This window comes from Epinephelus lanceolatus, chromosome 15 (genome assembly GCF_041903045.1).
Source record: "Epinephelus lanceolatus isolate andai-2023 chromosome 15, ASM4190304v1, whole genome shotgun sequence".
Classification (NCBI taxonomy): Eukaryota; Metazoa; Chordata; class Actinopteri; order Perciformes; family Serranidae; genus Epinephelus; species Epinephelus lanceolatus.
Window position 1 is genome coordinate 26,966,605 of NC_135748.1, and position 144,179 is coordinate 27,110,783.

Genomic DNA, 144,179 nt, shown 5'->3' on the forward strand with positions numbered 1-144,179 from the left:
TAATTTATCTGTAAGGTTTAGTCTAGACTTTGACATGTCACAGTGACAATAGCTCTTGAGTAAATAATAAAATTAATGCTGGCTAAATCCCATTTTGCTGCTTCAGTTTCACGGTCCTGGTATTGTGCATGCTGAATCCCCGTCACACTGTCAAAGCTCACTGGTGACTTAAATAGAATGAAGCCATCATTAATGTTATTAGTCACACCTGTGCTTTTTCTAGTCTGACAAGTCATATTGTCTGCAGCAGTGAAGCAGCCCTGTTATATAATATACTGTATATTTCTGTAGCAATGCTATTGGAAAAGCAAAGCCCTGCTAATACTGTACAGTACCAGTAAACCACTAGTACAAATTAAAATAGCAATCACCACCTTTTAAATTTCTTTTGTCAGGTTTATTATCTGGAAAAAGGCACTCACTACATTTAATGTGATCTGTTCATAAAATAAACTGTACACAACAAACTTATCACAGGTCATGGTCATGAAAAGGTTGATGATATGAGATAAACAGGTTACAGGTACAACCAGTGTGTGTGTGTGTGTGTGTGTGTGTGTAATTTGCCTTGCATGCAATGCACGCCAGTGATGCATTTAATAACTCTGTAAAATGTAAAGAAGGCATCAGGTTGTAGAGTCAGTGCCTGTTTGTAAATGAAGTCAAAATGGTCATGTGTCAAACATTTCAGTGAGTAAACCTCTAGGAACTACAGGAAAACACATTTCAGTGTGCCACAATGTTGTTTCCGAAAAAAATACCGAAAACGAAACTTGACATGTTCAGTTCATATTTTACAGTTCAATGGAAAATTCAACTCAAGTGCTTGTCTGATATCAAAAGGAGTAAACACGGATGCAAACATGCTCGATGGGTACAAAATCAACGGCGTAACATTCATTCATTAAAAAGTCATTTAAGTAATCTGAAGACATTTTGTGATTAAAAGTGAATGTCATAACAAAAGCAGTGTTTTTCGACATGGCTGACAATCTCATGGCCAAAGGTGATTAAATGTGTGTCTGTCAGGTGAACTCCAGCGCGGTGTTGATCCACAATGGTGGCAAACATTACTGACATGTTTTTTTTTTTTTGACATATAAGAAAGCAGTACATTTCATTTTATTTAAACAAAAGGAAACATTATTACAGCTGTCATTTCAAGCTTTCAAGGTAGTCAATTAACTGCTCTGGTTGTATTTTAATAACCATGCACAATCAAGGTGAACACGTTGTTGTTATGAGCTCTTAGTATGTAGTCGTTTATACCCCAAGGCTGCATTTTCATAATCACATATCATGTAGGAATAATTGTACATGTCAGCTAGGTTAACGCTCATATTGTCTATTGATCCAGCAGAAACACAACCTCCCATCCTCTATTCGTTTTACGCTGTAGTCCTTTAGTCGCTAAGCTTAACATAGCCACCACAGTATGACATGACAAAGTGGTAATCGATAATGTCTCAGAAGATGGATGGCATGAGAATTCAACATTAACAGACAGTTGTTGCCCAAGTGTCTCCTACGAGTCGTCAAGGCTGAAAGACAACAAAGCTGGAAAGACAGCTCCTGTAGAGATAGAAGTTCTTTAGCGGCCCGTTCTACAGTAACATCCGATATGAGGTATTTTAACTACACCCTCGTCTGTCTCTTCAATTTTTTGGCAACGCATTCTCTTCCCATGGCTATGGCACGATGACTGAATCTCCTGGGAGCAGCTCCAATCTAAGCATAGAAAACAGAAAGGCACATTTCTCGACATCTCAAAGGACCATGCACTCTGTGTCTCTGTCTCTTTCAGTTCGAGTCTCTCTTTGTCTCTTGAGGCGCTCTTCCATTCAATGCCTAGTCGTTCTCACTGTCTTTGGTCTGCACTGGCGTGAACCCATTCAACTTGCTGCGCTCCATTGCGTACTGTGACAGGTTTGTCAGGCTGGTGTTTCCCTCTTTTTTCTCTCCGTTTTCCTCATCTGGCTCCTCATCTTCTTCTTCTTCCGTCCTCTCCTCACCCAGCATGACGCTGCAAGTGTTTATGCCAAGACTCGCCCGACGCACATCTTCATCAATGTTCCTGCGGAGCTCACGGTTCTTGTTGCGTCTGGCCAGCTTGGTGAGGGATCCGAAGCGCAGGTTGAAGAGATTCTCCTCCGAGGAAGACGCTGTCTGTGGCACTTGCTCGCTCCCCTGATTGTCATACGGCTCGCAGGCCCCCTTCAGCCTCAGGTTGTTGAGCTTGGTGTCGATGCTCTCCTGGGAGGACGTCTTGAAGCGGCCGGCATCCAGGCTTGCGAACAAGGCCCGCTTCTCTGGGGACAGCATGTCCAGGGAGTGAGCTCGCTGCTCCAGGCCAAGCTGACGGCGCTCCATGCTGCGGATGGTGGCAGCCCGCTGGAGCTTGTCATGGATCTCAACACTCAGGCGCCGCCGCGTTTCACGGAACTCTGCTCGGACATTTGCCTTCCATTCAGCTGCGTGAGCTTTAATCTCCCCAACCTGTGACAGCAGTGCAAGAAAGGAATAACTCTGGAAAGCACGTGGGATACAATCTGCAGCAGTGAGACATTTCCACTGTGTTAAACATCACCTCCTTAAAGGCCCAGAAAAACAATATATCAATCAGCATCTTAGGCTGCATTAAGACTGCAGGAAAATCTGATTAGTTTCATAAATCAGATGTCTGCATAAGTCTGTGTGGTAATGACGCAGGAGTCAGTAACTATATAGCTACGATGATGGCATGGCTTTCCAGCATGGAAGCATGAGAAATTTCGCCTTTCATTTAATTTTCAACTTTCATTTTGCCCTCTAAAGAATCACGCATTCAAGTCCTCCTCAGTCATCAGACAAACTCATGCTGCAGTCATGCTTCACTGTGCAGCAAGAGGTGTGGTGCCATCCTCAAAGTAACATTACTGACTGTTGGCATGTAGTCCTCTGAACCTTTGATGAACATAAGAAGGATGCTAATTTTAGAACGTGCCAGTGGACATTTTGTGGCTCTGTAGCCGTCTAGGAAAAGTGACGAGTGACACTTTGACACTTTGAAATCTAATCGGAGCAGCTAGACCTCCAAATATGGTTTGGATCAGATTTGTTAAAAATCGAATTTCATATGCGCTTTCAATCAGGATATGCCAAAACAATGGATTTGGACTAGCAGTCTGAATATGGTCTTAGCATGAGTTAGGACTGTTGCAATATACCACTACTGAAGATAAGCATGATCAACACATTCTGACTCCGACCTCATCACATATCGACGTTTGGTCACAGACTTTCCACGTCCAGAAACGATGTGAAAGGTACCCTGGTTGCGTTTGTCGGTGACATTCTGGGACGCTGTGTCAAGTTATACCTGGTACATGCATTGTCTTCTTTCAAAATACACTTCCATTTTCACAAGAAATGTAATGCTAACATACAGTCTCTTTCAAAATAAACGCACTACGTCAGTAAAACAACAGGCATTGACGTTTTTTTGTTGGGTTTAGGCAACAAAAGCACATGGTTAGATCCACCACCCCTCCCGCCCACCTTACTCAGACTTTCAACACCTTAACTTTCGTTCTTGTCCCCCCGTCTTCCCCATGACGCTGCCGCACGCCACTATAACGCCACTATAACTATAACAGCAACCGGGCCGGGTATCATGCCAGCGTTAAAGGGCAGCTTTTTTTTCCTCAGTGTCTGACGCCACAAGTCACTACCCAAGCGCTGCATTTCGACAACTTTGGAGTGAGACTGGGTTGACGTGATATTTAAAAAATGAAAAACTGATAATAATACACTTGTGATCATATCGTGTAAATAATTCAGCACTTCTTAAATCAGGGTTGTCACATTTCCACTTTTTTTTTCTATAGATAACAATAATATCGTCACCATGAATTCTTTAGATTTATTTTCTCATTGGTTTAAAGTGGGCGGGACTAATTTGTGAAAAGGTGATGTCACATACTTTTGAAACAAAATGTGATATGACAGTTGTGGGGTTGCTTGCTTATGTTATGTATCAATGTATCACACTGATATGTCAATCAAATGTGACCAAACCACAACAACACAGTCCTAATGCTGTAATGAAAATAAGATTTTAAACCAAGTTTTCAGGGACTTTAAAATTAAGACTTTGGCACCAACCGAACTCCATATATCAAACCCTGCAATGAACATCTATATATCTATTTCCATTCTGGTCACTGTCTAAGTTATGGTCTCTTCTGTCTGGACTTAAAGGTGAAAGAGCTTCACATCTTGAACGCCTCAAACAGTAGCAGCCGGTCACAGAACATTTTGAGCCGCAATTAAAAGGCAAAATAAAAGAGCAGACAGAAGGGGCCAAGGAGGCAGTCGTGACCTTTCATTTCCTACCTCTCTAATGTAATACTGAGTGGTGTAATTGAATGAACCTCACCTCTTCTTTGGTCTTTTTAGACAGTACCCGAAGCCAGTCTCCAATCATGCTGAGGACGGCCGCAAAGTACGCCAAACCCACCAAGATCCAAAACCACACCAGAGGCTTGTACCATTTCATGTAATCAATCCTACGGTCACCACCTGGAGGGGAAGAAAAATACCCACCCAAATACGTCATGATAGTTTGACGAAACAGAAATCTGCATCATGGCAAAAACAACTATCTGTAGCGTAGCTCTACCTGCCACATAGTCTCCTATTCCCACTGTGGTGAGTGTGATCACAACAAAGTAAATGGCCTCCAGTGTGGTCCAGCCCTCAATGTGTTTAAAGATGACAGCAGGGATGGTGACGAAGACAATGCAGCCGGCCAGGATGAACAGGATGGTGGACGTCACTCTGATCTTAGTCTGGCTGATCTGTTTGTGTTTTTGCTGAGGAAACCAAAGAGGAGATTAAATCAGAACCAATACAAGCAATTAAGAAAAGATCAACAAGATCTGATACATGACTCACATTGGAACAAATCTGAAATGCTTATTATCCCATTGAAAAAAACATAGTGGCAAATATGAATGAAAAAGAACCAAAACTTGCAAGTCACCCTGAATATCTTCTCGACTCTCAAGATGCTTTTCACAAAGATGGTCCCCAGCTGGTCTCCAATCCCCGCCAACAAGAAGCCAAAGAGAGGGATGCCAAATATGGCATAAAGGATGCAAAAGATTTTTCCGCCCTCCGTGCTTGGAGCTATGTTTCCATAACCTGTCACAAACAGGGAAAAACATGAGGAAGAGGAGAGAAGAGGAAAAAGAGTTATTAACATGACATTAAAGACAGAAAATCAACGACGGAAGGAAGGCAGAGAAGATGTGGCGAGGAGGAGACGGAGGAGGTGGAGTGTTAAGTGTGAGATGAGAAGCAGAAGAAAACAATCGAGACTTTCTTATGCAACATAATTAATTGACGCCCATATGTTATAGTTCTTGTTCCAGGGGTCCTCGGTAAATAAGGTCCTACAGAGACAATAATTAGGTTCCCCTTAGAGAAGATTACTTTAATTGTTGCCCTACAGTGACACAGATACAATGACAAAGCCAGGGAGACACAACAAGGACAGTTTATCACGACTACTTTGAATACAATTTAATTTAAACTCATTTGAGCAGCATACATATTTCTTTATTTGTAACTGTTATGTAACCTGGGCATAAAAGTAAATGAAGCCACTGAAAGCCGCTGTTCGGTAGCGTTTTAGCAAATGCCACAGTTAATTAAATCTCTGGACCACACCATAACAAGAGGTCAAGGACATTGTATTTTCTCCACTCACTTAACTGAAGGAACATGCAGCTAATAGAGAGTACAGAAACTTTAATGCATCAGCTTTGATGTTGGAATATTGGCTCCCAAATGGAACCGTATCTATTGTAGATGCTCAAAGTTCATTGGTGGATTATGAGACAATGGGCCCCGGGGCAAAGACGTGCAAAAGACCCTGCCACCTCTTCCACAAAGAAACGAGACACACAGGCTTTACAGCTGTTTAACCTCTTTTGTATTTATTTTACATCTCGTAGTCGTTTCACATCTATCTGTGGTTTTGTTTCTCTTTGTTTTCATTTTATGTCTCTTTGAAGTCATTTTATGTCTCTTTCTAGTCATTTTATGTCTCTGTAGTCATTTTGTGTCTCTTTGTAGTCATTTTGTGTCTCTGTAGTCATTTGTGTCTCTTTCTAGTCATTTTGTGTCTCTTTCTACTCATTTTATGTCTCTTTGTAGTCATTTTGTATCTCTGTAAGTCATTTTGTGTCTCTTTCTAGTCATTTTATGTCTCTTTGTAGTCATTTTGTGTCTCTTTGTAGTCATTTTGTGTCTCTGTAAGTAATTTTGTGTCTCTTTGTAGTCATTTTGTGTCTCTTTGTAGTCATTATGTGTCTCTGTAGTCATTTTGTGTCTCTTTGTAGTCATTTCGTGTCTCTGTAAGTCATTTTGTGTCTCTTTCTAGTCATTTTGTGTCTCTTTCTAGTCATTTTATGTCTCTTTGTAGTCATTATGTGTCTCTGTAGTCATTTTGTGTCTCTTTGTAGTCATTTTGTGTCTCTTTCTAGTCATTTTATGTCTCTTTGTAGTCATTTTGTGTCTCTGTAAGTCATTTTGTGTCTCTTTGTAGTCATTTTGTGTCTCTGTAAGTCATTTTGTGTCTCTTTGTAGTCAATTTATGGCTCTTTCTAGTCATTTTGTGTCTCTTTCTAGTCATTTTGTGTCTCTTTGTAGTTATTTTGTGTCTCTTTATAGTCATTATGTGTCTCTGTAGTCATTTTGTGTCTCTTTGTAGTCATTTTGTGTCTCTTTGTAGTTATTTTGTGTCTTTGTAGTCATTCTGTGTCTCTTTGTAGTCATTTTGTGTCTCTTTCTAGTCATTTTATGTCTCTTTGTAGTTATTTTGTGTCTCTTTGTAGTCATTATGTGTCTGTAATCATTTGTGTCTCTTTGTAGTCATTTTGTGTCTCTTTGTGGTCATTTAATGTCTCTTTGAAGATGTTTTGTGTCTCTTTGAAGACGTTTTGGGTCTCGTAGTCATTTTGCCCTTGTAGTCATTGTGAATCTCTCTAATATCTTTTTGCAGCTATTGTGCATCTCTTTGTAATTGATTGTGTCTCTGCATTCGACACAGTGGACCATCAAATCCTCATTAACAGGTTGCACAATTGCATTGGCATATCAGGCAAAGCATTAGACTGGTTTTCTTCATACCTCTCTGACAGGAGTTTCTCCCTCTCTACAGGTAAATTTGTATCTGACTCCTCTCTTCTGTCCTGTGGTGTCCTGCAGGGCTCAGTTCTTGTGCCTCTGTTATTTTCTCTATATTTGCCACCGTTAGGACCAATAATACACAGATATAACACTGCATATCATTTATATGCAGATGATATGACCAAATCTTGTTTTGGAAAATATTACTAAACTAAGATCTGTTGTTTCAAGTACTGAACTGGAAATAATTATACATGCACTTATCTCATCTGGCATTGACTAGTGTAATGCACTTTTCTCATCACTGAGTATGTCTACTATTGCTCAGCTGCAAGCAGTCCAGAATGCTGCTGCCAGACTAACTAGATCAAATAGACGCTCTCATACTACCCCTATACTAAAATCCCTTCATTGGCTCCCTGTTGAGTTTAAGATCCAGTTCAAAATTCTCATTCTTACTTACGGAGCATTACATGGTCAGGCTGCCTCTTATGTAGCTGAACTATTTCACCCGTATTCTTCAGCTCGCTGTCTTTGATCATATTTGCTACATTTGTTGTCTGTCCCTAGCACGTGCCTTAAGACATGGTAACACATAAATTTTGGAATGCTCTGCCTGCTCCCTTACGATCTGCTGACTCTGTGGTTTCTTTTAAAAGCCATCTAAAAACACACCTGTTTAGACAGGCATTTGGGTAGTCATTTTTTATGATTTCTTTCTTGTTGTGTATTGACCTTGTGAAGCACTTTGTGGCCTATATCTGCAAAAAGTGCTTTACAGGTAAACTTACTTACTCTTTGTAGTCACATTGCATCTCTTTGTAATCATTTTGTGTCTCTCTGTAGTTGTTTTGCCCTTGTTGTAATCATTATGAGTCTCTCTAATGTCTTTTTGCTGCTATTTTGCATCTTTGTAGTTGTTTGTGTCTCTTTGTAGTCATTTTATGTTTCTTTGTGGTTATTTTGAGTCTCTTCCTCCTCCTGGTTGGTACATGTCTCTGTGAGTGACATTTTGTAGGTGGAGGCCAGGGGGGGCCCTGACACTTTGAGCCCCTGGGCCTGTGCCCAGTAAGCACATTAAGTAATCCATCCATGTCAAAGCTTTAAGGCACCCAAAGGCTTTTTACTTTTATTTAAGGAAGAATTTTGACCAATCATAAATTGTTAATAACACGTTTGTCCTGTAAAAGCTAAAAAACCTTTTAAGGAAGAAAAAGCACGCAGAGAGACACCGACATCAAGTAAAACCACATCGTCTGTGTTGTCGGCAGTGTCTGTTTTCACAGGTTGTTAAATCCCACCATGCTCGGGCTTTACATCATTTAGCAATACCTCATGAGGGCAAAGGGATTTGTAAAACTCACCTAAGGGCAACATTAAGAGGGAGGATTTACACAGCTTAGCAGAGATTTGTAATGAGAAAACACCTTTGACAAACAGAAAGGACAAATCCCATCTAAAGCACTGCAATGCTTTTTAAGAAATAACGATTGCCCATTATTCTTGTATTTATGAGCTCATGTTGTTTTGGGGCAATTATTTGTACCATCTGAGGAATTTTCACCAGCCAACATTACACTACAGTCTCTGGTAATACCTCGTTAACGTTGTTACATCTGTTCATCAAAGAGAACACTGTTTACAAAAGACATGGTTGAGATAATTTATCTGTATGTGCTTTGGTTTTTGCTTTAACCTACATTAATTAAACAGAAGACTGGAAGCACATCTTATTGTAGATTGTCAAATTCATTCAACAGTAGCAGATTAAACTGGAGTATTAAATGGTGGATTGTTTAAACCGTTACCTATGGTGGTGATGACAGTTCCAGCGAAGAAGAAGGCACTGCCCAGGTCCCAGTAACTGGAATTGTAGGATGTGTCTCCAATAGGACTCACCCCTGCACTCACAGCATCTATAGCATGCTGAGAAAAAAACATGTAGAAATGATAATGTTAATAGGGTTGGTGGATATAAATAAGATGAGAGAACTGAATTTAACAAAGACCAATGTCACAATGCTGTGTTAAAACAAGTGGAGCTAAATGGCTGCAGTTACAATTGTCAGTTCAATATTCCAGTTAATAATTTCATCATTTTAAGATTTTGCATAAATTTACATTATGATGTACACATAGTTTCCACCATTGCACAGCCCTAGATATGCAGAACCCTTTTTTAGCTTGTGATTAGCTGGGGTTGAAAAATTAAAACAGCGCAGAAGAGGCAAAAACTGTACTTCCTTTAAATGGCCACTTGAGGCTGGCTCCAAAAGTGAGTCAATCCCAAAAGACCCCATGTTAAAATGCCCAACTTTACTGCAGAAATAAACATAGTTACAGCCTGGTATTAAAAAAAACAGTTTTGGTCTCTAATGCTAATTCCAACATTCATTTATATAACTCACCAATTTAGATTTTATGAAGGCTTAAATTTATGCAAAATTAAGGGCGTGGCCACTCTGAGTGACAGGTGGGTGCTATTTGTTATCAAGTCGCTACCACAGCGACAACATTGCTTAGGTAACGTAACCATGGTTAATGGGGTATAGCTGTTATTGTTAGCTGTCGCTATGTCAGTGGGTTTTCAGCTCATTAAAGTTTACTGGACCATTTTGGTCCCCTAAAAAAGTCTTGTTCTGCATTTCGTTATACTAAAAAACCTTTTGAGGTGTCGGATATTACATTTTTTCTACTAAGTACATTTTGTTTAAATGGTTTTAAGCCTGTTTTTTGTCAGCAAAAATTAGCATTAGCATTATCACAGTTAACCATGGACTGTGTGCACTGTGCTCACCAAGCTAGCAGCTAGCATTAGGGTTAGCTCCACCCTCTCATCCAAATATGGTCCCCTCTAGCTCCAAAGTACAAGATGGTGACAGTCAAAATGCCAAACTAAAGGCTTTAACACAGGAGTCCACAAACCAATGGGTGACATCACTGTGGCTACCTCCTGTTTTTGTATAAACACAGTCTATGCTTTTGACTCCTTAAAATAAAGCAATGTCTCGTCAATAGATGCATATCTCTACGGTTGTGACCAGTCCAACCAAAGAGGTTTTCATTGCTTTATTTAAATCCGAACACAGTAAAATAATCCAGTAATTCACCAGAACTAGAAAAGCTAAAATTAGAGGATATCAGGAAAAAATAATTATAACTTTTTCCAGCAGAAATGTGTTTTCTTGCAACCCCTCATTTGCCTGCAACCTCTTGTGGGGGCCTCACCCGCATGTTAGCAACCACTGACTTTGAGCATGGTCTTTTTAATTAGCTGAGAAAACATTTTATGCAAGTAATTTTGGCATTGTCACTGTTTTACAATTTAAAAACCAACAATATCAACATATGAAATCTTCTTTTGGTAGTATATACTTGCCCAAACATCTTGCACGAGATCTGTTCCCATTTTTCTGTGTCAGGCTCTTCACATGGAGCTGTTTCTCAGTATTCTTACCCACAGTGAATGTTTTTACACCTCACATTGACTACATCTACATAGACTTTCACTTGCAGCAGAGAGACCTTTATCTCTCTGTTCCTCTGTGTCAGCCCTTTTCTTCAGCCCCTGAGCTTTTCTTTATCTCCAGATTGTCTGGGGAAAACATTAAGAAGCCACAATGCTCTGCATTTACTGCATCATTATTCTCATTGATCTCCCTCTGAGCTCCATTACGTAGCCATGAAAAGTTAATCTACTATCATGCGTTCTGTCTGAAATCCCTGTTTATGGACATTTTATGGGATAAGCATTTATTTTTTTAATCTGCGTTGAAATTAATAGTTTGAATTTGGCCCCTGGGCTCAAATAAACATCACCTCTGCTGACATGGAAGTCATTTTGAGGGATGCCTTTGGTTAGAAATAGCTTCAATGCATTTACCAACGGTGAAGTGCAGCCTCTTCATTCAGGGCAAGCCCCGGATCTATTCATGCAAGCTGTTAGTTAGATGCACGTCCATGTAATAAAATATGTATCAACTCTCGTGACATACATTTCAAAGCAGACAGAGTGGAGGACCACTTCCACACACATCGCTGCACATGCCTACTCATAATCTTGCATGTGATTTCCTCGGCTCCATCAGTGCAGCCCGCTAATGAGACAGATTTTGGTATCTAAAATTAGCCAATTACAGTAATGCTATTTCATATAGCAGACACAGCTGCTTTATAGGGGGAAATATCAAAGCATTAATTATAAAATAAACCCCCAAATAGCCTAATTCTGGAGCCAAGGGAGAGCCAAAAATAGCCTCACAATGTGTCTGAATATTTTATGAGAGGGTCTATTTTTGTCTCGTGCCTTTTTCACAGCCAAGTTCACGCTGCATTAGAGATGTGGAAAATCCTCCTTCTCCACGTGCACTTTTGAGGCACGAGGATGCTGACTTTGATATTGTGTTGCAGGGTGTTAATTGGGACGACAAATGGTGTTTTTCATTACACACGGGCTCTCTTCCATTTTGATTGCACAGGAGAACGAGCACACAGACATTCTCGCAGACGCACAATCAACACCAAATGTTTGTGCCGACGAGCTTCACACTAATGTGTGTTTTCATATTCCACACTGCAGTATCATTAGAAAGCAAGCTAACTCGCTGCAGATCTCCATCCTCTCTGTGTGTCTTTCTAGCCCACAGCAGGTGATGACGGTGATCCGGCCAGTGTGGTGCCTCACTCTCTGTGAGCCTCTGCCAAGCACTCTCCTCTGCAGCACTCTCAACATCACTTACATCTATGGCTGTGCCCTAACCACCTTGAAGCATTAAAGCCGTTCAGATGACTGCCAAACAGGAAGACTCTGGCCCATCACAGATAAGGCTGACTTGAATTTATCAGAACTGCTTGTGAAGTGAGCGGAAGAAAAACAAAATCGGTCTTTGGTACTCAGAGAGGCACAGGCATTATTTTTTTTAGCACAAAATCAGCCTGTTTTTGGTTTCGTTCTGACATTAAGGATTGTTTTCTATCGAACAGGTGTGACTTTTTTTTAATGGAGTTCTTATAATGTCATGAGTGAAAGTAAAGAAAGTATTCCCACATTCAAAGTCATACGTAAGTACAAGTATTACCACAAAAATGGGCTTAAAGTGTCAAAAGTAAAACTACTCATTATGGAGCAGGGTGGCTCCTGTCAGTGTCATAATGTGATATATTGCACCTTGTGACCACTAGGTCTGCCCCCTAGCAGTCGACCAAACATTAGTCGACCAGAAAAGTCAGCAATATTTCATTGGTGGCTTGGTACCAAAAAAAACAAAGAAACTCTATTAGGAGCTGTGCCTTGTCAAAATAAATCAAAACCTATGTGACCATGTGGGAATTTAATTTGAAAGGACAGTACACAGGAAGTGGCCACGCTCAGCAGTCAGACAGGAGTCACGTTACAAACCAATCACTGCCGACAGACATCTTTCCCTTCGTCTGTAAATATTCAGTCTGATAAATATGGAAAAGTTGATCATGTTAGTGCAGGGCTACCCAGAGAACGGACGATAGGCCTACACACTTATCAACAGCGCCTGGAAGAAGATCAGCAGGCGGCTCGCTCAGTGTGTGACGTGCACTTGTAGATAAAATACAGGCCTATATTAATGAAGGTTCATTAGTACGGTTTTGTATTTCTCTGTAATGTAGCACAGTGTTAACAATGTTACTGATACTATTCTTTCTCACACCTTCAACTCAAACCATTGTGTTGCCCTGCCCAAAATATATCATTTAATAATTAAATTAATACTGTAAACATGCGGGCGACTAGTCGACTAATGACCCTAAATGACGACTATTGGTCAACTAGGAAAACTCTTAATTGGGGGCAGCCCTAGTGACCACTTTATAACCCTGATGCAAATTTAACAAAACAGCTCAGCCATGAAGTCCATCTTTGACACTGGTATTCATACACACAACTACATGTTTATTTTGAGGTTGTAATTCGCAGTGGTGTTGAACCTGACCTCATTATACTGACATGTTTGCCTGGGTCCACGCTTCTGATTGCGCCCACTCCACCAAGTTCATGTGAAATCGAATCCCCCTCCCTCAGGGAGATTGGTTAGAGTGGACACCATGTCAGACTGAAGAACGACACGGAGTGTAACAAGTTGACACTTGTGTTCGATATCAGGCAATTAAGATGTGATACCAATATTCCCATCCTGTGGCCACTGAGTGTACACATGTAGGCGTTTGGACTACTTCATATATTGGTAAATGGTAAATGGACTGCACTTGTGAAGCACTTCTTTTGGCTTCCGACCATTCAGAGTGCTTTTACACTACATGTCACATTCACCTATTCACACACAGTCACATACTGGTGGCCGAGGCTCACATACAAGGTGCGATATGCTACTCAGTAAGCATTCACAAACACTCACACACTGATGGAACAGCCATCGGGAGCAATTTAGGTTTCAGTGTCTTGCCCAAGGAAACTTCGGACTGGACACCACAGTCGTTTTTAGGGAGTTAAATTGTTTTGTATGTAACATTCATAGTTTGATAATGTAGTGGAGTAAAAAAAGTGCAGTATTTTCTTCTGAAATATACTTTGGAAATCAAGAACCTTTTATTCATACTTACCTGCAGTAACTGAGTAAATAAAGTGAGTCACATTCCACCTCTCTACACAGGGTATCTTGTGTTGTGACATTTGAAGACACACAGGTCTATATTAACTGTATACTTATATTGATTTGACAGTCGTTCTCACAAACAGCTATAAATCCATATAATTTAAAAAGTTAACTGAAAATCATGTAACCGGTGGCGCTCAAAAGGTTAAAGATTTAAAAAGCTTTTAATATCTCATGGCTGTTCAGTACGAAAACAAGTACTTGTCCTGATTAAGGCCTTAATGACTGAAAAGCGTAGGCATGTTTTAACAACTGAATATCTGTTAGATATTAAAGGCTTTTTAAATCTTTTCCCTTTTGAGTAACTCAGATCTCGTCAACAATTCTACACGGAAGTGCAAAAGAAGGACACCTTTTTTACACCCAAAATCATGTAATTCAAGCTATTTAGAAAACCATGACGGTGCTGTTTGCGTGTCCTGACGCACATGTACTACTGCAGGTAGTTTGGTGTTTATGAAAGTTTATTTGTAGATGAGTGACTCATCAATAGATGAAGCTTGAGTGGTGTCAATAACAGAGCGGCTTCACATTGTGCCAAAGTATGAGTCATCCAGACGGCCCTGGAAAAGCCATTTGGGTCTGCTGCGTATGTGGGCACACAGTGGGTAGGTGAGCAGCACAAACACCGAAGCCGACATGACGAGGTCAACAGACGTTCATGGACACACATACAATTTACCACATGCTGTTAAGCAAAGCTTTGCAAGTGCTTCCTCTGTCTGTACATCGTCTTCTTCCATCTCAAGTGCACACATTGTACAGTGTATATACGTACACTAGCTTCCAAAGCTTGCCATTTTTCCGTCAACTCCCCCACCAAACAGTATGACAACAGTGAATCATGGCTGCTGGGGCGCCACAGAGGATCTTTGTCTGAGTGACAGGCGTGACACAGCATGAACGGACCGATAACAGAACCTGTTAAAAGACCAGACAGACTCTTTGATGGAGTACTTGTGAAGAAGCATGTCCTGAGGGCCTTTACTTGAGATGGCAGCAGGAAAAAAATGTGTTATTTGTCAGTTTTAGTTTCACACATGGCCTCATATTCATTATTTTTGCAACACAGAGTTGAAGTACCATCATAGCTCAGTAGAGTGACAAATCGATATTTTCTCTTCTGATTCAAAGAAATACAAAAGACACTTTTTTTATTTTTATTTTAGTTGGCTAAGAGACTGATATCACTCTCATGGAACAGTTAATATGAAGCCACAGTCAGAACCTAGTTAGCTTCGTTTCAGCACATAAAACACAACTTGTCATTTTTACACTTTGTTTATATACAAATGAAATAATAATGAAGATATATATGTTAAATTGTGACTTTTAGAGATGCAAGATAGGCTGTTTCCCCACGTTTATTTATAGTTATTTATATTAAGCTAAATTGATTGGCAGCTGGTGGGGTGCCGTGCTTTTGTTCCAACAGCCCAAATTTCTGAAGCCCTATCAGTCAGAAAAAATGTACTGCTGGACCGAGAGCCCATATCTCCTGAGACCCGAACTTTTGTTGGTTCGCATTTTTAATTTCTCCTAGCTATTTGGGATCAGTAGGACTTGATAAGTACAAAAAACAAACATATAAGTCGATAATTAAGTCCCAATGTCATCAAACGAGACAATAATAAAGTCCCAATGTCCTTCAGCTGATGATAAATTCCTTATGTCTTCAAACAAGTACTTTGTATTTAGCAGCGTCTTAGCTTGTTACTGTTGCTAAAATTGGTGAAATCTGTTGCCATCAAACTACAAACAATTATGAATAAACCATAAAATTTGATCAGGTTTTGGACGTTTGTGTCGGGATCGGCTGCAGACTGACTTGGCAGAGATGGCTGCCATCTTGTTTTTACCTGGATTAGTGTATTGTTCTCTTACTACCACTAGATGGCACAAAAAGGTGGCCACGAAGGAGGACAACAGGTCTAAGTTAAATAGAATGAAGTAGGAGGTCAATTAAACCCAAAATCTGATGTCCTCATTTGAGGACACAGGGTCTTGGAAGGATATGTCTGACAGCTCATTATGCCTAAACAGTTGCTCATTGCTCCATAGACATTCAGCCCCGTGTTTTTACCAACCTTTCGCAACATTTCCCAGTGGCATTTGAGCTACTGATCCCAGGTGTTTTTCACTGACGTGTCCCTGCTTTCACAGCGACTACTTCAGGGAGCGTGTATTTTTCAGAGAAACAGGACTTTGGAGCAATATGCATTTATTTCTGGGAAAACAGGCTGTCTGAGAAATGGGCTTTTAGTCCAGTGGGACAATTCTCGGACAAATGGGCTTTAAAATACTGGGCCGTCTGAACAATGAAAGCTCCCCACTGTAGCTTTTATATATAGAAATGAAAGTGAATCATCTCATCAAACTCTCTATTGAAAAGCAAATATCTAAACATGTCAGACTATCCTTTTATTACTTTAAATTTGTCAGTTGTAAAATTGTAAATGAGTTCTGGGAAATTTCACAGAGGCAAATAACTGTAGAGACACGCTGCCTTGTGTTATGTCATGAGTCTGAATCTGATCATTTGTCCAGGAGACAGTCTTGTCTGTGATTCAGCTGCTGCTGCTAGTGCTGCTGCTTGGAGCAGCAGGAGGTCTGTGACTGCTGGCCTGTGCAATAAATAATTGATTCCCTCCGGACCACAGGCACACCATGCTAAAGGTTTTTATTTCCACACGTCTCCTTAGGATATACTGTCATTGATTTTTTTTACAAACTCATTATAGCACTTTTGTGGCTCAAAGGTTGAGCGCCGCCAGGGAGGAGGAAGAAGAAAGAAGGCTTCTCTGAGGAAGAATAACAGAACAGACGTGGGTGTGGAGAAGCAGAGAGACACAGATAGGCAGACCAGTATTCACTGGAGCAGGGCTGAGGAAGCTACCGTCGGATGGAGCCATTCTAGTGGAAAGTGGAGCACACCAAATGCCTTGTGACCGGGGCTCTCTTTGGGGTTATTTCAAGCTTCAGGAGAATCAGGGGGGGTCCACTGTGACACTAATGGGAATCTTGTATTTACTATTCTCAGAGCACATAAGAAAAACATGGAAAGCACATTATAGGATCTACTGTATTTCTATGTTTTCTGCAGAATACCGCTAATTAGGTTCCCCTGTTGCCACAAGAGATTTGCCATTTGGTCTTTGTGTTACAAGCCCTCACTCTCCAAAGAAAATAACCCGTATTGACACAAGATATCCATCTCTTTTCTTCGAGAACATTCTCCGCAAAGGAATATTTGACTGATCTCAGTCCTGCTTTTTCTCCATCACCGCACACCATCACAAATCAAACTCTCCACTCAGCAAACTGCACGCCGGCACATCTCAAATGATTTTCCAATCCAATCCCGCTCCCAGTTGCACATGTCAGCTTGATGTAGTGACTTTAAACCTCGACCTATAATTCTGGGTGTGATATCAGAGATCGGCGTGAAGCATCATCGCCATACCCCGAGTTATAAAGCGGCTGACACCATAAAAACAGCACGCACAGTTAAGTTATGATGTGATGGGATTTTTTTTCCGATGATCTGCTTGTAATCTGGTCCAGTCCACACAGGTATCGTTTGAGAATAAACGCTTCACATGCCATGTTGGTAAAATGTGGAACACTGCAGGGACAGCATGCCTCAGGTCAGCTTTAATCAACTTCTGTGTCACAGGTTAAGAGCTGTCAGTCCTGTTTTAACAACAGGCTGTTTTATCCATGTTCACGTGTGAGAGATCTGCTACAAAATGAATCACTCTTATGGATGCCATATTTCAGGTTATGATCAGAAAGACCCAAGGACATAACTGTGATTTAAGGAGTAACAGGGAAACAGGGGTTCTGCCCCCAGAAAAAATAAAAATAGAATCCCATTTCCTGTATTTTTCCATACATTTAGGGTGTATGGTACTCAAAAAAGATGTAGGAAATAATACAGTTGGTCACCATGCTAAATTCTGCCAGCATAGTGTTAAAGGCCCGTCCCAATACCCCCCTTAACCCTACCCCTTGGCCCTACCCCTAGATTTGCGCGTTTCTGCGAGGGGTAGGGGTGTCCCAATTCCTTTTTGCGTGTAGGGGTAGGGGGCATAACGAGGGGTAGTGGGTATGAAACTAGCCCTTCGGAGCGAGGGATTTTAGATGCTGACTTGGCAGCGAGGGGTAAACGTCGCCATGGCTACCACCGAGCAAGAGACGGTGAAAAAAGTTCATACATGTACGTATAATTTCGCAAATAAACATGGAACTTTTGTAAAAACGTTTTTGAATAACTGTGTATTTTTGTAGAGAACGGTATATCAATTTTTTATTGCTATTCACGATGTCTAGATTGGAGTCGACAGAAAGCTAGCTAGCTAACGTTACCATTGTCAGGTTGCTTGTTAGCTAGCTCACACTATCTACCGTCTGTCATCTGTCCTGTTTTTTTTTTTTTCACATTACAATAACACGCAAGCTAGTATAACTATGCTGCCTTGTAATGTTAGCTGGTTAGCTAGCTAGCTAGCTAGCTAGCAGAAGGCCCCTGTCGTACAGATCATTTGTCGTCTGTCGTTCATCAAACAAAGCATGATGAATACAGCAAACGCGATCGGTAGGATGGATTCAACTGGAGACTCCATTGTAGATGCCGGCTGTAAATGTAGATGGCTCACGGCTTCCTGTTTAAAATAGTTACGTATGCGTGAACGTAAACGACACGGTGACATAGTGAGTGGTGTCCCAATTCCTAGGGAAAGATTTCAACCCCTACACCTCGTTGCTTCATTTCAGGGGCCAAGGGGTAGTGGGCAAGGGCTAGAGGTAGAGCCAAGGGCTAAGGGGTAGTGGACAAGGGGGGGTATTGGGATTGGGCCTAAATGTGCTAAACATGCTGCCCCTCTGTGGCGTTATTTTGGAGGATATCAGCGCAAAACCAGCAGCTCAAAACATTCTCTGCCAGACAACAATATATTTCATATGTGGTTAGAATAAAACAAAAATATGCTTTTCAAAGTGGGAGGACACAAACAGGGTTTCAAAAAGGCAGGAGGGGGTCATGTCCCCTGTGTCCCCAGTGGAAATTGCACCTCAGGACAGACTTTGATGTCGTGTCATGTAGAATTAACAGAGGGTCAATCAGCTCCAGTCTTCCTTGATCCGTCAAAGCCACAGGTTTTACTGCATGTCTTGTTAAAACAGAAGATATATCACACACAGTTCTGGTAGAAGACAGAGAAACTTGGCTTCAAACATTTCTTACAGCAAAGCCAACAGTGCTCCTGTGGCCGTGAGCTAGTTTCCTTATTTAAAACGTGTGGGTGTTGTTAAAGCCTCACTCTGGAATTTCACACTGTACTAATACATTTATTATTGAGGGCACAAGATATTCAGATACAGCTTAACAATTAGATCTGTTTCTCAAGACAACCCGCTATGCTAAAATGTAGGTATTTTACTACTAGTGGTATTTCACTGCACACGAATTGAAAACGCAACGAAATCTGTATTGACTTACAACTGCAATTCATAATTCACTCCAAGCAACCGTGATATAGCATAAAGGTCATGCTGCTTGATCGAATTTTCTACAAGGATCAAGACATTTATTATTTGCCCTTTTCCCCAGGATTACTCTTATGGACTGTTATGTAACGTAAAGCTGCATGTGCTAGCATGTGCTGTAAAGTGTGTTTGCAAACAGATGCGGAGTGTCACTGAGAATCATGGGTATCTCCGTGGTGACCCTGGAGGTATTAATGTGCTTCCTGCTGAAGAAATGACCTGCCTCTAAGTCTGCTCATGACATTTACCCATCAACCATCGCCAACCGGGGGGGGCAGAGAGCAGGGGGTTTATCTTCTGACGGTGCTACTGTCGCTATATAATCGATTTATTGGCAGAGGAAGACAGCTAATGAAATCCTTATTAAAAAATGAGTATAAGTCAGCATTATTAATGGCAAGAGTCCTTTAGTGGAGAAGTTGTGACTGAGTTCAGTGTAACACTTTAATTTATACTCTGCAGGATATTCCTAAAAAATACTAGACTCACACAAAAGTAATCACTCTTAATCATCACTTATGACTCACTAGATGTCTGTGAAAGTGTATTTATCTGCAGAGACTCTGCCATCTGCCTATATTTTCCTTCTTTTTTCTTATTTTGCTGCATTCGGGATGTTCCTGGGTGCGTAGCCCCTAGCCAAAATCAGCAGGTGCCGGTGAGACAGAACTTTATATCCAAGAGCATCCAGGAGGAAGCTACAAAAATCATTTCCACAGCACCAAAAAAAAACCCCACAAATATAGTGAGGCAGAACACCAGTCAGACAGTGCTAGTTTCAAAATGAGAGTGAATCTGGGGTTGGCTTTCACTTTCCCTGGTGAGCAGGGATGTAGAGTGTTGCGGAGTTGTCCTGTTTTCTGGACAGGTACGTGCCAGCAATTAGCTTAGTTAGCTTGCTAAAGTATCGGCTTTTCCATGACAACAAATGTAACATTCCTACAATAGTAGCTTGCAGTGTACGTACAGGCAGTGTAGGAAGGAGGCGGCAAGTTTGAATGCTATGTGTACAAACAGTAAGCAAGACAAATCACACACACATCCCGCATCGTATAAATTAAAACACTACAAAAATCCATTGGTTTTCACAGTTCAAATTTCTTCTCATTTCAGATCACTTTACTTCCTATCCCTGTGTGTTTTTACTCCCTGTTGATGACTTCACCTGTGTCTGATTGTCAGCCCCGTCCTGATTAGCCTCACCTGTGTCTCATTATCCTTCCCCTCACCAGAGTATTTAGTGTGTGTCTTGTTTTCTCTCTGTGCCAGTTCATCATAGCTCCTTGTGTGTCAAGCGTTCCAGCCTTTCCCTGCGTCCTTTTCTTGTTTTGTTTTTGATTTAGCCTGTTGATTGACTCTGCCTCAACCCTACTGGATTTGTTTGTCTCCACTGATTGTCCTTCTGTGTACCAAACCTAGCTTTTTGCATTTGAGTCCACTCTCACCTGGTTCACCAGTTGTTACACTGGGTGCCTTTCAAATCCAACACACCATGCCATGAATATTTCGGTGCTAAGAAGCTAATTGCACCTAAATGATGAAGTACAACAATAACTCTCCAGAGTACTAGGGGCTAATATTCACTTCTAAGCCTTGCAACAGAATTGAATTTGCTGTTTGATAAATATTCAGAAAAATTAAAGCGACAGGAACGACCACTCCTCTGGAACCAAATTAGAATTTAGGTGTTTCACATTAGCAGAGTGGCTGATAATGGGCTAAACTGCTGCAAATAAACGCTTACACAATTTGTCACAATTACATCTGAAGCCATAATACAAATGTGCAAAGGGAAAACAAGTCACCAACAACAGTTTGAGTGTGGACAGAAGCATAAATATAGTGCTGTTTCAATGGGGCCAGTTGAGAGATTAGACCCTCCGACATCGTGTTGGGCCAAGAACGGGCAAATTCTTTGGTATTTTTGTCACTGACAGGTATGTAATAATGATTGCTGGGTAATTTGTATGTTAATGTAAAATGTCTAGTCTCTTTTTGTTTCTATGACAAGACGATAAGATATGTTATCTACTTTAGAAGCAAAATCTCTTGATAGTGATAAGCTAAGAGCATTTCAAACATAAAAGTGACAGTGTAAGACGAGAAAAGAACAGCAGGAGAAGGTAGCAAATTAGATTCCTTTGGCTTTTTTACAGTCTTTCTTTCTGACTTCTCTGATTTTCAAACACAAAAGTCCAAGCAACTCATTCGACTGTAAAATCCAACACATTGTGTGTGCTTCAGAACTAGTAATTAGCGTGCGCTATAGGGCCTGTAATAATAGCTAACTACCTTACGCCTCTGAGCATGAAAGTTCACTTATGACAGGTAATATGTCAGAAATGGTCTTAACTCAAAGGTCCAGTTAGTGGCTTTTCCTGAGCTTTCAACTGCATGTTATGATCTTTAATAATAAGTGGAGCTGCCACAGGTGTCATCATCATAAGTATCCATGAATGACTGCTTATTGTCTCACAACTGACGCTCCACACTTCAGTCATGTGATGGACCCTGAGCTGAGTCCACTTGAAAGTCAAAATGATTTATTCAATATTAAAACACTTTGTTATATATTAAAAGAAACATGACGTATTGGTAACACGTTTTATGCAGACATGAGCTATTATTCTGCAAAAGGCTGCAGCAGTCAGTGGACACTGAAATTTGCTATCTGCTAGACTGACCATGACAATGTGGACATGAAAGAGAGTATCATCCAAGCTTTGACAGATCGTGTGACAAGCTAATAGGACCACAATTAATTAACCCGAGAAACTCTAATTACCCGATAGTAATCACCATCTAGGAAACTGCTGCTGTAAAGGTCAGTCCTCTGACGTTCCTCTTCTTATCTACCAATCAAATTGAATGACACTCAGAATAAGTCATCAGATCATTTTCATTACATTTTTCTTATCTTCCGAACCTCTTGGAAACTAATCTGTGAAGATATTCAACAAATGCTGTTGCTACTCCGAGGCTGTTCCAGAACTCTAAAAGCTCATCTCCACTCTCACTCTCTCACCTTGATAAGTGCCTCCAGCTCCTCAGGGGTAACACATGGGTGTCTCTCCAGGAAAGAAGCCTTCTCCAGGGTGATACTGGTCTTCTGGATGCTCTCAAACGGCTGCTCCAGCGCCCTGAATGCCAGACCTCCACAAACCAGGTAGAGGACGACCACGATGAACACCGCCAGCACCGTCTTCCACTTCATCACCGAGTGGAGCGCCGCGGCCGTGCCATCGCAGCTGGCATCCATGCTGGTCACCACGCTGGCAGAGCGGGAGGAGATGGACAGGCGCGGTAATGGACAGTGACCATTGGCCTTTGGGTCGCAGCCCATCGGGTTTTGCATGGTGGCCACGCTGGCCTGGACCAGGCTCGACTTAGCCATGCCAGGCTGGACCTTTTTGGGAGGGACCAAGTTGGTCTGGACCGCCACTGGGGAAAAGAGTGACAGGGAAGAGAAGATTAATTTGTGTTGGAGGACAGAAACAGCAGTTCTGTCTCTACTGAAAATTATTCTGATGATTTTAGGCAAATACAAATTAGCAGACTGTTCTTGGCTGAAGGCCCTGAATCTGTTACAGGCTGGATATGAATAAAATGTGAAGACAGACTGAGTGTTCAGAAAAAAAAAGTCCTTCTGACATGTTGTTTGGAAGGCAGTCTTTGAGGCTTTTTAGGTGCGTTTGAAATGATTACACAGTGTCCATGTGTTTACAGATCCCTATTGTTGTTCTTTGTCCTGTGATAACTAGTGTGTTGCAGTAATAAAATGGAAACATGAATTTAATTGAAGTTTTGGCGGCCTCCTTTAATCCGTTTGTGCCGGCAGCAGAAATTTTGAATTTTCTTTTGATGGAAATATTCTCGAGGCTTGCCTAAGCACAACCCTGAGGAAATTTTCTACATCAGTCAAAGCATTTGGCTGAAAAGTGAGTTCTGGTATGAGAGAATGGCTCCTCAAGTGAGGGTTTTCACCTGCTGTATGACTAATAATACATTAATCCGGTGCAACTTTTATTTATATGGAATCTATATAGATAGGGGCCTCTCACATGTGTATTGAAAATGACAAAACTCCCTACATTCTTATTGCTTATTGTGGGGTATTTCCTACGGTTTTAATAAGAAAACAGTGCCCAAAGACTAAAGATAGCATGATAAGAACATGGCTTTATCTCAGAAACTACAAGGAGCACTATGAAGCGTTTTTGTGATCACTACATATTATTATTATTATTATTATTATTATTATTATTATTATTATTATTATTATTATTATTATTATTATTATTATTATTGCAGATTTCAACTGGGCTTATTCAAAAAGTTATGAATTCATTTCTAATTGACTGTGTCGGTATGTCGTGTGCACCCATTTCCTAATAAAGAGGCAAACCCTCGCTTAAAAATCTAATTTAATTTTTAGTTTAATTTAAAAAACCCTCACGGGGGACCTATTTGTCGCCGTTAGCGCGAGGGAATTATAAGAGTCTGACACATCAAAAGCCCTGATTGGCAGCCAGTGTGAGGGATGGTAACAATTAAAAGGAGAAAGCCATGAGTGGGACAATGGATCGCTTTATTGTGCGAGGCAAATTACAGTGAAGCACCAGCAAAGACGACCTACCACAAAATGCAACAAGAAAAAAAAGCTGTCAGTAGACAGTATCATGAAAGCTTTCTGTCTTATTCTTTCTTATTTTATTGTCTTATGTCGTGATAAGAGTGATAACACACATTATAGAAGCTACTGAGCACAGATATAAATACAGGTGTGCCTTGAGATTTTGTTTTGCCTGTTGGTATGCTTTGGGCATGAAATGTTTGAAATCCACTGATCCAAAGATTTCAGAGTTGTATTATTTGATATTTCCCAAAATATGTCTTTACCAGATTGCAAGACTGCCCAAGTGCCAGATTTCGACGACTTCGGAGTGAGACTGGGCTTGCATTGTAGTTTTTTTAATTGCAAGTCCCTGGGAAGCAGAAATTCACTAGTGTCCCGTTGCTGTTACTGTATTTGACATGCAAGCCGCATGAAAGTTTAATCTACTCCATCAACATTTGTTCCAATTGGACTTGCAACAAAAAAACTACAATGCAAGCCCAGTCTCACTCCGAAGTCGTCGAAATCTGGCACTTGGGCAGTGACTTGCGGCGTCAGAAACCAACGTAAAAAGGTGTACTGTAACGTCCGTGTGATATGTGGCCAGTTGCCATTATAGTTTAACAGTGCCCAGCAGTGTCAGGAGGAAATGTGGTGGGACAAGGACGAAAGTTAAGGCGGCGAAAGTCCAACAGGGTTTGGTGAGAGGGAGCGGTAGATGGGTCAAACAAACACCGACTTTCACCCGAGAGAGCGGTGTCCATGTCCCATCAGATTCTAAAACCCTGTGTGTTCGGTTTTCAAAGAGACTTTACCTAAACATTAAATTTCCTGCGAAAACGGAAGTGAATTTTGAAAAAGGACAAAGCATGTAACAGGCAGAACTTGACACAGTGTCCCAGAACGTCAACAACCAACGCACCCAGGGTACCTTGCATGTTGTATGTGAACATGGAAAGTCCATGACCAAAACATCAATATGTGACAAGGTCAAAGTGAGAATCGATTGCCTACCTCTGTACGTGAGTGACGTAATAGCTAAATTATTTCAAAGTGAGTCCTTGGGGAACAGAAATCACTGCACAGGTTTGGACTCAGCACCTGGACAATGAAGAATTGTGTCTGTTTTGCACACTGAACACCACATTTTGTAAATGCAAGTCTCATTACAGCCACTGACAACCTACATCCTCCTGCATGAGGCATTACAAAGCGATTTCCTTCTATTAGTCCGAGCTAATGAAGGGCTATTCACAATGCAGAAGCTAGAAGCTATCGGCACAAATGTCTGTGTCAAAGCCGTCATCTCGACATCTTAATGCACTGAGAATTTGTTTTGGATCCTGCACATAAAAGCCATTATTGCCGTGAAATGGAGCCTCAGCGGCTGCCTCGACCACTAATGCAGAGAAACCTTGTTATTAAATTACTGTGAATTATCAGCGTGAAAGAAAAACCTGAGGAAACCTGAATTAGTGGAGATAATCGAATGATTCTGAGTATGTAACATAGAGTTACATAAGGCAAAACAGACAAAAAACTGCACAAATATTCAAACACACACACCATTTGCAACTAAATCCGTACAGTGTTGCGAGGTGTAGGTGAAAATTGAGTTATCCTCTATGCTGAGAAGCAGGATTCAATTTTTCTGATAGACTGAAAGAGAGGGCAGGATAAGTGCCACTCTCAGTCATTGGCTTCTGGGTGGGTTTTTATCACAAATGCATGGGTGCTGGAGCGGGTCAACCAAGTGGCAAGCAGCACCGAGCAGGCGGCCAATTTTAGATTCCTTTAATGTATATAAACCATTGTAGAAGCTATTCTGAGCTGCGGCCTTCACCTCCAACGCCCCCACCTCTCTCAGATGATCGCAGAGCGAGCCGTGCCTCGGAGCCCTGGGTGGAGCCTGCTGTCGACTCAGATGCAGCTCTCGTAGGTAGGAATACCAAATGGATTTGTCTGAGAGGGGGGTACTCTTTTGTTTACTAATGGGATAGGGTCACTTATGGGATATGCTCGGTAAAACGTATGCACTCACACACGCACCCCGCCCTGATGAGTCAAGGGCATCCAGGAAGTGTCTCATTCTCTGATCCAGGAGCAATGAATCTTGTTAGTTAATGCCCGTATCATGAGTGAATCAATACCAGCAAAGTGATGTCAAAAGCTCAGGAAGGTGCAAAACTGACACTTTCAATTTATAGTACGTGCCTTTAAGGGCGGTGGCGGGCTATTTTTAGCACATGAGATGAATTAGAAAATTACGACTGAGAGGTGAAGCAGCAGAAAGAATATAACCCTACATCATGTCGTCTGCTGTGTTTGGTGCAGCCTTGTTGATGGATGCAGTCAAATATCTGCCAGTTAATTGATTGCAAATGGGCCACGTCCATAACTAGTCTTACTGCAATGTTAATTGCTTTTCATCTCATCTTGTGAGTGAGTGAAATTAAATAAATAAGTTGTATGCAGCAGGGCAGCAGCAGCTATACACTAGGGTATTTCAGAAAGCTGTATCTCCTCGACTTTAGTGCAGCTGAGTGATTTTAAAAAACAAATAACATCCTCAGTAAAAGAATATAAGTCTATGTATGAGTTTTAAACCATAGATGCACAACCGAAACTGGGATGAACATTATTCCATTTGCATTTAATTCTTCCAATGCCATGTGGCATTCATCGAAAATCCTTCTCAAACCACTGAATTTGCTTCTTATTGATTCTGGCAAATTAAATAAGGACTGAGTGGAGAGCAGTGCTTTTTATCTGATAGCATCCGATACTCTCTCGCTCCTCTCTCTCAGCCCTCACTCTCTGTTTCCAGCATGTCTGGGCAAAGCACAGGAAACGTCCACTAGAGACTTAGGTCCATCACAGAACTGGAAAAATAAACATGTGGCTGCTGCTGACGAAGATTCTCATGCATTGAAATGGTTGCATCAACCATTCACTTTCTGTTTAGTGGGGCACAGTTGTGGTGGGACACTGTAAACATTCAGTTTGTCAACATCTCAGCATGTCAGCTGCATAATGCGTGCACAATATTCACCCCCTGATGAACACAGTGCAAAGCTACTAGTAGTAGTAAACACGAGGGCAGATTTTGGGTTGTGCTTAGGTCGGCTCCTGGCCCAGTTACTCCCTGTGGTACTAGACAGGTTGTAAGCGTTCAACTCACCAGCTGAGCCTCAAATTTAAGCATCAAGCCAGGCTGAATCACAGACGCCAGGCCAAGGACTTCCAGCAAAAACTAGTTTCAAAATAAAATCCTTAGTGGGGATGTTGCCAGGAGTGGCTTAGTCTATCTAAATATAGACTTACATAAGTGTAGATTTCGGGGGAATGCAGGGGACACATCCACCTTAATATTTAGATTGAGTGCATTTACACCATCAGATGATGCAAAACAGGCAAAAATCTGAGGCAGAAAAAAATCACCAGAATGCTGGAAACTAATTGTGTAATGCTCAAAATTTCCTGGGGAGCAACCCTAAGCCAATGGTTGAACCATGGGGTCCAGATTTCTCCTTAGTCATTTGTTCAAGATCTACTCAGTCTAATACATTCAGCGTCATACTTGCGTTTGGCCATGTCATCAAGCTAATTTGCTGCCTCTGTCAAGTGGCTGTACATTAGTCACTCACTCTACAGCAGGAAACAGCACTTCAAAAAGACAGCTCTGTGATGGAAATTCACCATACTCAAAAAAAAAAAATTTTTTTTTTTTTTTTGTTTACAAACTTGACACATTTGTGAGTCATTTGCAGTGCATTCAGAATGGACCCACCACCCACCAGTTGGGGACCACTGCCCTAAGCCCCCAATGAATCATATGTGTCCCCCAGTATTGAAATTAAACCATACGCCCTGGTGACTATACATCTCATACCAAAATTAGAACATTAAATTTCAATAGAGATTAAAGACCAAGCAAAATTCTCATTTTTGGAACCATATGTAAAACATAGGGGCATAACATGGACTTTTTAAGTGGTTACATAGGGTCGATCTTTTTGTGCTTCTGGCCAGTTGACCACAATACTGCCAAACCATGACTTGCAAAAGTCCACAGAGACTGGACGTGTTTCAGCGGAGTTCAGTAACAAAGAGTGTTTTCGGCCATCGTAAGTAAATTTCTTTGTCATCTTGTTTTTTGATTACAGACACCGAATCCAACCATATATCATCTTAACTGTCTTGTTGCCTAAAAGCACCATTTTGAACGATGTAACCAACTCGCAGCAAGTGTCGGCTCAGCTTGAAAAAATTTCCACACATAGTGCATTTTTTCTATCTTCGCACTCAAATTTATGTTCAGTTTGAACTCATGTTCTTGATTAAATTACATATAATTTGTATTTTTAATTTGTCAGGTATCTTAATGACACACAATATTACCAACTTGCCCATTTTTATACATAAAATACTCATATTTTGACATGTGGACCTAGGTTACCCATCGTATCTATCCAACCGTTAAATATCAATGATAGACTAACAGATGGACGGATACCTATTCTTCCTCTAATGTAGATGGAGAAATAGGTATCTACATGCATCTATCCATCAATTTTTTTTTTTTTTTTATAGATATTTTTTGGGGCATTTTTAGCCTTTAATGGATAGGACAGACAAGTGTGAAGGGGGGAGAGAGAGAGAGAGTGACATGCAGCAAAGGGCCACAGGCTGGAGTCGAACCCGAGCCGCTGCGGCAACAGCCTTGTACATGGGGCGCCTGCTCTACCACTAAGCCACCAATGCCCGCATCTATCCATCAATTTATCACAAATGAGAAGAGAAACACATATAATATCCATATGTTTTTCCATTCATGAAGCATTGGTGGTTAGATAAGGGGTGTACAGATGTTTGGATATCTATCAGACATAGATCATAAATATAGCAAGTAAACAAAATTGTGATGAATAAATTGTGTTAAACAGACAACTAACCCTCTGCCTGTTACATAGGCTATAACCCCACCCATGGGGTACGTTCTAACATTTCACCTCCACCAGTGCAATTGTAGGCTAGACGAAAGGAAAGTTCTAGAAAAAAAACAACAGTTCATTTGTAGCAGAAATGTGCATGTTAGAATAAAAAAAAAAAAAAAAAAATAATCACAAACAGTTGTAATAACACTGATCCAAAACTAAAATGTTAGGTTGTCTCCCCTATTACAGGCACAGTCACAATCTAGTCTATTTCCGGTGAGATTAATTATTTGGTAGGCTAATAATCCACCATGAGTGCCCAGCCATGCCTGGTGGTTATAATAATCGGAAATTATAGCTTCATGCTGGAATTTCGACAATTTTCGACATGTCCCTAAGGCGCAATTATTTCTAAGGCAACAACTTTACGTGCTTTTATTTTGGCAGCATTTCCGGTTTCACCGTGGCTATTCCCGCCAGCTTGAAGCGGTCGCGGCTCCGCTCCCAGCAGCATTTCCTTCTACAACTGTGCACAAGGAGGATGGAGAATAAAGAAATCCACCCAACCGCCTTGTCTCGTGTTAAGGGTCATTTTGGCACATTAAAATATTACAATAAGAAAAAACACACTGGGAAAAAAAACAAAATATTGAGTAAAAATGTTGAATAATGCAGATTTACTGTGCCTCAGATATCTCTATGAGGTGTTGCTGAGATTTAGAGTAATATTAAATGACATATGTAAAGTTATGACACAATAACAAAGCAGTATTCACCAACCTTGTTCCGGGTCCCAGTTAACTTGTTTCCTCGGGTTTTCTATTGGAAATTTCATCTCTATTTTTGTTCTCGGTCAAAACGTGAAAGGAATTTGCTTCAATCCGATTATAAAAAATAAATAAAAATAGCCAAATCACGAGGAGTTCTCCCACGTCTTCGGCACATCATGTTTTCGTGGATGTGGGTGTAAATTGTACGGAGAAATAAGCGCATCGCAGGACCGCATTGTCTGCCTCTGCTGTCCCCCCTCCTCCTCCTTTTTCTCCTCCACCTCGCTTGGACGCGCGGTGCTCGTCTGCCAAGAGAGATACTTGGGAGACCTTTTCACTGAGGACCGAACCACATCACGTCCCACACTCTGCACACGCACACCAGTGGTCCGGTCCATAAAACACAGCTGGAGCGCGTCCAGAAAAAGGCAACTTTAACCACGCGTCACGCCGGCAGCAGGAACAACGGGCAAGGATGCTCTCCTCCCTTTCACTCCCAGAGCGCACTACTCCACCTGTTTTTACTCTCACTAGCCTCCAGCTAAATTTGCCTCTAGCTTTGGATCAGATACATTTTAATTCGCTCTCAAAATCCATATTAAATTGGCTACTCACTCTTTTCTTTTAGCCCCCCAAACAGGATTATCTTCCCATCGTTTGGCAACCGGCGACGGAGCACATGGCGCAGGGGAGCAAGTCAAATCAGCAGCAGACTTAAACCATTACATCACTCACATGAATGGGAAACAGTGCATAATTTATGAACAACGATAGCTTAGGATAAGTCGCCTCCTCCATCTGGTTAGCCCCCCTAAATTGTGCACCAGTCAGATGGTGACGATGGGAACAATTCATGAACAGTTTGGCCAAAGTGGATTCAGGAAAAATTAAGAGGAAAAAAAGACTTTTGTGTTGATAGTGGAGCCAAAATGTCCTGCAGGTGTTGCAAGTTTGAACTTTAAATTGAAGTTATAGCCTGGTTTAAAGATCATACTCTTTTACTCCAACCATTCAAGCATTATATAGTTTAATACACATATTTTTACATATATAATAATAGTTTTTCTACCCTACCCTGAAGGCAGGCTTAGGTTTTCATTCATTTCAATAGACTTCTGAAAGTAAGCTTGCAAACTGCTTTTATTTTTGTCCAGAAATATGTTACTGTAACTTTAATCTTCACTTGCAAATGCATCATAATAATGATAGCATTATACCTTATTTAATTAGTTGAGGAAGCTGCTTTGAAAACACAGCTTTGCAAGCTACCAATGACATCACACTGAAAGAAGTTGAACTACAGCAAAGCTACTGTGGGAAGAAATCTAGCAACTTAGTAAAAGTAGCTGAGCTTTGTAAAAGATCAAATCACTAAATATCATGCAAAAATGTCTCATGACAGCATAAGATAACACTTACCTGAGTCTAGGCTCGTGCAAAAAGTGTCCATTGTTGGCAGGTCGCACATAAACAAATGAGTAAAATACCCCTCTATTTATTGGCAGGTGCAGGCCCACAATGCACTGCACTGTGGCATCAGTTGCCAAGCTCTATATGTTTTAAGTTTAGGTTTACAAATTCTGCCTGACCAGTGCCTGGGCATGTCTTCACTGCAGTCAGGATGACTTCACTACAGTGAAGTAATGATAAAATAAAAATTGAAAAATTATTCCCTTCCTTGGTAACACTTTGTATGGATGATCCACTCACAGATAGTTTATATTATATATTTATATGTATTTTTATCGTCTTATCAGCTTATCAGTTGAGAATCAGTTCAACTGTTTCACTTTGAACAGATTGTCTATAAAGTACAGTATGTGACTATTCAAAAACACCTACATCCATCCATTTTCCTTAACTGCTTATCCTCTTGAGGGTCACAGGGGTGCTGGAGCCTATCCCAGCTGACACTGGGCGAGAGGTGGACAGGTCACCAGACTATCACTATCACTATCACTATCACAGGGCTGACACATAGAGACAGACCTTCATGCTCACATGGACAATTTTAGAGTCATATATTAGCCTTCATGTCTTTGGACTGTGGGAGGAAGGCGGAGCACCCGGAGAAAACCACGGGGAGAACATGCAAACTCTGCACAGGAGGGCTCCCTCCTGGGATCAAACCAGAAACCCAATCTTGCTGTGAGGCAACAGTGCTAACCACCATACCACCGTGCCACCCTAAACACCTATATATTCCAAGATTAATTTAGTTGAACTATTCACTCAACCTGCGCCGCATAGGTTGAGTGAATAGGTGAAGTTCAGTTTTTCTGAGAGTATGAAGTGGACTGTTGAATTGTTGAATTGCAACTGGAGAAACAGAAATTTTACAAGAGCTCTAGTAGGTGGACAACTAAACTAATTGCCTTAGATTCATTCATTCATTTTCCATAACCACTTATCCTGTTGGGGGTTGTGGGAGGGTTGGAGCCTATCCCAGCTGACACTGGGCGAGAGGTGGGGTACACCCTGTACAGGTCACCAGACTATCACAGGGCTGACACATAGAGACAAACAACCATGCGCACTCACATTCACACCTACGGACAATTTAGAGTCACCAATTAACCTGCATGTCTTTGGACTGTGGGAGGAAGCTGGAGCACCTTCAGAAAACCCACGCTGACACAAGGAGCCTGCACAGAAGGGCTCCCCCACCCTGGGTTTGAACCAGGAACCTTCTTGCTGTGAGGCAACAATGCTAACCACTGCACCACCATGCAAGTGATTAAATGAGTAAAATCAATAGTAGAAACTAACAAAGAACAAAGAAGAAAATATGAATTTAAGGGAGTTTTAACTGACAGATACAGACTGGTCGAGCCATGGAAGAAAGAAAACGGCGTAGAAAGTAAAAATATTTATGAAATGCGACGCAAGAGTTAGCAGTGATGTAATGTAATTTAAAGACACTCAGTGTACAGAACCATTACAGGGGAAAATGTTGAGCAAAACTAAACTTGCATTGGCCTCTTTCACAGCAGACACAACGTTTCGTCCCTTTCTGTGGTGGCCGACTGGGTGTAGCCTACTTCTGTACATTAGCCTAAGAGTGACTGGCTTTGAGAGCTAAAGGCATGTCCAAATATGACATTAAAGTTGAACTCAAAAGAGCTTTATTCCAGATTTCAGGTTCTTTGTAAGAACAAAATCAAACAGAAGGCAGCAGTAATGACGTCAACAAGCTGTGAGCGTCCAATCAGCAACACCTGGCTCTCTCTTGGCCAGGCATCATCAGTCTGCAGACCTGTGGAGGGTGGAAAAACGCACTACAGTAAGAAAAAGGGAATTGGCTTCGAGACACTTTAAACACAGGTGTAACCAATTGCTGTAATTGCTGCAATGGAGCCATCATTGATGTCATTAGTTCCACCTGTGCTTTCTCTGCTATGACAAGCTGTGAAAAACTATTCGAATCGGATTCATTTGGGAATGACAAAGACAGCAAGATTCAGGGTGGCAGCATTTTATTCACACAGCAAAATTACATTCACATCAATTTGACACAGGCTACATGGTCAAAGTCAAATAAAGATTTATTTCAGCTCATCTTAATTGAAAATATAGACCTGTTTGACTCCTGTAAACAAAAGGATAAGCACACTGGGGTTTAAAACACTTAATTTAACATTCATTTCTACATTTTAAATTGGCAATAAAACCAAACTGTTACTGGGGGAGGGGGGGAAATGAAGCATGAATTGATTTGTGATAAAGGGCTAACACTGCTGTTAGCTGTACTGCAAAGTGTGTTTCACACTACTGTACTTGATTCACAATCCTTTGTTGGTATATGACGTGAGGGCTTAAAAGGTCCGTCAAACAATACAAGGAACATGGCAGAATTAACAATATGCTGCTGACAAAATGTTCCCACGACTGACGTACTTGGTAAAATCATAATTTATATTTGTGACACTGTGTTTTCCTACATTGGTCAGATTTTTCACACTACTTTGTTTCTGTAAATGAGGGAACTTTTGCTGCTGGTTGTATATGTGCAAACTTTCCTGAAAATGGCACACCAGCAATAAACAAGATAGATATATCAACTAGATATTAAGGAGCCTTCAGGGAGCATGGGTGGCACAGAAGAGCTTTTAATAATAGATATATTTCACAGTTTCAGGGCCTTTGCGATGTGTTTTTAAAGGGTACTGAATTTCTAGCCATTGTCTCACCTCCTCCTCTGGTGTAAATTAAAATAACTGCACTATTAGGACAATTGTATAAAATTCAATGCACAGCTACTGCTCTGTAACCCTGTTTTTAATTGGCAGACACAGGGGCTCCAGTACATGTCACTGTTTTTTATCACCAGTGAGCACAATATCAGCTGACTTTTGCAGTTTATGGGCATCACACTGGCTCCACCTGCTTCATCCTGTTTGTCTCATTTTCTGTGGCTCCAAAAACATCATGTCCACAACCAGAAATATCACAGTGTTGACACACAAATATTCATTTTGTCTATTTTTCTGTCTGCTGTCTGTATGTGCTGTAAGCTGAATTAACTCCTTTGTCAGTGGGGTTTATATAAAAACTCCATGAAGACTCAAATTTCATGATAAATAATATAAATAAGTATTCATGTATTTGATTTAATTCAATCCTGACTTCTTATCTTGTTATTTCAGCTCCCTTTCCCCCACCAGATGACAGGTGTTTGGGGTTTAGTTGGTGGTTTGGGGCGTGGCTTTCCTTACGCATGAGCGTGATGACGTAGGTGATCATAGCAACCAGCATGGCGACGGGGAAGCTTTGCTCCGCCGCTCATCTGCTTATAAGCTAGTATTAGACTGTTAGCTTTCCGTTACGTGATTGTTTGACAGCGTTAAAATGTTTGTAGTCAAGTACACTGTAGTTTGTGGATGTATCCGAGCCCTACCGCCGCTGTCCCGGGATATTTCTGAGGAAAATGGGATACGCTGAGTGCAACATTAGCATGGACTCGAGAACAGGTATGGAAACACTGTTAGCATTAGCTAGCTGTTTGGCTAGTTAATCAGCAGCATGAAGCAAATTCAAATTGCGCTTAGGCAGCTATCTGAAGATAAACTTATGCTGACTGTGTGTCTTCTCATCCTCCTTCAAGTTCATTTAGACAATGGCCGTCCTTATACTCACATTACATGTTCTAGAGACGTGAAATTCATAACTAAAACAGTAACGTTAGCTTGTAACACGATGCTACAGCTAAGGTTAGGCTACTTTATTTGGGTACATTAAAATAAAGACGATTTTTTTTCCCATGTTGTGCGTTTACTATTTTCACAACTTTGTTTTTACACTATTGAATGACCATGTATTACTGTAAACACGACATATCAAAGTAAGATGAGCCAGTAATATACTTTTTACTGATTAAAAACATATATTCTTTATATTTATTTAGTTATTGTTTGCATTACATAACGTCACTTGTCCACACATATCTGCTCTGAACTAACCTTGACTAATTATTACATAGTACTAGTACTACTACTACTACTAATAATGATGATGATGATGATGATGATGATGATGATGATGATGATGATACAGTAAAGCTTGAACAGAGGTGTAGAAACACTAGACACAAAGTAATTACCCTGATTGTTTTATATTATCTACCAATGTAATGATACTTCCATAATTATTTAAACAATATTCAAAGAACTTCATGATAATGGCTGATGTTGCAGTGTTGTTTTATAGTCAAATATGTCACTACTGCCTCTTGTGCTTTTAAAAATTGTATGTCCTTTTATAATGCATCAATATTGCTGCAAGTTTTAGCACTGAATCACACGTGATGATCATAACATTCTTGTGACTAAAAAAATATATTAAAATCATTTCTTGTTGATGTATTCAAAGACGTCTTAAACTCTATGCACTGTTTTTTTGTTTTTTGTTTTGCTTTGTTGTATTTTAGGTAGCCTTGTGTACCATCTTGGCAAAGGGACTCAAGATGAAGAATAGCCTTTTGGCTAATTCTGGCATTTTTACACCAAGTGTATTCATTAACTTGCACTGTCCCTTCTTATATAAACTAAACTAAACTTAATATTTTTGATTGCATTGTCAATAAATGGTGTAAATAATGACACAAAGTCTGTCGTGAATCGTAAAATAGCTAACATTTCTGACCAATATTCAGGAACCCAATGCATAATCAATTGGGTAAAAATGTTAAAGGGATAGTGCACCCAAAAATGAAAATTCAGCCATTATCTACTCACCCATATGCCGACGGAGGCCCTGGTGAAGTTTTAGAGTCCTCTCATCCCTTGCGGAGATTGGCGAGGGGAGCGGCTAGCACACCTAATGGCAGACAGCGCCCCAGACTAACATCCAAGAACACAAAATTGAAACCACAAAATATCTCCAACATGCTCATCCGTAGTGATCCAAGTGTGCTGAAGCCCAGACATAAAAAGTTGTTTCGAAAAATGTCATATGAACTCTGTTTTTAGCCTCACTGTAGCTTGTAGCTCTGACTGCTTCTCTGTGCTCCGCGCTCACGTGTGCGCACTTGCGCGAGACCAGCGAAAGCATGAGCTTTGCTCACCCGTGTTTACATCACGTGACACGTGCACCGCAGGGAGAGACAACAGTAACCACAGTAGCTAAAAGATAATTTGCACTATGGTCTTTTAGCAAAGGACAGCCCAACATGTCTGAAGACTTTGAAATTGAGGAGGAACAGCATTTCTTTGTTGAGCTGTATTTGTTTGAACCCGAGTATACGGACGTGGAACTCAGGCTACTGGACAAAGCAGCGGCTGCAGCTCATGAGCCTCAGCCAGCCGCAGAATGCCGGAGTCGAGCACTGGAAACCTGGTGGTGTAGTTGTTTCAAATGCAAAGCAATGCCAATGGATGAGGAAAGTCTTTGCTGCTCAGACTGGGAATTGGCGATGCCTGCACTTGAGAATCTGGACATCAGTACTGATGAGACTGCTGCTCTTCAGAGACCGTGCATCACCGATCACAAGTGCGGAGCACAGAGAAGCAGTCAGAGCTACAGGCTACAGTGAGGCTAAAAACAGAGTTCAAATGACGTTTTTTGAAACAACTTTTTATGTCGGGGCTTCAGGACACTTGGATCACTACGGATGAGCATGTTGGAGATATTTTGTGGTTTCAATTTTGTGTTCTTGAACGTTAGTCTGGGGCGCCGTCAGCCATTAGGTGTGCTTTTATTTTTGGGTGCACTATCCCTTTAAATCACTTTTGAGAAGCTGTATTCACCAAATGCTTGCTTGGTGAGTGACTTTAAGATAAAAGCATTCATAAAAACTATCATTGATAATTTGTCTGTCTGTAAACCTATTATTTGACCAAGGGAGTCAACATGGCTATAACCATAACCATTTATGTTATGTATTTTAGGAAGTGTATCATCTGGACTGGGGTGCAGCCCTGGTGTGAGAGGACAGACTTTAAAAAGTAGCCGTAAGTATTAATATGCGCTAGTATCATAATGGTAAACAAGTCATTTATGAGTTTAATCTAACAGTGCACTGTGTGTTGTTCTCTGTGTTGTGTTTTCAGCTTTCTGCCCTCGCTCCTCCAGCAAGTTGACACAGTCCATTGTCAAAGACCACATGGTGTCTCATTACAAAAAGGTTTACTCAGCTAAAGGTGAGCTACGTGATCCTTACATTGATATTCAGCAGACGTGACTAATTCAGCTCCTGCATATTTATGTTGAAGTGGTTAAGACATGTATCTTTGTTGCATAATAATTACATGAATGACCTATGGTGGCCTTACTTTTTTGCCTTGTTCTGCAGCTGCCATTGATGCCTCAGTACCCAAAAGCTTGATACTTAGTGTAAAATGTAAGTACCGAAGTGTCAAATATTAAATTAATAATTAACTATAAACACTTTTTTGCCATTGAAATGAAGATGTATCTCATATTTCTGAATATTGGTCATATATTTCTCATGTAAGCACACCCACAATAGTTTTTAATAGCATTATAATTGGTTTAAATGCCATCCAAATGTAACCACTAACAGCCAGGTATTGCTGTGGCAGTATTTGTTATCAGAATTAAAGGTTGAGTGTGGGATTTAGTGGCAACTGGCGGAGACGTTGCACAACTGAAATTTCTCTGGAGTGCCAGGTGTGTAGGAGAACCTTGGTGGTCAGTGAGACACTGCAGATAGCCAGTGTTTAGTTTGTCTGCTCTGGGCTACTGTAGAATAACATGGTGGACTCTGTGGATGAGGACCCACATCATATGTAGCTATGAACGGCTCATTCTAAGCTAAAAAAAAGGATTCTTATTTTCAGGTGATTATAAACCAATGAAAACATAGTTATGAATAGTATGTACCATATCTGCCAGCACATGCTCCTAAATCTTGCACACTGGACCTTTAAAGACCAAAGTTGTCTCTTTGAACTCACCACTTTCCGTCAGCATTCAGTAGCTCAGGAAGACATGCATCATAGAGCAGGCAGAGGCCAATTGCTGCACTGACAGTCACCTCATTAAGCAATAATGCAATCCACCCACTCATCACATTTGAGCACAGGATGCAACTCATCCTTATCTTTAATGGTAAAAGTCATGCTCTCTGCTTATGTGCTATCTCAATTGCTCCATCGACCCTCCCATACCTTGCAATTAAGTGCTGTTAGTCCTTTAGTCTATTATAGACTATTTCCTGTGTCTCCTCATGTGTTCTTTAAATTGCCTGTTTACAGATAATGACCAGCTCAGACAGGAGCGGTTGAGGAAAGGGGGTCGTCCTCAGTCAGCCCACTCTCTGTCGCAGAGAAATAGCAGAGCCTCCAGCTCCTCAGCTCAGGTAGGAAATGTCACTGATGTGTTTCTCACTGCTTCGTGTGATGTTAATGTATCTTACGCAGAAAGAATGCCAATGATTACAAGCACTCAAATGATTTAAATTCAAAGCCTACATTACGTCAATACATGTTTGCTTTTCAGAGTAGATTATCCATGCAGTACGACGACAGCCCTTACCTCTGCTCAAGGAGTTCCACGGCCTCCAGCCCAAGGTTCAGCTCCTCTTTTCACGCCAAGGACATAGTTTATCCACCGGGTAAAGTCGGCTCTCAGAACCACTCTCAACACATTCGCCCAGCATCAGAAACAAAGTACCGCAGCCCGGACACGACTTCCCACAGAAAGCGGTCGGTGTGGTCACTGGGAGCTTCGGGAGATCAGAGCTGCTACAAGACTTTCCAGGACCCTGTTCAGAAGACGTACAGCGGAGACTTGCTCCAGAAACATTCACAGCGCTTTACCCAAGACAAACCTTTCACCCCTAAGACCCTGAAATCAGAAAAGAGTTCATACCTGTCACAGTATCGCTATTACAGAGCACCACCACGGAGGAAACCTACTCAGGATTGCAGCAACTCTAGATTGACGCGGCAGGAGACATATCATGGAAGGTACTAACCAAACATCTCACTGAATCTCAAAGGAAAGCAATAGATTTGTGTCTTTAACACAGCTTTCTTAACACGTGGAACATGTGTTGTAATGTGTTAGAAATAACTTGAATTCTGTCTTTTTAATGCAGCACAAAAACCAAGGAATACACACAGGAATTATACGAGCCATCTCAGGTAATTTGGGGATGTAAGATGATTATTCAGGTATAATAAAGACCGTAAAGATAATGGGTTATGATTATTTGCTGCTCAATGTCAGATAACCTTGTGTGGTTTATCGTCCCTTTAAACCATAGAGAGCTGAAGTGTTTACAGCCACATTAGATACTTGATCATCACGCAGCCTTGACATCATTGAATACGCCTTGTTATTTTTACCGTCCTTTTTGTTTTACAGGGATTTAATACAGAGCACGAGTGGTCTGAAGACGAGCTCAACGGCACATATTTCTCAGCATCTAGACAACAGAGTCGAGCGAACAAGAGCAGAGACCGTGATTTCTTTGACTCCTCATCCAGGTAAAATCAGGAAGTGGAATTATAATATTGCATTTAAGCGCCATCTTATACCTTTTGTATTTCCTCTATATAGATCTAAAATAAGTCTAATTTTTAGGGTCTCACCAGAAGGCGGGAAATCTCCCTTTATGAAGGGTATATCTGCAGAGTAAGTTCTCTTTGATCATGTCTAATGCTTATACAGCTAAAAGATTATTGACATATGTGTAAGAGTTTAATGGTGTGATGCTTCAGTAAATTTTAAGACCCAGCTAAAGTACTTTTAAGTAAATTTGTGAAGGGAATAATTCTCATCTGTCGTTCAACAGGGAAGAAGAATTAATGTACCTCGAATTCATTTCTGCTGTAACGGAGGATATCTTATCCAGAGGGCACATCTCTGACAGGTGTCTCATTTATTTCTGTGAACTACAAGATTACATTTGCAACCTGGATGACACTTTTTTAATAGCTATAGCATGCAATTGAGTATGTTGTTTAAAAGGTGTCTACTGTTGGTTATCACCTTCTGAGTCATTGTTTGTGTCTGTGTCTTCTGTAAGGTTCCTCGACCGTGTGATAAAACGCCATATCGACATGAATCGGCATCAGCTTGATGTCGTGAGTATATAACTTAATTCAGAATACTAAATATGTTAAGCAAATATTAATATCTGAAAATAATGAAAGGGTTGTCACAAGGACTCCTCTGTTTCCTCTCATGCATATGTTTGTTTTTAGGGTAAAATGCGCCACCTCCTGGAAGTGCTGCGTAAAGACTTTGAAGAGCCAGCCAACACATCCACCTCCACCGCAGAGCTTGAAAAAAAGGAGAATGATCTGTTTGATTCGTTCCTGCCACATCTGGAATCAGAGGGGAATCAAGTGAAGACCAAAGAAGACAATGACGCGTTCCCTTATGCGTCACTAATTAAATACTGCGATTCGCCAGATTACGCTGATCCCCTAATGGTCTCTACACCCTTGGGCTCTCCTGAAATCACCGCAACTAAGACAAATGAAAAGGATGGAGAAGATGTGAGTCAGGAAAAGGGCATAGGTTCTCCTTGGCTTTCTGATGATCATCTAAATCAAACAGGCGCACTTGAGTCAAAAGAAGTCAGCAATGAAAGCCAGGAATACACCACTATAGCCAGTGACAAAGACCAAGATGAAGACGGCTATGATGGACAATCTAAAGAGCTCGAGGATCTGGGTAGAAATCTGTCAGAGTCGCTTCACGTGTCGAGCAATACCCACAACAACGTGGAAACTGCCACTGAGCAACACACAAATACAGCTGCGTCTGTCAGTGATGATGAGTTTTGAGTTTTCTGAGTTTTGCTGTATTCAGGGATTGCATGTCCTTTAATGTTTTTGTTACCAAGTGAGTGTTTTTCCAGGGAGAAATATAATATCTGAAATATCTGAAAGTATAGTTTTGTAAATTTGATTTAACACTGGTTGTATTTATGTTTTTACAAGCCTCACCATGATGGTGTTGTAGTTATATTATGCTTTTTTAATAACCATTTTACAAAAGCACAATGACATGTTCACATATTATGGCATACAAGGTTTTGTGAGTGCACCATAGACTTGAATGCCTCATTTAGGATATTGTAAAGAGGGTACATGCTGGCTTTTGTGGCCAATTGACTTTTTCCAAACTATTACTTAATGGTAACTACAGTAGCAGGATTTGAAAAATTGCAAAGGATTGTCCATAGCACTTAATTGATGTCAGATGTGTGAAATTAGAGTGGATTGAAAAGTGTGCCCAGTCAGTCTGAAGCATGGTGTAGCTGCAGTTTACATTTTCAGATTTGTAGAAAAACACTTGTTGCAATGGAGTGTGTTTGACTTTATATGCCTGTGAGATGTAGCAACTAGAAGTTGACTGTCACCAGAAAGTGTCTTTACAGCTGCAATAAATTTTCTATTCTTCTGATTCTTGCATGTTGGCATCTGATTATTTACTGTGCAAACTGGCAATCATTCAGCCTGCAATCAGCAGCAAAGCAAGTGCAGCTATTATTACCACATTTGCGGACTGTGAGTTGAGCCAGTTTGCAAAGTATTACAGAGGACAGCTATTTTATCATTGCACAATATTCTGTGTTTGCCGTTACAGCTTTCAGTCGATGTAAAAGGTAAACAGACAGGTCAGCGGCCAGCAGCAGCTCCGGACAGCTGGCCCATTTCTGGCATTTTCACGGCTCGGCATTCCAGCTGTCTGATGTCATGCCTCTGAAAACCTCTATGTATTCCTCCGCCGCGGAGGCACTACAATGCATGTATAACGCATTTAATCAACAAAGTACGACACTTCATTTATTTTGTACTCCATTATTGTAAAGTCGGAGTATATTCCGATGTGTTATAGCGATTTATCAACAGCTGAAGCACAGTTATACGAGATGTAGAGCCGCGGATGTAGACGGAATATACTTGTCGCTCCACCAATCCCAGGAAGCGAAACACGCTTGGAACTTGAGTGAACTGTTGGACCAAGAGGCATGGGGTGCTACGATAGTTTGGATCCACAAACAAACTCCACACAAATGGACTGTCTCTAATTCCGATAAATATCTTTTAAAAAGTAGGGTTATCCACTGACATTGATGGCGGAATACCCCAGGACCGACTCCCAGTTGGACTACTAAACTGCAGCGGGTGGCTAACGGTAACGTTAACGTTTTTTTCTTGGCCAAAACATTTACCGGCGACGTCAGCTTCCCAAGGGTGCCGTCTATTTGCTGGAGCATCAGTTAGCACGCTAGCGTTAAAGCTAATTGAGCGCTACTTGTAGTTAACGGGTAAAGTTTATAGGATTAAATAATTACAGATTAAAAGTAGCGTGTTGCTCCGGAGCATGTCAAATAAGTGTAAGAAACTTATTTCATCGTATTAATTATGTGAAATAAAGTAATATGGATGCATGTTTGAGATGGAAAGCAACAGGGATTTTGCATTAGCTTGCTTCGTGTTGAATCAGGTCGCTCTTGTCAGTGTTTGGATCCGGCTATTCACTGGAAAGGGATTAATTTAACCACAAAATTAGGAAATGTCTTGCAAACTGTATTATAGACTGCATTAATTACACAAGTCGGGTAGCCTACTGACAATTGCTGCACCATAGATTTGCTTTTCGTGCATTTTTAGAGTTAACTTAAAGTTAATTTGGCAGCAAATCCGAGTTAGCCAAGTTAGGTAACGCAATTTAAAACAAAATGCCGCATTTAAGAGGATTACTTTACGATAAGTCTTGTGTTTGTCTGGTCTGGCGTCTGTTTCAGGGTGACAGACCGTGTTAAGATTATCCAAAATTACCGCAACATATGCTATAGTGATGAGTTTGACCACTACAGTTGTGATTCACTCTGTTTTGCATCCCCCTTTTTCCACGCTTGCAAATTCTGGTGATGTTTGCTGATGCATTGACATGTTTCCTGTCTCATTTTTTTCCAGACACATAACCTGATGATGATCTGTACTTGTAGCATTCACACACTTTTCGAGATGACAGTGAGGAGGATTATTTCTCTGCACTAAGTGAAGACCTCCCTCTTGAAGAAGTGTGAAACATGCCCTTGCCATTTGGCTTAAAACTCAAACGGACTCGAAGGTATACTGTTTCAAGCAAGAGCTGTCTTGTCACTCGGATTCAGCTGCTCAATGGGGAGTTTGTTGAGTTTACACTTTCAGTGGAGAGCACCGGGCAGGAATGTTTGGAGGCAGTTGCTCAGAGACTTGAGTTAAGAGAGGTATGTATGTGTTTTTACGCGATACAAGTGCTGATTGTTCTGTCTTATAGACTTTTTTTGGGGACTCACCGCAACGTCGAGCTTGTCCATTAGTCACATTTTTACTAGGAACTGGTGAGCAGGACAACAGAAACTGAGATAACCAGTTTGTCATTGTTTGCACGTAGTATCTCTCATAATCTCTGTTCTGCTTATGACACAATTCAGGAATGTGTGTGTAATAACATGTATGTAAACAACTCATCACACAGATTCACAAACTTATCATGCATGTTTTTTAAAATTTTCATTCAAACAGAAGAGGCAGCCCTCACAAAGCATGGACAGTATGGTCAAGAAAACAGTTCTGAGTCAGGACTGAAAAATGTCCTGAGCTTCATGTCTACATTTGGTCACTATGGTCACACAGTGAAAACCACCTGTTAGTCATGAGCTGAAAGAGATGCTGTCATTTCCAGTTGCACCTCAAATGAACAGTAGAGACTGCTGAATATGCAGGCAATCTGGCATGGGAGCTTGCACACCATGATAGCGTCTGTTATTTTGCCGCGTTGGTCTCGCTAGCAGTGCTAGTGATAGGCCTCCACTCTCATTTAGAGATTGTCTTTTATGCAGTGAGTGATAATGCATTGTTTGTTTTTGATGTCACATGGATTGTTTGTGCAATCATGTGGTTCTCAGTCAATATTTATTAGAAAGGTTCTACAACTGTTGTCACTGTAAATGATTTAGGAATGAGATCTTTGTTACTAAGACTAGTACTAGTTCCTCGTCACACTTAACTTTTCACTATCTGAAAATCTGTATTAACTCAGCGTCAGCCTGATGTTAGTAAAATGTAATGATTGGCAATTGACCTCCAAAGAAATAAGATGCATGTCTTAATTTGTTGTTATTTTCTGTGATCTAGGTCGTTTTTCATAGAATTATAATGAAAAAGAAAGTAATGTTTACACATAGTTATAACCAGTATTATCCAATGTAAAATAGTTATGTTGGCAGGTTATTTACTAGTAGTCATTTAAGAGTGGCTTCACATCACAATAGATCTCTTTCAGCTGAATTGTCTTTGGTAAACGGCAAGCCTATAGGGGTTACTTTTCTTATCAGTGTTCAGTGTGAAATGTTCAGGCAATCACAAGACTGAACGGGGAGAGCCAACAGCCATAAATCTAGAGAAGATGCAATTGTTGTATTTTCTGGTTTACATGTTTTTGTTATGTAGATGATTATGAGACCTGCAATCTGTGCTCTTAAAATATGTGACTTTAGAGAGGGCGTGTGTGATTTTGAGTTCAAACAGTCATATAATATTGTTCTAAAGTTTAATCTGTGCTACACATTGTCCTTGATCACAGTGTTGCCCAGGTATAATGTTTGTGCTTGCTTTCTGTGCCTGTTAGATAACATACTTCAGCCTGTGGTACCTCAACAAACAGAACCAGCAGAGATGGATTGACTTGGAGAAGCCGCTGAAAAAGCAGCTGGACAAGTATGGGCTGGAGCCCACCGTTTACTTTGGAGTCGTGTTTTACATACCCAGTGTGACCCAACTGCAACAAGAGATCACAAGGTGATGTTCCATCGGTGACACGAGGTGTCTTGTCTAAGCCCCTAAGCGTGTCAGCGACAGTTTATCTTCACTAACAGCAGTTAAGAAGTTACACAATTTAGTTAGGAAGTGAGTGCCAAGGAAAGTTGAGTGCAACCAAGTGTGTTTTGTTTGTTTTTTTTCCCTGTAAATAAGCTTCAGCCAGGTTAAGGTTGATGCAGCAGCTTAGAGCCACCTGAACTGGATGTCAGTTTGTAGGGATGTCTTCTTACCCATCCATCTCTTTTAATACTTAAATCCAAGTACAGAGGTATCAAGTGTTACTCATTTGAGTATGTTGTATGTTATTCTAATACCGCTGCATTTAAAAAGTTTTCCACTGTAATGACTTTATAGCGGTTTCTCCAAACCTGAACAAAGTTGTCGTATCTGGTTGTCGGCTATTTGTCTAAGTAACCCTGTCTTCCTCCACAGATATCAGTATTACCTACAGCTGAAGAAGGATGTTCTGGATGGCAGGATCTCATGCACACTAGAACAAGCTATTCGTTTAGCTAGCCTGGCAGTGCAAGGTAATATGATTGCATATACTAATTGTGTTACAGAGACTTCAGTTTGGCAAGCCTGGTGTTCTTCTTAAGTCCCAGGCAAAGTAATTACTGGTGCGATTACACAGCAATAGATCATGATATCAGGCAACACCTTCTGAAACACTAAGCACCTCCTCGCATCGATGAATATTGCACTGGAATTATTTTCAGTGATTTTTCCACAGGAGGCTTGTGCCAGTTCATTAAGGGTTTTGTTGATCTCTGCGAGTTTGCTGGTGTTAGGGTGTTAGTGAATTGCAATAAGCCTATTGATGCTCAGACTGTTACCCATTAATCTCCATTAGAGGAGGAGAAAACTCATTGTTGCATCCAAAACTTAGTTTCTTCTCTTCTGGGACTTGAAATGTGATAGGATTTAAATTGGTGTCATAAAGTGTTGTTGTGAACGACACACACATCTCATGTGTCTGCTGCTCCCAGTAGTTTGTCGGAAACCCCTGTTCATTTACTTATCCAAGGGTTTATATGAACATTTTTATGATTCTTGCAATATACAGCATTTAACAAGCCCCATTAAACTTAAACCAGCCTGTTAAATTGGTCAGGGGTGTGTATGTGTGTGTTTGTGTGTGAATGTGAACTCCCCTTGCGTGAGCTTTAGCCCTGACACGTCCTCCAACAGTTGCCCAGCCAGAAGAATCTCAGATGCTGCTGGCAAAGTTAAATCAGGCGCTGCAACTTACAGGCCTGGGTGTTAGCATAGCCGAGCCACTGAGATCACTTACTGCTGCAGCCATGTTCAAATAACTGACCAGCATGCTATATGTGCATTTGAAGAAAGGCACTGAGATTAAGCAACTAGTGAAGTTGTCTTGCACACGTTGCATTTGTCCTCAGATGTGCTGCTGGGTAGTTCCTATTTCCTGTCCCTGGCAGGGATATTTTGGAGTGAAGGGCAGTTGTAGCTTTTGAGCAGTGTTGATGCCTGGGATACCCAACATAGCTGCGAATGGTGCCAGCAGGCTGCCCGAAGCTGGCAGCAGTTTTGGACCTCAACGTTGTCAGACGCTGAAGCAGTTCCCTTTCTTAACAAACGGGCCCCTCCTCTCCTAAAATAAGTTCATCTTGTCATCATGCACTTGTGCTTTCCAAAAGGCATTACACCATTCTGCAATTTTTGAATGTCTATTTTGCCCTCTGCTGAATGCAGAAATAGGCATGTAATAGAGTGTATTCAGAGAGCTGTGTCATGCCGAGTATGCACTGCTGTATTTACTCTTTTAATGTGTCTTCTTTTATGGTCTGCAGCTGACTTTGGAGACTTCAATCGATATGACTCCCAGGAGTTCCTCCAGAAGTTTGCGCTGTTCCCTATTGTAAGCATTATGGTTTTTGAGGGGAGGGCAACACATGAAAAAATGTTGCAGCTGTCCTGTGCTCAGCATCGTATCAATCCTGAGTGTTGTCTTTGCAGGACTGGATCCAGGATGAGCGAGTGCTGGAAGAGGCCACTCAGAAAGTGGCTCTGCTTTATCAGTCCTTCAGGTGAGCAGGTGTTCTCAGCATCAGCCGGCTTGTTCTGTGTGAGGATCAACAGACAGACTGTTCTTCAAAGTGCACAGACAAACACAGTGCTTTTGCATCTATGTAGGCAATCTGCATTTTTATTATTCGTCGTCATCTGGATTCACTTAGAGTTCCACTGAGGCCACACAGAAGCCATTTCCTGTGATTTAAACTTGCACAGGCTGAACAGCCCTGATAACCCTAGCCTGGTATCAGACCATCTCTTACCCACCCTGTCCTGAATGTTAATTTCAAAGAAGGCTGTTTCTCCTCACTCCATCTGTCTTGTTTTATTTACTACTCAAGTTGTTACCACCATAAAAAACATTTGCATGACACGGTTACTTTTCTGAATAAGTTACTTTTTTGCCTTACGTTTTGGCAGTTCTTTGCTTGTTAGAGTTCCTGTGGTGTTAAACGTATGTTCAGTGGGTTTTGATGGTTGTGTCTTCATGTTTTTGTTGCTGTTTTTAGGGGTCTGTCAGCCCAAGAGGCAGAGATGTTGTACATGCAGGAGGTGGAGAAAATGGAAGGCTATGGCCAGGAAAGCTATCAAGCCAAGGTGGGTTTTTTACGATGTCTGGCCTGTGATTCCAAACAGCCCAAATGTTGAAGAAGCATGACGTTGGCTTACTAGAATTTGAACTCGCATGCTGCATGTTTTCTATCTGGATTCTTTCACCTAACAGACGGTCTTGAATCTTCTCCTTTCAGGACAGCACAGGCACAGATGTCTCCATGGGATCTTGCCTAGATGGCATCTTTGTCAAACATAAAAATGGCCGGCCGCTCCTTTTATTTAGGTAAGACTAGCACAGCTGCTACAATTAGTCGACCTGCAGAAAATTAATTAGCAGCTGTTTTGATGATCAAATAATAGTTTTAGTGATTTTTAAGGCAAAAACGCCAAACGCCTGCCAGTTTCATGCTTCTGAAATGTGAGAATTTGATGCTTTTCTCTGTCACATATGACAATAAACTGAATAGTTTGGGATTTTTGGGCTGTTGGTCAAAGAAAACATACAATTTAAGATGTCACATTGGGCTCTGGGAAATTACTCTGAGCATGTTTCACTATTTTTTGCCATTTTATTGACAAAATGTTTAATCAATTAATCGAGAAAATGACAATAATCATTAGTTGCAGCCCTAAAGTCTAGAAACAATTTGGAAGATGTTTGTTTGACTATAACAGCAATGCCCAGAAGTCCTGTGGCCATTTGTACAAAACACCTTCAGGTTTCTCTTCAAGTATGCCACTGAAGGCCTAATTTCTCCTTAGCAGAGGGACTTGCTTAAGGGTGTGACACAGAATCACTTCAAAGATTTGTTTAGTTAAGGAAAAACATTAAGGCATTTACTGCACTTAAAGAGATTTTTACTGCTGTGAACTTCTGACAGTAGTAGTAGATAGTAAAACATGACAAAAGAAAACCAGACAAGAAAACAAATTGGTCAGAGGAGGAAAAGGTTAGACCTCTGGAAGAATACAGTAAAAGAAAGCATGTACTAAAAAGAAAATTTGATCAAACGGAAAACAATGAATGTGGGAGGAAATTACACCAAAATAAATTCCAGAAAAAAAACGGCTGGGAGAGCTCAGCTGTGGAAAGTAGAGTGATTCAGCTCTAGACGAACCAGACAAATCCTGAATCCTGTCGGTCAGATCTTAGCGATGTTGCAGTCAAGATGCAGTCAGAGATACTTAAAGTTTTTGTCTTACTGTAGTTGCTAAGGTCTTCAGTGCAACAAGTAACTTAAAGGGATTCCTTAAGCATAAGTCCAAGATAAGGGAACAACGTTACTTAAGTGAACAATTTAAGGAAGCCTTAGTTGCCGTACACATGCCATGTTTTTGCGCTCTTCAATTCATTGTTGTCAATATAGATGTGTGCACGCATTCCTGAGTGCCAGGTCATATGACGAGGAACAACCAATCACAGCTCACAGATATCTTTCTCTTTTTCCGTAAATATCATTCTGTTAAATATGGAAAAGTTGATCATGTTAGTGCAGGGCTGCCAGAGCTTTACATCTGTCCCACGGACGATAGGTCTACACATTTATAAACAGCTCCTGGAAGGAGATCAGCTCTGCACTCGGGATTTCAGGTAAACAGGCCATGATACAGTGCTTGTTAAGGTTGTTGGCACCCTCAGATGTAACCATCTGCTGCACTCTTGGAAGCTGGCACAAAAAAGTCACAAAAGTAGCACCCAGCACACGACCTCGCGTTTTCCAGGCAGTTAAAGACGCGGCACGTGTATGAGCCCTTAAGGAGAAGGTGTTTTGTGCAACCAGCCACTGAAATATGTTCTGCCTCTAACAATGAAGAATACAGATTGTCTGGTAAATTGAGAGCAGTAATTATATTGAAACAGATGATCGAGTCAGTACAGATTTTGTGGCACAGCTCTCAACTATTCTTAAGGGGTTGTCTCCTGTAATGTTCACTAATACTTTCTAGACTTTGAATGTGGCCCAAGAGGAAATGAGTCAGGTAGACTGTGATAGCTGATAAAGACTGTGGGAGCACTGTCTGTCAGTCTAGTGAGTAAGTGTACATTCTTGACCTCGGCTGAACTGTGTCATCTACATACCATTGTGAGGACTAGATTCCTTTTTGATGGACTTCCACATGTGTATGGCTTTTATTATGCATTGTTAAAACGGTGCCACAGTCTCTTAAAAAATGCTGCAAGGTTTTGTGACCGCCATGACATCATGTGTTTTTTTCCCCTCTCTCTCTCTCTCTCTCTCTCTCTCTCTCTCTCTCTCTCTCTCTCTCTCTCTCTCTCTCTCTCTCTCTCTCTCTCTCTCTCTCCCTCTCTCTCCCTCTCTCTCTCTCTGCCACCGTGCTTTAATTGGCTGTGTAGGTGGAATGAAATTAACAACATGAGTCACAACAGGTCCTTCTTTGTCCTGGAGCTAGCCAACAGAGAGGAGAGTGTTCAGTTCCAGACCGTAAGTCTCTCCTGCCATCGCACCTTCTCTCCACCACCCATCCCCTGGGACATTCCACTCTCTTATTTGATTTAGCAAAATTGGAAAGTGCCATGGTTGCGGAGCTTAGCATCAGCTAAACTGAACAATGCACCTATGTTTGTGTGTGTGGGTGTGGCTGTAACTGGGTTTGTTTGGGTATGTTGCGCATGTGTGGGTCATAGAGTCGCATACCATTAGCTGAAAGTCAATGTGGAAATATTTGAGGCCATACTCAGGAATGGATTTGCTTTGAGATAACTAAACAAACACCACCTCTTAACTAATGCCTCACCGTCTCATGATTATTCTCCTCTTGTTTTTGTTGTGTAGGATGACATGGAAACCTCCAAATATGTGTGCCGGATGTGTCTGGCCAGACTCAAGTTTTATAAGATTAACAAGAGTAGCCTGTAAGTGTGTTTTTCTTGTTAACATGTCTAGCCCAGTTCCTGTCTCTTTGTTCCTTGTCGTCTCCTGCATGTGTCTCCTCTTTGGTGTAGCCTCACTTCTATCCTCCTCTCCTCCTCTCTCTTCAGAGAGGAGTGTGACCCCCTGCCTTCTGAGGGCTCCCAGAAGTCCCTTCTCACTCTGTCCTTTCCTCGCTTTCCAATGCTCTCTCGTCCCTCTCTGCCTTCTAATAAGGGGTGAGCAACAGTATGGCTATTGAGCAGGTGCCAACACCCGTCCCTTCCTGATTGCTTAGGCAACAATGCCAAAGCAAACAGGATCTCTATTGTATATCTAAAGTGGGCCTTGTGTTGTGACGCATGTAGTGTTTTATCATCAGTAAAAAGAATATTTATTTGGTTTATGATTCATTTAAAGTGGTGTGTTTTACATTTTTAACTTTGACGTCTTTTTAAATCTTTGAATTACAATCTGTTATTCAGTATCTGTAACTATTTAATTTACTTAAGCTTTGATCAGATAATTCTAGATCAAAATTTTCTAGGTATGCACTATGTAAATAGTATATATCTATATATAAGTTTGTGTTTTCGAACTGTCACAGTACAGGGGTCATGGTCTGGTGCGCACAGAATACACTGTATGTAGATTGATGTACTTGCGTAACAAAATTTCACAAGAGGAAACTTTAAGCTGTACGCCATTAGCAACATATGCTGAATTCAGCACAGCAAGCTGATTAATGTCCGAGTCAGTCACACTGTGATGACTGCAAATGGACCGCCGAAGTTGGCAGTGGGTAAAATGTAGGGGAGGGAATCTCCAGGCATCTCACAATTATGATTCAGAGGTTATCGATTGGATTATAAAATGATTTTCCATGCTTAAAACATAGCATACTGTTTTTGTAGTGATCCAAAATAATTTAGGCTTCTTGCATACACTGTGGATTTTGTCCAGGGCCCTTTTTCCTTCAGCTTTATTGTCAAAATGTTTCCAGACCCTAGCTTTAAAAAACAGGACGTGCCAGTGTCCATTGTTCACGTACTGTAATATTTAACCAGAAATGGTATGCAATTCATGTTCTATTGAATAGTAAATGGTCTACAGCATTTTGTTCTTAAAAGTTATATGAATGTATCAATGAACTAATTAATTTAAAAGCACCCTACAGTGTCTTGCCTGTATGAAAATAGCAAAATTAGGGGGAGTGCTTTGCTGTGTTGTTTTTAACATCCTCAGCAGTAGAGAGCAGCATCTTTGCTGCACATTAGCTACAGGAAAAACCAAGATGCTGAGCAGGCAGAGTAAAGGCGCTTTGATATAAACAGACTTAGCATTAAGTTATTTTCTTCACCACAGAGGTGTTAGATGTTGTTTAATACTGCAGTGTGTTGGTTAGCTGGTCTTGTTTGTTGACGCGTTTACCGCTCCTCCACTCAGTTAATGTTAGCTTCTAGGTGATGGTGTAGAAAGTATTCACAAAATACTTCACATTCACTTCACAAATGTTGTTACCTAGACATTAACTTAAAACAAACCCACAACAAAAGCACTTGCTGCCTTTTTTGAAGATGATATACAAGTTAACTTTAGCACGAAGAGATCAAGGTCTGTGCTATGGACTGTCCGGGTGCTGCACTGTCCTTGCGAGAGTTTTGCCTCATTTGTTATTAATAAACCTTTAGAGAATCAGTTATTGACATTTATGAATTGATGCTGAATCGTCCACGACTGCATCAGGATGCATCTTAGAATCGTTTCTTTCCCAAACCAAACAAATGCGATCTCAGTGAGAGGATTTCGACACATTTTTGACACTTAAACTACTGTCTGCTCAAAATGAATAAAAAGAAATGAATCCTTATGGATTTTTTAATTTCCACTGCAATGTACCGACACCGAACCGTGACTTCTTCTTACCTGGGTCTGTGACTTTTGTGTACTGTTACACCTCCTACTATATAGTTTTTGTGTGGCATTTATTAGTCAGTCAAACTTAATCCACATCACACAACTGTTCTCCATTACGCCTTGCTTGCTGGTGTACTTTAGCAAACCCCTGCATGATGTTCTGGAGTTAAGTGATGTGTTACAAGTCTGATGGACTCAACCTGGTCTGAACCTTGCCATTTGTTTTTCCTCATAGTTAAATGATAGAAGGACAAAGTAATATATTGGAAAAAAATCTGAGTAGTAGTAGTGTTATTGGGTTAGTTCATTGTTTTTTGACCAACATTTGTTTTCCCATCAGCCAAACCCAGCCCACAGTTGTGAACCCAGTCAGACGGAGATCCTCTACCAGGATATCTCTGGTAATGTCCATGCTCACTCAAAGCACACATTCACATTCACATTTTGTGTGCGTGCCAGGCCTTTCACGATAATTACGTCATCAGCTTATCGTTCGTTGTGTAACATGCATGTTTGTTTACATGAGAATGCCACCAACATTTTAGTCAACATGAAAATATGTTAAGTATTTTTTTTTCATTCCAATTCCAGTTTCTGAATATTCTTAAGATCCAGTGCTTTGAAAATGTATTCTTGCATTACTATGCATTTTATTAACATTATAACAGTGGCATAAAATGGTGTCAACATAACTGTAATATTGTTTATCACAGTTGCTTCTGTGACAAGTTATTGTCCAACACAAGTGGTTACCGTGACAGGCTGAGTGCTTGCACAGTTCCCTAATGATTCTGTGGCATGCATTAAAGCACATGATGTAAGGGTGTGTCACCAGTCACCGCACAGTTTATTTATTTTTCTGCTCTTGGACAGTGATGAACCATATCATATGAACCATAACTGAATGCCTCTCTTGTTGTTGTATAGCCAAAGCCTCAGGCCTACATGATGCCTCCTCCACAGATGCACTACAATGGTCATTTCACAGAGCCTTACACATCATCACAAGGTAACTGCTGTATAGAGAGTGGCTTGCAGCTAGAAACCTGACAGTGAGTGCATAGGGTAACATTTGAAGTTATTACATGGTGCTACATTTTTTGTGTTTGCTCTCTCACAGACAACCTGTACATGAACAGTCAGAATGGTTATTACTACCACTCCCAGACCAGCCTGGACTGCCCCCCTCTGGAATACAGCAGCGGAGGGCGTTTGCGCAACGGCAGCGTGTACAGCGCCCACAGCACCAGCTCTTTAACCAATCCCCAGCACTACCACCAGCCCTCACCCATGTCCTCCAACCCATCCATCACCAGCGATATCACCAGGCCGGACTATGTCCCCTCGCATCGCCACAGCGCTCTCATCCCACCTTCCTACCGCGCCACTCCGGATTATGAGTCAGTGATGCGTCAGAAGAACCGGGGAGCAGGAGGAGGGATGGTTTTGTCTCAAGAGCACCGGCAGAGCCACTCTATGAGGAATCTGAACATTGGAAACTCGTACGCCTACAGCAGACCCGACCCTCTGGTTTACAGCCAGCCAGAGATCAGAGGGGAGCATGGCGGAGCAGCTCAGCACCACCACTACCCCTTCCATCTAGGCTCCAGCTTCCACAGTCCCTCTCCATACCCCTACCCTACAGAGAGGAGGCCAGTCGTGGGGGCAGTTAGTGTCCCGGAGCTCACTAATGTCCAGTTACAGCAGGCACAGGAGTATCCAGCCCCAAACATCATGAGAACACAGGTGTACCGACCACCTCCACCCTACCCGTATGCCCACCCTCGGCCTGCCAACAGCACACCAGACCTGTCGCGTCACCTCTACGTCAGCAGTAGCAACCCAGACCTGATCATCACGAGGCGTGTGCATCATTCAGTCCAGACTTTCCAAGAGGACAGCCTACCTGTAGCCCACTCTTTACAAGAGGTGTCGGAGCCTCTTTTCAGCGGACCCCCACAGAGACACCCATACCACGCTCAGAAGCGTAACTCCATCGAGATCGCCGGATTAGCACACAGTCTCGAGGGGATGAGGGTCAAAGAGCGGACTGTGTCTTCCTCAGCAGCTGAAACTGCCACGCCCCCTCCGGTCCCGCATGGCGGTCGCTCTCAGGGCTCTCAGCTCAACGTGTTTTTGGAACGTACAAAGACAGGGGACAGGGGTGACATTAAGGAGGACGTGCAGTATGGACACAAAAAGTCCCTCTCAGACGCCACCATGCTGATTCACAGCAGCGGTGAAGAAGAGGAGTTCGAGGACGACAGCGGACGTCACACTCCGCTCTCTCAGGATGCAATCGCAGCGACTGTTCCCGACCCGCCGTCACAGCAGCATCACAGCTTGACATCTCTTTCTTCTCTGACGCATCAGCAGCAGACTCCCATAGAGCCACCTCCCGCATATCCCATAGGCTCTTCTCTTGACCCCTCTATAACCAGCTCCTTGACGTACAAGGTTCACCCCCTGATCCAGGAAGGCGAGCCTCTGTACCTGCTGTCGGATTTACGACAGCCAAGGATTATGCCGTCAGTCTCTGAGGGAGACCTGAGCAGCCAGGCCAAGCAGAAGACCAAGAAAGACATTAAGAAGAGGCCTGTGTCTGATGTGCCTCCTGGGAAGAAAACAGTGGAAGGTTTGCCCCCACCGGTGAGTCCTGTTCCCAGTTACATCACATTATTAGCATAGCACAATAGTGAGCAAATATTTTGAAATCGAGAAGTCGAGATTTCTGGATGTTTGTTTTTAAATTTGCCTGAAAGCAAGATGAGTTCATGTTTCCGGCATGTTGAGCAGTTAAACTGTAATTTATTGCATATCACATATCACAATATTCAGTTACAATCCAGCCTCATGTTGCTCTGTAGCTGCACTTAAATACCTCAGAGAACCCAGTTCCAAAAAGCTAGTGTACAGTTTTCCATAATAACGAGTAGGGATGCACCGAATATTCGGTAACAGAATATATTCGGCCGAATATTGCAAAAAAACACACATTCGTTATTCGGTGGAATAAGTTAAAAGCAAGGCCGAATAATAGCGGCGTGTTTTGATAACGCAATCAAACAGCGTGACGTGATGGGCGGAATAAAATGTCGGCAGTGTGACGATCCGCCCGTCATGACACTCACATTTGCGACTAAAAATAGTTTTGAGCGAGCAAAATAGGCTTAAATCATTCAGCACGCTGTGCGAGCAGCCTACAGATTTCAACCAGCAGCAGAAACGAAAGGCAAATCCCATCGGTTGTGGGTTGAACGGGGGTCACAGACACAGACAGTAACGTTAATGTATTCCTGTCAAATACGGCGGCCATCGGCTTACTGGCGGTGGAGAAGTCGGCTCCAGTAATATCCTCTTCTTGGCGTCATGATTGCCCAGAAGTACCTGAACAGCCGAGCCAGCTGAACACAGGTATGTGGCGTGTCAGAGGAGAAACAAGCCTTTCACATTTCTGTCTTTGTGGCAGGTAACGGCCCACAAACCTCACCGCACTTTAGGGATTGTTCATTACTTATGAAGGGACTTGTCAGGGGAGGAGGGTGGCTGGTTGATTTTTATTTTATTTATTCATTTTATTTTGATCCCCCCTATGTCAATCACTTATTGATGCTGTTTTTGAAGTATGAACAAGTCAATAAGTAATTTATTCCATTGAAATATCATTGATGTATTATAGAAAAGTCATTTATCTTTTTAGAAATGACAAAAGGCACATCTGCCTCATTTTCGCTGTGGTATCGTGATACTACTCAGAACCATGATATTTTCGTTGGTATCGTACAGTGGGTCCCAATTTTGGTACCGTGATAACACTAATCTGGAGGAGGTTCATCTGCAAAATCTAATGAAAAACTAAACTGATATTTGGTATTCGGTACTCGGTATTCGGCCAAGCGTTTAATAATATTCGGCTTCGGCTTCGGCCACAAATTTTCATTTCGGTGCATCCCTAATAACGAGTTATAGGCACTTGTTTTTTCTCAGTAACACAACATATCTGTGTCTCATCAAGATCACATGAGTAGGTATGTACAAACTCTTAGAGGTAGTTTCAGTGGCCAACTTGAATGACGCAAACAAGCTCACCTTGACACGTACTGAAAGAATGTACCTTGGAAAACCGGACAGGTAACATTCACTGAGAAAACACGCAACGAGGCTGCGCTGTCCTTCCCCTCTTGGAAACTTACTCCCTCACCGCACATCTCACACACAGCCATTCTCATTTTTATCTGTCCCTACTTGTCACACCAGGGCATGAAGAAAGGAGCTAGGTCAGAGGTGAAGAAGATGGGCCCTCTGAAGGTGGCCCATCTCAATGGCCTGTCAGTGTCCAGGCAGCCAATGCACGAAGAGATCAAGGATGAGCCTGAGCGAGCCTCTAATGACGAGAGGGTAGGGTACATCAGTTTTTCATTTTGTCAGTGGTGTCTGTAAACCAAAAACAAATAACATAAGTAATGTGAAGTTTAGGAAATGACAGCTTAAGAGATATGTGAGATTTGTTACATGTTGCTTATGTATTGTTACCAACTTGTTTACAGCCAAAACAAGCTCATTAGCAGGAGCTGCTGGTTGTGCTGGTATTATTAACACTCTGATAGGTGAGGTTGTGCTATGCAGGATACATGCGAGTGTTCTTGTTTAGACGTTAACACATGGCTGAACTGGTCAGCCTTGTTAATCTTGATGCTTCTAGCTTTGACAAAAGATAAACTCCAGACACATTAAAATCATGATTAGCTCTTCAGCTAATCAGGTTGTAGTTGTTAACGAAATATCATCTGTGAGTACATGGTAGATTCTCAAATGTGTCATACACACAAGAACTGTCAACTAAGGATGAAGGTTATTTAAGTGTTGACTTCTTCAGCCTGGTTGTTTGCATATATGTTGTATAAATCCACCTCCTTATGTCATTTGTCTGTTCATCATTGACAAAATTCCACTACTGCCATCAAATTTTGTCATAGTAATGCATCCTTTTTTGATGTTTTGACAGTTACAAAAATAACTAAGCAAGAGTAGTGCAACATATTTTCAGTTTTTAGAGATTTGTACAAAAAATACAATTATTTTTGAAAGATTTTCACACAGATTTTGTGCCATCTTGCATCCAAAACTGGGTGTATCCACCATTTCACTTTTGAAATCTCCTCATGGCAAGCACAAGTCAGAATATTTCTACAGTAATAGAAAGTAAAACTACAGTAATAGAAAGTAAAGTACAGATGCTGTAGATTGATAAAAAATTTGACTTAAAATCAGGAATCATACTGAACATCTCTCCACATCAATTGTATTTATAGAATAAGGTTAACTTGTTTAGGAATCAGGGCTGCATTACCCATGGCACTTAGGTATTTACTGTTTCCTTATTCATATGTGTGTTAGTGTAAAGTGCTGGAGCAGCATATGGAGAGGGGAGAGCTGATGAAAGAGTACGAGAGTATCCCAAGGCGTCGTCCAGCGGGGGAGTGCACCATCGCCCAGCTGCAAGAGAGCGGAGACAAAAATCGCTTCCAGGACGTCCTGCCTTACGATGACACCCGAGTGGAGCTGGTTCCCACTAAAGAGAACAACACAGGATACATCAATGCGTCACATATTAGAGTAAGTTGTTCAGAGACGCATTATCACGCTTGTGTTTTGTGGTTTTCACTTGTACCTGATTTTGTCTCATCATCAAGATGACAAAAAGCACCCACTGTAGAATGCTCTAATTAAAGGTTACTGCTTTTAAACACGCTTGCCAGCAAAAGTGAAAGCAAAAGCCAACGCCAGATTGAGTCATTTGGCATTTCACCTTGCTATATTATTATTATCGCTATTTATATTATTAATTGATGGTGTTTTAATCTGTCAGAGGACGGCAAATGTTGATACGGAACTGTTTTTGAAGTGTCTTTCTGATTGGATCATATCTAAGTGCATCTTGAACACTTTAGAAAATAAGTTGTGGTAGGCACAGTTTAACTTGCAGGAAGATACTTGTAGTGCATCTCAAACAATGGAAGCACTTAAGAATGGCTTGCTTCAGATTCAGGACTTAACTAACTTAACTTAAACTGTTCCAATGTTCTTGTCTCATCAGATAACAGTAGGTGGACAGGAGTGGAGCTACATTGCCACACAGGGTCCCATGACAAACACGTGTTCAGACTTCTGGCAGATGGTTTGGGAACAAGGTGTCTCCATCATCGCCATGGTCACTGCTGAAGAGGTGCGTTGATTTCCTATTTACAGCTCCACAATCTTTTTATTCCTCATCATTACCTGGATTTAACTATTTGTACATCATCTGCCTCCTTCAGGAGAGTGGCAGAGAAAAGAGCTTCCGGTATTGGCCCCGACTTGGCTCACGACACAACACGGTGACGTATGGTCGCTTCAAAATCACCACACGGTTCCGCACAGAGTCCGGCTGCTATGCCACCACGGGGCTGAAGATCAAACACCTCCTGACGGGCCAAGAGAGGACTGTCTGGCACCTGCAGTACACAGACTGGCCTGACCACGGGTGTCCTGAGGACTTCAAAGGCTTCCTCAGTGAGTGGGATCTGTATCCGTTTATCCTTTTATGGTCATCATGCTTTTATGACTGGATGTCTTGCTGGAAGAGGAGAAAATATGTCTGTTGTGTTTGCATTGATCACAACATCAAAAGAATACTTCACCCCCCAAATGACCATTTGTATATCAGCTACTTGCCCCATGTTACATCGCATTCATGGAGAAAAAAATGTTTTTCTCACATGGCAATGAAATTCTTGATGAACAGAAATTAAAGGAGGCATTTAAACAACAGCAACACTATATCAAAACATCTGTTTACAAACTCTTAAGCCCAGTTCAGACCAAAGATTCAGGATGAGACGAGTTGAAACAAACAGGCAGCTACTTGCAATGTGCTGTTCTGCAAAGTTCTAAAAACCTGCTGGTTCACACCAGTGCAGCTAGATGAGACGTTGTATCATCTCTATGCAACAACTCTCTGTACTTCCGTTCTGTTTTCAGCTCTTCAGGCTTATTTTGTGGCTGAATATAATTTGTAGCTTCTTAAAATATGAATGAGGATAGTGATAGTGAGATACTGGCTACAGCTGCATTTGTAGTAGCAATGAAAAACAGAAATAAAACAAGCATTAGATGGACTGTATTCATAATCAATACACCACAATAATAATAAAAAAACCAGCTTCAGGACTTCACTACAAGCTGACTTGCTGTACAAACAGGTGACGTGCTTTATGTTCTTAAACCAGCCGCCAGAGATTTGACCAGCTGAGTTGCAGGTGACACCATCAGCTGGCTTGAGTCAGGTTGAGACAGGCCAGTTCACACTGCTGCATCCATGTTCTAAAACGGTTTCGTTTCGTCTTGTCGCAATCTTTGGTCTGAACTGGGCTTTACACAACTCATGCAGTATAATGCAAGTCTCGTTTATCCAGTGATATGCTCTGTATTTCAGACAGCTCTTGCGGATGGGGAGCTGAACAGAAAGTAAAACTTGATCTATGCTCTCCACTGACACAATTAGTAATTTCACCTCACTTACGGTTCAGTTCTCTGGTGGAAAGGGATGTCTGTTGGGTAAGTACCAAGCATACAGCTAAATAGTGAGATCTGGATTATACTGCACAAGTTGTATGAGAGTTTGTGAAAGGATGTTTTGATATAGTTTTGCTGTCGCTAAATGTGGACTTTGTTTTTTCTTTTTCTTTTTTTACATAAGGGCATAACTGAGTTACAAATGGTCACTTGGGGTGTGAAGTATTCGTTTGAATTCAACATGCTGCTGTGATACTAAATCAAAATTGAATCAAGTTCATTTATACAGCACATTTAATAACAACCACAGTTGACCAAAGTGCTGTACAAACTTAAAGAATGACACACAAATATATAGCAATAAAACATGTACACAAATATAAAAGGCTACTCCAGAGCCTTGGAGCAGCTATGCAAAGACACAATCTCCTTTACCCATTAGCCTTGATCATGGGACAATTAAAAGACATTACTAGTGTACTGCTTAGTGTCAGAACAGCTGACTGTTAACTGTTAATTTATTGTGTACGTAATCAGATCTTAAGTGAGTGTTCTTGTCTTTCTGCAGCCTACCTGGAGGAGATCCAGTCTGTGAGGAGACACACAAACAGCATCAGTGACCCAAAAAACACCAACCTACCTGTGCTGGTCCACTGCAGCGCTGGTGTGGGACGGACAGGTGTGGTCATCCTGTCTGAGATCATGATAGCCTGTCTGGAGCACAATGAGGTAATGTCCTCACTTAAAATCTGCGTACTACAGCTTTTTCCATGTTGTGACCTCAGCTGGTGGTGTCATCTGGGTTGCTTTGCCATTTGGTGTATTTTTAGATGAAACACTGCTGTCTGTCACAAACTAAAAGTCTTTGTTGTTTCAGGTGCTGGCTGTCCCAAAATACTTGTATAAGCTGCGTGCTCAGAGAATGATGATGGTTCAGACCTTGTCTCAGTACACCTTCGTCTACAAGGTCCTCACCGAGTACCTCCGCAACTCCAGGCTCATTTGAGCACAAGTGTCTGTCCAGCCCCCTGCGTACTCCGTCATCACGGATGATTGTAGGAAGGAGTTTACTCCAGGTTTATGCCAAACTGCACTGTGATGACGCAGCTGTGCCAATCTGCTCGCTGTAGCTTTGCTATGTGGTGGACTGGTCAAGTATTAAATCAGGCAAGGCTGAAGGAATGATATGAAGGATGAAGCGATACTGCGTAAAGACTTAATGACCTGCCTCTAAACAGTATTATATTATTTTTTACATGCTTAATGAAGCCCAGCACTTTTACAGTACTTTGCTGTACATAATGAACCAATGTTAAGCTGCATTTAAAACAAATCTTTATTATAGACATGAATCGAGAACAGTTTTATTTGCATTTGACGAAGGTCACTTTTTAAATAAATGTGTTTTGGATTGCTGTTTGGTAACAATTGGTTCTGATGATGAAGGATGTTTCTGTAGTGATGAAGACAGAGCGGACAAAGCTCTGACAATATCAGGTTTTCTCTAAGGTTTGATCAGAGTTGCGATGAAGTTCAACTTAATCGTGTGTTGGTGCAGACGGGGTTTTGTCCCTGCATTTAATTGAAAGTCTGCGATTCTGGAGAACTAGGGATCTCAACACTGAGGAATATTTTTGACCGGTTACGAATGTCTGTCTGTACGTTAAAATTGCTACTCACAGTTTACTGTACGGTGCACCATCTGGGTCTGGTGGAAGCTAACCTTAGCTTGTAGTGCCGCTCATTTGGCAACAGCCACTTTTAACACATTGCTGTGGAAACATGCCCACCTTCCAGTCTCCCCCCAGTTAGACCCAGTGAGTAAGCACCTCAATTTTGAACCGCAAACCCCCTTCAGCATTAGCTCTTTTTGCACCATTAGCAATGTCAGTATGGCTAATGGTGCTAACATAGTTAATGCTAAAGGGGTTTTGTGGTTCAAAATGAAGCCACTTACTCACTGGGTCTACCTGGGGGGAGACTGGAGGCTGGACGCCATGTTTATGTGAGTAGCGATAATCGCAGAATGAGCATCCCACTAGCTAGCTAGCAAAAAAGCTAAAGCTAGCGTTAGCTAAGCTAGGAGTCTAGAGAGTTGGCGGTAGGCACTATGTTTCCACATGCTAACACCAGCTAGCCGGCTGACTGTCAGCAAATGCAAAACATTTATTAATAAAAAACGGCTAAACTTTGCTACCTTTTAAATGACGCTTTGATAACGCTTTGAAACACAGTGCTAACGCTCACTGAGTCAACGTAGCGCTGGACTAAAACAAGACCTCTTGTTTTGGCTTCTTTTTTTTTTTTTCTTTTAAATTTACCCGCGCGTCAGGCTATCGAATGCAAAATTAACCTAAACTGACATCCCTAATTTGAACTCAACACCCAAACAAATACCACCCCCCAAATATACCATCCCTCTATCTCCCACTACCTTTCTCTTTATTCAACCATGGCCATTCCCCCGCCATGTGCGTAACCATGAACGCCCCCTGTTGCTGGTTGGCTGGAATAGCCACCTTGTTTCCCATATACAGAGCCAGGGCTGTGTATGAACAGAAGATTTTGTTTTTTCAGCGCACACAGAATGAATAACTAGCAGCCCATTGGAAGATATTCCCTAAATTTGACAAAGTGTATTGGATTAGAATTGCAGACAGCACCTTTAATGTGGCTGTGCTGCCCGGTATGAGTAATTTCCATATTAGGAAAGCCCTCGTACCCATCAAACATTACACACCTGCTAAAAACAACTGTATGTTCTCTGTCCAGATGATGGTTTGGTCTTTTGAGAACACTGGATTGATGGGAAGTAGAAATGCTGTGGAAATGTTGCTAAGTAAAGTGAAGGAATAACTGCAGGTTTTTGAGCTGAGATTAAAACTGGAAAGTTAATTTTATACTTGTGTTTTTCAGCCTTTTTTTTTTTTTTTTTTTCTTAATCTTGAACGGAGTGCTTTATTTGCGCAAAATCAACATACTTTAAAATATTTTGTCATGACAAAGAAGTGCCTAAACGTCTGCCTTGTAAAGTTTAATAAGACTGTATTTTTGCATATGAAGGAAATTTGAAGGTGATCTAATTCAGTGTCATTGAATGCTTGTTTGATTGCAGTGATATGTTTATTAATGCCAGTCGATACATGTGAGAAGCACACAAACAATAACTGAAATTGGCTCACATCCCTTGAGTTGTGACAGTTTGGCCTTTGTGTCATTGTGAAATACAGAAAACTTTGGAGGTGAGGCCATTTGATAGTATTCAGACATGACTAACAGCGTGTCGGCCCTGGTGCTCAATGAAAGTCTGACGGGGCGGACCATCTCTAGTTACAGTATTCTGCCTGCCACGCTTGTTTTCACTCTGGTGAGAAATGTTTCTCCGCAGACACTTCCTGCTGTTACACATGGCCTCATGAGTATTTATGAATGCGTTCACTTCCTGCCGTAGCTGTGGGAAGGATTTAAAGCCCCTATGAAGTTCACCTGTACAGAAACGATGCTCACAAGCGCAGCCAAGTTTACATGAAGTCAATGTTAATTTGAAATATTTGCCTTTCAATTCAAGGCAGCAACTTAATTTATAAAGTGGTCAAAGTGAAGTGATTGTCGATCCCTCATCTGTCTTACCCTGATGATTCTGATCTAACTTAACTGGAGGAAAATACCTCGTCACAAATGTTGAGATGTGTTTTAACTGGATTTTTTTAAGGAATTTGCTTCAGGTTTTGTTTTGTTTTTTTGGTTTTAAGATACTGCTTGAGTCTTAGCGTGGAGACTGAAAAGAGTGATTTTTGTTTTGTGGCCAAGATGTAACTGTTGTGTCCATGTACAGGTATGTTGTTGTTCATATTGTACACAATGTAAAATTCTGCTTTTATGAATATTGGTTATTGTACAAACTATGTATAAACTGTATCTACTGAAGAAAAGAATGGTATGCCATTGGAAAATACAGTGTAGAGAATCTTTTCAGCCGAGAATAAACGTGGAAGTAAATTGTTTCCTCTCTTTTTATTTCTAAAGATCACCTGCTGTGTCTGAGTTTACACCAATCATGCCACCTTGTGGTAGGAATGAGGCAGTGCCTCAATCTCTTCAGTATCTGTACATCACATCAACATAAGAGGAGTTTACATCATTGGAAAAGGTCTTTATTGGATAAATTCAGAGGTGACAAAGGATCACAGCTGGTGCAGAATCTTAAAGAAAATGAGGCGAGAGCTGACAGTTTCAGTCTGACATGGATCGTAAAATACAGGTTTAAAAAAAAAGTGTATCCCCAGTTCACTCTCCATAGTGTCCTCAGCTTGTTCTCTAACAGGTAACCCTGGTTTTAATCTTCAGGGTGCACACTGATGCCTCTTCAGCCAGGGAAAGATTGCTTGACTACACCATCATCTCCAACATCCTTTACTCCATCTACAAATCCCTCTAACACTTCAACTACATGCACTTTCAAGACAAAATGTTCACGGTGACAAACTCCTATTATATGATGTAAAAAAATAATTGTAGTGTTTTTGTCCCTGACCTTGTCAAAAATGCAAGATGTGTCTCAGTAGACCTTTTTCACAGCAGACATTTTGACTCATTGTAGGAAAAGCACAGGTGAAACTGAGAACATTAACGATGGCTCGGTTACATTAAGGCCCAATCCCATCCCAAACCAATTATCGCTGAGTGTGAGTGGACTGCTCGGCCCTTAGATAGCGAGTGTGCATCAGTGCAGTCTTCTGATGAGCCCAGCAGGAAGCGCAACATCACAATGGAGGAAACAACGTACAAATATAAGAGTTCCGTCTTTCTACTTTGTAAAATATTTTAGACCAAACACACACATTTGTTTTCCTCACGCTGACTTTACAGTCTCAAAATAACACAGAATGTTTGGTGTCAAACGATGAAAACCTACATGTCCAAATGCTTAAATAAACTATTTAAAACTTTAAAAATTCCTCATCCCATTCTCATGATTTTTAAAAAATATATAATTCTGTGTTCACAGGGACAGAAGAAAAACCAAAGCAGTTAATCGATCTACGGATTAAAAATGAGATTCTCTTCACTAAAAAGAGGAATGCTGCAAAGCAGGGATAGAGGTAAGATTGCCCACATGAATTAATCTGTAAATGTGTAAATGTGTAAACTGTGTCTAGAAAACATGAGCAAGTTAATTACTGATTCCACTGCACTGTATCTCTTATCTGACTTATCCAAGTTTATTTTTAATTTAACTAATTTTAATTAATATTTAAATGTTTTTTAATAGCCTGTTGCTCTATTTTGCTTTCACAAAGTGCCTGACGGTATCCATGGTTACATCTGCTTCCTTCTTCCGGTAGAGTAGCGCGGTCATCCCATGGTTTGGCTTCTCTTTCATACACTTCCCCTTAATCAGTGCCCTCCGCAGCTGCGAGTGTAACTTGATTTGGAGTGACACTCGGTAGTGAAGTGGTAGTGGGTAGGGAGTGGTTTGGGATTGGGCCTATGTGGGCCAGTATGCACAGTACCAGGACCTGCCCTAAATGGAATGCAGCCATCATTAATGTTATTAAATACACCTGTGCTTTTCCTACATGTCAAAATGTCTGCTGTGACAAGGGTCTATTCCATATTACAAACTGTGCACAGTATTCATTTTTAGAGCCTCTTAGTATAAATAACTTTATAGTATAAAATTGTAATAACATACATTACCAGTTATTTTTTCCCAAAATTTTCATAGTAATTTTTGTTTTCTTAGTTTTTATTCATATTAAAAGGAATACTTCACCCACAAAGTGACCATTTGTACATCAATTAGTGAAGAAGACTTTGTTTTTCTTGCATGCCTCCACAGACAATGGTGAATATATTGATTTATTGATTGATTGGGGACCAATTTTAACAACAGCAAAACTATATTGAAACACCTGTTTGCAAACTCTTAAACTCATGCAGTATGATCCAAGTCTCATTAACCCAGTCGTATGTTCAGTACTTCCCAAACACATGCATTTTTGCTAAAACCTAACTATTTAATACTGAGCTGAAAGTGGAACTTATCTATGCTCTCTTCAAAGCCAGACTCCAACACCAAGGGTTATTATTAAGTGCATGTGTTTGGGAAGTACGACTAGCTATGTTTCCATCCAAAAGTGATTCGAATCATTGGGAAATGTGCATTCAAAGAAATACGAATCCTGTGTGTTTCCATTAAATGTACGGACTTGTGTGAAAACCACAAACTCACGCCAGTTTTCCGCAGAACCGGAAACAAAACAAGGCTCGCATTCTTCTTCTACGTTTTCTGGCGGTTGGCAACCAGCTTGTAAATGCATTACCGCCTTCCCGACCCGGAGTGTTGATATCACCATGGAGAGAGGTGCGCTACGTCAGACTTAATTCGAACATAACTGTTTCCATCCCCCGTTTTGCGAATCAACATTTTTTCAAATCAACCAAAACCCAGCTAAAGCAAGCGTATTTTGGTTTGTGCGAATCAGGGGATTTTAATTCGAATTTTGGCGTTTCCGTCATAATTTTCCGATGCGATACTTCTAGATGCGCATCTAAACAGGCTGAGGGAAACATAAATATGTCTGCTGTTATCTGTGGAGGCAAGTGAGAAAAACACAAAGTTTTCTTCATGAATTCAAGGTGACATGGCACGACTACCATAAAAATTCTAGCCTAGTCCCAGTTTAACGCCCAGTGTAGCTACACATTTTGACAAATAATGGCCTGTCTCAATTAGAAACCTGCTCTGGTTGCCTCACAGTTTGTTTTATAGAAGCTCTTTGGATGTATAAAACAGGTTGTTGGCTACTCACTTGAGCTAATGTTAGTTAGCTGCTTAGATCACACATACAAATATAAATGTTTAAACTTCTGTCACTATGGAGATGCTACATACTGTAAACTCAGATTCTCAACAATTCAGTCGTTCAGTTCATTTCACTGAAACTAGTACCAGCGCCAAAGAAGACAGTAATGCATTGAGATTTACTGGCCTGGTAAACAAGAGTGGTGACTCCCTGCCTTAAATAAACAATTTGATTGTATTTCCTCATCTTAGCTGCGCAACAGTTTTGTGTTTCACGGTAACTGATATACAGATGGTCATTTTGTTGGTAAAGTATTCCAGTTGTGAGCAGCTCCTCTATTTCCATTGTGCATCACATTGTAGGAGAACAGGGGTGTTCAAAAACACTTAAATCAAGTTTTATGACCTATACTGACTGTCTTAAGTTAACTTAATTTACAACACATACTCAAGAGCTCCTTAGAATCAGTGTGTGATATGGATTTGGGACACAGTTACAGTGTTATGGCCCAATAAGTACGTTAGATCATTTGTTCTAGTACAAGAAAGTACTTGTCATGATGTCATAGCATCACTGGTATTTTCACTCTAACCCACTCATGAGTATATTACAACAAAAAAGCAAAATGAAACACTGATAAAAGTAAAAAGCTTTATAAATCATCTACATAAGGGAAGTTTACTGGCATCAGATGAAAAAAAGTTTTTCCTCCCTCCGTAAAAAAACCACTGAAAACGGAACTGCGCTCATGTCGAACACGACACAAGGATCACTTTAAAAAAAACTACATGAGAATATCAGAAGTTAATACTGGTACCGTCCTCTTTTCCCCCCATGTCCACCGTGTCCTCCTTGGTTCCATCCACCTCCTCCCCAGCCTCCTCCTCCTCTTCCTCCACCTCCTCCCCAATTCCCTCCTCCACCTCCTCCCCAACCTCCTCCTCCTCTTCCTCCACCTCCTCCCCAATTCCCTCCTCCACCTCCTCCTCCCCAACCACCGCCGCCGCCACCTCCTCTTCCACCGCCGCGGCCTCCCCAGCCACCTCCTCCTCCTCCATCTTGTCTTTTCTGCCAGGGTGGCATCTCAGGAGGCGGGGCCTGTATCTCAGAGGGACGTCCTCCTCTGTCCGGGACTCTTCCCATCAGGATCTGTGAACACAAGTGAAGACAAGCGATGTGGTGTCAGAGGAAAGTATCAGGACGAGGGTGTTTACCGCCAAAGAAAAAAACGTATCCCAACCTTGTTGACAGCACAGGTCGTCTTCTCCCTGCTGGAGCCACTGCTGGTCTTGACCACATTGCAGATGTCCTCTCTGGCAGCCAGCAGCTCGGCCATGTCCACCGTGGACTGAGGGCTCAGAGAGTGTCTCTTAGGCTGGTAGGCCCTCGCCATGCTGTCCACCTTCACCTGACAAACCACAGGCACACGTAAGATATTGTCGGCAGTTTAGATCCCTCTGTGATGGAAACAGAGGACAACAATACTTATATAAAACGTACCTTGGCTCTGTCCGACCACCCGAAAGACTGAACGGTGACGTCCAGCCGTTTGATCAGCATCCTGCGCCGACACTCGTACTCTGAAGACAGAGCTGTGTTTATGTTGTGCAGCTTCTCCTGCAGAAAAAGAAGCAAAGGTGACCCAGCTGCTAATGTACAGACACAACATATGACGTGGTGCATTTCAGTTCATTGTCTTACCCACTGTTCACTGCTTAGAGACTTCTTCAGCACTGGGTTTCCAATGACGCCTTTTGGGAGATCTTTTAGTACATTCTCAACCTACAGTGACACACAGGATGTAATGCATTAGCCGTATAAGGAAGAAAACACACTGAAGCGGTCAGATCTAAAATTTAAATCTAATATTTAAGTACTTAAACAGCATTAAAGTCCCACCTTGTCTTGGACTTGAGAGAGAACTCCTGCTGCGTCCTGTCCTCTGGGCTCTGCTAGGTTCAGTGTTTCACAGATAGCCTGCAGCTCCTGACACACCGGATTCTCTTCTTGGTGTTTGTGAGACACTCGTCTGCTCCTCACAATCTGAGCTGCCTGGAGCTCAGAGCTTAAAAACACTTCATACACAGACACAAAATGTTAGTGACTCACCACACAGAGAGCTTGTAGCAGAATGACTGGAATAAAGAGCATGATTTCATGACGTACACACAAACTTGAGATGATCTTTTGTACTCCGCACGCTGCCCTTGAGAATCCCTGAGACGACGGCTTCATGAGGACAGTGCAGCTCTTTGAGCAGACCGCTCATCTCCAGCTGGAGGCTGTCCATGTCGTCTGCAGGGAGACAGAGAGAGAGAGCAGGCTCAATGTGACGTAAACTGACACTTTACTGTATCAGAACCAGGTGTGAATGGATGTGGCTCACCTGGACCGGAAGTAATGCTCTCCTCCAGGTCACACAGCGGCTTCAACCTGGACGCCAGCCACCTGCATAGGTCCACATACTCTGGAGAGGACAGGCCTCCCTCTGCGGCTGCGAGCAGCGCCTTCTCGTCCAGCAAGGGACCATCATAGCTACGGACAGTGAGAGGGGACAAACAACATTAACACCGAGCTTAGCTTAGGTTATAAGGGTATTTATTTCCTGGCATTGTCAGGGATAATGTGTTTATATGTGTACTTTGATGTTGTTTTGTTTTTTTCTCTTTCCCCTCATTTGGGTCACCTGTTTGTTCATATGCTCTTGATGTCACTTCCTGGTATTACCTATATAGGTTTGACCTGTGTCCTCATGATTGATTTGTCACCCTGATGAAGGCTGTGTGCCGCAACGCGTAGGTGCATTTTATCTTTTACAATGTATTAGCCACTTCAAATAAAGGCTTTGTAACCTTTAGACTTAAACAATGCCTTGGTCACCTCCTTTTTTGCCACCATTTATCACCCCGGCACCAAAGAGCACCTTGAAGGTTTTTTACTTATCCACCAAAAGAAGCACTCCTTTTTGTTTTTCTACATTAACACCTCCATGTTTAAGAAAAATGTGCTGTTTCAACCAGCTACTTTAAATCTAGCTAGCAGCCATTGTGTCTTTTTAAAAACACACACACATTGAGAACATAAACTGACCAAAGCTAACAGGTACCATGCTAAGCTAACATTAGCTTACCCGAGCTGCTCTAACGAGTCCAAAATGTCGCCCTCCATCTTTGAATCCGTGAGTTTTTATTACTTGTGTTAGTCCGCTGAAAACATGACGACGTTACTCATATGTTAATGTCAACATAAACAAATTTTGCACCCATTCATTTCTACGGCGCTCTCATGCTTTTTTGTTGTTCCGGTTAGGTACGGGTGCCGGGGGGAAACATGCGTGACCTTCCATCTGTGGTTCCGCTGCAATGGTTCCGCCTCGGTGCTCGGTAAGTATGAAGCTATACCACAATAATAAACTGCAATTTTATGACAAAAAGTCGACCCAGATTTTATCACTAAAATGTGTTGAAGTATGTTTATATGTGTATGTATGTATGTGTGTAAGCGTTTTAGTTTAGTTTATATCAGAAGGGGCGGTACAAATTAATAAATACACACGGTATGAAAATGCCAGAATTACCCATAAGGCTATTTTCTATCTGTAGTCCCTTGGCCAAGATGTTACACAAGGCTACCTAAAATACAACAAAGCACAAACAAACAAAAAAGAAAACAGGATATACAGTTTAAAAGACTTCTTTAAACACATCAACAAGAAATATTTTTAACATGATTTTTTTAGTCACAAGAATGTAAAAAATTGAAATATATGCTACATAAAGTAGATTATATTTTATATTGTACATAATATAAATTAGAATCAAGTACTTGAGTAAACATACTTAGTTACTTCTTCCCTGTTCAGTTGTAAATTCTTGTTTTGGTTTTCAATCAAGGGTCGCTGTTTACATTTGTATTTGTTTACATATTTACCCTCTATTTGCATTTTATAATTCCCAGTATACTTTATTGTTGCACTGTTTATACCTTTTGATCATCGCCTGTTGCTGGACTGTGAGTAACTGGCTATGTTAGCCTTATGCACAATCTGCTTTTGTATTTGTTCAATTATTTATTTTCAGTTTGTTATTAATATTTTCCATAGTATTCATTATTGTTGCACTGTTTTACATTTGTACATCACCATCAGCACATCTAGAGTGACATCTTTCTGTAGTTTTCCGATGGCTAAACTATCATTTACTGGTACGTGTTTTTAGTCTTATGTTTTTCTTTTCTTTTCTTTTTTTAAATATCTTTTATTGAGCAGATGGTGCCCACATATACCCCACATCTACATTTAAGGTTCATTTTTCTTTCATTTTACAGTTGTGCATGATATCCTGAGATTAATAACAGATCAAATGTTGTAATAGGCACAAAGGTAAAACTGAATAAGGTATTAAAAAAATGAAGTGCAATTACATCAACATCAATTAATGAAATAAAAGAGAACAATACCAAGCTGACAGTTATCCCTATTATCACAGGTCTACCCTTCCACACCCACACCACTTCCCCACTCCTCCCACCTCCCTCCACCCACAGAGACCCGTCACTCTTCAGTCATCTCAGTTGTTGTACCGTAAGTGCTACCATTGGACTGTTGTATAGATTTGTGTGTTCATGACCTCAGACATAATGCTGCAGATATCAATCCAAAAAGATTGAACCTTTGGACATAAAGCAATGCTATGTAAAAGTGTTGCCACAGAATATCAGCATTTATCTACTTATATTATAATGTAGTTTCTCCTTTGAGTCGTGAAGCCTGTGTATTAATTTAAATTGGATGAGGTGTTTTTATTTTCTATGCTTGTGTGTATCGGTTTTGTTTGTTTGTTTTTTTTTTGTACGTCATATACTGCACTGGATGCCTACATTTCACACTACATGACATGCTTTCTCTGTCAAAAATCTGAGGATATTCATTTAAAGAGGCATTGCCTCGCTGCAGCGGCCGCGGGTTTGAATCCGACTCGTGGCCCTTTGCTGCGTGTCAGTCCCCACTCTCTCTCTCTGTCTCCCCATTTCACTCTCTGTCAATAAAGGCAAAAGCCCACAAAAATAATCTTAAAAAAAAAAAAATCTGAGGATATTAATAAATGTTGTGGCTGTAGGATACAAATGAACTTTGGTGAGGCTGAGTAGTTTCCTGTTGTAACTTACACCAATATAAATCACATTCTTCTTAAACATAATCACCAGTTTAATACAGTGTCTTTAGAGCAGGGCTCCAACTAAAGATTATTTTCAGTTTAGGACTTTATCATGAACATAACTGTACATATTTCTTATGTTTCCTATATCTGTTTTCTTGTTTACTCTATTGTAGTTAAATTTCACGCTTACAGCCTCAGCACAGTGACGATATGTATTTTATTTTTAATATTTTTTAATCTTACTATTACTAAGTAATAGTGTTATACAATGTGGCATAATGCACATCCTATTTTTTTTAATGCAGATTTTCATTTCATTGTTTTATTTTATTGCTTTATATTGACATCGCTTTCATACTTTTATTCTTTCGTCTTATAATTCTCAATTCTTTACATTGGAGCGTCTGTAATGAATTACAACTTCTCCTCTGGTATTAATTAAGTATTTCTGATTCTGATTATTTTCATTATCACTTAATGTTTTTTCCCAAATAATAATTATGTCTATAAAATGGCAAGAAATTGTCAATTGCTATTTTCTTGGAGCCCAAAGTGACACCGTTCTTACCACAAGCCCAAAACTTAAACAACTTAAACATACTTACTAGTTTACAATGACAAAACAAAGAATCAGCAAAGTGTCACATTTGAGAAGCTCAAAACGAAAAATGTTTGGCATCTTTTTACTTAACAATGGACTTAAACCCACGTTAATTTATTTACAGAATTTTTTGCAGATTCATTTTCTGTTGATCAAATACATCATTTTCACTCTACTTTTGATATTTCCGGTTAAATGTAACTGTTGATTTTACACACATTAGTACTGGGATGTCTTTGAAATGCAGAGGTAGAATTTGCTGCAGATTTCAGTCTGGATTGTTGAACTCAAGTGTTTACAAAAGAGGAAGACTGTTTAAATTTTCTCCTAATCACAGTAGACTTGGAAATGTGACGTCAGCTTGTCCCCACACTTGCGTCCTTTTTACATGGATAAAGGATGGATTAAAAGAAACACAATGAGTCCTCCACAGCAAAAGATTAAAACTCACCATTTTATTATGATAATGTTATTTGATATGTCAAATTACAAGTGTATGATGTAACATAAAAACAGTTACAAACATATGTATGCATATTTACATTATATATTTATGAAAAGTAACGAGCTACATCTGTATAAAGAAAATACAACTATGACATGAGTTATTGGGACTATAAATTTTACATCATATACTTGGTATTCTCGAACCATGAGAGGAAATACCTAGACGTGTAGAAACCAATAGAACCAGAACGAGATGTTAAATTATAAAAATGGAAACTAGGATGGACGTGAGGCACTTTTTTGAGGTTGTCAGGATGTGAAAGCCGATGGCACTAAGAAACTTCGAGAAAACAATAGATGCACAGGAAAGAAATATGCACAGAGAAGAAGAGTGAAAGAAAGAAAAAGAAAGAAAGAAAACAGGCAGTGTTTACAGAATAGTTAAGAGTAGTACCATTTATACTGCAAGTTTCAAAACACAAATGTCTTCCACTATTTAGAACTAATCACATAAATGTTACATCAAGCGCTGTAAGATGAAAAAAAGCTTACATATAGTATCATCAGTGCACCAAAGCATCGGAGAATCGAAACATAACCACTCAACTGCTGTGAAAAGTAACCGTTTTTAAAACAATACACTGAAGAGAAACAGGTTTATATAGCTTTTCTTTCTTTTCTTTTTTTTTAATCTACACAATGTCAAGAATGTACACTTGTATGCATTCCCAAAGATATGCACAATTTCTCCAAGATTGAAAGAGGATAAAAGACTAGCAGCAAAGTGGTTAAAACTGAAGTCTTATATAATGCAGGTCAAAAAAATATATATATTAAAGCAGACAGACACATGTTGCATATATAATACAGTACATGACAGGAAGTTGCACTGTGCTGGTTAATGCAGAATGAGAAGTGTTATTTCAGCATTCTCTACACTTTGTATAAATGCACGTCCTACATTTTTGCTTCTCAGCCAGCAAGTTTTAATCAGGTTCATCAAACCTTGGTTCAGCTTGCAATAATGCAGGGCAATCCAATTACAATGGGAGAATATGACAACCAACCAAACATTTGGTTACACACCAACCCCGCACACACACACACACACACACACACAGTCGTGGGCACACAAGAACGCACATATATAGTAACACTCGCGCACCCACACACATGCACAAGTGTCCACTTCATCACACAGAGCAATCGAACATTTAGAAACTCACTGTCATGGTTATATGCTGTTGGAGAATTAGGGTTTTTAACAGTCGTTCATAGCTGATTTTTCTCTGTCAACACAATAAAATTAGTGATTGTATCTAGCAGCTTTTATATGTATGTATGTATATATATATTTATATATCAAACTTTTTGAAACAAGTGGACTGCCACTACTGTACCGTGTTAGCACTATCCTTCCATCTACCGTACAAAACTAGAGAGAGACTCTATTAGAAGCTCAATAGTCGTTCTCCATCGCAGACGCCCTCTACTTTTCAATGTGAAATAATACTAAAAGGTGACCTATGTACATAATGCTGTCAATTGAAGCTACAGTATATGCTGACAGCAACGATAAATACAGCTCTATCTTTAAAATTTCAAAGACAAAACAAAGCTGGGATTATTATCAGAACTTAAATATAGTGTTAAGTATTTACAGGTTCGTTTTGGAGTTTGGTACCAGGGGTCAGTCGTCTACCTATAGATAGCGTTAAAGTGTCCTGTCCCGTCACTGACTCAGTCTGCAGAGAGGTCAGTGTGTTTCCCACGTTAGAAAGTTTGCATAGAAAGTAAAGGGAGCGTTGGGTCGGGGGCGGGATTAGGAGAATAAACGTGTCACCTGTAATCCAGTTGGGTCGAGAGACCGAGGCGCCACTATGTTATTTCTAAGCAGGAGGTGAGAGGAGATGCATATGTGTTAGCAACAGCACGTTGCAGGACGTTGTGCCAAATCTGCTGAGGCGAATCACAAGTAGCGCTAATTTCAAACATACCGATGCCTTTGTTCGGGATGATTTCAACAGTTATTGCAGCCACACGTCCAAACTGAACTGTTACTACTGTTGGGAGTTTGTCGTTGTTCCGACTAGTTTGAGTCAGCGATGGTTTTCTTGAGCGATTTAAACTGTTTTACTCGTTTGGGTGGGAAATGGGATTCAAACACAACTAAACTTCCTGTTTCCCAAAGGATCGTAAAGAAGTAAGTAAGCTAATTTGCTTTCTTGTTGCAAGTTAGATGAGAGAAATGATACCACTCTCATATCTAGCTGTTAAATACAAAGCTAGGTAGCTTAGCTTAGCATTAGGACTAGAAACAGGGGGAAATGGCTAGCCTGGCTCTGTCCAAATTCTTCCTACCACCACCGCTAAAGCTCACTTATACCCTATTTCCACCAAAATTAGAACATGTACGCAGGTTTTTAAACACTGTTTTTTTTTACTGGCATGTTACGTAAAACGTAAAAAGTGCATGGAGGCCAGTGAAAATGTTACGATGGTTCTCTTTGAAACCTCGCTCTTTATCTCACTATGGGAAGCGCCTTCAGACATGACCGATCATGGAAAAAAGCAAGATTGGTCATGATCATGGTGCATCCCATAGTGAGATACCGAGCAAAGTTATCACAGAACCGGGGTTACCCTGGTAACCTAAAGTTACTTTTTATATCTTGTACTTACTACTTAAGTATCTCTTTCAAATTCGGTGCTGACTATATTTGGAACAGTATTCGAGCGCTGCTTTGACAGAGGAGGGGATTTTGTGGCGGCACATCATTGCACCACGCTAGCAACCTGGCTAAAGTTAGCATGAACACCCAGGTGTTGTATTTCCATCACTGCAGATCAGAGCCAAATGAAGCTGGATCCAGTAAATACCCATCACTATTACAGAGTAATTTGCCCCGGGTATAATACAAAAGCCAGATGTTAGCGGGTGTTAGCCCTTGTGTGCGCAGTTGTGCAGTTGTTGTTCCTCTGAACAAAACCCAAAGTGTAAGAATGACAATTTGTGGTTTTACTGGGAGTCATGTGTGGGACTACTTCTTGGATGGGCACAATGACTTCCTGGAGTCCCGCTGTCACCACCAGGCTGCCAAGCAAAAACTCCAGTTAGTTTCTGAGCCCATCCAAGAAATAGTCCCACACATGACTCCCCATGAAACCACAAATTGTGATTGTAAACTCTGGTTTTTGAACAAGTTAGTAATCAGTGAGCTTTACAGGTGCTAGTAGGGGAATTTTTTTTTATCTTAGGACAGAGCCAGGCGAGCTGTTTACGCCCTTTTTTCCAGTTTTTATGCTAAGCTAAACATCTGCTAGCTCCAGCTTTAACAACAGACAGATAAAATTGTGGGATCAATCTTCTCCTCTAACCTTTGTAAAGAAAGCAAATAAGTAAATTCCTCAAAATGTCGCACAACTCCTTCAACAGATTGATCGCCTCTTTGTTCGACAGACAAAAATGCTTTGGGAAACAGGACGCTGTTACAAGCCAAAAGCCTTAATCACATAGTCAGTGGTGACGTTACATGACACCAAATCAACAGTGCATATGAAGACCTATGCACACACACACACAACACATATATATAACACCTGTATGTTGTTTTTAATAGCTAAGATACTCAGCATTCCTGAAACAATGCATTCATTCACTCACGGCCTGTTAAATGAAGACATACGGGAGGAGTGGACTCTGGAGGAACAAAGAAATACTACATGTACACAGGATGTGAGGGGAAATAAAACGAAAAGAAGAAATAAAAACTGATTCATGGGACAAACATGGAAATTTGGAGAGGGTGCTGCAACCAAAGCTTGGAGAGCAGTGCTTTCAGGAGGGTTTGTTTTACCCTCCAAGCCAAATTGAATGTTAAATTAGTCAATTTAAAAAAAAATCTGACGGACTCTCAATAAAAGAATAACCTAATTTAAGTGCCTCATCGTGTAACCAAGGAGCACTGTAACCCCTTTTACTCACCGAAACAAAACTTGCTGGTTGAGCAACATTTCAGCCTTTGTTTCAAAAATAATTGTAAAAAAAAAAAAAAAAAAAAAAAGGAGCAGGAAAATAACAAATAAACAAAAACACCAATTTCACTACAGCAGTAAATAACTGGACTAAAACTGAAATTCACTGGAGTAAATGAAATTTCAATGTATTGGATTCAATTTAAATGGTTCAAGAGGTTCTAATGTTATTTGTATGATGTGGAAAAAAACTATTTTTGGGGGAACTCGGCATGGTAAAGTCATTACCATTATTCTTCCCTTCTAATAACGGAATCGATCCCTTTATTTTGGAATGCAATCAAATGGTCTATATCACCTTGGGAGAGCAAGGTAATCATTTTAACATCTTCTAAATTAACGTCAAAAGCTATACCAAGCTGTATACCTTCAAAAACAAGCCTTGTGATTATTTTTTGTCAACATTCGATGGAAAGGAAAAGAAGGAATTGGCCATACATCCACCACAGCAACATCTCTCAAATGTTAAAATTACTCTACATATGGTGGTTAATGTACCACAAGAATTTGAGAGGGTTACCTTTACTCAGAGGGGGAAAATACCATTTCTAGTGCACTTTTCTCTGTCTAGTAATTACATTGTCAGAAAATGCTTAAGCCATGAAGGAAAGGCCACTGTTACCCAACTGTAAATTCACAAAAAAGCAAGAACATATCCCTTTTAGCATACTCAAACAGCAAGTAGTTTTTCTGAACGCATAATAGTTTTGTTTTCTTTTTTTGTCATTAAGTTGTCGCTCTCTGTACAAAAGACAAATTTCCTTCATAAAGTTACACATTTCTTGTAGCAGAGTTCTGACATTTGTGGCCTGGCTTTGTCAATGCATGAGTGTGAACGTGTGAGAGAGGTGTGTGTGTTTTGAGAGTGTGTGTGTGTGTGTACAGGTGTGTTTAGTAACATCTCCAAGTCTATTAATCTTGACGCTGCCTCCTCCTCCTCTCCTCAGATTAAGCTCCTGAACTTAGCTTGATGCTCAGAGCTCCCACAAAGCATATGGTTTGTCCTCCACTGCTGCTTGTCGGCGACAAACACAAACTGAAATCTCCAAAAGCCCTCAGAGCTGGGGATCAACAACATATCACCCCGTCTGAGAGGGGAATGAAAAAAGGATGCCGGCTTTTAATTTTCCGCTTTTATCCACTTCCTGTGTTAGCTAGCTTTGAGGGTGTCCCAGAATCCGTCGTCGGGTCACCCCGCGGCCTTGTGCTTGCCCCCACAGCAGCGGCAGGCCTCGCCACAGTGGTGGCAGGCGCGCAGGGGCAGGTAGCAGCACATGCAGGGCGCGATAAAGGAGAGCGCCACCAGGGCCAGCCAGCGCAGGCAGAACTGCTCGTCAGATGTGTCACATGAGCAGGGGTCCGAGAAGTCGCCCTCGGAGTCGGACATGCAGTGGTACAGCATGCTCTCGGCGCACAGCATGCAGCTGACTTTGTAGATGCACTGCTTGATGGGGTCAGGGGCGTCTTGGCACTGCCCCCGCCAGTTGTCTTCGTGGTTGAACATCTCCCGACAGTAGATGCAGCGCGAGCGCTCGCCGTCCTCTCGCCGCCGCCGGCCCTTCTTGGACTTGAGCAGGGGTGAGGGTTGGGTCTTGATGGCTGTGTCCTTGCCCAGCCCCAGCCCCATACCTGTTCCAATGCCCATGCCGGGGCCAGAGTGGGAGTCCCCACCGGGGCCGTCGGGGAAGAGGTACTCGCACTTCTTACTGTCCAGTTTGTGGAAGGCGGTGGGGAAGTCCAGGTCTTCTCGGTCAGCTTCCTGTTTCCACATGACAGGGTGGCGGTAGTCCTCATAGCCGCGGATGAGCACATCTTTGCGTGGGTTGATGCGAACGATCTCCTCTTCGTCCATGTGAAAGCTGACATGACGAGTCGTCTTAAAGGAGACCTTGGAAAGAGGAAATGAGAGTTAGTTGTAGCTGTTGTAGTAACGACAAATTATTTTTCCAAGCTTCAGTCTTGCACTCGAGACTTCACATCTTCATAACAACCAGATTTCATTCTTAAGAAACTTATAAACCATTCCATTGCTATCCTGTTGCTAGGACAACAGCTTTGGCATCTGTTTACTTCCTGTCAGCTTCTGCATTAACAAAAACTTACAGGAAAAAGGAATTTTTAGTAAGTCAGAAACTTAAGTATGAAACCAATAGTATGTGAACTGCACACTATTGGTTGGCACGTGTTACCATGGTTACACATCACCAAAGAGCAAGTAGGCTCTGAGGAGGTAATGTGGTAATTATAGTTGAGTGCATCCCAAAGAGACACACTACTGTTTATGTACACAAAAGTTTGAAACTGTCTATAAATCAAAATGTTGGAGGTGTGATTTGTTCCGTGGAGGAGAGGCAGACCTGTGGAGGCAGGTAGCGGCGGTTGCTGGAGGGGAACTCGTCGAAGGGCTGGGCGCGGACGTAGCAGCCCCTGAATGGCTCGGTGGAGACGACGTTGTTGAGGGGAGAGAAGGGCTCTTTCATTGGGGTACAGATGGAGGGAGGCTCATCACACACCTGGAGAGATACAGAGGAAAAACAAGTAATGTAATAGAAAGTTTGTGTGAATGAATATGAAGAAAAACTCAAATACAGCTTGTGTTTCCCTTCTGGAGGACACACATCAAAGAAATACAAAACATCTGACATGATTCATCAATTAACTGGTTATTATATAAGTACAGGCTGAAGCTTTTTACATTCATCACCCATGTAAAGCACCGATGGTCGATCAATTCATCTTTCTTGACCACAACTGTTTTGACTCTAGGATGTGTAGGCTGCGCGTGTTCCACTTGTAACCACCAGGGGGCATCCTGCGCCCACGCTTGGCCAAATGACTGTGCTGTGTGGTGATGACTCAAGGCCCTTCTGTTAAGAACTCAGAGTTCCCATCAGCCTTGCATGTGTTCCCACAAACATTTTAACTGATGCAAAATCTACAAACACGACGGGCCTAAAAAAAAAAAGAGGCACTTGAAAAAAAAAAGCGAATTAAAAAAAGCGAGAGAAACGTTGGAAACCGTGTTCAGGCAGAGCAGAGCAAAAAATTCCTTCCACCTCGCGCCAAACAATCTCATAATTACAAGAGGGAAGCTCGCTGTTGACATCAATCAGATTGTCTATAAATAACATCTTGTGAATGCCAAAGTCTGCATACGACACGTTTTAATATATAAACAGCAAAAAACATATTTGTAGGTATAAAATAAATGGTTATAGATGCAACAGAAATGGTCCAGTGCTTCAGTACTCATGGCAACAACATCAAAAGTGATGGCTATTCATGATTCATGCGTGCAGAGGTGATGAGAGATGGGGGAGGATTGTCAGTTATTACATCAAGAGCTGTGTGATGATATTTCATGTCCAGCATTGTTTCAGTACAACCATCTGTACGACTTCCAGCTTGTTCGCGCACCAAACACATCATACATACAAATTACATAAAGATACGCATTATTAGGGATGATTACATTCAAAAAATACAAATTAAGTTTCCCTTCTTTCTCAATGCAGAAAATAAAGGGTTTTTAAGCTATCTCTCCCTTCAAGTCCCACTCAGAGACACACACACACAGACACACGCCGATGTATCTTCACATGTACAAGTTCCATCCGACCATATTCGAGGCTTGTACACACTGGCTAGCTGTCCCTCTTTCCCACACACACCCCGACCTCATCAAGGCAGGGTTAGTCCTCCTCTCTTCTCCTTCTCCCACCCTCTCCTTTTCTCTCCCTCTCTCTGCTCTGCGTGTGGAGGAGGCTGCTGGCTCTGGTTAGTCAGTGCCGTGTGTAAAGTAGCCCACGCCAGTGCTTTAACGCACAGCGGAAATCTGGTTTGCTCCCAGCTGCTGCTACAGTAATTACTGTCCTGTGGTTGCTAAGAGATGCTTCCTTTGACTTCTTTTTTTCCCTCTCTTTCTCTTCTTTTTTTTCCCCCTCACTCGCTCTCTCTCCCCCCCCTAGACTGCTAACACATGGTGTGTGTGTGTGTGTGTGTGTGTGTGTATATGTGTGTGTGTGACTTTGCTCCCTCTTTGCCTCCAAACATACCAAGCGGTGTAACGCACATCCACAGCGTCTGCAGGGGAATGTGAGGAATAGGAGACAGTGGAGGGAGAGAAGAGAAAGAACAGAACAGGAAAAAATGACTTTGTGTTGTATCCGTGTGTGTGCGTGTGCGTCTGTGTGTGTGTGTGTGTGTGTGTGTGTGTGTGTGTGTGAGAGAGAGAAAGGGAGAAAGAGAGCGAGAGGCCAAAGAGTCTGCCGAGGGAATGTCATAAACCAGCTCCAGCTGGAGAAATGCAGCACAGAACTTAAAAAGCCAGATGACAGCTGTGTGTGTATGTGAGAGAAAGAAAGAAAGGAGCGAGGGGTGGGGTGGGGGGTGGGGGGGTGAAATGGGAAACAGACTTGGGCTTCCTTTTAAAGCGCTTGCCTAAGCCCCACCATTCAAAGGCATGCGTGGGGGCCAATCTGGAGCTGAGCTGACCCTAGAGATGTGGCTGGGTGAGGGAGGAGAGGAGAGGAGGGGAGACGAAGGGATGGAGGTGGTGTGGAGCCAGGGGCAACCTGGCTCCACACCAACATCAGGGATCCATGCACTTCCGCCCTCAAAGGCACAGGGGCTCAGGACAGGGGAGGCTGGGGTCGGCCCACATACTGAAAACCGCCAGAACACACTAGATCTCCGCAACAGACTGAGATAGGAATGGAGAAAAAAAAAGGTTGCACGCTCGGTTGTTTGATCGCAAACACTAGATGGTTTATATCTGCACATATGCATTTCTCACACTCTAAAAATAGGGCTTGGCTTAAACAGGGGAAACCATGAGTGGTGCTCATCTCTGTGTCTTGTTAGCTTAAAAACAAAGAAGTACTGCCAAGTTCCCGGCCACTCCTCGTGTATCCCTTTTAACAAATGGGTCGACATTTTGGGAAATATGCTTATTAACGTTGATGCAGAGAGCTAGATAAGAAGATTGATGCCACGCTCATGTCTGGAGGCTAAATGTGAGGCTACAACCAGCAGCAGGTTAGCTTAGTTTAGCATAAAGAAACAGCTAGCTGGGCTCTGTCCTAAGCAGTCTTTCCCCCACCATTATACTGGTGTCTATCAGACCCCCTGCCCTGCCTTACTGGTGAGGGATTATTGAATTTCTGAATAACAAAAACATATGGATATTAAGAAATAAACTTGCCATTTAAGGTTGAAATAATGTCCCCTAATCATGTGTAATTCAAGTATTACATTTCTGAATGTTGTTGTGTTATTTCCACGTAAAAAGCTGGTTTATATTTTCAGTTGTTTATCATTGAAGTACCGCACATTATCCGTTTCAGTTGTAGCATGTCAACTTGCAGCAAGACGTAGTTTCTCAAGTTCTTTGAAAGAGACAAACACCATCAACCTGGCGGCCCGAGGCGACATAGAGACATCAGACATCGGAAAACCTGAAAAGCGCAGGAGTTGACTGTACCAGGATACACCTGCGGCTACGTCTGCTTTTCAAAATAAGATGCTAACACAGAGTATATACAAATAGGTTACTATAGCCTATTCACAGGAAGTATCATATCAATCATGAGAGTGATAAAAACATGCTCATTAGTGAGCGTTAGAGGTGCCTGTAGGCTTTTTTTGTTAACTTGGGACAGAGGCAGGCAAGGTGTCTTCATGCTAAGCCAAGCTAACCGGCTGTAGAGCTTCATACCTAACAGAGTGGTATCAATCCTCTCATCTAACTCGCAGCAACAAAGCAACTACGCATTTCCAAAAATGTCAAACTGCTCCTTTAAAAAGCTCTTCTCTCTGACTCCAATGTGATTTATGGGGCAGGACTGAAACACACCAAACCAGTCTGAGAGTTTCTGGTCTGTGAGCGAGGCTGTAAAAGTCAACTGGCCAACAAAACCTCTGTGTACTAAACTGATAAGAGAAAACTTCCTGCCAGTGCGCTAAATTAGATGCGGATGTTTTCCTGTGGCATTCGGGGGGGAAAAAAAAACCATCACATTTTTCTTTGTACTAGCGGAAGAACTGTGGTGGTACGGCATAATTCCTGGCAGTGGGTCATCACAGCTGAGTAGGGTGTTGTGCAACCACTTTTTCTTTTCTTTTTTTTAATGGGTAAAATATGTTGCATATGCATATAGTGTGTGTGTGTGCTGTGTGTGTTTCTGAGCGAGAGGAAGAATGTGGTAAGCTTGTGAAGGGCATACAAGTGGGTGCTGAGCCTCAGTGGGCAGGATGTGGGTGGAGGAGACCGTCTTGAACGCATGTACATTGACACACACACATTCACGGACAAGCCTACACACACACACACACACATTCACACCAGTCAAACGCTTTTAAGAATGCAAGGCTATCATGAATTCCAGTAAATTTTAAGAACAAGAGATTTTTTTAGAGACGTCTGAATCTATTCAAGGGACTAACCAAGGTTTGATGGTGAGCAACGAGACGCTGGTGTCTGTTTGCTCAACAAGGTCAAGACACGACCAATCCACTACTTCTAAAGAGGGCCCATCAATAACACCAACTAAACACCAGAACTTTCTCCATATTTTCTTTTCACCACCACCTTTGGATGCTGGCACAGACCATTTTCACCAGGTTATCTGTCCGAACAGTGGCGTGACTTTGCAACGGAGTCAAAAGCAGCACACCTTGTTATGTGCTGGTATTTGCTAGCTCTCTGGCTGCAGCACTTGCCACTGGTTCACTTCTCTTTCTCTGTAGCCCAGGTCTCCGACCGCAACATTCGGATGCCAAATCACCATGGTGACACCCTCGGTGGCTCACTCACTGAACCTTGTGAACACCCCCCTTCTTACCCCCCACCCCCTGCTGCCTAGCAACAGTGGTGCCACTGGATTTCCTGTATGGTCGGGCTGATTCCTTAAAGAGGAACTTCGCCACAGGAACAGGAACGCAGCTCTCCCTCCTCCTCGAGTCCTCATCATACAGGATGTAAGACACCAGGCAGGTCAAAGGTGATGACAGGCCTCGGACAAGTGCATTGAACTCACAGCTAAAAATTTAAGTCATGGGAGGTACAGTGTGATGTCAAAGAGAAGATCGCAAGGACAGTTGTTGAACTAGAGGGGAAACTTTCGATAAACACATAGGCTAAAGCTAAATACACCACGCAAAGCAATACAACAGCCCTGCAACTAATATTGTTGAGGCTACTATTCAACTTTGGTCATTTGTAGGGCTGTACCGAGTCGTTCAAAGCTTCATTTATAATGCTAACATTGAAATTCTCCTGCTCCCCGAGAGCCTGAGATTCCAATAATCGGTCATCGACTGACATTCCTTCCTCTTATTGTCTTTTCAGTCAGTGTGCTGTGTTCTTCTGGGGACGTTTGGATCCCCAGATGTAGCTACAGAGTGAGCGCTCCTCCCTTTCATGCTGCTCTTCGGCACAGGCAGCTGCAGACACAGTGGCAGCTACCTGGAGGAGGAGAGGCTTTGTCCATCACACATAACATTATCTTCTGCCTTTTTTGCTTACAAGTGGTGAATTTACAACTCACAGCAGCTTAATACGATAGTCTCTGACTTTTGTTTGGTATCTAGCGTGGATCAGACGTGTGCAACAACTTTTTTTTTGCCGCTGTTTGCGCAGTTAGCTTGTTTAATATATTACATGAATGTCAATGCTAAACCGAACCCTGTTCAAACTCTCAAACTCAATACAGAAAAAAGTAACGGACAGATCAATAATCATGTTGAACAGCCAAATCTTATATGACTGACATAATTCTGAGTAAGGTACAGCCCGAAAACAGACATTCAAGTGCCGCGCAGCTTCCTTTTATTTATTTTGCATGTCTCTTCATTCAGTTTAAACCTGGTATTTCTCGACAGTTGCAGATAAAGACTGGGCTACACTGATATAACAAATATTATTTAATTAGTAAAATAAGTGGTGGCTGCGTAGGATTGTTTCCGACTTGTGTGATCCAAACATTTCCAATAACTCCAGAGCGCTGTCAAGTCCAAAAGTCTAAATTAACTGAAAACAGACAGACAAAATTCTGTTTGCCCTCCCGAAGGCACGCACTTGTATTGACGGAGCAGACGAGCAGCAATCTAATAGCATCATAAATTACATTTATTCATTAAAGAAAGTTGATTCAATAAAAAAAGATTAACTCGTTTAATCCTATGAATCGCCTTATTCAAAGTGAGGATTTTGTTTGGGGATTTATTTTTCTTTTTTTTAGGGTGATGGCGTCATAAAATATAAAGACAGACATTCAAACCTCATTTAATAGCTTCAAATGTAAAAAAAAAAAAAAATGGTACAGTCCTAGTTATTGTTTTAAAGCTGTACCTTTTGTGTGCACAACAAAGTTCAGTGTAAAAAAATGACCAGCGCTGAATCAACACTCTGAAACAGTGTCAACAGTAATCAATTATAAGTTTCACAAAGGTAACACCTATTGCAGGACTGCTGTATGCACTGCCCTTCCTCCCATGAATGTGTCTTTTCACCTACTCTGCAATCAGAGGTAGAACAGGTGACTGACGTTCCTGTAACAGGTCCGATATCTAAAACAAATGAACATGGGTGTGTAGACTTGAACTATATACTTGCTGCCTTTCTCCGCTGCAGAGAACACGATATTCTTAACCGCACATGTCGACAGTCAATAGAGCGCCTCACGCCAGGAGCGAGGCAATATATATGTATATGTATGTATATATGTATGTGTGTATATATATATATATATATATATATATATATATATATATATATATATATATATATATATATATATGTGTATATATATATATATATATATATATATATATGTGTATATATATATATATATATGTGTATATACAACTCTTAGCATAATACACCTTAACAGTTCTCAACCTGTCAACAAAAAGAGGCCCAGCGCATGAAGAAACACATTCGGTTTGGAGAACAGTGAAATCACAGAGAGCGTTTTTGCGCCGAGCTGCCTTTGAACAACCAGCTCCTGGGGCAACAGTTATTATATCGGCATCAATTGTAACAAGAGTGACAGCTACCAAGTGAGATTGATAGAGACAGCTAAGCCTGCTCGAGCACATTCGCTGGCCAACACCCAGCTCCACCTCAGGGTCTGGCTGGCACTGGTTAAACACCTGTAAATCTCCAAGAACAACTGTTAGAAAACAAAGGCAGGTGTCAGCGCCTGGGTGGAACCCATCAGGGCTCAAACATATGGCTCAGGTTCGAGCTATGACCTGCCTCGTATTTAACCACAAGGGAGAGTTGGGTAATAAATCTAACTTAATAAAAAACCTACAGTGGGTGCACTTTCACGTTCTAATGATTCATTTCCCAACCCATGACACCAACATACTTAATCAAAAATTAATCATGTTTATGGTTTCGATTTTTGTGATTGTGTTGCGCATTTTCCAACAAAAACACACCTTATAGCCTAAACAAGTTTTGCTCAACACATTCACAGAAGGATAGCTAGGCTCCTTAAGTGCACACACACACATATTCTGCATACTAAAACTCTTAACCAGAACCTCTGAGCTTTAATCTCACTCACCGGTAGTCCATCCTCAGGAGTATCCCCTTCCCCAAACGGCCGACAACCTGGAAGAGAGAAGGAAGAGCCCAGAGGGGGAAAGATTAGAGGCCTGACTTGTTCACTTTATACACTCAAACCAATAGAGGCACTACAGTTACAGTTAAATAAGCAACTAGCACACAATCCATGTATCAGCATTGTCAGTGGCATATGCCTTCATTAACACCTCCTCACACAGTCACCAATGGTATTATTGACATGTAGCATCCGGTTTCTGTACATTACGAGGCCTATGTAATACACATAGCACTTTTTTGGTGTCTTATGCCGGCATTACACCAAACCACAACTTTCTATTGTTAGAACAAACTCAGTTGGGGCACGCCTGTGATCACGACTGTTTGGTGTAAGGAGGTGATAAAACTCCAAAGAAGCTGTCTTAAGTCAGTCTTGACATTCCAACAAAGTCAAACATGTTTAATATTATTAAAGTTTTTAGTCTTGGCTCATGCAAATATTTAATTTAATGACGTGAACACTGTCAGCGACCAATAGCTGCAGAAGCTACAAGAAGCAGCAAATCAGGTAGACAGTAAATATGGGGGAAAAAAGCATGATATAATGGTTGTGGGTTGGACAACTGCCTGTAAAATAGATGATCATTCATTCAGGAATATCTGGAAAGTCCAGCTCTTGTGCATACTTGAAAGAGGGATCCCACATCATGGAAAATTTCCTCAGGGAGCCCTTCATTATGCACCTGATTCTTTCCAGTTTGACAAATTTAAGGACTTCCCTTATCCATAGAGTGTGACAGTCAATATGGAGGATGTTTTATGGAGGCACAGGAAGGTGAACAAGTCTCGGTTCTCTTGGACCGCGGAAAAGGAGGGGAAACTGATGGTGTTGTGGAGTGAACAAGACTTGTTTTTTTAATTCGGCGTGTATCTGATCCACCAACCTCTTATTTTAGTGAGAAATCTTAATTTTTGGTACCGTTAGCCACTCATTCTCATGGTTTCCGATCACATAAACTGTGTAGGAAGGGAGTTGAGATGACAAAATCTGAGTTTGTACACAAATACATTTTATCTCTATAGATGATTTTAATGAAGAATTGACAAGAATTACGTTGAAATATGGTGTCTTTTATGTGTTTTTGCAGACATGTAAGGAACTGTTAATAAGATGTATGGCTTAAAATGAGTTGGCGTTATATTTTCTTCTAGGAGCAGGATGGGAAATATCTCAGAAGGAATCTAGCCCTGCAAATGGTGATCCTGCAAGATCCTAAGTCTTTGCAAAACCTTATAATGTGTAATTAAACTCTCACATATTGTGGATGTGATGTCAGACTTAAGTCTTTTCAAAGTCTTTTCAAATTCAATCTAGAGTGTAGTAGGCATATAATAAAATAAAAAATATAAATTTTGTTGACAAATACAACACAAGACTTATTTTTGGATCTAAACCACTAAGGAGCGAATCCTCAAGGCACCCCAGTGAAATCGTGACTCGTCCACTTCCTTGTGCTATTTTTAAACCTTAGCTACGTTTCTATGAATATTTGCAATTTATACTGCATTCATCAAAACCATTCTGCTCTCAATGGATGACATCTCCCCTGCAAAGCATGTTTGAACCAACAGATTTACATCGCTGGTTCTTGTCAGGCCAGAATAGCACAAGACTTCTGCTTTCCTCCGACTGTAGCCTAATGGGGAAATGAAAGTTGCTTTGTGTCAGTGGGGCACACAGAAGTTAATGAAATATGCATGTCTAGAATGATGTAACCCCGACCTCGGCTAAAACGCCATGTGCCATTTCCGCATCCAAAACACCTCGTCTGCCGATGCTGGAGTCAGAGCTTATGTTTCAGGTATCGGGCCGGCCATGTTACAGCTTTTCATTACCACAGAGAATGAAACTGTGGCTGGTGTAATCCGAGGTAAGACTCTAATGCTACTGATATTTTTACACTAAATGCTATTTTGCTGAACTCTTCACACTGAGAGCACCACTTCTTTTCACTGGCTAGACATGTAATGAATGAAGTCCAACAGCAAAAGGGAAGAGAAACACAACATCGTAAACTAAATTTATACATGCGACATGTTAGCCACATGTCCAGCTCCAAATCCGTTTCGAAATGTGCTGCATGTTTAACAACAGCTCAACTGTTTAATGACATTTTTAGGTGAATAATCTGAGAAACAGATACCATTTTAGCCTGATTAGTAGCGAGAAGGATACTGGTTTAGGTCTGTATGGTGTTTATTATGCTCATTTTAGGTTTATATCTGTATTTAAGGTTTCTACTAGAATACATTTTCACACTTTGATGGTCAAAAAACACAATTTTTCTCACACTATCTGTGCTGGAATATCTGTATCCACCCTCTGTCTGGGAAAGCTCTGTTTTAGTGCCTGTCTCTTTAAGCATCCCTACTGAAAAAACCCAATCTGTTCCAATTGGTTGGCATGTCTGGGTCCTTATATCAGCATCTCTGCACCATCACTACATTAACAGATGATAGTGGCACTTTCAACTGTTAAAAACCACCAACTAAAGCTTAAAAACAACTAGATATGTTCCAGCAGGAATATGATCCAAAATCGAGGAGAAATTTACAACATCGGCAACCAAGATTACATGTTTCCCTGGTGTTAGCATGTAGCTATATGTAGCAGTGTAGTTGCAGCTGGGAAATGACTGTGTAGTGGCATTTTCCCCCATACATATCACCACTAAAAGCTCTAAACACTGCCAGACATGTTCCAGCAGGAATATCATCTGAAATCATAGAGATATTAACAACATCAGCAACCAAGATTACATGTTTCCCTGGCGTTAGCATGTAGTTGCATGTAGCAGTGTACTTGCAGCCAGGAAATGACTGTGTAGTGACATTTTCTCTTGTAAAGAATCGCCAATAAAAGCCTCTAAACACTACAAGACATGTTCCTGCAGGAATATAATCCGAAATCTTGGGGAAATTAACAATATCAGCAATCAAGATTACATGTTCCCTGATGTTAGCATGTAGCTACATGTAGCAATGTAAGCTAAGTAACGTAAACACTTGCAGTTTCATATCTGAAGCAGATGGCTATACAAAGAAATCTGTCACTATCTGATGTCAGCTTGTAGCCACACTAAAAAAAACGTTGGAAACAGTATTCTGAACGGTCTACAGCGTGAGGTTTTTGCGCAGAGATAACTTTTACAGGTTTACCTCATTATATGAAACTCTTGACATGTTTACTATGAACATGTCATTGTCACATCATATAAATATTACAGAAAATCAGTAAACGCATAATAGGTCCCCTTTAAAATAAAAATACTTAGTATTTCCTATAAACATCACTTAACAAGTGCTGATATTCCAACTATAATTGTACCCAGCCTCTGTAAACACTAGTGGACGTCTAAAGAAAGCAAAGCTAGCACTTGATTTTCATGATAAAAGAAAACACTGTTAAAGAAACTTAATAGAAGAGAAAATGGTTGAGGCTATGGTCTTGGCGATGTGGCAGAAAACAGGGATTAAACCATTTCCACTGGGATGAAGGGGAAACTGTTTGTACCTGGGGCATGGAGAGGTTCTTTTTAAAAACTTAGGTTCACTTAATTAGGATCACCGAGGCCTCGTTTGAAGCACTGAGGCATCAGTCAGTGTGTCTGCATTCAGGGAGGAAATATACAGCAACACGGAGGACAGAAGAATTCACTGGGCCTGTGTTAGACCCAGTCTGTCCGTCTGTCTCTGAATCACATGGAGAAAGGTGTTTGTGTGTGCGTGTCTGTATGCATTTCTCCACTACAGAGAGAAAGAGGCTTCCTGCAGCACGACTCTGGCAGTGCTGGGCCGCGAAGCTGCCTGAGCCATGTGCCCGGCGTTGCCATGGCAACAGAGGACTGCAAGACTGATACACACACGTGCGCATACATACACACAGGCAAAACATATCCTCTCTCTCTCTCTCTCTCTCTCTCTCTCTCTCTCTCTCTCTCACTCTCACTCTCACACTCACACTCACACACACACACACACACACACACACACATTCACGCAGCAGTCCAGCAGCAGGACGATGCAACAGGAATACAGAAGAACCTGCCTGCCTGAGCTGAAGAGAGGCATTACACAACCCTGGCAGAATACAGAAGATGCCAGGAGAGAGAGGAGCGGAGCGGAGCGGAGGGAGGAGAGGACAGCAGGGGAAAGAGAGAGAGAGCAGTGCAGGCACCAGGGAGGCGAAACTCACCATCACCTGCTGTAGCTGACATTCACAGGAAAGTGTTGAAGCATTTACTAGCAGACAGACACTGTACAGCCTCTGGGTGAGGTGAGGAGTGTGATTCAATCACACTAACATTCAGAGATGTTCAACTTCCTCCTCAAGCATCCTGTTATGTAAACTTCAACTAAGTATTATTTTTCATTCAGATTATTTTCTGAATTAATCATTCCATCTATAAAATGTCAAAAATAGTGAAAAACATTAGTATTGTTTGTTGTCCAACTAACACTCACATAATCCAAAAATACCAGAGACCAAGGGTGCTTTCACACCTGCCCTGTTTGGTTCGGTTCAATCGAACTCAAGTTCGTTTGCTCCCTAAGTGCGGTTCTTTTGGGCAGGTGTATTCACAGCTATACCACTTGAATGCACACCAAAACAACCAGACTGAGGCCTTCTTGAAGAGGTGGTGTCGGTCTGGTTACAAACGAACTCTGGTGCGGTTCGTTTGTGGTGAGAACGTGTTCTGATCTCAATTCGAACCAACTGCAGTCACATGACACATTGTTTGGGTTAAACATGAGCATGTTACAGTCCTGGAGGATTATTAATGTGCACCTCCTCCTGTACTGCCTTAATATGCACATTCAGCACATCCAATGCATCAAAACATTGTTTTCTAGTCAAACTGTATGGTTTGACTAAAATGAACAATGACAGCAATATAGTCCACGATGACCAGCGCTAAAATCAACCTGCATAGTTGTCCCTCCATTGTGACATTAGAAAGTGTCACATTTATCTTGCAAGTGTACTCTTCTTCAACGTTTTGTTTACTTCCTGGATTTTTCCCACATGGAAATTCTGACCAATCAAGAGCAGCTTTCTCGTCCAAGGCATTTGATCTGGTCTGCTTGTAAATGCTGCCGTGAGAACACGAACCGACTCTAGGTAATTATACAACTTTGTAACAAAATTAGTCCCTGATTCAGACCAAAGCAAGACATATTAATACCTGAGATGATGGAAATGGTACATTGCAGGCATTTTAGCTTAAAAATGATTGTGACTATCAAAATTAATTGGCTACTAATCTACTAATGTATTAAATTTAGTAAAACAGGCTAAAGTCCTATTTGCATGGGACTAGTATTATCTGGGGACCTCTGGTAATTTGTAATAATTGCAGAGCTCGTTTGTGATTTCAATCTGTGCAAATCTGCCATGTCTTTAATTTGTAAAGTAAAATTCCACTGCAAATTACCTACAACATTACACCAAACACAGAGGTCATGTGATAATATTAATACAGTGTGATTTGGAGTCGTATTTAAGTTTTCCGTTTTCTCCGCACCTTCTTTTTTCTCAGTCAAGAATTAGGGAGGCTTCATCGGCAGTTTTAAAGTTAAGTTTTGACAGAATTTTGGATGTAGGAGGCTCTTCTTGCCACACGCATGATGACCCATTTGCAGAAAAAAACAAGCTCATATCCATAAGAGGGGCACAATCTCAAAAGATGATAAGATGGTTGATATGTGACAATGTCTGGCAGGATTGGCTCTGTTTGTTTAACCCACATTTTAAAGAAAAAAAGAACGTTATCACTGTACTTCATCGCTAGTAGTGTTTCTGTGTTGTGTAGAGTGGAGTTATGAATGAGCGTGTGGATCATATTTGGGGGATAATGTCAGTAATTCGTGTAAAATACAGACTTTTGAGTATCCTGTGCAATTGTGCCACACGAAACACAGACGTAGCGGGTAATTTCTAAATCACATGAGGTCCCCAGGTATTGCCAGTCCTATACAAACAGGGCTTAAGCCAACTAACTCTCAGCAGCCCTGACCTCTAACATGACATTGTCATCCTCTCATTAATATAAAGTTTTATTTATAGCATTCCATAATTCTTTGTTCCCTATCTTCATCGGAAATTTGCTGGCAGAGCTATTCACAAAGCCAGCCCTACAGTTGTTGCCCATGCTTACCTTTTACCTGGACTATGTGTGGACTTGTGCCCAGGAAGTACAAATCTCAGATAAACGCTTGTGGGCGAGAGGCGACTGATGCCTACTGGTGATAAGCCTTTACGATATGTTCTGCTGTACCTCCTCTACGCTCCTCAGGGTTCCCGGGTCTAGAGAGTAAAGGAGATTATAGCTCCCCAGCCACCCAGCCAGCCAGCCAGCCAGCCTCTTGTGTAACACAGCGCTGGGTGGCAGATTGCTGAGCTGGCGATTCTCCTGCTAATTGGATGACTTTGCAACCTCTGGCACTGTACTGAAAAATATTGCTTATCAGGACCCAAAGCTGCTAACTAAACTCAAAGACCCAGCTCCACCCTAGGTTTTGAAAAATAGTATAAATGCCACAGTGTGCACAGGCAGGCCAAACCCTTCCTTTTTTTAGACTAGACTAGCCAGTCCTCAAACTTGAGCAGCACAAAAGCCCAACCTGGTCAAGTTTCTCCTGACTAAAGCTTTGCCCCTATCTCAGGTTGCCACCCATTCTGTGTGTCCCAACTCCTAACCCCCCGCTCCTCCTCCTTTCTTACCAACGCTCCCTATCCCCTGTCCTATATCACCCACTGTGCTGCCCTGCCAGTCTCTACAGGAAGTGGGGAGTTTATCTGGGCAGCTGGCACTGATAAGATAACGCAGGAGGGGTCATGCTTGGGTGACTGAGCAGGTAGCAGTGGGGGGAAGTCATCAACGCTAATCAACGCTATGCATCTCTCCTAGAACAGATGCTAGGTCAGCCCTTACAAGCCAACGACAAACAGGCAGGGATACAGGCTGTAGGAGCCCGCTAACAGAATGCACGCCATGTTCATACACATACACCCGTATCATTTTACACGCATTGGCTGGCTGCCAACACACACAGTATCGTGCAACCTCTGAGAGGGAATTCCAAACAAATCTGGTGTTTTGTTTTGAAACTCCAAACACACACACACCACAACGACCCACTAACACACACACACACACCTTGGTTGATGTCCTCAATGGCCCGACGTATACCCCGGTCGAAGGCGCGGGCGTCAGCAGGGCTCTGGAAAGTCAGTCCGAACTTCTTGTCGTTGATCCTCCAGTGGTGGAAGATGGGGTTGACCTTGTTGTATACAAGGTCTTTCTGCAGGACACACTCCAGCACCACCTGACAACACACACAGTGAAACACATTAGTGCTCAACAGCATTGTAGTTACATTTGGTCAAGCTAAAGTAAGCACGCAGAGTGGCAGCTGCATCATTTAAAAGGTTTAATGATGAAACTCACAGGGGAACACACATGTAAATCCTTCATCTTACTCCTCAGCTAAAGTTATTCGAACATGCCACATTCAATCACTCAGTGGTGAATATATAGAGAGAGATTGGGAGTAGAGGCCTCATCTGGAACCACACGTAACTCCCGAGTTTCTAAAATAGAAAACATAAAAAAAAATCATCCTAAACCCAATAATTTCACATACTTCTTTAGATAATTTGTAAAACACATTCTAAATGGTGGGGTTTTCATTACAGATGATGATAAAGTTGGAGAGCAGTGGTGGTGGCAAAGGACGGAGGGGGGCTGAGTACGTTTTGGAGCCAGGCAGCCCAAGTGTGTGGCAGAGAGAGACTGTGTTTCCAAAGCCTATTATTAATCAGGGCTACTGGGCCGCCTCCCGGCCTTCCTCTAGGCAGATTAAATGAAATGAGAGACGGCCATTACAGTCTTTGAGGTTTTTTTACCGACGTGCACGAGAGGTGGCTTAATGGGGTGTGAATGTGTGAGCGTGCGCATGGCGATCTGCGTGAGAGAATGTATGAGCGCGGGAGCTGGCGTGATGAAAAGCTCAATGACCCAAGCGTTACACTGTGCATCTTCACAGCGCAAACGCCCTGTCAGAGGACAACGGTCACAAGCCAATACTCGACCGGTGAAAGCAGATGGCACTATTCCCCGTCGATCCGGACAACAGTCAACACGCGCGCTTTAAGAGGTTGATACGTGGCAGCTGTACGAGAGGTTGGCGATATGTGATATGTGTGTCAGAGAGGGTGCACGCAGGTCTATGTTTCATTCTGAATGTGTGAGCGAGAGCTGCTTTTTCACACAAGCGTAGAGCAACATCGTTTTTCTACATGTGGAAGACGTGTCTCACAATGTCTGTCCTCGTGTTGCAAACAAGCCTCCCCAAGAAAAGCAGGGGCAAAGGTTAAGCCAGTGTGTTTACCCAGAGCCAGTGGATGAGGGGGGGGAAGAAGAGAGGGGATGGATGTGAGGAGGATGGGGTGGGGAGGGCCTCTGGGGCTGATTGTGGAGGCGAGACTAAATGGAGCCGGAGCAGGTAAGGTGAGCGCACAGCCGAGGCCGACAGAGGAGGAAGTATCACAGTTGCATGGAAGGGACGACACTTAACACCACATTCCACACTATGCTCGGAGAAAAGAGAGGAGGAGGAGCCACCCCCTAAAGAAACGCAACAGAAGGCTGCCAGAGATGTTAGAGGAGGAGAGGAGAGGGACGGAGACAGAGACAGACGGAGGTGAGACGTGCAGAGAGTAATGAAGAGATAGCTTGAGAGCGGAAATGGGGGGGGGGAGATGGAGAGAGAGTGCATTTACATGCATACAAGAAACCAAGTGGGAGAAATCAGGCTACAATCTTTGAACACTGCCTCTGCCATCACAAATGCGATAATCACTTCAAGACATCCCGATAACAATGCTTAAAAAATGCTTTTAGTATATTGTAACTGTCGAAGTAAAATAGAGTCTGTTTTAAAAATAAAAGTGATGCACTAATTTTGAATTGTGGGCCAATACCTATGCCAATATATAAAATAAAAATGAAGGAATAAGTCACACATCTATTTTCAAACAGGTGCGTAGAAGAGAGACGAGAAGAATAATTCTAATTTGCGCTCTAATATCTATTTTATGTTGCTTCGACAAATTAATCAACAAACTAATCGTTCAAACAACTATATTTATTCAAGTTTCTTGTCACATCATGATCATTTTAAATTTACCTTTGTCCAATACTCATTTTTACTGAACAGAGCTTGAATGCATCATAATGTAACTCAAGGCAACCTCTGTTAACTGTTAGTTCCAGCCACTGGATGCTAATAGCTAACAGCCATTAGCTAACGTTAACTAGCTCTCCTCCTGACAATTTCAACACGGATTTGTTTTTCACAATGTAGCATTATCTGGGAAAAAATAGGGTGTGTCCCATGATGCCTCCTTTCATCCTGAACATGTCCCGGGGAAGATCTTTGTTTGTCCCAACCATGTTTATATTGTCCCCAGGACGACGCAAGCCTTGAGCCACGCTTTTTAGCATGCGCAAAATTATTGTGACAGCAGGAAAACACCAGCCACTGCCATCGGTGAATGTCATCTTAGGCAGTGATAGGCCGATGGCAGTCAACAAGGTGGATATCGGTCAATGCTGAAATATCGATGCACTGAAGGCACACTAAAAGGCACTGTTTGAAATTGATCACCCAAGACTTCCAGCTAATAAAGCATCTTTTGCTAGCAAAGACAAACAAACCATCAGATGACAAAGTTAACAGCAGAAACACAACTGTATCAAGTACGCCCTCTGCCCCAGGACAAAGCCTTTCAGAGAAGCCTTGACTACCCAACATTTACAAATCTATCAATCAGATGGAGTCACAGACTACGAATGTCAAGAAGCCAGAGATCTGTCACAATCCCAGAGTCAGTATGCTAAGCAATCATCGACCAATTAGATCTGTAGTTTTTAAGAGAGTCAAAGAATCAGAGTGAAGGAGGGAGAGAGAGGGAGAGGGAGGAGGGAGCAGAGTGATTGGTAGCTATATGGAGAGCCAGCTGAGTCATCACCAGTACACTCTGTGCCGCATCACTGCGCTTATAGACAGATCCCCTCCACCTCTTCCGTCTCCCGTCTATCTGGCTCCACCTCTGTTTCCTGCTCTTTGACTACACACATCTCTCTCTCTCTCCCGATACCTCTCATATCTTATGCACCCCAATCACCTCGCTCCTACCAGCCAGAATCGTGCCTTTGTGATTTCAAAATAACTGCATCTCTGATCCATTTATTCCTCCATCTAGCTCAAGTTTCTACCGAGGGGTGGGAGATGTCATTGTGCTTTTTCATTCTGTCCTTTCCTGGCTGAATTAAAACACTGGATTATATTGCTTTAGATGACAAAAAGCATCTAAAACACAGATAAGCATTTTCATTTTCTGTTTTTTTTTAGACATAGCATATCAAACCAAACAGCCTTTCAAACATTCAGAGGCTCTCTTTTTTTACTCTGTTCAACATCACTCTTACAACATAATTATGGTCTTTCATTTACCTCTGAAGTCAAAACACCGATGTTACTGTTTTGGACGATACTGTGGTAACAAGTACTGATATTGCCCTGCGTTTTTTTCCGACAATGCCAAACATATTCTTATGTGGTTTCCTCTGTCGCTGTTGTTTTCATGGACTCATTACTCTGCCGCTCCTCTTCTGATGCCCTCAGACTGTCGGTAGCGCTGTGGTTGACGCCAACACCACGGCACTGGGTGGCATCCCGACAGACCTACATATGGCTGGGTGTTTGTTGTGGTGGCTGGGGGTAGACTCTAGCGGTGATAGGGGTGTTTTTACCACATCCCAGAACAGTTGCCGGGGTCTTTGAGCCATGTCTATAGCCCGTCTGAACAACAGCATTCCCGTCACACCCTTTCCTGTGCCACACACACGCTTGGATAGCAACGCACTAAACACAAACACGGCGTAAACACAAGACACACATAAAATTGTCTTCAGTCAGAGGAGATAAAAAAGGTGATTTAGACACCCTGCTGTAACAAGCCTCTGATGTCAAATCGTCAGGAACCGCCAGACTCTGAGCATCATGGTGGCCTCATCGTTCTCCTGACATCTGACAGACAGTCCTCTCTCTCTCTCTCTCTCTCTCTCTCTCTCACACACACACACACACACACACACACACACACACACACACACACACACACACACAGATTTACACTCTCATTACCACAGACCAGGATTATCCCAGAGCATCTACTGGATCTGTTTTAGATCTACAACACAGAATGAGTCTGTGACAAGAAGATCATGAGGTTTACAGCAAAAGCCATGAGGATTAGAACTACGACACAACTTGATCTTTTGGAGCCTCATTGTTACTTGGTGAGGAAACAGAATGACCATGCACTTTGCAGGTTACATGTTTATATGTTTACATGGTACCAATAATAAATAGTTAAATATATTTGTAATTGGACACACTATTAAACATGTTAGTAATTAGACAATAGTAATGTGTGAGCTCCGCATGTCATGTATAGCCCTTTAGGCCTTGTCCACACATATAGGGGTATATGCGTTAAGGCCTTTCAGCTATGCTAACTGCGTTTTAGGTCACCGAAAACAAATGTTTTGTAAATAATTTGTAAAAGATTTTCAGTAATTTTCAGTGTTTAAATTGAATTTTTGGCTTGCAACATTAGCGTGCTTGTCATTATATCCTTTGTGAAGCGTCACAATGGCAGACATGGCCAAAATAGTGCTGGTTCTAATGCTGCTAACAAGACTTCTTATGTGTTTACACTTATCGGTACTCCTCCACTTCCACTTTTGAGGAACAGAGGTATCAGAATGTGCTGCGGCGGTCACCACTCCAGGTAACCTTCCAGTAATAGCTTCTTTAGGCTTCTGATTGGCCAACATCGTCTTATTTTTCGCGCTGCTTTTGGGTTGCGCTTATAACTAGGGATGTTCCTGACAACCAATTTCCCCATCGACTAAACAAAAATTTTAATCAAGACTAGTCGACCAGTCTAAAAATGGGAAAACACTCACGATTTCCCACCATGCTGTTTTAAAACTCTACAGGCTCTGTAGCACCCACTAGTGGCGGGCAGCTGCATGACAGTTAAGCGGCATTGTACATGAATAAAACACTAATTGGTTTAACCGACTAATATTTCTGGTGCCGAATAGCAAGGGGCGGACGTTTAATTGTTTAAACATCTAATTGCGTGCATCTCTAGTTATAACGCCACATGTTGTTTTGACATGCTCTGGACTATGCTTCAATGTGTTTGCGTTTTCATTCTGGACAGAAATTTTTTACAATGGTGTTTGTGTTGAATGTTATTTTTTAAAGACATTTTCAAAACAGCTGTGTCTGTGTAGACCAAGCCTTAAACGCAACACATACACATCTCTTATAAAGTCAAATCTCGCTATCTGTGATGAGGAAGAAATATTCTACTTTTGTTGAATTAAAACTGGCCAAACAAAATCCACTGACCCTAATGTCGGCCCATCACTGATAGAGATGCACTATCACATTGTGTCACTATAGACCAGCAGCAAAAGATTTTACACTAGAGCTGAAACAAGTAGTTGTGTAATCGATTTGCTGTTTGACAGAAAATTTATCTGCAGCTATTTTGAAAACAAATGATTCATTTTTCAAGCAAAATCCCAAATATTTGCCAGTTCCAGCTTCTTAAATGTGAAGATTTGTTGCTTTGCTTTGTCTTATGATAATTAAGTAAATAGCACTGGGTTTTAACTGCTGGTTAGACAAACGTGTGACATACATTTTGAATTTTTTATTTAGTGTGTGAGGCCACATGGCGAATCTGAAAACCTTTTTTCCCTCACAGTATAACTATATTATCTATAGAGTGTTTTACACGTGTAGACATCTGGGTTTTCTTTACTGTTAGAATAACCAGGAACATATTTTCCTGGCCTAATTCACTGAATAATACAGTCTTTACATCACACATCAAGAGAAAGGAAATGCTCGTAAAAAGGTAGGCAAATACTTGTGTACTCATGGAAAACCGGAGTGAGTGTGAATTTCCAGCCCCCTTTTCCATCATTTAGGTTCCTTCCGAGCTCTTTGTGCATTTCCCACATCCCACATTCTCTTCTCCTGAGTAATCTGCCCTTCTCCCTGATGATATCATCATGCATCACAGCATCATGCAGTTCGCTCCTATTTTCAGATACCTGCGCCATGGAGGAAAGCCAAACAACCACTTCCTGTGTGTGAGTGTGTGCGTGAGTGAGACAGCAAGAGGGGAGTCTGGGAAAGGGGGGCTCGGGGTGATCTCATCCAAGAGAATGCAACATCTCTGGTTTGTGTACCTGAATGTGCATGGGAGACAGGAAGTGACTAACTAACCGAGAATGTAAACACGTCAATTAGCCAGTTGGATGTATGGTATTAATTTGACTTTATGCAGCACAGCGTGACATAATACATTTTTGAATTTTAAGCTAAAGGTTTCCCTTACCAATTTGTCTTTGAGCCGCTCGCCCTTGATGTGAAATTCCACAGCGGTGGGGCTGGGACTGGGGCTGGGGCTGGGACTAGGACTGGAGCTACAGGGGCTGAGGTTGATGCTGCTTCCTCCGCTGCCTCCGCTGTGGGTGCTGCCGCTGTCCTCCGCCCGGCTGACCTTATAGACGGTGACACAGCTAAGGCCTCCGCCCCCCAGGGGAAGCCACCCACCGCTGGAGTCATCCCGAGTCATGACCACTGCTCTCACACGCGCATAACTGTCACTGTAGAGGAGGAAAGGAAGGAGAGGAGGGGAGGAAGACGAGGAGGGGGGAAGGAATAAGCGAGGAGAGGGCAAGAGCAGAAGGAAAAAACGTGCTTTTAGATTACAACAGCAGCATTTTTTAAAAAATAAGGGTCTTTTTCTTGAGGGTCTCTTCTGGTGACATTTTCATATCACTTAGATTACAAAAGCATCATCATCAAAAGTCAACAGCGTACATGAAATATTAGCCAACGTAATTCAGTAGAACCGCAGCATAAATGAGTCGTAGTACAGTACACATAGCCTCCACAAAATGGTTCGCCAATGTGCAGTGAGGGACACAAATACTACACAGTTTGTCCAACAATATGTGAGTTTAAAGAGCTCACCACATGCTACATCACACTGAGATGAAATAAAACAAAATGAAACAGAGGAAATCTGAGTGGCGTCAGAAGCTATTACTAACAACAAGCTAGCCTACAACCTGCGACATAACTACAACTAGAACGTGAAAGAGCAAAGTCAAGGATTCAGCTTTGGATTAAATGCATATTTTGGTTTTAATGCAGGATTTAACAGACTACTGGCAAAAACTTCTAAAGTCTGAAGCCGACAGTGTGTGTTTAACCCCAGCCTGAGGGTGACTGACCATGTGGCCAAGTTCAGGCTCCGGCTGCTGCTGATTTCCAACCTTTCCCCCGAAGCAGGTGGGTTCAAACCAGACACATTACAGGGGTTGCAGCTCACATCAACTTTCATTTCTTATTTCTGATCATACTGCTACTGCCATATTGTATGCCAAATATAGAAGTAAGTTTTTAGTAAAGAAAGGACGTCTACCGAAATATCAGAGCTGAATGTATCTCAATAATGGTCCCAGTGAATCAGTTGACTGCCATACTTTGATACTGACTAGTACTATACATCATAATTCTTCATCTCTTTGTCAGTCATTCCAGCTTTTCTCTCCCTCCCCACCTCCTTTGCCTCTGTCCCTCCACTTGGAGTCAGATGTTTCCCTGATTAGATAACACCGACTGCATTGGGCCACCGGAAATGACAAAGGTCAGGGTGTGCTGAGGGCAGCATTTTGCAGAAACTCCTGGTAACATATTAAAGACTGGGGGAAGATCTGCGAGCTGACAGAAACGGGTGAAGAGAGTAAAGAATGTGACTGCCGGATGTCTTCCTGTGACACATTGCTCTCTGGCCGATGTCCAGGTTAACCAATGTAGATGACGTCACAGCGTCTGGAGCGTTTTCTTAAGAATTTCTATGACAGTGGCCAAATATGAAACAGTCATTAAGGGAGAGAATGTCTTCAACTTACATCACAGCAGTTCCTGCTCTGAAAGAAGAACGGCTGCGTCTCTCCTCTCCTCTCTGAATCTTGGCCTACTCCATGAGGGTAACCTTTGCCCTCCTGCCTTCCACACCCTTGGCAAACCTCAGTGCCCAGGTTATTGGTTAGTAATTAATCCAAGAGCCAGTAAGCATTAAATCTGAGGCAATTTTTTTCTTCACGTGAACGCTTTGATATCCTGGCACCTGGTAATAGTTGACCAAAGGTCCCTCGGAGGGTTGATGAGCAGGATGATAACTCTAACTAACCCGAAAAACAGGAAAACCACAGACTTTATTCTGCCCAACTCTGGCCTGTTACAACACACAGACACCAACACAATAGTCTTTTCTAATCTAAAGACAATTTTATCAGTATATGAAAAGACATATCATTTCAAACAATATTTTGAACATTACTGCAACATATCCCACCATTCTCTTTCCCCTGCAACTAACTTTAACCAATTTAACTGCATCTTTAAAGCTTCTATAATCAATCAAATAACAATGTATGACATGGCAATGTGAAACAGGTCACTCATAGTGATGACCTACAGAGAATTATCACCTGAATCTATTGCTACCCTCGGCTTTATTAAGCTTTATAGTGAGTTTCAGGTCATTGTTTTGCCATTTTGGTTCACTCTCACTGCTCTCATAGTGTCCTTTTTGGCAAAAAGCACTGATAAACCCACTGTACACTAGCAGCTCACCACCAAACAGGAAACAGACACAGTTAGCAGCTAGCCGCTGCAAACAGTGGAGCATTTAGCAACTGAAGAGCCAGATATTTCCTTCAGGAACTGGTGGAGACCAAAAATAGAGCTAAAAGAGAGTGAATACTGGGCTTATATTCATCAGGTGTCAAGTTAATGCTAATCCATCCATAGCTGCTGGATGTGTACATTAGCAAATGTTTGCTGACAAATTCGCCATATCAAATAAATGTTATGTTAAGAACTTGTTCCAGGCTAAAATTCATATTCAATCGCTACTACTGAGGAATGACAATCTATCAAATATGACGTATGCAACCGATAAAATTCCATTTCCCTAGTGCGATATCTCTAAAACCTTTTTATGTAAGATTTTTTGAACTTGTTCTGTTAGTTCTTCATGACAGAAAGAAGCAAAAAATGGAAAAATGTGGTGCAGGAAAATGAAATTTAGAGACGGCGACAAGAGACACCGGTTAATTAGGGGATTAGAGACCAAAACTGAGCTGGCTTGCTGGTAGATCTGTATGGTTACACTTAAACTGCGGACACATTACTTTCCTTTAAAACAGTACAAAGAGGTGAGGACTTATCTGCAATCAATGATTGTTTCAAAATTTGATTAACAGGTTTCTACAATGCTGCTGAGTTACATCTACAACTACTAGGCCTTCTGCCTTAAATCCAATCAAGAAGATTTGACATGCATCTTTTGTTAGAGAAAGATCTTGATCATTTTTTCTTGTTTTGACCCTCCCATATGTCCTCACAAATCACAACATCCAAACAATCTTTTGGTAAGACTAAATAGCTATTGAATATTTCAATTCTTTTAAACTTGTAGAGTGTCTGTTCAAAGCCTTGCCTATCAGTCTACATTCATAGCAAGCGTTGTCAGTCATGGTGTTAACAGAAGTGGACAGCCCTGGAAATCTTTTACTGGTTATTATATTCTTAATAATTCCAAGGACATTTTCAAATTTGATATTGTGATTTTTCTACCACTTAATGAGTGCTCCGATCCAAAAATAAGCAACTATTCTGCCAATCAAATAAACAGGAGCAAATAATAACGGATAGTAGGGCTGGAACAGATATGACAAATACAGAAATGATCGAATTGCCAACATGACTGAACAATTGTCAGCCTTTCTCACGTGCTGCCCTCGAGCTTTAACAGTAACTGCTTGTGGGAGACTGACAGAAAAACATGACCACGACTTACTTCCCCCTTTAAACATCGCAGCAACACCCTTTCTGGTTACACCTCATAACAGTGCAACAGAAGTAGTGCTTAACTTTACGTGAGAACCCCCGCCACAGCCGGAAAAAAAATGCATTTTTGAGCAGTATAGCAGGCAGTAAAAGAGGGAAATACTGCTGCTGTTACACCCCTCTATAGCCCCCAATAAAGGATGCGGGTGATGGGTGCAGGAGGGGCTGTCAGTCAGGAAGGGGTCCCTGGGGTGAACAGAAGGCAGGCGGTGGTGTCGCTCAGCCATGACCAGGGCACAATGACCAGGGCCTGACCCTTCAGACCTACCATCACACACATGCCAGCAACCATGACACTCACAGGGAGGGGGGCTGGGCCCAGAGAGGAAGTTAAGTGGACTGTGTACACTTTTGCATCTAGCTTAAAACACTTATGTCAATGCCGTCTTAAGGATTACAGAAGACTAGATATGCCTAAAATTAATTAGTTACTGTAGTTTAATAAAAAATAAAGTAGATTCTGAAACCTGCAAACCAACAACTCAACCAACAACAGACAAGATGCATTTGACAAAATCTTAACACCAAAGAATAAAACGGTCCCACCCGTTCCTCTTTTTCTCCCTCACATAAAAAAACTGTTCCTTTCTTATGGTAAAAACAGTAAGTGGTCCAAAAAGATATTTGAGTGCAACCTGCTGCAACACACACACACACACACACACACACACACACAGTTCAGAGTGGGATGGCGAAGACAAAGGCTGGCCTCCACGCCCCTTGCTGGGAGCACACAGTCGACTGGACACACAATTGAGAGCGGAAGCAGATCAGCTGGCCTGGGCCTGCGAGCAGGGGAGAGAGGAGGGAGGGGAGCGATGGAGAGAAAGGAGCCCCCCATTCCAAATTATTCCAAGTTATTCTGCTGGATGACTGACTTCATTTCCGACCAAAAGCAGGAGAGAAAAACAGAGGGAGGGGTGAGAGTGTAACAGAGGACTGTGGGGAGAGAAAGAGGAGGAGGAGGTGGATGGGAACAGGGTGGAGACCAAGGTGACAGTCAACAGCTCCCACCCGCATTTAAATATGGCTTTCCACTCACAAAAAGGATGTGCATCTGCTTTCAGGGCATCTATACGATATGCAGTAAGAGAATCAACTGTATCTGAACCTCATTTAAAGTGAGAGCAAAGAGCAAACCATGACTTAAATTAGAATTTCCACTTAAAATGAATTATAAGAAGAGAAGAGAAAAGAAGGTGTAATAGGGGAGCACGTGCACACCAGGCAGGCCTGGGCCTCGAGGCCGGCTGCTCCAGTGTGTGGCGGAGAAGGGGTTCCTGGGACAACCATTTCCTAAGTTGACAAAGTGGCCGTTTGTCTGCTGCTCCGGCCCATGGCTCACTGGGCTCCAGCATGCCATCATGCTTTGCTCCTGTCTCAGCCTTGGGCTTCCCACCCGAGAGGGGAGTAGTGGAGGGGAGGGCAGGGGTATGGGAGGAGAGGAGGAGGGGGGGTATTGAAAGAAAGACAGGAGGGGGAGAAGAAGGGAAGGAGGAGAAGGAAGAGGAGTGCAGGAGGAGAGGAGAGAGAGAAAGGATGTGGCCTGAGCCCTGGGTGCTTGCCAAGTCACCCTCCCTTTCCTCCGCTCCGTCTCCCCCTTCTACCCAACCCCTCCCCGACTGCCTCTCTCTACACAATGGCCGCTTCTCTGCTGAAATTTCACGTTATTGGATCCCGGGCCTGGAGTTTTGTCCTCCCACAATGTCCAGGCAGCGGAGCATGCTGCAGGGGAGACACACTCTGCAAGCTAAAAGCTGGAAAACCATTCCTCCTTTCATTAGCATCAGAAAAGGGGAGAAAAGCCCCCACCACCACCACCACCTCTTCTTTTTTTTTTTCCATCGCCCCCTTTTCCTCCCCATCTCTCCCCTGTATCAAAACCGGAGGAAGGCTGTCAAGCTCGGTCAAGCTCCACTAGACCACTTTGGTTTGCAGGACTTTGGGGGGGGGAATCATTAAAATATCATTGGGAATATAAACACAAGCTACTTATCCCAATCCGATTCTATAGATTATCCTCCAAAAGGAAAGCAATCACTAGGAAAGTAGAGGAAGGGGGGAAGTGGGAGATGGCGTGAAAAGCTACTCTGGTTGTGACTCATTATCTTTTCTTACTCAAATCTTCGATCTATCTTCGAGAAAATATGCTAATTTTTTTCTTTAACAGCTTTAGCTTTATCTAAAATGCAATAAACCTTGATGTATCAACTTGCCAAATGATCTACACGAGGCTTGTAGATGTAATGTTGCAGAAAAATATTCTTTTAAACAAATGTAATCCACCACAAACAAAAATCCAGAGTAACAAACAGCAACTTGGAGCTCGAGTTATAAGAGGATAAAGTGGTGCAGTTTCCTTCACTGCGATCACGCCTCATTGAAGAAATAAATAACATGCAATCTGGGACTCAACCGTCGATTCCGGCAGTGCATCTAATCTGAACGGTGCAAACTAGCTGGCCAATTAGCCACGGTTCAAATCCCCTAAATAACCAGTGGCAAACTCAAGGGCATGAACATACTCAAAACAAACACCAACATGACCCAACATGGATGCAGTGCAAATTATGGCATAAGGGCCGGATCGAGACACTTTTTGAAGGGGCCTGTCTGTTAGCCATTAATAAAAATTAAAAAAAAAAACAGAGCTAATAATGGAACAATACCGACAGAAACACCCAACAGGCAGCCGGCATCACAAGCCTGCTACATTAGCTGCAGTGAAAACTAATACATTGGCTATAGAAAGAGAAGTGAAAGAGAAATTTGCCCTATCTCCTCTCAACACCTCAGGCTGCTGGTGAGTCATCTCCCTCACAAGAACATTCAGCTTAGCTACCAACTGACTCAGGAAAAAAAAAACAGAACAAGCCTACTCTGCTGCTGCTGCACCACACAGCGAAGCTACACTTCACATTTACCACCATCCTCTCACAGAAATAAGATGACGGCAAACTGATCACAGCCGCTTCTGGTAGCATCCGTCACAGACAGCCGTTAGTGGGGTCAAATTAGCCTGTAGCCCAAACCGAAGATAAACCGAAAACAGCAAATGAATGTCAAAACTGCTCACTCGCACAGTGTTCCTAACACCGATTTCCTAACCAACCCCTCTATTACTGGATTGGGCCTGCAACCCCAACAACAATGTTCTAGGTGCAGCTGCGCCGTGGCACTATAAATCACAAGGATCCCACATGTGTATCAAATGCCAAAAAACTATTCTCAAACATCAATCACAGCCACATATTGAGATGATCTTAATTTGAACCGCAAGCATTTGGAAAATTAAAACCTTGCGCTTGCCATTACCAGAAAGAAGAAGAAAAAAAAAGAGGAACCACAAATTTCGACTGCCGCGTCTCTGGTCCTCTTTGATGTGAGAGTAGTCCCCAGGGACCCGAGCGTCTGCTCGTCATAGTTGCTCTGAGACCGATGGGGGAAGCTGAGGGAACAAGGCAGCCGTCTAGCTGTGGGAGAAACCGTCAATACATCTCAGGCACAACTCGGGAAGGATAAACCACCAAACCATGATGATGGCCCGTGGATGTAAAGAGAAACTGCTATGACACGTTGTAAAGCATCACAGCATGGCCATGTTGTTGGGAGTAACATTATTATCATATCAGAAACCAACCTATTTGTCCATTGTGAAAATCAATCACGTCAAGGCCTGGGAATATATTAGTGTTATATCGTTATCGTGATATGAGACTAGATATCATCTTGGATTTTGGATATCATAAATGTTGGCTGCATTACAGTGAAATGATGTAATGTATTTGCCTTCTTATATCCACATTACTAAAATCTCATTATGCACCGACAGTCAACCCTACAATATCGTCGCAATATTGACACTGAGGTATTCAATCAAGAAAATCATGCCATTTGACTTTCTGCATATCGCCCAACCCTACTTAGATTCACATTCAATCAGATTTCCATACACCGCCGGCCTCTGAGATTTGGAGGAATCAAGAAACACTTTCACCAAGCAATAAAAGTCTGTTCCAATTCTAAATATAGCCACGAGACAGGACAAAATCTGATCAAAAGTTACCGAGCAGATAAAAATATATGTTCTAACAGGCCTCCAATTTTAACCCTACTTGAAAACTTGACTCGATAATTGATTCATTTGATAACATAAAACCCTCACTGCTTAAATTCACTCATCTAGGATCCAAGCCTATCTCTCCCAGAAACACATGCACATGCCAAATGTTCCCACAGAAATAAACACACAAGTGTGTGTGTGTGCACAGGCAGGCGCACACACAGAAACCCCTTCCTGTTTTCAAAGTGTTTGGAAACTCAATCAAAGACACAAGGTTTAGGATTTACATCTGTGCCCTTTTATGTCTGTGGCCTCGCAGGAAAGAACCATCTCAGCCCAGCTGCAGCAAAGAGCTCACAACAAGGCCCAGCCTTCATGCTCCCGCATGCAGCACAACTGAAAACAATATCCACAATTCAGACACTTAGTGCTAAAAGCACTTCTTAGAGGCATTGAGATATGGTCTGTGAACATCAGAGGCCCCTGCTCGACAAAGAAATAAAGACAAGCTCTGCTATCAGGCTGTTGATGGGAGTTTTTCAGCGTGGGCCAACGTACACAGCACACGTCCACACCGGGTCTTTGTCTTGAGAATAAGGAATTTTGTTTGAAATATGCTGTAAATACCCCGCTGACATTTACGCCAGTTTATGCTTGCTCCTAAAATACTTGAAGAGGAAATGAAAATTATAAGAGGGAAGTGGCTCGGGTTTAAAATACACAGAATCCAGGCCTAAATCTGGCCATGGGAATGGAACAGTCCACCACTACACAAGGCCTGTTCAGTGTGTTGGCTTGTCTCAGTTACAGACAGCCCAAGCCCTCTGGTTATACAGAGGATCATTGTCATTAATCACACAAACAATACGACAGCTTCTAATAGAACACGCAGACATAAATATGCTGTATGCAAAATAACTTTAAGGGTTGTGCAACTTTTCATCTTAAGTAAAGTGAAACTGAGAGAATGTAAAGACACTTTCATTCCTGTAATACGTGTGTGTCTTAGACGTACACTTAAATCTATTAAAATGTGAGAACATGCCAAGCAACCAGTAAAGTAAAATGCTTTTACAAGCGCCCTTCTGTATATTAGTCAAATAAGACATTTCATTGGTCTCTGTAAACCACCGCAGTCACAAGCAACACTTCCCCAAAAGAATACAGAAGCAAAACCAAAGATGTGTTCAGCTCAGCAGACTTTGTCAAAGGTGAGATGTGTCTGTAGTTAAGACTAGGCCACCTCGTAAAGCTAAGTGCTCACTGAGATCATATCCCAACAACTGGCAATAACCCCAAATAATACCATCTATAAAAAAAAGGTCCAGGAAATTATTTAGCCTAACATAAGGGCCACAGGATATAGGCAATTACCCAGGCCATAAAGCACTAGCCCTAACAGCTGAAGTAGCTGTCTCCCTTTGTCGTTTCAGGACATGATGGGGGTTGTTTAGGAGGAATGTGTTTGGAAAGCTCGGCAACAGGAATGGGAGTGCAAAACCGCCCTCAGGTGATAAGATCACGACACCCACATTGGCAGATAAAACGCTGAGCTGTCAAATCAATCACACAGATAGGAAGAGGACACAGAGAGAGAGGAATCACCTGACTGGCAACAGACAATACCACAGGACTGCAGGAATCTAAAACAATGAGGCCATACCCTATACACACTCCGTGGAATATAGAGGCGGCCGACCTTCGTTGATAAGAACGGATGAGAGATTCATTTGATTTCAGCAGAAGCAGTCTACAAGCCCGTACAAACTAAAATTATCACACCTTTTACTTCTTATTTTCTTATGAGACAAGCTGATGAGGACAGATGAGCCTCTTGTTGTCAAACTACCTCGAAAATTTGAGCTTAGCACAGATAAAAGGTACCAGTACAGTGCACCTCAACAGACTGCTGCCTTGGTTGAGATAAATATTTTAGATAAGCGTGACATTCAGCAGAGAGGCTGCTTGCACATACTTTCATAAATCCCCCCACTTCTCCCAGCATGACCGTAGTCCTTGTCTGCAACAGTCACATTAGCCTTACATCACACCAACACACACACACACACCCCGGAGCAGACGCGAACCAAAAATCTGACAAGGCTTTGTGTGCCTTCTTGTCATTTCAGCCTTGTGAACATAGCTGCGCCAAGGCCGAGGAACATGTTCTCAGGGAAGGGTGTGCTCTGTCTGTGCACACCAGCTCAACTTACCACCCATCATTCAGACAAAACCACTTCAGGACTATCTCTTCACACGTTCTGTGGAGATATTCAAATGAAATGTCCACAATGCGAGCTACAGGGGGAAGCGTGAAGTCAAAAATATAACCAGGATTTATAGAAACGATTTCCATCTATTAAAGTAAAGGCAGATTTGTTTTAGGATTTAGCAAGTGACTCATCAAAGATCTAAATTTATCTCATCAATGGAGGAGAGCACAATGTCACAATGTAAAAAGGAGCGTGCATCTCTGTTAAAAACATTTTGATTCTTATCCCTAATGCTCAAATTATCTCTTTTTTTGTGTGTGTGTCATTACGGAGACGCTCCTCAGCAAAACATACATGGCTCAGGCAACGCTCTGTATTCTGTTCACTCCAATACTATGAATCATACAAGAAAGGTGGTGGAATCATAGCAACAATGTTTGGATCACTTCGCCATCTTAGCTGCTGCCATCATGCAGTGTGGAGCAAACCCAGCATATACAGTAGCCTGTACACCACCGATGGCGATAATCTGTATGTAGCCTGTGGCAGTTAGCTCCCAAAGTGGGGCCTGGGGGGCCTCGAGGTGTCCCTGAGGTTACTGCAGGGAGTCCCGGCGAATTCAGGAACGGTTTAATCCCACTGTAACTTATCTCACTAGAGGTTAACATGGTGAGAAAATGTATTCACCCCTCCCACTAGCATCAAACATGCTAGGTTATTACATAATGTCAGCTGAATCTTGACTAATTGCAATAATCAGATCAGATAATTCCCCTAAAATAATATGTTGTTAACAGAGGGTGAGTAGTTTCATTATTATCTATTTGATGTGAGGGAAAAGAACTCCATGACATATGTTATATAAAACACAGAAGTGTAGTTCAAGGACAAAGCCTCCACGCATTAAATCAATCAACCTCATTTAGGTCAGATAGATAGACTAGGGGCAAAACATGGGTGTGTATCCAACATTACACCGTGACACTGTAAATGGCTCCATATGACTTCCTGTGTGACAAATACATTATGAAAGAAAATCCTCCCAGATAGTGCAGAAACGTCCTTTAAACGCAACACGCATGTAAAACAGACGGTTAACGGACAAGCTGGTGCGTTCATGTGCCGTGCACTGTGCAGCAAACGCAGGAAATGTGATCATTGTGTGATCGTCGGTGCAATGCGAAACAGTGTACAGTGCTGTGAATGGGCAGGCAGGTACTTTATGAATGGAGGGGATCATGTGACCGCAGCACCTCCCGGAGCAGATATTTCTCACTGACTGTCAACAAGCGCACACAAGGGATCAGCCCATTAAAACAATACCGAAATGCGACTTGAAATGGGGCGCGACGTGTGCGAGAACACCTCGCGCACAGATCGCGATTGATCCCCCGTGCCGTCGCGGGGATCTGGGTGTGAATGTGACGCCTTTTTTTAAAGCGGTTTTTTTATGAATGGAGATTGTGATATGTAAATGAGTGTGATTGAGAAAAAAAAATGGCATCTTCAGCTTTTCGACGTTGACATTGCCGCAATCGAGTCGAAGGGTTTTCATTAAAGAAAGGGTGCTAAACATGATGTGTGCGATTTTAATCGATGATTATGTTCGGAAATCATGGCGGACAGCAGCTACATACACAGACTGTCATAATAACGCTTTCAGATCGTGAAACACTGCACAGACGTGTGTATAAAATCATATTCAGACGGCTATATAGCTGTGTGCATGTATATTACAATGATCCCTCATATAGCTGCCAATCTATAACGCCATAATAAACATACTGAGCATCTAATCCCCCTGTTAAATAAATTATAGGCAGCCATTATTACACCTATATATATCTACAATGGCCTTATATGAATCAATGCAGCATTCACATTGAATTATAACACACAAATTATTAAAAATAAGATGCTTTTTGTGTACAACAGGCCCGTGCCACTGCTTATTAGACACTTCTCTTTTTAAATTCACACTGAAATCCGCGCTATAGATTTCTATAAGCGTGCAAAACTACAAAAATAAAGGATTGTAGCTTCTTATTGTTTATATCAGTAAAGTAGGGTGATGAAATACCACCGTCGCCCGGCTAGAAATGTCACTGGGAGCTGGTAGTGCATTGCACATCCGAGTAAAGCGTGTTAATATCTACAGATATGTACTGATATGTATGTAAATGTGTGGGGGTGAAATATGTATATACTCACTCGTTGTTTGGATTGGTTGAATCTTCACTCATTTTTTTCCTCACGGGGATCCAAATCCTAGCAATAGCATCGACGACGCAGTGACGGCGGGATAAAATACCACAAATATCACCATTTTCCTTCACATGTAGAAATGACCCCTATTTCGGATAGTAAGTAAACGATGTACAAATGGCTGGCATGCCCTAAACTAAGCGTCCCCTGTGAAAGCCCCCCAAAAGTGGGGCTTGCTAGCTTAACGTTAGCCTCGCTGCCTTAGAACCTAACGTTAAATCGCGAGGAGGAATGATAATCGTTGATTCATTTTATCCTCCCTGGAAGTAAAATCCGACCATAACAAATGGGCCAGCGGCATCATCCTTGCTCGACGAACAACAAATCCCACCGCTTTGACCACAAAAAATAAAGGTGAATAGATCCTCAAAAAATGTAGAGATTGCTGAAGGCTGTAGCGTTTGGCAGGTTATTTATGGCTGGCTGTCGAGCATCCATTCGCCAACTTCAGGTCCAGGACAACACTTGAAAAAGCGCTGTGGAGCGTTGCTCCGTCAACGTGTCCGCGTAATGTGCAGTAAAGGCATCCAAAGCGGCCAAAAAAAGACTACAACCGCTTCCACTATCAACACCGACACGCAAAGTAAAAGCCTCTACACTTGAATTTCCTTGAGAAGTTGGTGGACATCTGCTTTAATCGAACTCCATTTTCAACTCGGGGGGAATGAAACATCGGAAAACTGGGCGGATGTGTCGACCCTCGCTCGAGAAAATTAGATCCTTCCGCGACGTAGTAAAAACATAACACTCTTGCGGTAAAATACGCCCAGCCACGACACAATTTATCACATCAATCTAAAGATAAACACACATATTGCTAAAATGCGCCACCTTTCAACTCTACGTGTTGAATTAGGAGGGTTTCTGCCTAAAGTTGACCTAAAGTAGTCCCCGCACTTCCAAAAAGAAGTTTCCCTTCAATCACGCATTGATACAAGAGGGAAGCGTCTCTGTGATAGCACGCAAGGTAGAAAATAATCTGGAGGAAGGACTTGGGCTGACACACACTCGGCCATTAACAATTTCTCTTGTTTTCTTTCATTAAAGCAGCTTCACCATGTTAGGACCAGCCCCCCTGAACCATTTATAAAAAAAATCTTGGTGTGAAATTGTGGGGAAATGCTTTAAATGCACACAGCAGTGGCTGCAGCAGCACGTGGAATTACACTAGACCCCCTTCACATGAAAGCCAGCGGGGTATTTTTATCTCATAGCTTTTATTATTATTAATATTGAGATATGATGCATATATTCAGAGCTAAAGTGGAAGAAATGCACTTCACAAAATGAGGATATTCTATGACACACAAGGGCTAGTTTGAAATTACAGTGTGCTATAGTTTTAGTAATGCAATAGCCTATATTAGTAAATAAAAAATGAGCCCTCCATCACTTCTGAACCACAACAGACAGTTTGGATACAGTATAGTTAAAGCTGCCCCACCTTGCACCCCAAACTCTCCCCACACAGCTGGAGCACCCTCCCAAAATAAAACAACACATAAGAAAAAAAAATCCATACATGCACCTTTATGAATCTTATTTGCAAATGTGTTAAAAGCCTCGCAGAGCGAATCGGTGGCCTGGTTGCGTAAGACTTAAATGCTATTGGATTTCTGTGCTGTGTGGAATGGCAAGAGATCAGGCTAAATGATTCTGCCTGGTTGTCATAGTGACAGCATGTTGTGTGAGAAGTTTCTTTGTATTTCTCTGGCTTTCATACAGCTTGTGCCACAGCCTTATGTTGCAGCCATATAAAACCACCCTCTGTGTCACTGTATATAGATAGCCCATGTATGCAGGGACATTTCCCCCCCCCCGACATGTGCAGCCCTGACACATATTGTGCACTTCCTTTGGTATTTGATTAGGTTTCCTGTCTAAGGTCGGTGTGTGCTGCTATCCTGGTGACTGCCTGAGAGCAAAGGTGAATGCTCTCTTGGGATTGTTCTCTCACTAAAGCTGCAAACATCTGTGTGATGTGCATGTTGTGTCTTTTTACACAAAAAAAAAATTGCATCTCTAAAAAGTCTCATATTGGGTAATCAAGTGACAGATTCCTGTCTCCGTCTGCATTTCACTAAATGTGGCCACTTGTTCACACTTCTTCCTTTTTCAGATTTGGTTACCATTGTCACGATCAAGCTCACAAGTCCAAATAAAGTCTCCCTTGTTTCAAACGGAGCACAAAAAAGCAGTGACCATGAATGTTTCCCACTAGCATGCCTGTATCCTTCAGAGTATTCAGAGTTCAGGAAGTCAGCCTTCTTTCTCATCTCACAAATGTGGATGGCCCTGGCATGCGTTTCCTGTGTGTGTGTTTTTTTTTTTTCACAGACACTGAACACAACACACTGTAGTGTACTTAAACAAGGCAACAGGATGTTTAGCTAACAGAGGCATCCCTTGACTTCCCTCACTAAGTGCAATCAGGGTCATCACAATTCTCTTTAAGACGGTAAACAAGCTAACATTCCTGTATTGCCAACAAGCGACCGCAGCATAAAGGATGTGTTTAGCTCAACACAAACCTCATTCAGCACAGCAGCAGAGTCCAACACAAATAAAACCTCGCTTGACTTTCAGGAAGACGGCTGAACTGATTTGCAGATCATAGTCTGGTGTGTTTGTGTTTGGTCATGTTTCTTAATTTTCAGTAATTACTTAAGTACTGACACATATTTTGCAGACTTATTTGGCTTTTTATTGGATTTGACTTGTTATTAAACACGAACTTTAGAGCTTTTCTGACCTGAAACATGAGTTAAAGGTCCAATGTGTAGGATTAAGTGGCATCTACCTGCAGAAATGGTGTATAATATTCATAACTATGTTTCCATTAGTTTATAATCACCTGAAAATAAGAGTCATTGTGCTTTTGTTACCTTAGAATGAGCTGTTGAGTCCACCATTTTGTTCTATAGCACAGGATGGACAAACCAAACCCTTGCTCTAGATAGGGCCACTCATGTTTTCGTGTCAACCACAATAGTTTTCCTACATGCTTGGCACACAGGTGAAGTTTCAGTTCTGCAACCTCGCCACTAGACACCACTAAATCCCACACACAGGACCCTAAACACTTAAAATACATAAATTAAAGCTTACTTGTGACTTTGTAATGTTGATATGATCCCTAAGTAGTCTGCATAGACCTGTATGAGTGTGTTTGGAGAGGACTGTTTGCAGATGATTATTAAATTGAATTAACAAGTTGAAAATTCATAGACGCACCTAACATGATAGCATGACAACTGGAAATTTGGCACGTCTAATTACAAGGGACAAATCAATCTCGCTTGCGGCATATGAAAGACATAAACATCTCTCCATGGCCACTTTTATTCAGGATAGCACGGGGGGATTCATTCCTAGTATTGGACCATGATGACTCGAATCAGATGACGACCTTAAAACACAGGTGATGTGATCACCAGCTCCTAGCAGCGCAGGCAGCGTCTAGTCACAAGAGAGGAGAAGTGAAGGCCTCTCTTTGTACGGCAGCCATGGAAAGGAAATTCAGTCTGTGTAGCTGCCGCCATACAGTCTGCAGAGACCTCGGGGCATCTAGTGAGAGAGACCGGAGACGGCTGATGACAGCTCTTTGTAAATAACCTTATCTCAGGACCCTCTGCCTTATATTTGCTCTACCTCCCTCCTTTTTGTCAACACATTTATAATATTGTAACTTTTGTCTTTGTGTGTGAACATCCAGTTTCCCAAGCTGGCGAAAAAGGTTGTGTCTTTCCACCTGTAGAGTGTCTGTGGGACCCCTCAGACACAGACAGTGGACTCACGTTGATCTCAGCCAAGAGGTGTGGCTTCAACAAGAGGTGCTGATTTTTAAAGGCCTGGCAGCTGAACACAACAATGCATACCTATGATTAGTGTGGGCCTGGCCTCGGAAGCCTGAAACTTTTAGGCACGCTAATTGTAGGGTGGTGAGTAGAAAAGGTGTAGCGGCTAGAGGGGAAGGAAGTGTGAGGGCCTTCAGGCGTGTTTGACTGTGTGCTGTGTGCTCGCTCTCAATGTCTCTCTCTGACTGTGTGTTTATGCATATGACCCGTCTGGAACTAGAGATGCAAACATTTACTATGTTGCTTAATCGTCCTCAGAATACTGCTTGAGGAACCTTTGATGTTATCTATGCGGCATGAGGGGGATTTTCCTTTCCAAGATTTTGTTTCAAGAATGTCTTAGAAGAGAGATGGATGTGGATAACTAGATGAGTAAAGTGTGTCAAGCTTAAAGAGACGGTCTTGTGACCATGCACAAGGATGTCGGTTCAGATGCGAGGTCATTATGGCTGCAAAGCCCTTGAGAGAAACACATCTCTGGGATTGTTTAAGTTCTGTAAATGGTTACGATTAATGTGAGCATCCAAAAACCACAGTGGAGTGTGTTTTACAGGGGAAATACACAGTTGTGTGTTATGCATTGCTTAGAATGAACAGAAACCAAAAGTGAAGCTCTGTGCTTGGAAGTAAATGTTGTTTTATACTGTATTATACAGCTTTCTATATATTATACATTACATGTGTCATGAGGGTAAGGCAGGCTGTCAGTCCACTTTAGATTTGCTGTTAGATTTACAGCTAAAGCTCAAGATCGGCTTGCCAGTAAATTTGTAGCAGTTGCTAACATCTCAGCTACAGAAATGGGAAACTAAATTGGTTTCAGCCGCAGTTAGTGTTCTCAGCGCTCGAGACTCTGTTACTTCCTATTGTTTGCATGTTGTGCGTGGGCTTGATTGAAACCTGATCTAGCTGGGGAAGCTGTGTTTAGGGTGAGGTGGACAGGCCTTTGTTGCTGCCTGAGGGGTGTTTATTTGGGCGGCTTCAGTTGGCTTCCCTGTAATCATCATCCAGCCCCACAGGATAGAAGGGATTAATGAATATGTTGGAGGGGAAGTTACAGATGACTATTTACCATTCTCATGAGGATGAGTAGGAACGGCATGAGAGACGCGGGAGAAGTTTGTGTGCGTGTGTGGGCACGTGCATGCTTGGGTGGTTGTGTGTGTACATTCATATAAATGAGAAAGAAGAGCAAGGAAAAGGAGCTAGACAGGATGTTTCTACTTTCATTATCCCATAATGGTATTGGGATTTAAGGGAATAGTTGACATTTTGAGAAATATGCTTATTTGCTTTCATGCCAAGAGTTATATTACCCACCTGTGAGCTTATGGTGTGTTCCATTTGCACTGGGAAGTCAGATTTTAGTTTCAAGTCCGAAATTTCAACTGGAATGCTTCCTGAAGTTGGATTTCCGAATCCAAGATGGTGGCACTGTGCACCAACAGAAGGGAAAACTGTACTAACATACTGTTTATTAGCACTTCTTTCACATTTGTGTCTCACTAAAGCAGTCGTACACACAGCACTGTCCAACTTTTATGTGCTACAGTGTTTGTATGTGCAAATACAGCATCATGGGTTGTTATCATCTGGTATTGCTAACAATGGCTAACCTGGCTAGCACTGGTAATGCTAACAATGGCTAACCTGTGTAGAACTGGTATTGCTAACAATGGCTAACCTGGCTAGCACTGGTAATGCTAACAATGGCTAACCTGTGTAGAACTGGTATTGCTTACAATAGCTAACCTAGCTATTACTGCTATTGCTAACATCTTGGTTTTCCGACTTCTTATCCTGGAACACGGTCAACTTAGGTGTAACATCATTCCCAGCTGCGGCTGCCGACTCATGAGGTAAATGTAACGCAGCATTAGCTTAGTACAAACACTAGTACTAGGGTAACACAGTTTGTACAGCCAAAAAACAACATGGGAAACAACAACACTGTAAAACTACGTGTTCACAGTTCCGTATTTGTACTTAAACAAATGTGACATAATGTGTGTATAAGTGAGCTTTAGAGGTGTTTGTATGCAGATTTTGGTAACTTTGAACAAAGCCAGGCTAGCATTCACGCAGTTTCCATTTGTTTTTGCTAAGCTAAGCTAACCAGCTGTTAGCTTCTTACTGTGCAGACACGAGAGTGGTATCGATCTGCTCATATAAGTCTCAGCAATCATATTTTCAAAAATACTGAACTATTCTTTTAAGCAATATACCGCAAACATCCAGTGAGTAGGTTTTAGAGGCATTTATTAGCTTAGATAGTAATATTCATAACTGTTTTCATTAGTTTATAATCACCTGAAAATAAGAATCGTTGTGTTTTCCTGATCTTAAAGTGAACCGTTAATATCTACATACAGAGCCAACATTCTCAGTCTGACTTTGTCACATGTTAATGTTTGGTCATGGACTTTCTGTGTTGACTTAAGACGTGCAAGGTACCCTGGGTGCATTGGTTGTTGATGTTCTGGGATGCCGTCTCAAGTTCTGCCTGTTACATGCATTCTTTCAAAATACACTTCCATTTTCACAGGAAATTTAATATTTACACACAGTCTCTTTCAAAATAAATGCACTATGTCGATACAACACCACGGATTGACTTTTTTTTTCCTTCAACAACTAACGCACATGGTTGGGTTTAGGCAACAAAAGCACGTGGTCAGGTTTAGGAAAAAGGAACAGGGTTTGGCTTTAGAATCTTAGAGGATGCTAACACCACTCTCCCAGGTGAAAATCAGTGTTTGTTGGACCCATCCACTGTTAAACTATAACAGCAACCAACCACATAACATGCCAACATTAAAGGATGCCTTTTTTCATTGGTTTCTGATGCCACAAGTCACTTCCCAAGCGCTGGATTTTGCCGACTTCAGAGTGAGACCGTGCTCACAGAGAGGGTCCTCTCCCACAGAGTCTGCCTTGTCATTCTACAGTAGCCCAGAAGGGACAAACCAAACACTGGTTCTAGATAGGGCCATTTGTGTTTTCGAGTCAGTCACCATAGTTCTCCTACACACATGGCACACAAGCGAAGTTTCAGTTCTGCAACCTCACCGCTCCCAGACCTTTAAATATACAGAGGTCGTGAAGTTCGTTTGACTTAATGCACTGTGTTGTAATTAAATTTTTTTGCAATATTTACATGCTTCAAATTTTCCAACATTGCAAATATGAATTTCACATAGAAACTTTACTGTTTTTTTTCCCCCTGAAACAAACATGAAATGACAACAATTCATTTTCACTGTGTTGTTTTCACTGCTATGTTTCCATTCTGCATCAAACAAGAAGGAATCAATGACTGTGAAACCTGTGAGTCAGACATGACTCCTCATATTACTCTTTGGAAGAGTGTTCAGATGTCTCCTGTGTTCTCAAAACATCCCTTCGCGCAAAACGACCTACATATACATGTATGCACAGATTTTGTTATGAAAATCTCGTAACAATAAGTCGCCCCCCTCCCCTACTCAGCTGTGTAGCCCTCATCCCCATCCCTCTCTTTCTCTCCCCTATGGCCTCCTCCACTTAATCCTCCCGCTCATCTGGGAACCACCAGCACCCCTCCATGAAGAGACGCATTGTGCCCAGATTATTTGATTGTTTTCAGATGTTGAAGCTTTCCTACACAAAAGGGGAAGAACAGGGTTTGTCCAAAAGCCCTAGGCTACTTGGCCAATGCATGGACACACAGGGAGGAGGTGGGGGGGAGAAGGGATCGGCGCGGGGCTCGGGGAGCGGACACACGAGTCAGGAAGTGACCCCTGCAATGCCAGATTACAAACAATGTGCTCTCTCAACTTCTGCAGTCCTCGCTGTGGAACATACCACTTCTGCGACAGTCAAAGGGGTGGCGCTTGTAGGAGGAAGGAAGGATGGTTTCAGCCCTCGCCCTCTCTCTCTCCTTCTCTCTCTTTAATGCTGCATCCATTCAGTGAGTGGCAGAGGGAGTAGGTGGGGTGGGGGTAGTCGGGCCAGGAAGGCACTTCACTGATGAAAAGTCGCCACATGGAAATGGATGAGAAGTGGGCTGAGGTGGGGGTGGTGGAGGGGTGAGTGAGAGAAGGGCGGGAATTGGCTCACGCTACCAGCAGACATGAACTGGGGATGTAAAGGGGAAGAAAGGGAGGGAGGTGAAGGATGAGAGGCATGGAAGGAGAGAAAGGATAAGGATGGCGATGGGGAATGCAAGAATAGGGGAAGTAAGCGTAACGGTGAGGGAGGAATGCCAAAAAGTAATGGTCTGATTCAGGGCTTGTCAAGCATGGAGTCCCGTGCCTGTCAAATAGCATGTAACCAACAACCTTTTCCCTCCGTCTGATGGTGGAATAGTGTGGAAGGGAAGCAGCGCATTAACACTGAATGGAGCTTTTGTTCTGGGGGTTGTTGTGTCTTTACATTTGACCAAGGCTGCAGATTAAACTGACTTTGCATGAGGCGAGCATCCCATTCTCTCCCACACCAAACCGTCCGTCTCTTCATCCCATTTTCCTGCACTTGCCCCCTTTTGTCCCCCCTTCACTTGCCCACCTCACCCCCTAAGAAAAGGTTACTAATGTCACATTCGTCCTATCTGTGCTGTGTTTGTTCACATAAAGACAACCTGGCATTTTCTGTCAATTCTTGTCAAGTGGAGAGAGGAAAGAGCCTAAGCAAATCTCCTGATAAATGAAAGAAAAAGACCCGGATGGGGACACGCACACAACGCACACACACACCATCACGCACACTCCACCCCCGTCTGCACTGTCATGTGTGACTCACAGTGCATCGCAGCACCGTATGAACTTCAAAAAGAGGCTGGCTGTACATTCACAGTGTATTCAACCCCTGCTCTTTAAATAGCTCATCCTCCTCCGAACAGAAAAAAGTCCATGCATTAAAAATGACTGAATCATACAAGAATTAAAGAGGCAGAGAACATCTTTTCACATAATGTAGCAGCGATGCACAGACAATGCTAGCTTGTCTTGGTGTAAGCCTACGTCTATTCATGTGAGGTACAACATGTATGTAGAGAATATGCACAGTATGTCCTATGTGTGTCTTGCACTGATTTATGTGGGTGTGTGTTTAGTACAATGTTAATGAGGTCATAGGTTAGTTCATATTTCTTAAAAAGTCAACATACAGTACACACATATCTGCACTGTATGACCACCTATAAGTGCCTGTATGCACATATGGGTAAGAATATACGTGCCTACACATGTTGTATTTGCGATCGAGCATATATGTGTGTTTCCGAACTGTGTGTTGTTTGTCTAAATGTGTGTGTGTGTGTGTGTGTTCTGGAATGCACCTGGCCTGATAGGCAGGCAGAGGAATGCTGAATACTGTCTCTCGCCCAGGGAGGCAGGGCTGGAATGTGGCCCAGGCCCTATTCTTCTCTCCGCTGCACAGCACAGGAGAGCTGCAGGTTCATACACACACACACACACACACACACACACACATGGTTGCACATCCAGTCCTGAGGCCTGATTCTGCTCGCAGCCAAGGTTCCACGTGCACCTGTGTGTCTGTGTGCATATGTGTGTTCTTGGAGAGGGGGGGTAAAAGTACTTCCCTGCCTGCCTGTGAGTGTGTGCGTGCGTGCTTGAATGAACAAACTTCTCCAGAGTGCAACCTGAGAGCAATTAATTTTTCCTTTCGAGGCAGGAGCTGTGTAATTTTCATTGCTTCACGCATTGTTATTAAGTCGTTCGATGGTGCTGCAAATTCCAACCAACAAAGTGAGCTTACTGCTCCTTTTAAAACTTGCCAGATCCGCTGTCCCCTTCACTTCAACCCCCTCCAATCCAGACACACTCCACTGACAGTCAAATCCTTAAAACACGGCATCTGAGAAACCAAGTCACTAGGCTCTAATTTTATTGTGTGGCACCAAATTTAGACTTTAGATGTGACCACAATGCAGATTTGGCTGCATTATACAGTCTATCTATGTGCTGCATACAGTATAGATCAGTGTCAACTCCGCGAAACTGTCCCAGAGTTACACAATACCCAACTTGAATCAAAGTAAACAAGAACATAAACTTTCATTTCCATCCAAACAGGAGTGTGTCAGCGTTTTCCTCTCTTCCTGCTGTGGTGGTATATGAAACGCTATCCATTCTCTCCTTGGCCCTCGGAGCTGCCTCTGGCCTGAGCTCACTACATAGCACTCAGATCAAAGAGTTAATTAAAGGAAGTATGGGGGGAAGTTGGCCTCCATGGTTTATATGTCTGTCACCCGCCAGCACACATGCAGCCCCGGAAAACTAGGCTTCTTAATTGATCGGGAGTAATTAGTCTGTTTCCTACAGAAAGTATGGCTTTAAAGGTTCCCGACAAATTTGGACTATCATGATGAAGTTCAGCTCTCTGAGAAGCCAAAAGATGTTTGGATGTATTTGTCCAGAAATTGGAGTCAATTTAACACAACTATTATTCATTCCCGTAAGCACTGTCAGAAACCACAGATGCTTGGTTGCTGTAAGTGTGGCCACTCGGGAATGACCATACCACAAAACCAATCACATGCTCTCAGTCAAAAGTCCCTTGACATGATTTCAGAGAAAGGAAGACAGCAGTCGGTCACTCTAAATCCACCAAAAGTTTGCTTTTATTTTTCTAAAAGAGGAGCTATGAAAAAAAAAAGAGAAAGAGAAGAAGACGGTCCACATAGTGCCGTCATTCAGAGCCAATTTACTGCATGGCAGTCTTGAGACTTGCAGAGCCAATTGATTTTTACATTGCTTTTTTGATCTCTTACACAGCGCCAGGATCTCTGGACTGTTTTCCTCAAATGGGGCAAATAAACAGGGTCTGTATGTTTGTTTGGAATGAGGAGAGGAACTGAGAATACAGAGGGGAAGGGAGGAGAAAAAAAAAAGGGGACGTGGTCAAGGGTGAATGGAGGGAAGTGGGAGACAGAGGGGTAAAAGCGGTGGGAGTAATTCTACTATTAGAGCCTGTTGCATTGACTCTGACCGTGGCCTGAAAGCCAAATCAAAGCGTTTCCATTCACACTGGAAGTGGCTTTATGTGGGTTGACAGTAGCACTGGGCTGTATGACAGAGCTCGGGTGTCACATGGCCACAGCTTCTTCCTAGCTCTGCTGCCTCTTCTATTCATCTATAATGATTTTCACTTGTTTAAAATTCCATTGTTTATTGTTTACACATGCAGAGGCCTGCTGTTTATCTGCATAAATGTGTCAGTGTTCGCAGATGAATACGGTTTTATGTATCAGCCTATATGTACCTGAGCTGGGGTGCTTGCATGTACTTGTGATGGATTGTTTGTACATGTGAAAGTGGAAGGGCATCACGTGTAACCATGTAGGTGTGTGAATGAACAAGCAGCAGCTCTGTTGCTAGGTGAAATTTGAACCGCTTCATTGTCAGGGCTTTCTTTTTGGTCTGTGCTGCCATCAAGTGGGTGAAGGTGGTAAATGTTGTTTATCATGTGAAACTAAATGTAATGCTCAAGCACAAGCCTGTGATCTGCACTGTTTCAGTCAAGCTCTTCTCTAGAAGGAGGCCAAGTAGAGGCTGAGTCATGCCCGAGACCAAAGAGAGGTTAGGTCAAAAGGTGTTGCAATGTATTGTGAAACTATAATTTCTACTAATCTGATTATTTTGCATTGGTTCAGGGTTGGAGTGCATGATTTGACACAACAAATATTCATGCCAGCCCACAGTCAAGACAAGTGGGAAATGGGCCACAACACAGGAACCAATTTAACAAAAGGTTCTTATCTACTGTATCTCCAAAAACAACACACAGCTGACATGTTTTGGGGAAATAAGTGTGGTTAGCCCCCCCTTGTGGCTTATGACATACTGTTCAAGAAACTGGTCCCTGCCCAAAGAATGAATGATGCCTTTTTCTTTATCAACCTGCACTCTGGTGGGGCAGCAAAATAGGGCTGATAATATCCTTATAGTTTGTTATGTTTTTTTTAATAATCAGTAATTTATTTTGTTTTCTTTTAAACAGAAAAAAAACAGCATAAAATGGAATGCATCGTATGGCCATATAAATCTGTAAAAAAATAGGGTACAAGATAAATAAAAACAAATAAATAAATGAATCAAATAATCATTGGCAGATGTGAAAATAACTGGATGTCACATGACACATTTCTAAATAATTTTTAAAGATTTGTGCCAGTATGTTATCATATAGTTACATCAAGGTCCTTTAATGAAGGAGATGTAATTTTGCCCACTTAGTATACTATTTCCCCACCATGAACAAGCCTGAGCAAAATGGGATGTCTAATTTAAAGATCATTTTGATACTCTCATGTATGGCAGACCAGAATATTTGTGCAACAGGGCAGGACCAGTGTGTGCCAACACTCACCCCACACTTCCAGCAGTTTGGGCTGTCTCTTAATTTCACCCCAAATAACCTTAAATAAGCCTGTTTTTGATTTGAAGTGGTCCAGGCAAATTTGAAAAAGTACATCCAGCCCTGTAATTCTGTATATATGGATGAGCTTTCTGTTAAACATCTAAAAAAAAAATGTATGGGTAACTATATTATCCATACCACTGTTTTGAAGGTGAAAACCAAGGCTGACACTCCAGAAAGATAGAAACAGAGATAAATAAATAGAAATCTGTAACAGAAAGACACATATTCCCAACTTTATTGTTTTTGCATAGTTTCCCTCCCACAACTGTGGCGTAATATTTATAAGAATTTATATCAATTTAAAACATTTATCAACTCGTGTTCTTGTAGCAGACTCAGACAGGTCATCAACAACATCAGATTTTCTCTCATTAATGTGGACAATATGTAATTTAGTGCATTTGCATTTGCAATCCACAACATTTTTGCGCTCATGCTTTCATATCTTTAAAAGAGCACGATTCCTGGACTCAAAACTCCACCAACATTACTATCATTGTTGATATTGCTGTTGCAGGTATTTTCTCTATCACGGCCCGTAAAGTTGGCTTCTGCACCACACTCGCGGTTTGGATAATGTTAAAAAAAAATATGTTTAAGCTGTATAGAAACACCCTTTAATAGATTCCATATTTCTCCTTTTTTATCTGACAAGGTGCAGAATATTTGGTCTTTAACTCTTGAATTAAATGACTGCACCTGTGTGTATAGCAAGCAGTGAACATGTTGATTTTATGTCCTAGGCTTTTTAAATGCAGCACATTTATGTGTCCATGTACAGCCCTCAGCTTTGTTTTTAAATCCTAGTAACAGAACTATTTCAGGGCATACATTTTGACTTATGGAGGAAAACCACAGGTGTGACTAATAACATTAATGATACCAGCATGTGCAATAACAGAGCCCTGGCACTGGAATACACTTGGACTGGTATGCGCTCATTATAGTTATTAGTTACACCTGTGAACCCATTGTAAATAAATAAATAAAGAAATAAATAAAGGCTGTTCCCAGCATCCCCACCAGTAGGCAGTGTGTGTCCCTTAGGCCCAACTTGCAAAGATGTGATTTGTGTCTTCATCTTCTGTCTCTCTTCACCACTGGAATATGTCCACTTTATTTTTTCATTCCCTACAGTATAATTGCAGCTAATGGTGTCACTTATAATCTTGTTGCAACAGATCAACCTGCACGAGCCCCAAAACCATACAACCGTCCGACTTCCGCGTCACGTGCCCCTCTTTATTAAGGGTACGCCGGTGGATTTACACGTTCTCACCGAGTTGTGCACAGGTAGGGACATTTTCTGAACCATACAGTCAAGTCTACGACGTAAAAATTGTGGATAATGGTTGAAGTTGGGTATAGAGATATTGGGTTTAGACAAAAGTCACGACTACCTCAACTTTATTCATAAATAATTCACAGCACCGCCCGGCGGACACGTTCAGTGGCACAAATCAAACGCCCACCAAGCAACGGCACGTCCAACAACAAGTGCATCCAGTGAAGCTGGCTAAAAATGATGGGAATTATTGGTCAAAAAACGGAACTTTAATTAAAATGTGGTGTTCAAAACAGGGAAAAAATAAAGACACTATGATGAAAGAAGTTTCCAAGCTGGAGAAGTTGGGTTTTATTCCTCGAAAAGCCGTCAGCACACGAAGAAGATGCTAGCTAGCAAGACCAGACGGCTAGGGTAAGTTTAATTGGTAACACCTACTTCTTTGTAACGTGTGTCTTCCTCAATGGTACTCTGAAGTTGACTGTATAAGATGTGTCCCTCGTGGTTGTACATGCTGCACCCGCCGTGGTGGCCACTTGTTTGGTTTTATGAAGTGGTTTAATCCTGGTTCAGTTTGATAGGCTAACTGAAGTCAGGCTTTTCTAAGCAATTTAAGCCCTGCCTTTCTGGACACCCTGCTGGTCTCTGGTGCACATCTACAGTACAGGCCAAAAGTTTGGACACACCTTCTCATTCAATGCGTTTTCTTTATTTTCATGACTATTTACATTGTAGATTCTCACTGAAGGCATCAAAACTATGAATGAACACATGTGGAGTTATGTACTTAACAAAAAAAGGTGAAATAACTGAAAACATGTTTTATATTCTAGTTTCTTCAAAATAGCCACCCTTTGCTCTGATTACTGCTTTGCACACTCTTGGCATTCTCTCCATGAGCTTCAAGAGGTAGTCACCTGAAATGGTTTTCCAACAGTCTTGAAGGAGTTCCCAGAGGTGTTTAGCACTTGTTGGCCCCTTTGCCTTCACTCTGCGGTCCAGCTCACCCCAAACCATCTCGATTGGGTTCAGGTCCGGTGACTGTGGAGGCCAGGTCATCTGCCGCAGCACTTCATCACTCTCCTTCTTGGTCAAATAGCCCTTACACAGCCTGGAGGTGTGTTTGGGGTCATTGTCCTGTTGAAAAATAAATGATCGTCCAACTAAACGCAAACCGGATGGGATGGCATGTCGCTGCAGGATGCTGTGGTAGCCATGCTGGTTCAGTGTGCCTTCAATTTTGAATAAATCCCCAACAGTGTCACCAGCAAAACACCCCCACACCATCACACCTCCTCCTCCATGCTTCACAGTGGGAACCAGGCATGTGGAATCCATCCGTTCACCTTTTCTGTGTCTCACAAAGACACGGCGGTTGGAACCAAAGATCTCAAATTTGGACTCATCAGACCAAAGCACAGATTTCCACTGGTCTAATGTCCATTCCTTGTGTTTCTTGGCCCAAACAAATCTCTTCTGCTTGTTGCCTCTCCTTAGCAGTGGTTTCCTAGCAGCTATTTGACCATGAAGGCCTGATTGGCGCAGTCTCCTCTTAACAGTTGTTCTAGAGATGGGTCTGCTGCTAGAACTCTGTGTGGCATTCATCTGGTCTCTGATCTGAGCTGCTGTTAACTTGCCATTTCTGAGGCTGGTGACTCGGATGAACTTATCCTCAGAAGCAGAGGTGACTCTTGGTCTTCCTTTCCTGGGTCGGTCCTCATGTGTGCCAGTTTGGTTGTAGCGCTTGATGGTTTTTGCGACTCCACTTGGGGACACATTTAAAGTTTTTGCAATTTTCCAGACTGACTGACCTTCATTTCTTAAAGTAATGATGGCCACTTGTTTTTCTTTAGTTAGCTGATTGGTTCTTGCCATAATATGAATTTTAACAGTTGTCCAATAGGGCTGTCGGCTGTGTATTAACCTGACTTCTGCACAACACAACTGATGGTCCCAACCCCATTGATAAAGCAAGAAATTCCACTAATTAACCCTGATAAGGCACACCTGTGAAGTGGAAACCATTTCAGGTGACTACCTCTTGAAGCTCATGGAGAGAATGCCAAGAGTGTGCAAAGCAGTAATCAGAGCAAAGGGTGGCTATTTTGAAGAAACTAGAATATAAAACATGTTTTCAGTTATTTCACCTTTTTTTGTTAAGTACATAACTCCACATGTGTTCATTCATAGTTTTGATGCCTTCAGTGAGAATCTACAATGTAAATAGTCATGAAAATAAAGAAAACGCATTGAATGAGAAGGTGTGTCCAAACTTTTGGCCTGTACTGTAGGTGCATGTCTTTAGGGCCTGTTCACTTTGCTTATTAAATCCTAGGCAAAGTAAGGGGCATGTTGTAAAGGGTTGTATTCAGTAGCTTAATCAATATGGGTTTGTTTTGGGCGTAACATGAACTGAACCAATCAGAGCTGTGTCTCTAATTTCAGTGTGTAGGATGATATAGTGGCAGACATGGAATATAATTAGTTAGTTAGTTTTCTTTAGTGTATATTAGTGTTGCACGGTATACCGGTACTAAAATAGTACCGTGGTACTAGTGTATTCCAAATGGTACTATACTGCATTTGGAAAATACCGGTACTTTGAAATTGATGCAATTCATTAATTTAGTTAATTTATTTTACTCAATTATGCACACAAACGCCTTTCTTGTTCCTATTGGAGCACAGATTGCACAAGGGGTGTGTATGACAACACCTGTATCAACATTCGCAGCTGGCGCACATGAAAAAAGACAAGAGAAAGTCAGCCTTGCAAAGGGAGACAACACGAGACAACACAAACTTGGTGGAACATTTGAGTTACCAAACCGTGACGTCCGTACCGAGGTACTTACCGAACCATGATTTTTTTGGTACCGTTACACCCCTACTATTTATTGTTCTAAAGGTTTGTATCCAAAAGGACTTTTCCTTAGGAAAAGTACAGAAGAGTATCGAAAAGTATCGAAATTCATATTGGTATTGGTACCGAAACAGAGATTTTGGTATCGTGACAACACTAGTGTATATTAATTAATTCATTCATTCATTTTCCGTAACCGCTTATCCTATTAGGGGTCGCAGGGGGCTGGAGCCTATCCCAGCTGACACTGGGCGAGTGGCGGGGTACACCCTGGACAGGTCACCAGACTATCACAGGGCTGACACATAGAGACAGACAACCATTCACGCAATTTAGAGTCACCAATTAACCTGCATGTCTTTGGACTGTGGGAGGAAGCTGGAGCACCCAGAGAAAACCCACACTGACACAGGGAGAACATACAAGCTCGGCACAGAGGGACTCCCCCACCCTGGGTTTGAACCAAAACCCTCTTGCTGTGAGGCGACAATGCTAACCAACGTGCCGGCAGTTCTGGCAGTGTATAATCATAGTGTAGTGTACATAGTAGTGTATAATCACCTGAAAATGAGAGTCATAGTGTTTGTGTTACCTTATAATCAGCCTTTTATATCTACTTAGGGATCGGGTCCTCCTCTGCAGAGATCTGCCAAATTTCTACAGGAGCCCAGAATTGACAAACCAGAGAGCCATTCACTTTTTGCATTGGCCTCTGTAGTTAATAGCCCCTCCGCAATCAGCAGTGTTGGGGAACACAGATTTTGACATGTATTCTTGCTTTATTCACTGCACTGTTGAGTTTTCAGTTCAGTTCAATTCAATTCAAACAACTTTATTTGTCCCAAAATAGGGCAATCCAGTTTACAGTCTCCAGCAGAATATTAGTCACAATCAATATCCTCTCAATCACTCACTTCACTCTGTCAGTGCAACAAATTTGCGTGAACCCAGAGATAGCAGCAAACACCCAGGGCCCATACATTGCCCATAGTGCAATGAAACACACAAAAGATGCTGCTGCTACAGTTTTTCTTGGTCTGGTTGGTAAAACCAATAGTTTATGGTGACAGATGTTCTATTTGAAGCTCGTCTACTTGTGCTACTGATCATGCTACTTTTTAGGATCTGTCATCTTAACTTTTGGATCCAGCTTCACAAAGAGTTCACTGTCGCTATATGTCTAATCCAGTTAGACTTCAGATAGACATCTAAGCTACATTCATCTGCTTCAGAAAGCAGTTCTAGACCATCCTGAGCAGGTAAAGTTTACCATGAATTTTGGGGAATGAACTGCTTTATTCAGTGTTTTTAACGGGTTAAATCAGCGAGTCCATTTGTTTTTGAGAAGAAGGACCCTCTGCTGGTAATTCAGCTCCCGCTAAAAACCTCCTGAATGTCTGGAGCGTAAGTCATCCGAGAGAAAAGTGAGTACAGATTAGGCGCCCATCTCTGACATACTAAACAGCTTCAGGGAAACACTGTTTTATAATGTGAAACTGCTTTATTCAGTGTTTCTATTGGTTTAATCACCAGGTCAGTTCATTTTAGAGAGAAAGAGAAAACATTTGTATCTTCACATCACGTGGAGTTCAATTTTGGGGAACTTTGACCACTGAAGTCGCAGCCTCAACCATTAACAAAATACTCTATGTGTGGAGAAGACACTGATTGTTGCCAGCTGATATTGTGATATTGGCCATGAAAAATACAAGGTGCCCCACTTGAGAGATGCTACCTGGCTGGCAGTGAGTCAGGAGTCAGGTATGGAATGTAAGAAAATGGAAATGTACCAATGATATCATATTTTATGGTATTTAATAGCAAGCTGGCTAATATTAGCTAGAAAGCAAGCCATCACTGCCCACATTCAGCATAAATACCTACCCGGCAGGCGATGGTCACTCTCAGCAGGAATCACGTGCTTCTCCAATTTGCTGAATCTGCCGTGTAAATATCAATACAGCAGGTGCAGACACACCTGGCTTTTAAAGGTAATGGGAGATGACACTGATTTGGTAAATTCATGTCATGCCCAAAACACAGCAATGATGAATTAAGCAACTAAATACAACCCCTTTGCCCCTTGCGCCTTACTTTGCACTCAGATTATGCGGCGTCTAACTAGCATAATGGAGTTGGACATGTCTAAATGCCCTTGCTGCACTGTCACATGAATTGTGTGGACTGTGATTTTATTATGTTGGTAGATTCTGTAAACATGACATCTATTGCATGTCTTTCCATTGGGGTAGAGGATTCTCTCCTTAGTCGCTCTTCCTGAGGTTTCTTCCATTTTATTTTTCCCTGTTTAAGTTTTTGTGTGGAGTTTTTCGTTATATGAGGGTCAAAAGACAGAGGGTGTTGTATGTTGTAAAACCCTCTGAGGTAGATTGTGATTTGTGATATTGGGCTATATAGATAAAAGTGAATTGAACTTACGACCATTTTAGACCATGCGCTTTAATTCGTTTAAGAAGGGCCCATTGACTTTAGACCAGATTTTGTTGGTCAGTGGCATATTGCTGTTTGCTACTTCAAAATGGCAAGTATCACCTTGGTTGTAGCTGTGATGACGACTGAAACAGTCTGAAACTAGCAATGACATTTCCGCTGTGCTGTGTGCTGCTTTGCATTGGCTGTAAGATAGTGCTCCACATGTCTTTGGTTTGTTAATAGTAGCATAACATTGTTACACCAAGTCTCAACTGGTAACCTTAGCTTAGGCTAGCAATTGATAAGCATGACAGGGTTGTGTCCAGCACAGTGTTGTATCTAGTATGGTCAGAAATGTGTAATTGTAGTTTCTAGAAGGCATAATGAAATTGGGCTGTCAGTTTAGGTGACAGCGACTTTTGGCGTGTGATTAGTTGATCAACATGAATCTCAAGCAACTTGAAATGTGACCAACTTATGACCCTGCTGTTTGCCCCGGTTATTTATGTTTTGGCATTTTCAGTATTTTGGATTTTGGATCTGTTTATTAATATTCTTATACTTGCACATTTATTGATACTTTGTAGTTGCGGTCTATACTGCGTGTTTTACTGCAACTGCGGCACAAGACTTTCCCTCGGGATAAAGTTCTATCTGACATATCCTGTCTTATTGAATAACCTGACAATTGTCAAAAGCTTATTTGACTTAGCTCACTTTTTCTTAAACAATCTAGTAAATGGCTTTCATGTGAGGATTTGCAGCTTTTCTCTGTGTTAAAGGATAACTTAGGTATTTTTCAACCTGGGCCCTATTTCCCCATGTGTATGTGTGCGTATGATTCATAGGTACAACTCGTTTTAAAATTGGTTCAGTGTTGAGGGAGGCGGATGCAGCCGGCAGCCGCGAGGTAGATATGGGGGCAAATGCGTCCCGTATAAGTTTGCGCATTATAAGTGCTTTTTTTGGCCACTGACCGGTTCAGATCGCCAGTGCTATCTCTGTAAATAGCATACTAAGCGTTTCCCTGACCCTTCATTTCCTCCTGGCTGTGTGTGACATCATCTCGCGAGAGCTTTGCTTGTTGCCGGTAGAAAACAACAATTCTAGGTATCAGTATTACATGCAGAAAGACATATTAGTTATACTTACTTGATGGATAGTTGACCATTTGGTCCCTGTGGTTTTGGCCGTGTCCTCCAATTTATTTTGGGCACATGAAAAAAGGTATCCAGCACTGCCTTGTTGATCAGAGGGGGGAAATCCTCGAACGTAGTTACACAGCGTTTGGTAGTTTCTGTATCATCCCAGGACACATCGAGACCATGAATATTGGGCAGCAGGTCCCACTCGGTGCAACACAGACATTCTTCCTCTGTGGGCATGGAGTCACAGCAACCACAGGAGCACCACCAGTCCTCAGAGATTCACGTTTGTGCAGCCTCTGCTTCACCCTCGTCTGCTCGTTGGCCCTCTCTCTCTATCCTCGTTTGCCCTTCAGTTTGTAGGAGCTCCTCGTCCATATTCTCGAGCTCAAATAAGTACGGGCGGCCATCGTAATAAAAGGGCTCATCCTCATTCTTGAAATCGGGTAAATAGGCAGCCATGATACCGATGCAGTAAAACTCTCAACTGTACTCGGGGACAACCAGCGCCACTCTGTGCGGCACTCAGCATGGCTCCTCTGTTTTCTTCCGGCAACAAGCAAAGCTCTCGCGAGATGATGTCACACACAGCCCACAGGAAGTGAAGGGTAAGGGAAACGCTTAGTATGCTATTTACAGAGATAGCACTGGCGATCTGAACCGGTCAGTGGCGAAAAAAAGCACTTTTAATGCGCAAACTTATACGGAACGCATTTGCCCCCATATCTACCTCGCGGCTGCCGGCTGCATCCGCCTCCCTCAACACTGAACCAATTTTAAAACGAGTTGTACCTTTGAATCATACGCACACATACACAGGGGGAAATAGGGCCCAGGTTGAAAAATACCGAAGTTATCCTTTAAGTGGAATAAATGATTTTTTTTTTTTTTTGACTGAAGAAAGCTGAGTTTTCTATATTGACCTATTGATAAAATAATCAGTAATACAAATTAATTTATAACAAAACAGCTCCTGGAAGTGTCCAATTTTATGTTAGATTTATTTTAGATATTAATTTAGATTTCTGTGTTAGATGTTTGGAGCTAGCATGACACCCACAAGCTACAAATGACTAGTTAAATAACTTCAATATTGTTGCTTGGTAATGCTGGATGTTTTCAGACAGCTGTTTCTTTTTTTTAATATGAAAATAGGACTATATAATTAGTTGAAATCCATTTAAAAAAACCCAATCATTTAGCTGCTGTCCTCCAGGAGGATGCAAAATAAAAACTTATCAAAGCCACTTTTTATGCTCACGTGCAATATGTATTTCCTTACTCTCTCATAAGATAGGTTGTTTCTACTGTATGCTTACATTTTAATAATTTAACTTGGCCTGATATAAATAAACATAAATAATTTGATCACTACCTTAAAGCAGCACAAGGAGTTTTTAACCGGTTATTAAACAGTCTCAGTTTAATACTGATGTTTCTGTATGACCCATATAAGCAAACAAGACCATCAGCGAGAAGATTGACTGTTTCTATATAGTTATTCCTAATGCCTACCTGCGGGTCTGACGGTTCATGGTGGCAGACTGGAAGAGCCTACTGCATGTTTTAATTCTCCCAGGCAAAGTTCCACAGCGACTAGTGCTGTATGTTAGCCATTAGAAGGGAGCAGGAGGAGATTTTTCTTTTAGAGAATTTATTTTCTGACGTCAGCAGAAAGAAAAAAAAACATAGGCGTTAACACAAGTCAGCTGTGGTAGCTTATTCAGCAGATCGAGAGAATTGCGGGATATGAAAGGATTCAAAACTAATCCCCAACTGGCCCTTTTCTCTGTGTGTTGTATATCTATTTTATTTATGTTATACATTGCGAGATGTGGTTTTACATCACTATATGAACAGGCCTATATGTTCGTGGCTAAAACAAAGCTAACCTGTCTTTCTGTCACTCACTTCCAAAACAAATGCATGCACTAGCCACATCAAGGTGTTTATGACACGAGGCAGTAATACACAGCCTTCATTCTTGGAAACACCACCACTTTTATCAACAGGGGCTGCCAAACTCAACACAAAATGAAAATTCCCTGTAGCTGCTTTAATGATCTTAATGACAGTTATAGGCCCAGGCTATTGGTCTTGCACCGATGGATAAGATTTAAGATTTCTTTTTATGTTTTGTAGATTAATCAGTGTAGTTGAGATTTGCAGCATTATATAAAGAGCTCTCAACACACAGCAGCAATACACAGATACAAATAAGAGAGGAGAGAGTGTGTGTGTGAGAGAGAGATGACCTTATCAGAGACAAACACATGTTTATTGATAGTGAGGAAAAAAAACTTTATTCGAATTTTTTTTTCTGGATAGCAGACCCCCACCCTAACACGTAAAACACACGTCTGTCTCCTCAAGGCGTGTCACCAGTGCTTTGATCATTGTGATGCGTTCATCCTGTCACCACGAAGGGATGAGTGTCATTGTCATTTAACACACCACCTCGGAAAGCAGCACAACAGTGTGTATCCCATGTGCAACCACACATGCATATGCACACTGCAGGAACTGTGATTCCACCGTCAACTCTGTCAGTCTGTGGCATCTTGGCAAAACATGTGTCCATCGCATCAACATCTGGCATCAACATTATGCCAAACAAGTACTTGGTGAGAACATACAAACTTCCTCTGCAGAGTTGTGTGTGCTTGTTCCAAGTATACTTTGTCAGCTTGATGAGTGAGTCTGTGAAATTCTTTTGAACTTGATAACCTTGGCGTTAAGGAGGGCGAGGAGCAACATGCCAGATGCAGAGTTACCCAACGTCTTCGTTCAGTAAAGGTGCAGAGAAAAATGTAACCAGGTGAACTATTTATAGAGGAGGTGCAGAAAAGACTTTTAAATGCTGCCTGTTATCCATGAGTCCGCTTTGATGTTTGAGTCAGCCCACATCAACATCATTCTGTTTTTATCCTCAGGTTTCCTTTTGGTCTTTACTTTAGCTGGAGGTTACCGAGGTTAGGACTCCGCAGAATGAACGTAATATAAAATAGTAATTTGCAAAAAAGAAGTAAAATATATCTATTTGAAATTAAAAGAGCTGCACAGAGTTTAAAATGAAGATGATGGAATATTGACTACAGATTGTGCAACTGTTTGCAGGAGGAAGAATATGTGCAGTATCTGAAAATAATAACCCAAGAGATAAAAAACAGGAATCTGTTTTGAGGATATCTAGTTCAAATTTTAAATCTTGGCCATACAGTGAGGTGTAGTTTGCAGGTTTTTTTTACTTCACAATAATGTTATTGACACAAATACCACTTTTAAATACTGATTGACTGAACAGCAGCCTGTGGAATAGACTATTATAGTCCCTAGAGGTGGAAAGATACAATGATCTGGATTGATGTAATGATTCAATAATCAAAAACCCAGTATTATCAATGCAAAGTGAAAACATTGCTACATATTGTCATCTTCAAGATATGCCTTTAATTTGAAATTTCCATGGTATATCTTTGTCACCATTTCCGTCCAAGCACACCTCTTTCCTAAACATTCAGACAGTGCTAGCAGCCTAGCACCAGGCAGATAATGGTAAGCAGCCAAGAAAAAGACAGTGAAGATGATTACTAATATTGCCTCATATCGACAGCAGGCCCCCAAATTGCATCACATCAAAATCATATCGTATCAGACTGTGATATCAGCAAATATATCATTGTACAAAGAATGGATATCATATCATATAGGAGTGTGCCGTATCATCTTCTTCACAATAATACTGGTATAATTTTTAATATACTAGTCCATACCCGGGGATGTGTTATGTATAGAGGAATAAGAAATAAAAAACAGTATATTAGAGGGGATGCAAAATCAGAGCACTGTAAATGCACTGTGTAATAAATATTAATGTAAGACAAACGATGCACACTGTAGAAACTTGCTTTATGGCTAAATACATGGAGCATAGTTTTGGCTGACGGCACGGAGGCATGCCCGTGCGCGGGCACACAGGTACACACATACAGGTTTCGATCCGCAAGTATTGGAGATAAAGGCTTCCCAGCCAAACTGTGGTCCCAGCGCACACGCGCAGCTCGCGCTGCTAATGGTGCTCACATTATGAATGGGTAGTGGACAAAAACGCGAATATAAACAGTAGAAATGTGGGAAAAATGCAAAAACGGCATCGTGGCTGTCTGCACATGACCAAGATGAAAGCCTATGTGCAAGTTCAGAGAAGTAGGTCAAAGCAGTGAGGAGGAAAACATATGATGACAGATAGACGGATGGACGGACGGACGGAGGGAGGGAGGGAGGGAGGGAGGGAGGGACAGAGGTTTCTCCATTTAATAGTAGGATGAAAAATTCATATCGTGATGCTTTCAATATTTCGACTTGTTGACATATTGACATCATATTTATCATCATTACCCGTGGCAACAACAAACATGGCTGAAAGAGAAATTATTACAGACTCCGCAGCAGTTCTAAAAAGAGGAGCAGCTTCAGTAGTGTGGAATAAACTGTGGTGTCCTGAATGTTTTGTGAACAGCCTCGGACTTCTCAGACTCTTTTAGTGAATTACTGCTCAGAGGGAACTCATTCAGCGGCTCCTCTGGCAGCAGCACAGTGTCTCTCCCTCTGCTCTCTCGCCGTGCGCACACAGGAGTTGGTGTTGTCAACTGATTTTGTCATAAACCTTTGGTAATGTAAACCTACATGCCACTCATGGCTCGAAAAAAAAACCTAAATAACATAAATGTGCAATAGTTATGGTATCATAGCAGCCTGTCACAGGTTACAGTGTGATGATTAGAGGAGAAATGGCAGAGCATAAAGGTCCAGGTGGGAAAAAAAACCCAACTCAGTCATTTAGAATTTTGCTAAAAGAAGGAAATGACCTGTTGATTTATATATATATATATATATAGATCCAATAGATGACAATTAGGGCTGCAACTAGCGATTATTTTCATTATTGATTTATCAGCATAAATGTAAATGATTAACAGATTTTCATAATAGTTGGCAATTAATTTTCTGTTGATTGATTAATTGACTAATCATAGCAGCTCTAGTGACTTCATGCTGTTCCCTGCATAGCTTCACCCAACTCGCCCTGAGCAGCTGTCTAAACAGCCACAATAAATTAAAAAAAAAAAAGTGTTTTCACAGCAGGCATTTTGACTTGTCATAGAAGAAAAAACACAGGTGTATCTAAAAACATGTATGATGGCTGATATGGTACATGCTGGCTCACTGAATACTGTACTGGGACACTTAATGGAACTGAGCCATTGTTAACCTTTGTTTTTCCTACTTTGACAAATCAAAATGTCTGCCGTGAAAAAGGTCTATTGAGAAACTGGCTAACTTATGTTCTTACCTATTGACTGATGGTGAAGTACAGATATTAGATGGGTGGAATGAGGACTACCTGTGCCTGCAGTTTAGTTTCTTTTAACACTGTATTTGTGCTTGCGGCTGACCACGCAACACCACCTAAGATTGACATAAAGCAAACATGATGGCAGTTTATTCACAACAACAATATAACTGTAATCACAAGTAGGAGGGATTAAATTCCTCCAACTTCTGCATCAGGAGTTGTTGTGATTTCAGTTAAATGATGGTGGAGACTTTGGTTGCCAAAAGATATGCAAATATGCAACCTGGGTGGCAGAAGTTTGGCTTCAGCGTTACTCTGTATGGGCAAGTTATTTGTTCACTAAAAGACAGATTTGGATTTTTATGAGGCCCAAATATTGTTTTGTTTACCCCTGCGGCATCGAGGCTTAAAGCTGACATACGTTAGATCTGTGATTTGGTACTGAGCAATTCTTTTTGTGCAGTTTGAAAGCTTCAAAAATGAGGATGCTGAAGTTTTTGTCGTGTTGTCGTTCTTTGTTTCAAACTTTAGTGTGTAAAATCAAGTGCCTCTGCATAGAATATGTCTAAGCATATCTCATGTTGTTTATATTACGTTTATGTTCAGGTAATGATCCTCTTTTAAAATAGTTAACCACTTTCCTTGGAGGAATTTGTCCTCTGCATTAGACCTTCTCTAAATTCTGTGCAGACACAGTGTAACGCCCGGGGATCAGCTATTGTTCTGAAACCAGTGATGTGCTTTTGAACAAAAGCAGAATTTAAACTAAAGATTTCAGTGGTGTTAAGGTAGGACTTACATTTGTGGTATTTATTCTAATTGATCAGCTTGTGTAGTTGCCTTTTAGAAGAGGATATTTTAAAAAGGTTTGACATCCACTGATATCTGTAGCACCTCTGACCCAGCAGCTATCGTAAACTGGTACCCCTTGCCTGTTTACTTTTGTTGAAATTTACTTGTAACAAGCTGTAGGACTGGAATATCTATGCTGGCTGATCTGTACTGCCCACAGAGATGTACTATTTCATGGGTCACTCTGTGGGTAAACACCAAAGGTAGCCTAGAGGCAAAAGAATCTGGACCTACTGTTGTGTCCTGAGGATGTTTCACCACTTATCCAGCTTTACAAAGACCACAGTAACCACAGCTGGTTTTTGTAATGCTGTTGGATAACAAAAACCAAACACGCTCAAGGTACTTGTGTTGTTTCTGAACTTGTACCAGAGTCTGTTGATTCCTCTAACGTCTGGATGTATTGGTGAGCATAGTACCATCGTGGCAATGATGCAAAATGTCCACTAGAGTGCGCCATTTATACTGGATTTAATTGCTTTGTAGTTGAGTCCTATCCTCTCAACATGACAGTTGTGGTAAGGCAGCACTGTTTTACAGTACATTAGAGCTCATGTTCTGTGATTTAAAGCATTTTGTTTGTAAACATAGAGCTGATATGTTTTACTTTTTGATAAGAAAGGCACAGAAGCAATAGCATAGATTGCATTATATTATGACTATATGTGAGCTATGAATAAAAATGAGGTTTTACAGATGTCTAAAACATACATGTGACACCTGTTATTTTATGATACTTTATAGACCCTTTTTGTGTTTGTAAACAGAAATGACATATTTTGTGGGTGGAGCCGAACTGGTGGCAGAAAGGGACAGCAGTGGTGTCTTTGTGAGTGCCAAATATAATGTAAAAAGCACTGTAACTTTTATATTTCACAACCAACTGTAATGAGTAATTTTTATATGTGTTTATGATCTGTGTGTAGTAGGAAAAAAACTTTTGTCTCCAGTTAAATAGGATCTCGATATTTAGGCTAATTGCTGCTGGATGCTCAGCAGAGTGTGTTTGGCTTATATGAACTGAATTATTTACTGTACATGGTGAAAGATTCATCATCATAAGGAATTGTAAAAACTCACGTTTGCCAAGCATGGATTTGGCTTATTGTCCTTGATTAACAGTTATGGAGACGTCCTTATATTACCTACATAATTTATGTGGAAGTACAACTTATCAGCTGGCTAGTGCGCTAGCTTGCTAACACTGTCTGCTTTTTAAGACCTTAATCATAACAAAGTATGCACACTATGTTAACACTATTTTCACTGCTTTACCAGACAGCCCTGTCAGACAGGAACCTGAAGCTGTTATCTATGCTCCCTTCAAAGCCACCACAGTCCTTTGACAGAAACAGTAATTTTACCTTGCAGAACATTGGAGTTGCTGGTCTGCTGCTGCCTCAGTTGGTTAGTTAGTTTCTGTTATTGTGTCACCTTGTTGTTGTAAAGGGTTAGTTCAGACATGCCCCAAGTGTGGCCCTGGGACCAAGTGTGGCCCGGGGGCCAAGTATGGCCCGCGTAAAAAATTTCTATGGCCTGCAACTTGTCTTTATTCTACTATATGTGGTCCACCACACAATAGGGCTCAAAAGGGCACGTGACTTCGCAATGCATTGTGTGTAACCAGCACCATTTTTACGGTTAAATTGTTTTGTTTACATTGTGTTGCTCCGGGAGAGAGATGTGAAGCGAGAGATTTAAATGGACCGGGCAAAGGAAAAGTGTGTCGGACGGTACCGAGACAAGCTGGACCCTGTTACAAAGGCTCGGTACCTTGACAAAATCCAGAAAATAGGTGGAGTGGATCCGTATGAGCACGATGACTGGACTCAGGATTTAAAAGCCCTGCCGCCGTTGACTGAAGCTGAGCTTGTCCTCTATCTCGTCAACAGTGTAAGTTATTATACCGGCGACGAATTTAGGAATGCCAAATCTTTAAGGGCTCATGGGCAAGCAAACTTGGGTGGGTGCAGGACCTCCGAATTTTACACCTTAAAGAGAAGACCGTCGTCATTTCAGAGGTATGTAAACTTTACAAGCCTCACTGTGTCCCACCTCCGTGCAGTGCTGCCTGTTTGCTTGCTCAGGTTTTGACCAACATATCTTGGTGTCTGCTGGACCAATTTATTTCAAACAAAAAAATTCTGAGCCTGAAATTCACTCTGCATTTATGTGGTAAATATGTATGGGCTTCCCGGTTATTTATTTCAGAATTAGGGCATTTTCACACCATAAATCTCTAACTCTCCATCGTCTCTCATCTTTATTTTTAACTTTAACTTCTTAACCACAATTTAGACAAGTTTACTCCTGTGGAGACAACTGAGAAACAATGTTTTTAGTGACATCAAGATGTGTACTTTTTTTTTTCCTTTTTTTAAAAACGGGATTGAAAGTCCTGACTGCACAGCTGTGTTAGATTTGTCCCTAGTTCTATTTCAGTTTTTGCTATCCAAATATATCACATTATATAGCCATGTTGATCTGTTTTGCACTAGCAATATCCCTAAATTAACACTGTAAGCAACTTTAACATTACTGCACCATTTTCAAATGATACAGTTACTTTTAAAATGCTAAAACAACAACAACAGAACACAAGCGTAGCGTCGCGAAGCGTAAACAACTTTCCAATTGCTCGCAAAGCCCACAATGCATCGCAGTTTTTCCACTTCCGCTACGTCACCCTTTTGAGCCCTGTATATTAGTTTATCAAGCAAGTTAAAGGCAGCCCACACAGAACAGCCAACATCCTGTCTGACCCTCCCACCCTCAATCCAAAACATTCTACTCCAGCGAGACACACTGGGAGGCATGCTACGCTAAGCTAGCTCATTGCAAGATAGTTACTAACGCCATTGCCAGACCAGAAATCCTCAGATAATCTATAGGTCTGACTTTTGGAGCCACTGTTTCACTGTCAATGATGAGGGCAATGGCGAAAGAGAGTGGTGGATAAAAACACACCTAGCCAAAGACCGAGACACTGCACAGCTACAGACTCTACTTAGCAGCTAACCCAGCATCACGGTAACATACATGACCAACAAGCTGAAGCATGAGCCGCTGCATGGCGCCAGACTTTCCGTAGCAGCCAAGCCAGTAGCACACACACCCTCTGAACAGCTAACAGCAGCTAATGTTAGCACTAAGCACACCGATTTGTGGTGTCGGTTTAGCTTGTGTTTATATGACTGTGGCATTTAACAGAGATGTTTACTCATGTATTTATGAGACTTAAAGGGCTAAGAGAGCTCATGGGATGTAGCAAACTCGCTGCCCACACACAGTGGCCAATAGAAATGACACTGATGTTGTGTGCTGTGATGTCAGCAGTAACGTAGTGCTTATATGGTAGGGTAGGAGGTTATGTTAACGATGGCTCCAGAGCATTGTTGAGCAGGGTTTTAGGCCCACCCAAATATTGCAGGGCACAGAAATGATAAAGTACTGTTAAATGGTCTAACTCCACAATTTAGTACTACTCAGTTCATTTTCTAACATGTATGATGTGTTCAGAGAGAAATATTTTTGGTTTTGCTTTAACCAGACCTTAATGAGCTCATGTCAACCAGACATAAATGGTTCATTAATTTCCATGCATTTGAATTCTTAAAAAACAAGGACATTTCTCTGGCATTTCTACTTTTTTTTGCTGTATCGAAAATGTACCGAACCATGACACAGTGGTATCGTATCCAACTGAAATGTGAATTTTGTGGACCTTTATATCCCTCCCAACGATTAAGTACCTTATACAAACCGATTTCAGAAAATCCGAACTATTCCTTTTAGGGAAAGTTTGAGGGAAATAATCAGGCAGGAGCAATTTAGAAGGTCAGGTAATGTCAAAATCTGGAACAATTTAAGAATGTATTTTCCTAAAGGGCATACAACACAGATTAGTTGATTAAACTGTGTGTAAGATTAAGTTTATTAGATTGTAGCAGGAGATTGATGCCAGCTGTCATATTTCTATGTTCATGTGAGTGGCCCTTTCCTGTTTTATCATTAATTATTTCATTTCCCCTGTGAAAATAATCAAGGTAATTTCCAAGTTGCAAATATGATATTCTGGGTTCCCAAACACAGACACTATGTAGGCCACGCTCATACAAACCCTATATTAAAGCATCATACATTCTCACTACTGTAAGTGTGCCACAGCGTCTGCACAGGGACAAAACCCTGAGCTCCCAAAGAGCAGAGCTCTGTGAGACTGAGGTGGCGGCTGATCCTCCCGCTCTCTGAACTCGGGTGCTTCACCTTCAACTACAGTCTAAGAGGAGGAGGAGGGAGGGAGAGGAAGGGAAGAGGAACGGAGGGAGGAGAGAATGGGGGAAAACGTGCCACATTAAAAGAGGAAGTTCATCCTCTGATAAACACATAGCTACACATCCCACTGGACCCACTGTCTGAGATGGCAGCCAGTGCTAAATGTGAGCTTGTCTGAGCCGCACCACTACAAGGGGAGAAACCGCATGGAATTCATGTTTTGTCCCTAGGTTGTTCGTTTGAGAGCTTTAGAGGGTTTTAATGTGCCTCTCTGTACCTCACAGTTTCCATTCAAGGGGCGCTCCAGACGCAGTGCAGCTCTTCACAGAAGACATGCATAATCATGGCAGAGGGGAGGGGATGAAACAAAGAAGAGATGTGTAAAGCATCATATACATATGGCACTTTATATTGTACCCCTTTCAGGTATTCTTATGGGTGTTTTGGTTTTAGGTTTGATTTTTTGCGTTGTTACACACAAAGGAAACAGCCGCAGCTCAGCACTTCAAAGGGGCCTTGGCAATCCCACATAGACAGACCACATTTCAGCGGAGCATGCTGTGCTGTGCTGCACTGTGCTACAGACAGACAAGAGCTGTTATGAAGAAGAGGAGACCATGGCTTCTCATTAAAAAACACTACTGTTTCCTCCACAGATTACACTGTTACGGGAAAAACTACACAGGGAAGACACCCTTGCCACATCTACAGCTGAAAGATGCAGTGTTACATGATTGGAACTGTCAAATAAAGCATACAGTCAGAGGAGTCTCAAAACAAGTGTTCACACACAAAAAAATGACAAAACATTTTTAATGGAAATGATTGACAGGTTGTTTACAGAGAAGGCTCAGTTTTGTGGATGTTTAGAAATGTCTGGCCTTTTTGTGAGGGCTGCTGACTTATAGCTCGCTGTTGCACCTTGCACGTGGTCAAGGTCTTGTGACAGATCTCAATGGTTGAAAAGCCAGTATACACTAGGTACACCCTGCATGTAGCTAGAACCCCAAGGCTGCATGACAAAAAAGGTGTAGTGAGGGAGTTGTGTTTGGGAACCCTTTGGGATTCTGGGCCCCCTCTCAAGGGCTCTTGATGGATACCTAAATTTGACAGACGCTTGTATTTGGCTACTCCTATTGTGTTTACTAAAGGTCATAGCAATTATAGTTGACCTTAAAAGCAGCAGGCTATGTGCTCCATAAGGTACACCTTACTTATTGTTTGGGACCCATACCTCTACGGGGTTCAACAATAAGGATTTCCCAATTTCCCAGGGCAAGTAAAATGCCCCACCAGGCTAGTGTCTTGAGAACTCACTTGTCCAATCGTGCAAGTGGTAAAAAAGGATTAAAGGCATTGTTTTTTCTGGAGTTGATGATGGAAGTAGCTAAAGAATGAGCCATCTGGCTGCTTTTTTATTTCTGTTAAGAGTTGCACATGCGCAGTGCCGATCTTCA

The 144,179-nt window shown here is 41.7% G+C and overlaps 5 protein-coding genes across 7 annotated transcripts; 2 read left to right on the top strand and 3 right to left on the bottom strand.

Annotated features, from left to right (window-relative positions):
• Positions 1 to 375: 375 nt before the first annotated feature.
• On the bottom strand, positions 376 to 30,427 carry kcnk10b (potassium channel, subfamily K, member 10b). Of its 2 annotated transcripts, none has more exons than XM_033643591.2 (7): positions 30,308 to 30,427; positions 22,396 to 22,811; positions 8,985 to 9,102; positions 5,024 to 5,184; positions 4,661 to 4,853; positions 4,418 to 4,560; positions 376 to 2,496 (listed from the first exon to the last, which is right to left on the bottom strand). In XM_033643591.2, coding segments are annotated over exons 1-7 (1,680 nt in total). In that variant the 5' UTR covers positions 30,309 to 30,427; the 3' UTR covers positions 376 to 1,848. The 2 variants fall into 2 exon arrangements, with proteins under 2 accessions (XP_033499482.2, XP_033499480.2); XM_033643589.2 differs by lacking the exon at positions 30,308 to 30,427 and adding an exon at positions 29,703 to 30,279.
• A 4,015-nt stretch (positions 30,428 to 34,442) lies between these two features.
• Positions 34,443 to 41,580, top strand: spata7 (spermatogenesis associated 7). The gene is made up of 12 exons (XM_033642226.2): positions 34,443 to 34,662; positions 37,078 to 37,140; positions 37,240 to 37,329; positions 37,482 to 37,529; positions 38,407 to 38,510; positions 38,651 to 39,120; positions 39,252 to 39,297; positions 39,521 to 39,642; positions 39,740 to 39,790; positions 39,951 to 40,028; positions 40,185 to 40,242; positions 40,363 to 41,580. The coding sequence occupies exons 1-12, from the start codon at positions 34,620 to 34,622 to the stop codon at positions 40,948 to 40,950; spliced, it is 1,761 nt and encodes a 586-aa protein (XP_033498117.2). The 5' UTR covers positions 34,443 to 34,619; the 3' UTR covers positions 40,951 to 41,580.
• A 532-nt stretch (positions 41,581 to 42,112) lies between these two features.
• ptpn21 (protein tyrosine phosphatase non-receptor type 21) lies at positions 42,113 to 63,920 on the top strand. Of its 2 annotated transcripts, XM_033642436.2 has the most exons (20): positions 42,113 to 42,307; positions 43,093 to 43,388; positions 44,792 to 44,961; positions 45,415 to 45,512; positions 46,800 to 46,867; positions 46,966 to 47,036; positions 47,532 to 47,619; positions 47,772 to 47,860; positions 49,934 to 50,021; positions 50,373 to 50,452; positions 50,579 to 50,686; positions 52,705 to 52,765; positions 53,292 to 53,373; positions 53,485 to 55,013; positions 56,622 to 56,762; positions 57,762 to 57,980; positions 58,462 to 58,590; positions 58,682 to 58,916; positions 60,487 to 60,647; positions 60,796 to 63,920. In XM_033642436.2, exons 2-20 carry the CDS (start codon positions 43,209 to 43,211, stop codon positions 60,922 to 60,924), a joined length of 3,726 nt encoding a protein of 1,241 aa, XP_033498327.1. In that variant the 5' UTR covers positions 42,113 to 42,307; positions 43,093 to 43,208; the 3' UTR covers positions 60,925 to 63,920. The 2 variants fall into 2 exon arrangements, with proteins under 2 accessions (XP_033498327.1, XP_033498328.1); XM_033642437.2 differs by lacking the exon at positions 50,579 to 50,686.
• A 136-nt stretch (positions 63,921 to 64,056) lies between these two features.
• Positions 64,057 to 70,068, bottom strand: fam98b (family with sequence similarity 98 member B). The gene is made up of 8 exons (XM_033642435.2): positions 69,858 to 70,068; positions 69,114 to 69,262; positions 68,894 to 69,022; positions 68,627 to 68,802; positions 68,429 to 68,509; positions 68,228 to 68,344; positions 67,968 to 68,135; positions 64,057 to 67,876 (listed from the first exon to the last, which is right to left on the bottom strand). Exons 1-8 carry the CDS (start codon positions 69,893 to 69,895, stop codon positions 67,532 to 67,534), a joined length of 1,203 nt encoding a protein of 400 aa, XP_033498326.1. The 5' UTR covers positions 69,896 to 70,068; the 3' UTR covers positions 64,057 to 67,531.
• Positions 70,069 to 77,480: 7,412 nt separating this feature from the next.
• spred1 (sprouty related EVH1 domain containing 1) lies at positions 77,481 to 112,886 on the bottom strand. The gene is made up of 6 exons (XM_033642760.2): positions 112,176 to 112,886; positions 100,099 to 100,369; positions 93,764 to 93,932; positions 86,545 to 86,591; positions 79,327 to 79,482; positions 77,481 to 78,857 (listed from the first exon to the last, which is right to left on the bottom strand). Exons 1-6 carry the CDS (start codon positions 112,205 to 112,207, stop codon positions 78,159 to 78,161), a joined length of 1,374 nt encoding a protein of 457 aa, XP_033498651.1. The 5' UTR covers positions 112,208 to 112,886; the 3' UTR covers positions 77,481 to 78,158.
• Positions 112,887 to 144,179: the final 31,293 nt, after the last annotated feature.

Bases quoted from the DNA above. Each gene is read 5' to 3' on its own strand.
- ptpn21 (XM_033642436.2), top strand. From the start codon at position 43,209: ATGCCCTTGCCATTTGGCTTAAAACTCAAACGGACTCGAAGGTATACT. The intron at 46,868-46,965 runs GTAAGCATTATG...TTGTCTTTGCAG, and splicing joins AGTTTGCGCTGTTCCCTATT to GACTGGATCCAGGATGAGCG. The intron at 56,763-57,761 runs GTAGGGTACATC...TATGTGTGTTAG, and splicing joins GAGCCTCTAATGACGAGAGG to TGTAAAGTGCTGGAGCAGCA.
- fam98b (XM_033642435.2), bottom strand. From the start codon at position 69,895: ATGGAGGGCGACATTTTGGACTCGTTAGAGCAGCTCGG. The intron at 68,510-68,626 runs GTGGGACTTTAA...GTGTCACTGTAG, and splicing joins TCTCTCAAGTCCAAGACAAG to GTTGAGAATGTACTAAAAGA. The intron at 68,345-68,428 runs GTAAGACAATGA...CTTTTTCTGCAG, and splicing joins CTCTAAGCAGTGAACAGTGG to GAGAAGCTGCACAACATAAA.
- spata7 (XM_033642226.2), top strand. From the start codon at position 34,620: ATGGGATACGCTGAGTGCAACATTAGCATGGACTCGAGAACAG. The intron at 39,121-39,251 runs GTACTAACCAAA...TTTTTAATGCAG, and splicing joins CAGGAGACATATCATGGAAG to CACAAAAACCAAGGAATACA. The intron at 39,791-39,950 runs GTAAGTTCTCTT...GTCGTTCAACAG, and splicing joins ATGAAGGGTATATCTGCAGA to GGAAGAAGAATTAATGTACC.
- kcnk10b (XM_033643589.2), bottom strand. From the start codon at position 29,757: ATGAAATTTCCAATAGAAAACCCGAGGAAACAAGTTAACTGGGACCCG. The intron at 4,854-5,023 runs GTGACTTGCAAG...TGGTTTCCTCAG, and splicing joins GAGTCGAGAAGATATTCAGG to CAAAAACACAAACAGATCAG. The intron at 4,561-4,660 runs GTAGAGCTACGC...CTTCCCCTCCAG, and splicing joins AATAGGAGACTATGTGGCAG to GTGGTGACCGTAGGATTGAT.
- spred1 (XM_033642760.2), bottom strand. From the start codon at position 112,207: ATGAGTGAAGATTCAACCAATCCAAACAACGA. The intron at 93,933-100,098 runs GTAAGGGAAACC...GTGTGTTGTCAG, and splicing joins AGCGGCTCAAAGACAAATTG to GTGGTGCTGGAGTGTGTCCT. The intron at 79,483-86,544 runs GTGAGTGAGATT...GTATCTCTCCAG, and splicing joins CTCCTGAGGATGGACTACCG to GTGTGTGATGAGCCTCCCTC.